This window comes from Apus apus, chromosome 23 (genome assembly GCF_020740795.1).
Source record: "Apus apus isolate bApuApu2 chromosome 23, bApuApu2.pri.cur, whole genome shotgun sequence".
NCBI lineage: Eukaryota > Metazoa > Chordata > Aves > Apodiformes > Apodidae > Apus > Apus apus.
The window spans coordinates 4069299-4190999 of NC_067304.1; the positions used below are offsets into that span (position 1 = coordinate 4069299).

General features: G+C 54.1%; 4 protein-coding genes and 2 non-coding genes across 7 annotated transcripts; 2 read left to right on the forward strand and 4 right to left on the reverse strand.

Annotated features, from left to right (window-relative positions):
* Positions 1-922: 922 nt before the first annotated feature.
* Positions 923-8904, reverse strand: PPP1R15B (protein phosphatase 1 regulatory subunit 15B). Its single transcript, XM_051638916.1, has 2 exons — positions 7207-8904; positions 923-3690 (listed from the first exon to the last, which is right to left on the reverse strand). Exons 1-2 carry the CDS (start codon positions 8749-8751, stop codon positions 3478-3480), a joined length of 1758 nt encoding a protein of 585 aa, XP_051494876.1. The 5' UTR covers positions 8752-8904; the 3' UTR covers positions 923-3477.
* A 1125-nt stretch (positions 8905-10029) lies between these two features.
* Positions 10030-33076, reverse strand: PIK3C2B (phosphatidylinositol-4-phosphate 3-kinase catalytic subunit type 2 beta). The gene is made up of 33 exons (XM_051638749.1): positions 33001-33076; positions 24268-25235; positions 22767-22867; positions 22470-22624; positions 22185-22305; positions 20383-20494; positions 20195-20274; positions 20050-20113; positions 19682-19828; positions 19357-19390; positions 18842-19037; positions 17285-17407; positions 16271-16438; positions 15977-16088; positions 15754-15896; positions 14917-15105; positions 14672-14765; positions 14473-14567; positions 14187-14367; positions 13981-14088; positions 13800-13892; positions 13548-13677; positions 13133-13269; positions 12832-13001; positions 12500-12656; positions 12304-12413; positions 11985-12186; positions 11737-11861; positions 11542-11659; positions 11283-11364; positions 11086-11192; positions 10879-11007; positions 10030-10808 (listed from the first exon to the last, which is right to left on the reverse strand). Exons 2-33 carry the CDS (start codon positions 25159-25161, stop codon positions 10620-10622), a joined length of 4866 nt encoding a protein of 1621 aa, XP_051494709.1. The 5' UTR covers positions 25162-25235; positions 33001-33076; the 3' UTR covers positions 10030-10619.
* Positions 33077-34448: 1372 nt separating this feature from the next.
* TRNAK-UUU (transfer RNA lysine (anticodon UUU)) lies at positions 34449-34521 on the forward strand. The gene has a single exon. It is a non-coding gene; the product is annotated as a tRNA-Lys (tRNA).
* Positions 34522-34748: 227 nt separating this feature from the next.
* TRNAK-UUU (transfer RNA lysine (anticodon UUU)) lies at positions 34749-34821 on the reverse strand. Its single transcript has one exon. It is a non-coding gene; the product is annotated as a tRNA-Lys (tRNA).
* A 494-nt stretch (positions 34822-35315) lies between these two features.
* On the forward strand, positions 35316-58168 carry MDM4 (MDM4 regulator of p53). Of its 2 annotated transcripts, XM_051638750.1 has the most exons (11): positions 35316-35471; positions 39493-39599; positions 42476-42550; positions 43904-44037; positions 44818-44867; positions 48045-48106; positions 48879-48975; positions 50326-50486; positions 50947-51081; positions 51783-51863; positions 53024-58168. In XM_051638750.1, exons 2-11 carry the CDS (start codon positions 39525-39527, stop codon positions 53585-53587), a joined length of 1434 nt encoding a protein of 477 aa, XP_051494710.1. In that variant the 5' UTR covers positions 35316-35471; positions 39493-39524; the 3' UTR covers positions 53588-58168. The 2 variants fall into 2 exon arrangements, with proteins under 2 accessions (XP_051494710.1, XP_051494711.1); XM_051638751.1 differs by lacking the exon at positions 51783-51863.
* Positions 58169-67625: 9457 nt separating this feature from the next.
* On the reverse strand, positions 67626-96464 carry LRRN2 (leucine rich repeat neuronal 2). Its single transcript, XM_051639067.1, has 2 exons — positions 96184-96464; positions 67626-70049 (listed from the first exon to the last, which is right to left on the reverse strand). Exon 2 carries the CDS (start codon positions 69809-69811, stop codon positions 67667-67669), a length of 2145 nt encoding a protein of 714 aa, XP_051495027.1. The 5' UTR covers positions 69812-70049; positions 96184-96464; the 3' UTR covers positions 67626-67666.
* Positions 96465-121701: the final 25237 nt, after the last annotated feature.

Sequence of the window (121701 nt, forward strand, 5' to 3'; positions counted from 1 at the left end):
CTGTTTCTTTAGGCTGACTGAACAAGAAGAAATTACAATGTTCATTTTTAAGGCAGGTTTCAGAGCCAGCAGAACAGGTGAATACAACTTTAACAAACCACTGTGATTCACAACTCAGTGCTCAGCTTCTTATTTAAAACAGAGCATTGTAGAAGTTCAGACAATGTTTCTCTTTGTCTAGCCCTGCAGTTTTCTACTCTTACAGAAACAACCCCAGGCCAGTGGTGCTTTGGAGGTGCCCAGACAAGATGGAAGCACAGGGTGGAAAACAGCACAGCAAATGGTTCCATTCCAGGGCTGAGCTCTCAGCACTGTCAAGGCCTAAACTAAACAATGAATAAATAACTTGAAGCTTTCCCCCAAAACATCAGTCACTCTGGAAGACATGTGACCAACCCCCAGGCCAAGAACTCATTGCAGAGATTCCTATGCCATGACCATGTCACACACACGTGATACTCGTGACACTTGTCACCAATATCACTGCTCCAGAGGATGTTTGGAGCAGGATTGTGGCCTCAGCCAAAGCTCCACACCCATCCAGGCTGCCTCATTCCATGGGAACCCCTGGAAAAGCTGAGCTGTGCCTGCAAACCACTCCAGGCACCAATTACGGCAACAAAACATGAACATCCCTGCTTCTACAGAGCCAACACCTCATCTGAATACAACTAATTGCACTTGCACACTTTGTATTTTAATTTAAAGGCTTCATCAGTAAGAGAAGCCCTTTATGATCAGAATTACTGGTTGGGAAGGAAATTCCCAGGGGAGAGTTCCCACTTCTAAATTACCACAACCTCCTCTGAAACACCAAAGACAATAAAAACTATTTAATATTCTCATAAAGCTAAACCCACACACACAAATCCTGCTTTCACAATTACCTGACAAGTTTATATCCAATAAAAACAATCTGGCATTATCTTGCAAATATCTTTATTACAATTTACAGATTAGTCCTGAATAGCTTCATTATGTACAGAAATATAACTTTAGATATAAAAACCCAACAAACTCGACACAAATCAATTAAAATCTGTATAAAGCCAATGTTGAAGGTTTTCTAACTTTCTCTAAATTATACAAAAATAAAATCTGATAATTACAGTTTTGATTTAAAGTGTTATATTTTTTTTACTGTCTCACTCAAAGCACTTACAACACAGACACATCTTGTAGGATCCTTTGAAGGTGTGTTAAGGGGAAACTGACAATCAAGCTTAGCTTGTTTTTAAGATTATTTTTATGGTGATTATTTTTATGGTGATGATTTTAGTGTTGACTTCCTCTCACCTTACACGGGCTACTGTGAAAACATGAGGTGTGAGGAGGGAGGGAAAGTTTACCCAAGCAGGTATGTTTGGTGTTAGAACAGGGTGGTTGACACACTACAGACTGGAAAAAAGTCATTTCTCAAATGTCAGAAGCACTTGGGAAGTTGCAGTTTTTAATCTAGTTTACATACAATTTGTCATTTCTGCTCATTTCCAGCTGTGGCCTTTTCCAAGCCTCTGCAAACAGTGGGTCAGTATTTGCAGGTGTTGATTCACATCACTCTGAAGCTTCTTACAAGCACCAATAAAACAAGTGAGTTGTCCAGAGTAACTGAAGCACCAAGGAGTTCTCCCAAGACTGAAGAAACTAGGAGAGTCATGGAAAAATGACTGTAGTTTGTTTTACCCAGAGCAATGAACAGCATTTTTACTTATCAGTCACACTTGGACCACAAGTCAACAAATTTTTCTATTGTAATTCTACATTTATCATCCTAAAAAGAACACCTGTTATCAAATCTGCTACAGGAAAATGAACTGCTAAAAATCAGAAGATACTTCACAGGCTTAATTGTGATTTCACAACTAAAATTATCTTTTGTGGGAAAGGAGAACCCCATTTTTTAATTCATTGCTGCACTGCTCCCAAGGCCATAAGGCTGCCTGTTTCAGCTCTATTTTAGGTTTCCATGACAATTCCCTCTGAATTTCATAATTAACTTGTAGCAGAGAAAAGAAAATTTTAAATGTAAAGAACATACTTCATACAATAAGGATAAAGTACAAGCCCAAAGTCTGAATTTTTTTCAGACAACTAAAGGTAATGGCCACAAAGATGGCTTGATAAGCAGGAGATTCAGCAAAGCTCTGCTCTTCTCTAATTTTCTTTCAAATTAAAAACTGAAGTCATGAACAGGATGACAGATCTAAAGTGTCTTTAGGTTTCTTTCTTAATAAACAATTCTAGTCAGCTCATTGAACCAAGCAGCAAATAATTTATTCACACAACTTCGTGCAAACAGAATTCTCTGATGTCTGGGATTGATTCCAGTGCCTGACCTCATACCTGCTTGGATAAGGACCATGCAACATCCTTCAGGTCAAAACACATCCCAGAAGTGCTTTTTTACTGTGACTGCAACAACAACAAAACATTTGAAGTTAGAAGCATCATCAAGGAGTGTTTTCCTTCCACCAAGGACCTCAACTTTCATCCCCCAGATGTGAAATGTTATTTTGGTACTGGATGAACACAAATGCAGACACACAGAGGTATTAATACTGGCTTTTGGTAGAGAACACAGTGATGTGTAGCCTCAGATTTCAGTCAGATAATTCTCCTTACAAGTTAACAGAACATAATGAACACAAGAAGTACAAAGAATCTTCCACTTCAATCCATTTTCAGAAAGCAGAATCAATGACAGCAAAGTTGCTCTAAGATCAGCTAAAGAACTAGTTCCCATGGCTCCCTAAACTATCAACCTTGATATGTACCTTTGAGCTTTAATTATTGACCAGGATGAGGCCTGAAAGCAAAGAGGGTTGGTACACAAGCAGGCAACACCCTCTGGAGCAGTACTGGGTAAAGGTATTATTTAAATAAAGATAAACCCAAAGGGCTTGCAGTGCACCAGAGCCCCCCCAGCTAGACTGAAAAGACATCAAAGCTTTACATCAACACTCAAACCTTGGATCACAGGCAAAACTGGGATCTTAAAAGGCAGGAATTACCTGCTTAGCACACTGAAGTTAATGTTATTAGCTAACAAAATCTTGAGACTTTTGTACAAGTTAGAGAAAATGGAGAACCACAAGGAAGCAGCACAAACCCCTAGAAACTTTAAATCAAAACTGCAATAACTTGGATTCTGAGCTCCATAAATATTTCCTTCAAAATAGGTTTTGCTTTTTCAAAGTGCAAAAATCCAACTTAAAGAGTCACCACTTCTCCACAGAGGGCAGACAAGGAATGCAATTATAGAACCCTTACCCTTGATGCCACTCTAAAGCTTTTGTCTGGGTATCACAATGGGACACACAGCCTTATTTGTTGGCTGAATATCAAGCTGGGGAAAAAAGAAAAGTGTTAAAATCCCACTTCTCTCCTCATTTCAAAATAGCACAGGCAGCTGCCACTTCTTGTTTCAAAGGTGTTTACCAGTCATAGGGTCACACAACTAACAGATCTTTCAAGGTGCTAGAAGAGATCAACTCTCTTGTAGTAAGTTTCTTGGAGTCTATTAAATACTCTTTGTCTATGCTCTGTTGTGAAGCAGTATCCTATGGCTTCTTCTGTTTCTTGGATCCGTTTCTGGAACCTGCATCCATCTCGTGCCAGCTCTTCCCAGGGTCCTTTACGATCCTCCTCACCACTTATGTAATACTCAGTGACTTTTTCAAGGAAGGTTACCTGGAAAAGACAAGGCTTTTAGTAAAGCATCAGCCAAACCCTTGTGCCAAAGGACCTTTATATTCATTTGCACATCTATCTTTTGAAACAAGTTATTAAACACCTCAAATGGCAAAACCCCTCAAATCGCAGAATGATCTGGGTTGGAAGGGACCTTAAAGATCACCTTAAAGATCATCTAGTTCTAGCCCCCTGCATGGGCAGGGACACTTCCCACCAGCCCAGGTTGCTCCAAGCCCCATCCAACCTGCCCTTCAACACTGCCAGGGATGGGGCAGCCACAGCTTCCCTGGACAACCTGGGCCAGGGTCTCACCACCCTCACAGCAAAGAATTTCCTCCTCATGTCCAACCTCAATCTCCCTCTTCCAGTTTTAATCCACTCCCCCTTGTCCTCCCACTGTGCTACCAGCTCCTGCTTGGTCTCTGCACCACCTGGGCCAGGGGACATTTTACCTCTCAGTTTTAATAGCAATCAGTCCCTGACTTCTCCCTCTACCAAAAGCAGTGCCAAAACTCCTGCACAGTTTCTAATCTGTGGCCCAAGAGGCCCCTTTCAGCTAAGGGCAGATCACACGATGTTCCCTGGGAAACAACACTCCCCTGACATCAGTTCTGGGTTATGACCTCAGAGAGACACAGTTCAGGCAGGTTGCTCGGTGGGACATGTCAGGACACTCACTCAAGGTGAGTGCTGCTGGCCAACAGCTGATTACTGAGGCTTGCATAATAAAAAAATAGAAGAATCACTCTTCTGTGAAGTACTGCTGTGAGTCAGCTTGTACTCCAGCAGCAGCAGCAAGTACCCTGTGCTGCATGTAAGGACACAACACTCATCACTACGTGAGTGGAACCACCCCTTCTATTTAGAGCTGGGATCAAATTCCAGTGCAGTGAAGTTCATGTGAGAAAATGAAGTCATGGGGCTTGAAAATACTTTCACTCTTTGCTGTTTTTAAGAAATATTCATCTATTTTAAGAAATCAGAATATATAGGCTCAGGATGTAAACTTGAGAGCTTTTAGACTGTTACTATATCAAGGATTTAAGTCTTTCTGTTACCAAGTGACAGGCAAAAGCCAGAATATTTCAGGCTCCTACTGAACTGTGTATTGCTGCTCATTTAGCTACACAAAAGACACCTGAAAGAAACTAACTAAGCTGACAGCACCCAGCAACAATCAAGTCAAACACTGTTGTTACAGATGACTCCCCTGCACTTGCTGCAGGACTGTTACTTCTGGGAAGTCAGGAAGAAACCTGGGGAGGTACAAAAAAAACCTTGCTGCTCCAGCCCTGTGTTTTATTAACACAGAACCTGAGCTTCAGACCCAGTTTGTGCCAACACAGTGAGGAGTGAGGTTGCTTTTTGAGGTGGAACCATCTTCCAGCCTTCACAGAAAACATGAGGGTAAGTTATGGAAGAGAGGAGCTACAGGAATACTCAGCTGTTGAGGATACAGAGCCACCAGAGGCTGTGTGAAAGCAACCTCCACAATTCCAGTGCAGTGATCCCAAATTGCTGCTCAAGCACATCAGACCCCCCATGTCTTCAGAGCATCACCACATTTACCAGCTCGTTAATGAAACTAAACACTCCCAGGTTTTATGACTTTACAAACACCACCAATACTGCTGCTGCCTGATTGCAGGGTGCCAGATAGGAAATAGCTTTGAGCAGCATGAATGACCTTAAGATTTCCTGGGAACACCTTGGTCATCGATTGGCAACCTCCCACTCTGCAGACAGGTCTAATTAAGTACCTGCTCCCGAGCAGCACACGGAGCTGTTACATCAGCCTCTCCCGATGAGAGTTCCTACCTTACATCCTTTTTACATCAGTCTGAGCCACCCTTGGGCACAATTACAGGAGTGTGTAACGTCACACTAACTATTGCATCCAGATCATCACTCTTTCACCATGCCCACAGATGACAGACAGACAAAAAATGACTACTGTTGAGTCTACATCTTTGCCACACAACAGGATTTTGGGTGACACCAGTGTGAACTCAGCAGGGCTCACCAGTGCTCCCTGGCACTGCCTCAGATGCTGTCACTTTCAAAGGGCCTCTTGCAGAAACTGCTTCAGTATTTTCCACTTTGATTAAAATATAATAGTTTATCCTTAGTGAACCACTAAATGCCACTTAGAGAATCACAGAATGGTGAAGGTTGGAAGGGATCTTAAAGATCATCAGGTTCCAACCCCCCTGCTATGAGCAGGGACACCTCCCACCAGACCAGGCTGCACAAGCCTCATCCAACCTGCCCTTCGACACCTCCAGGGAGGGGCATCAACAACTTCCCTGGGCAACCTGTTCCAGTGCCCTCCTACCTCGTGGGGAAGAATTTCTTCTTGATGCCCAACCTAAATCTCCCCTTTCAGTTTAAAATCATCATCTCATGTCCTATCACCCTCTGGTGAAAAGCCCCTCCCCAACGTTCCTGTAGGACAAACTGCCCTAACAAAAAATAGGTTATGAAGTTACCTCCAAGCCAGGCTCTCAATTAAAGGAGCCAACAAATCAATGTAAGAACACTAAAACAAGCATTACACAACTTCTCTATTTTAATGACTTGCTACTCTAGTGTATTACCCTGGGGTTTGGTACCACAGCTCATACAAATGTCTGAAACCACAGAATGGCTTGGGTTGGAAGGGACCTCTAAAGGTCATGTAGGCCAACCCCCCTACAATGAGCAGGGACATCTCCACCTAGACTTGCTCAGAGCCCCATCCAGCCTGACCCTGAATGTCTCCAGGGATGGGGCTGCCACCACCTCTCTAGGCAACCCCTTCCAGTGACCCACCACCCCTATATTCAAGAACTTTTTCCTCATGTCCAAGTATCAGGCAAGACCCAGACATTACACCTGAAAAACCATCTTCTACATCTGCAGCACCATAAAACTAACGCTATTAATTTACTACTATTGACTTAAATCCTAGTACATATATTAAAAAGTTCTGTCTTCCTGAAGCATGTGGTAACTCACAACAGAATTCTTCCCACTCCAAATGAACTCTGTAACTCAAGCAGGCTGGTCACAAGTCCTAAAATGCTTATAGTGCTTTCAAGTCTCGATTACACGACATGCAAAGGTCTTAAAATACTTGATCAACATTCTTCATAACATATAACGGGTAGTTTCCAGAGAAACTTACATCACAGTTCTTATCTGTTTCTCTGATGACGAAAACAATGTTACAACACAACCCAAAAACGGGAACTACGCCTCGAAAGGAAAATTTAACTTCACATCTAGGAAATAAACGAGAGGAAATTACCCGCCCTGTGTCCCTGAGTTACAAAATCGACTATCACGTGTGAAGAATGAGGCAGAGTAATTTCAGTCAAATAATTAGACCATGAGCCCAAAGGGATATGATTTGCCGTGCCTGGAATCCTGGCCCAAGTGACCTCACCCCCCTCACCTACCGCTTCCCCCAACATTTGTGTCTGTTTTTTTACTAGCACCCCCAGAACACAAAACCATAAACCAAGTTTATACCTTTTTCGGCGTGTGAGTTCTACATTTTTCACCAGAAAGACTGTCGTGCTGCACAAAGCTCGTGACCCCACAGTCGTGTTTTTCCAACTGCACCCGACAGACAGTAAATTCAGAAGCCACCAAACCCGGCCTCTCTGCTCCCTTTAAATCAGGCGTCCCTTTTTTCTCTGCTGTTTGAAAGGCTGCCTTGAAATTTAAAGGATTATATGGATCATCTGAGGTACAGAATGAGTTCCAAAGTTTCAAGCTTTCTGCCTCATCCACACTGCAACAGTCCCACCCATCCTCCTCTTCAGAACTAGGCTCGGGAGAACCTGAAGACTCCTCTGCCCACGAGGAATCTTCCTCCTCCTCCTCCACATCCGACATATCCTTCCCCGGATCGCTGGAAGATGTCTGAATGGTGGCTGTGAAGTTCTGAGGGTTGTACGGATCCAAACTATAGAAGGAATTCCAGAGGTGAAGCCTTTCCCCGTCCTGGCTACCAGCGTCTGAATCTGAGGGGAGCCCTTCGCTGTCAAACCCATCATCATCCCAGTCTTCCTCGTCATCCGCACTCTCTTCCTCACTGGAAACTCCCCCTATGATATAATCTATTAATTTATTCGCACAGGCAGGTCTGGCTGAAACTGGAAGGTTTTGCTCTATTTCGGAGTCATCCCCCTCCTCTTCAGTCAAAGCTTCCCCCTCAAGTGCTCCCTTTTCAGCTGAAACCCTTATTATCCCCTCCTGCTCCAAGGAACCACTTCCAGGTTGTCTCCCCGGCTCGCTCGGCTCCTCGGGCTGCTTCAATTCCCCGGCATCGCACCGCTGCTCCCGCCGTCGTCCTACCTCCTCCTGACAAACGCCTTTGTGCTGCTGCTGCTGCTCCTCCTCCAGGCTGTGATAGCCGTGGTCAGGGTCTGGCACAGTCAGGCTCCCGCTCGCCAAATGCCAGGGCTGGAGGAAAGCCAAGCGCTTGTTGCGGAGGAACTCCACCTCCGGCAGGCCGCCCCGGGCCGGGCAGCCTCGCCAGAGCTCGGCGGGGTCCTCGGCTCGCAGGGGCTGCGGCAGATGGGCCTTGTCAGAGCCGCACGCCTGGCCCTGCGGCGGGCCCAGCGCGGACAAGTCCAGGCGGGGGCCGGGGAAGGGCAGCAGGCTGCTCCGCACCAGCGCGCTCCCCCACAGCCGGGACTCCGGGTCAGCCTCTCCCCTCTTCTCCAGGGCTTCCTCCGACCACCACCGCGCCTCCTCGGCCCAGTCCAGAGAGGCCTCCGGCCTCGCCAGCAGCGGCGGCAGCGGCGGCGGGCCCTTGTCGGGGCGCGGCCCGGCGGCGGGGCAGAGCGCGGAGCTGAGCGAGGGGCCGGGCAGCAGCCGCTGCAGCAGGGCGGGCAGCGGAGACAGGAGCTGCGACACCAGCCGCAGCCAGGAGAAGGGCGGGCTGGCCTGAGGCGAGGCGCCGGCAGGGACGGCGCTGGGCCCGGCCAGCTTAGGCCAGGCCGCGGCGAAGCCCAAGCGGGCCCAGCCCGGGCCGGGCCCGGCGCGTTCCCGCGCGCTCGGCTCCATGAGCGGCGCTGGAAGGGCAGAGGAGGCTCTTCAGCGTTGGCAGCGGCGCGGCGGGGGCTGCGGAGCGGCGCTCCGTGGCGGGGCGGCGGCGGGGCGGGCGGCGGGCGGCTCCTGGCGGCTCCCGGTCCCCATCCTGCTGCTGCCCCGCGCACAAAATGGCGGCGCGGCCCCGACACCCGCCCGGCGCCGCCGCCGGCCCGCAACGCGCAGGCGCGGTCCCGCCTCCTCTGCGTCATAGCGAGATGCCGCCTCCCATTGGTCAGTGTCTCCAGGGGGAGGAGGACCCTGAGGAGAAGGCCCCGCCCCTCCGGCCGCGTGAGGATTGCATCAGCCGGAGGGGAGCGGGCGCCGCGCGGCAGCGCCCCCTGTGGCGGCGGGGCGGTACTGCAGGGGCAGGGGGAGCACGGGCAGGGCGGGAGCGGGATGGGATGGGGCTGGGATGGGGCTGGGATGGGGCTGGGATGAGGCTGGGATGGGGCTGGGATGAGGCTGGGATGGGGCTGGGATCGAGATGGGATGGGGCTGGGATGGGGCTGGGATGGGGCTGGGATCGGGATGGGATGGGGCTGGGATAGGGATGGGATGGGGCTGGTATCGGGATGGGATGGGGCTGGGATGGGGCTGGGGTAGGACTGGAATCGGACCGGGATCGGGATAGGTTGGGGATGGGATAGGGCTGGGATCGGGATGGGATGGGGCTGGGATCGGGATGGGATGGGGCTGGGATCGGGATAGGATAGGGCTGGGATGGGGCTGGGATCGGGCCGGGATGGCTCTGGGATCGGGCCGGGATCGGGATGGGATGGGGCTGGGATCGGGCCGGGATCAGCCCCGGCAGGGCCGGGATGGGATGGGGCCGGGATCAGCCCCGGCAGGGTGTCTCGGAGCTGCTCCGTGGGTCCATGGCGCTGCCCCCTCGGTGCCCACCCCCCATCAGCCGTTTGTGGGCGCGCTTCGTCGTTAATGACGGCTGAGCGGTAATTGCTGGGAGATGAGCTGGAGGGGGCCGGGGTCCCTGCGTGTGCCGGGGACAGAGGCAGCTGCATCCCCGGTCCCCGAGGACGTGGCCTCTTGGGCTTTGCAGCAAGCGGATGGGCAGGCGGGGCCCACGTGCCACCCCGTGCATTTCATCGCCTTTATTTTCATGCCACCGTGTTACAGGCAGGAGGGTCCGATGGCAGCTCCGGCAGCTCCAGCAGCTCCGGCAGCTCCGGCAGCTCCGGCAGGGCTATTCCTCTCCACCCCCCCCCCAGCCTCCAGCCTCCACCTCCCGCTAGGTACAATATTTAAAACTTTTAATATAAAGGTTAAGTTCATTATTCTCGATCCTGAGAAACATTTTGTCCGTTTACGGAGCTCTTGCTGTAAACAAAGCACCACAGGCACCAAAGCCCGGCCCCCCGGCGCAGGCGTCCCCGTCATCGGGGCCGGATGGCAGACGAGGAGACAGATGTCCCTGCTGGCACAGGGACAGGAACATTCCCCAGAGTGGGAATTGCCCGGATCCAGGCAGGCAGCTCCTGGCTGGAGATGCACCCGGAGCTCTGCAGGTACACACACACCCCCAGCCCAAAGCAAATCTCCACCACGCCTCCCCTCTCCTCTCCGCCCCGGTGCCTGGCCACATGCTACTCATTATTAAAAAAAATTAAAATACAGATATCCCAAAAGGAAGAATAACCCCCCCGAAGCACCCCACTGGTTCTCCCTTCCCCTCCCTCCCCGCGTTGCTCCCTTGACACAAGGTAAACTTGAAAAAGACGAGGCCTGCGGCAGCGCCCGTGGGCACATCCCAGGGTGGGCAGAGCCGTGGCAGAGGTGCCGTGAGTCCCAGCCCCCGTGGAGGGACCTCAGAAGGTGGTGGGACCTCAGAGGGTACCATGGCCACGGGACCCCAGGGCAAACCAGCCCATCTTCTCCTGGGCCAGGTCGAGGTCCCGCAGGCGGATGCCCACCTCCCCCAGGAGGATGTTCTCCCAGAAGCCTTCCTCACTCAGCACGCTCAGGCGCAGCTCCCGCTGCTGCAGGTCCCCCCTGGGGATCCCGTCGTAGACCAGCTGTGGAGCAGAAGGGGGCAGACTCTCAGCCACAGCCCACCTGGAGCCCCCCCAGCCCCAGCCCACGTACCATCTCGTTGTAGGTGGGGTTGCAGGTTTTTCGTGCCACTTTGGTTTTCCTCTTGGTGGTTTTCTGGGGGTCGGGCAGCAGGTAGGTCTTGACGTAGGGGTCAGGGTCGTTGCCATCCTGCAATGGTGGCTGTGGGGCAGAGTGAGGGACATGCCCGTGAGCTTGGTGGCGGGGCAGACCCCCACCCTGCCATCCCTGTGTACCTACCAGCCCTCGGATGTGCATCACCATGATGAAGAGCTTGTTGTTCTTGTAGGAGATGGAGAGCTTCACCTCCCCACCGACCTTCCCCAGGGGCCGAGCCCACGTGGCATCTGGAGAAGAGGAGAGGAGGGAAATGGGTGGGATGGGGCCCCTGCCATCACCCCCATGCTGCCAGCCAGCACTGCCCCCAACCCCCTTACCTGCTGGCTTTGGGGCCGGGTTGGTGCCAGCTGCCTTTTCATCCCGTGGCAGGGGGTGGAAGAAGGTGTAGATGAGGTCACACTGTGGGGAGAAGAGATGACATGACAGTGGTGACCACGTCCCCCACCATTCAGGACCGGTCCCCGGTGCACGTGCCAATATTTTACGTGGTTCATTGGCCCCCAAGCAATTTCCCACCTCTTGGGAGGCAGCAGACCCCCCCCCCGCCTGCTGGGGACCCCTTCCCCAGCTCCACACCTCTGCCACCTCGGGGGCTGCGTGGATGAGGTGCCAGATGTAGCCGTTCAGCTCCTCCTTCCGCCGCTCGGCCACCGCTTCACCCCGAGACCTCCCGATGACAAACCTGCTGGGGAAGCTGTGGGGATGGAGACTCAGCAGAGCCCGGGGGATGGTGGGGAGCCCTGGGCGTCTGCGGGGGGTCTGTGGGGGTACCTGGGCAGCAATGAGGAAGGGAAGAGGAGGCGCAGCTTGTTGTGCAGCTCCTGGAACTCCTCAAAGGTGCGCTGGATGAAGGTCACATCCCCCGGGCTCTCCCGCTGCACCTTCACCACGTAGGTCTGTGGGGAGATGGGGCTGCGATGTGGGATTGGGACCCCAGGGTGCTCCAAGCCCATACAGGGCGAGGGAGGAGCACCAGCACAGAACCATCAGGGTTGTCCCTTTGCCTTGTCCCCACTCACGTAGCCCTTGCTGGGGTTGAAGACCCGCTCGTGGCGGCAGAGGAAGACGTCGCGGATCCGGCCGGACGTCTTGATGGTGTGTGTGCGGGGGGCGAAGGAGAGGGTCGGGCGGGCGTCAGAGCCCGTGAACTTCATCTGCGCCAGGTTGTGGATGAAGAAGTTGAGCTTGGTGGCCACACTGCCCAGGCTGGACTCAATCAACCTGCAACAAGGCCACCACACGTTCGGCATGGAGGAGCCTGTGAGCATGCTAAGCCAGTGCCCGTGTCTCCTTCTATGAGGGTCCCTCTCTGTCCCATCACCCACCCATGTCCTCTACCTGGTGAAGTAGGTGGTGGCATCGGCATCAGAGTCCTGTGGCCTCAGGGCATCGTAGACATACTTGAGGTCCTCCAGGTCGGAGAGCTCAGGGATGCCACAGGACAACATCTGGGAGGCAAGGCAGAGGGTGAAGCCAGGAGAAGCCCTCTGCCCTGCCTGAGGGGGGAAGGGTGTGCGTGCCCCCCAGTTCTCACCAGCCCCAGGAGGTTGAGGAAGAGGTGGGTGTGCTTGCGGATGAGGTTGTAGGCCTGGCAGCACAGGTCAACAAAGTCATGGAAGCGGCTGGAGGGCTTGTCCCCCCCGTTGATGACATATGCCATGTCCGAAGTGAAGACAAACGGCGCACGGTCCCTGCGCCGGGGAAGCAGGGACAGAAAGTGACCATGGCCAGGGGGTCACCCACCACCAGGACCACAGCATGAGATTTCACCCCATGAAATCGGGGTGAACAACAGTGCTTAAGAGCTGCAGCCCTGCAGGGAGGAGCCCAGGTGAGGGGGAGGGTGATGCTGGAGGTGTTTCTCACCTCTTGATGTTGCCGAACATCTGCGCGTGGCCCAGGAACCTGCCGAAGTCGATGTGGAACATGTGGCCCGTGGTCTTGAGCATGATGTTGTCATTGTGCCGGTCACAGATCCCCAGCACGTAAGTGGCCACGCAGCAACCAGCACAGGAGTAGATGAAGTTCTCCACAGCCTAGGAGGATAGAGAAAGGGAAGCATGGAGCCACCAAGCATGGAGAAAGGCTGGACATGCTGGGAAGAGAGGGGTCTCGTCCCTGGAGAGGGGAACATGAGGAGCAGGGACCCTGCCAGGCTCCTCCTCACCTTCTCGTACTCGTCCTCCTCGGGGTTGTGTTTCTGCAGCCAGTCTGCCAGCGGCCGGTCTTTGAAGGAGCCCGTCACACCATGCTCCACCTGGATTTTGCGCAGGGTCTCGGCGTTGGGGATCATCTCCACCATGCCTGGCAGCCAAGACAGCAGGGTGAGATGCATCCATCCCACCCAGGGGGCACCAAGACCCCCAGCCCCTTTTCCCACCTGTTCCCCCTCCATCACCATTGAGTGAGAGCCTGCAAAGCCACATTCCCACGGATGGTGGGATCAAACCCAATGGCGGATCACAGCTGCCCACAGCAGCTCCTCTCTAGCAGAGCCCCAGGACCTCTTGTGCTGTCACCAGCCTGAGAGCATCCAAACCTGGGGCCTGATGCCCCGGGGGGACACCCTGACACTGGGTTACCTCGTCCACGGCCGGTGGAGAAGCAGCGGAAGATGACCATGCGCATGTCCAGCCCTTCCTGCACCCAGATCTTGTTCATGATCCGGATCATCTGCAGTGTCAGCATGTCCTGCCGCAGGTCATCGCCACACTGAGAGGGACAGGGAAGAGCCATCAGAGCCGGGGGGCAGGGAGGGGCAAAGCCAAGCCAGCCCCAGGTGGGCTGGGGCAGCAGTGCTGGGGGTTTGGGCTTTGCCAGGAGGATGAGCTCGCCTTGAAGATGACTCGGATGTTTTCCCCAAGGGGATCGACGTTCTGGAAGGAAAGCTTCAGTGGGACAGCGTTGGAGTTGAAATAGGAGCAGTCCTGCCATGGAGAGGAAGGCGCAGACCATCAGGGCCGAGCCAGGGGTGGGGCAGAGGAGCCCCCCAACGCCCCCAGCTCTGCCACTCACCCGGGGCACGATCCCCTTCACCAGCAGGCTGGGGCTGAGCGGCAGGCGGCACGACCCGTTGGCCTTGAAGAACTGCTTCACGTCCTCCAGCCCCTCGCGGAGGATGCCCTGCAGGGGCGTGGGGTGGGCACGAGATGTGGGGCTGAGAGACAACCCGGCAGCCCCCTGCACTCCCTTCCACCACCAACCCCCCCCCCAGCACCCACCTGGCGCGCAGATGGGGCTGCATCCCGCACTTGCTGGGCCAGCCTGGCCAGGGTGCTGACCAGCAGGCACTGCCGGTCAAACTCCTCCCGCAGCCCCTTCCCGCAGCAGCAGAGCAGAGCTGCCAGCAGGTACTGGTAGCGGATGCTGAACTGGGAGTCCTTGAGGCCATCCTTCAGCAGCCTGCTTGGAGCAGGGGCACAGGGGGAGGTCGGTCAGGTGAGGCCCAGGGTACCCACCTCCTGTTGTTCCCACCTCCCCTCCCCCCAAAAAAAATAAATATCCCACCAGAAGAAGTAGTGGGTGATCTTCAGGTCACAGATGGCTCGCTTCATGAGGAACCGTACCAGTGGGCTGTCCAGGTAGCACTCATACTTCAGGGCCTGGAAAGGGGAACGTTTTGGGGTACAAAGGGACCAGCATGCACCCCATGCCACATCCTGGTCCCAGCACGGGTCTTGTGCCACATCCTGGTCTCACCACACACCTGGACCAGTTGGGGCAGGTAGTCCAGCAGCTCAGTGTCAGAGATGGAGTCAATCCACTGCACAGCTGTCTTCCTCACCTCCTGGTCTGGGAACCTACAGCCAGGACACGTGTCACGGGGACAGCACCCTCATCATCCCTACCCAACATTCCCACCCCTGCCTGCAAGGGGAGGGCAGCAGTGCCCAACCACACATCCCCGTGGACATGCATCCCCGTGGCACCCGCAGCCCGTCGGTGGCTTACGTGGCATGTAGCAGTCCCAGGCCATCTTGGTGGCTCATCTGGGCCCACTGGCTGAGCAGGGCGTAGATGTCGGGCAGACAGGCCCACTCCCAGCTGGGTGCACTGGCCAGCAGCATGGGCAGCGCCCCGGGTGCCGCGTGGCAGTAGTAGCGCTTCTCCCACAGCCGCTTGCGGTCGGCGTCCATCAGCCTGGGGACAGGGGACACGGCTCCCTGTGGCACGGGTGGGATGGAGCACCCCGTCCCCTCAGGGGTGGCCAGGAACTGAGCTCCCATGCCGGGGGGATGGTCCTGGATGTCCGTCTGCCCCGGGAGTGTCAGTTCTGTCCTGTGCAGCGGATTCAGGCACAGCTGCTGACACCTGATCCTTCCGTTCAGAGCCAGCACTGGAGGACTCTGGCTGGCTCAGCTGTGCCAGGCTGGATGAGGGACCAGGCAGCTGTCCCCACCAGGGGGGACAAGGCTGGAGAGACCCTTCCCAGGGGAGGACCAACAGGCAGTGGTAGGCAGGCAGCTCTGTGAAACACCAGGCTTCAGCCTCATCCTCAGCAGCCAGAGGCAGGGTCAGACCCTCAGATACCCCCGTGCCTGCCAGGGCAGAGCTCTGGGGAGCTCACAGAATCAAGGAGTGGTTTGGGTTGGAAGGGACATAAAAACTCATCCAGTTCCAACTCCCCTGCATGGGCAGAGACACCTCCCGCTAGACCAGGTTGCTCCAAGTCCCATCCAAGCTGGCCTTGAACACTTCCAGGGATGGGGCAGCCACAGCTTCCCTGGGCTTGGTAGAGTCCATCCCCGCCCCCCCAGCAGGGCGATGCTCCCCCCGCAGGCTGCTCACCAGTAGAGCGATTTCTTTTGCATCACCTCCCGCAGCTTGCGCTGATCCTCCTCCCCCAGGCTGCTGAACTCGTACCTGGGGCTGAACTCAGCTGCTGGTGGGCTGGTAAACTTCACCTCAAAGGCAGAGGTGGGGAAGTCGATCTGGGGCAGAGGCAGAGGGTAAGTGGGGGCCACATGTGTGTGTATGTCCCCCCTCAGAACCCACCACTGCTGGGATGCACCTGTAGGATGACACTGTCAGGCTGGTTGAAATTGGGGGCACTTGACCTGGCCCTGGAGTTGTCCTGAGTGGCTGGCCACAAGCCCAGGAGCTTTCTCCCACAGGTCAGGACCCTGGAGGAGGTGGAGGGGTGAGAGCTCAGCACTGGGGGTTGCTCTGGTGGGGCAGGAGGGTGGCACCACTGCAGTGATGCTGTCCCCATACTGAGCATAGGCACTGGGGACACTCCTGCCCCACTCTGGGGATGCTGGCATGGTCCCTCTCCATGCCCATCGTGGCAGGACACCCCACATACTGCCTGAAGTTGAAGAGGGGAGTGGTCACCCAGCCCAGAGCCTCAGGGACCCGTCGCTGCTTGTTGGTGTCAGAGGAGCTCCCCGGAGGTGGGATGGGCACGGCGAAGAGTGTGACGCTGAGCAGTGTCTCCCGTGGCAGACGGTTCACCTGGACAGGGAAGCAGATCCTGCAAGAGAGCAGCCAGCAGCTCAGCTATGCTGGGAAAAGTCACTGCCAGCCCCCCATGACACCAGCCAGCCCCCCACCTCAGGATGCCAAGCATGCCTTGGGACAGCCTGGCCCAACAAATGCCTTTGCCGCTGGCACCACGAGTGCCACGTGCCCCCCAGCACAGGACAGAGGTCCCACCCCATGGACAGACACCCCACAGGAGGCAGCTGGGTTCAGGGACAACCAGCTGCTCGTGTGCCCCCATCCTCTCCCTGCTGCTCTCTGTCCTGGGAAGGTGACCGCAGGGCAGGGGGGCTGCCATGGGGGACCCCCCACCACACACTGACCTCGTCCTGTGGCTGGGGGGGGGGTCTGTGTGGGACCCCGGGGCTGAGGCTCCTCTCCGACGCTCCCGGGGAGCCCGGGATGGCAGCTACATCCTGCCCATGGTGGGCACAGGCAGGGGGTTGCCCCACGGAGGGGACCAGCACGGCTCTGCTCCCCGCCGGCCGCTCGGCTGCTGTCCTTGGGGGGCACTAGCACCTTCTAAAATTATCCTCTTCCCATCCCCACCTCCTTGTGCCACTGCAAATGCCAGGCGTGGCGAGGACTCGGCACAGCCTCCCTGCCTGCTCCCGGGGCTATTTTGGGAGCAGATGCCCTTTCCCGGGTGCAAACATGCAGGTCTAGCGAGGGCAGGGCTGGCGCTGGGGCTGCTGCTATTCCCGGGGATGACACAAGAGCTCCCGACACCCGAGAATCAGGGAGAGGCACAGAGAGGAGCCGCTGGAGCAGGGGGGGGAGGAGACAGGGGATGGCACAGGCACCCCTTGCCCACCCCATGGCCAGGTTGCTGCCTTACTGCTGGTCCCATATGATGAGGTGGAAGAGGTATTTGTAGACATGTGCCTTCCTAGTGAGCAGGGGGCTGCACAGCTCCTTGCCGCCGTGGCTGAGGGAGCAGGAGAGGTAGAAATCTTCATAGCTGCAAGGGGAGCAAAAGGACCGTGAGCTAGGGGTGGGTGGGGGTGTTTCCCTGGGAAGCAGGGGGTTCCCCCCTGGGGAGGCAGAACCCGGGGGAGTTCACCCCACCACGGGGCAAACCCCACTCCAGCAGGCTGGGTGGATGGATGTGCTGCCCCTCTGTGCCTTCCCCAGGCTGGGGAAGGGGGTTGGGGGGTACAGAGCCCCCCCATCACCATATGCCACCGCGCATACCGTCACACGGGGGGCTGTCGGGGGGGCCCTGCCATGTGGCAGGTGCCGAGCGACAATCCGGGGAGGGCTGCGGGGCGCCGGGGGTCAGGGGATGCCGGCATTTCCCAGGCTACCCGCTTTGTTCGGAGCCAGTCACCAAGGGGAATACATTAAGGACAGGACAAAGGCAAGGGGTCCCCGGCGGGGCGGCTGCTGCTGGCGCCACTCCCTCGCATGTCCCCGTCCCGTCCCCCCTCCCCAAGCCCCCAGCGGGGTCCCGCCGCCCGCCTGGACCCCCGCGGTCCCCCCCGCGTGGGGCCGAAAGCGGGTACGGGCACCGAGGCACCTAACAAAGGAGCATGGCGCTGATGTGGGGAGAGGGCAGCCCGGCCCTGCAGCACCGGGGCCATCTGTCACATCCCCGGGGCGGTGCTGAGCTCGGGAGCGGCGCTGCAGCCTCAGGGATTCCTGAGGTTGGGGTGGGAGAAGCTCCGGCATCAGCTGGCTCCAGCATCCCCGTACTGATCACACAATCGTGGAATCGTTCGAGTGGGAAGGGACTGAAAGATCATTCAGTTCCCACCCCCTGCATGGGCAGGGCCACCTCCCAGCAGCCCAGGCTGCTCCAAGCCCCATCCAACCTGCCCTTCAACACTGCCAGGGATGGGGCAGCCACAGCTTCCCTGGGCAACCTGGGCCAGGGTCTCCCCACCCTCACAGCAAAGAATTTCTTCCCAGTATCTCATCTAAATCTCCTCTCTTTCAGTTTAAAGCCATTATCCCTTGTCCTCTCCCTCCCTGCCCTTGTCCAAGTTCCCTCCCCAGCTTTCCTGGAGCCCCTTCAGGCACTGGAAGGTGCTCTAAGGTCTCTCAGGAGCCTTCTCTTCTCCAGGCTGAACAACCCCAACTCTCTCAGCCTGGCTCCAGGCTCCTCAGATCATCTCCATGGCCTCCTCTGGACTCACTCCAACAGCTCCATGTCCTTGTGTTGGGGACTCCAGAACTGGACCCAGCACTGCAGGGTGGTCTGACCAGAGCAGAACAATCCTGCTCTTTAAGGGGCTTGGGCTGGTTTAGCTCTTATTCTCTCCACACCAGCCGAATATCTGGGACAGGGACATATTCCTCAGCCACCCGGGACAGAGACACCCTTGCTATGGTGTGTTTAACACCCTGGGATGGGCAGGCAGAGGCTGAGTGAGGTGCAGGCAGCTGCCCTTACCTGGCAGCCCAGGTGATGGGGATGCGGTGGGTGGCATAGATGGTGAAGGAGAGAGGGCAGGAGAGCAGACGAGCCTCCTGCACCACCCCCTGCTCCCGGCTCCCGTGCACAGCTGGCTGGAAGTCCGCGTTGAAGGTGCTGCAGTAGAGCTCAACCAGGTTGAGGATGGCAGCTGTCAGGCTCTCCACGATCCTCTCTGGAGGGGAGGTGGGAGAGGAATAAGAGGGGGGCAGCAGCTGCCAGCCCCACATCCCCCTGTGGTGTCCCTCTGGGCTGGGGATGCTGGAGGGACCCTGGGCAGGTCTTCCCCCCTGGGACAATGTGGATGAGAGGGAGAATTTCAGGCTCCTCATTTTGCTGAGTTCACGGGGTGGAACAGCAGCCATTGCCTCCAGAAACCCTCTTTTCTTAACCAGAACAGTTTCAAACACATTTTTTGGCCTTAATAATTAAGGGGGAGGGGTTTGAGGATTAAAAGCACCAAGAACTTGAGCCCAGAAGGGGAGGAGAAATACCTCGATTTTCCTTCTTGGCCAGAACATTTGGATCCTGTTGAGGAAAAAAAGAAAAAAAAAAAAAAAAAAAGAAGAAACCACAAGAGCAGCATCAGAATCAGCCCCGTGCTGCTGGCAGGGAGCAGCTCACCAGGCTGGCTGCTTTACACAACCAGCCTGGGCTCTCCAGCTTCCAGCTATTGAGGAATTTTCCACGTGGTGCAGTGGGAGGAAGGAGGGAATGAAGTCAGATATGAAAACGTGCTTCCCCTCTGCACCCTGAGCACCCCTTCCAAGTTCTGCATCCCTCCCCCTGAGACCCACTCCCCTGTCCCCCATCACTTACCTTCTGGATTTTGGGCTGCATGCGGGAGGGGCAGGGGGGCATCTGGTTGAGGGCTGCTGTGATCTCCTGGGACTCCACAGCAGCCAGGGCGTTGCAGATGGCCATGACTGACTGGATCACCCGCTCAGCCTTCAGTGGGACATCTCCCTGGAGGGCAGAGGGGGGCTGACATGGGACCCCCTAGGTAGCTGAGGGAGCAGGGGTTGCCCCCCAAGCCCCACACACCATGCACAGGGAGGTGCACCAGCCCGTGCCTCAGTTTCCCCTACTTTCACATCCGCAGAGCCCCATAATGAAAAGGTGAAAAACTCCACAACAGATGAGGCAAAGTATCCCCCAAAATTCCTCTCTCGATCCCTGGGGCTCACCTCAGCAGCCAGGAAAGCATCCACCTCATTGTGGAAGGTGTCGAAGAGGAGACTCAGGGCCTGCCTGGGGGACAGAGAACAGAGCTCAGCCCCTTCCAGGCAGGTACCTGGCATGGAGGACTAGATCCCACCATGTCCCCCCTACCTGCTGATGGTCTGCTTGATGGGTCTCTCCTGCAGGTGGATGTAGTGGTTGAGGGTTGAGGGGCTCTGATCATCGTTGGCCTGGAGACGGAGAGATGCTGTGCAGTAGCTCAGCCACAGGCAGGTCCTCCCTCAAGCAGGGAGGTGACACGGGCACCCCCACACTGCCCCCCACAGCCGGGCACCCACCGTGCGGGCCAGGTCGCTGCGCACCCCCTTCCTCTCCATCAGCTGCAGGCGGATGTCGATGTCAAACTTCCTGCAGTGCTGGATGTACTCGTGGCTGCCCAGCGCGTGTTTGCTGCGGGGACAGAGACCCCAGCCTGAGCCTGACCCCCCCTCTCCATCCCATCCAACCCCCCAAAATTCAAACCCGGGATGCCCCATCCCAAAGCCCCACGGCCAGGCATGATGTCAGCCACGGCCACCTCGCCTGCAGAAGGATGTTTGTGGCACGGGGAGGTTTGCACTAGGAAACGTGAAGAATAAGCCATTGTTTTCCCTCCTTCCCCTTGCGCCCTCCAAAAAGCTGTGCCCAGCCCAGCCGGCGTGACGGGGCCGGGAGTGGAGGAGCCTGTTGTGCCAGGACCTGCTCAACCCTGTGTGGGAAGCAGAGCATGGACCCGAGGAGCTGGAGGATGCTCCCGCTGACAGCAGGACCGTGCCAAGCCCTGGAGCAGGGAGGAACAGCCTGGTCCCACCACGCCCACCAGCATGAGCAGCTCCCCCTCCCAGAGTGGGACCTACAGAGCGGGCTCCACACAGGGGGTTTTGGCACTTCCAGCATCTCTTCCGCCAGGAGAAGATGCAGAAAGAAAAGATCAGCCACAAAAGGGCTTTATGTCCCAGGGCTTTCTCAAAGGTCCTTTGAGGGCCCCAGGAGATAGGGCAGCTCCTGCCCGTGCCGGCTCCCGGGAAACTCTCGCCAGGGACGGGCTGTCCTGCTCCGTGCCCGGGATGTCTTTCCCTGCCAAAAAAGCAGGAGGTTCACCCCGTGGGGAAACGTCCGCTAAGCTGGCTGGACCTGCCCTGCAGCTGGTGCAGCCCTGAGCCACCCACAGCTGAGGTTGGGCAGGTCAGAAGCTCGAGGATGCTGCTGTGCCCACAGCTAGGGAAGAGCTTGCACCCCTGCTGCGTGCAAGCACATGTGCACACACATGCACACATCTGCACACACGTGTGTGCACACACATGCCCTGAAGCACTCTGCAGCGGGAGGGCTCAGCGCTGATGGGAATGATGTGCCAGGAACCCTCCTGCATCCCTGTCTGCTCCGGCTCTCCTGGCCCAAGCAATTCCCAGCTGCCCCTGTAGGGCCTAAACCAGCAGCTCCTGGAGGCCATGGCACAGCTCCTGGAGGCCATGGCACAGCTCCTGCCGACCTCCAGCAGCAGGGCCAGCTCTCCAGCAGCAGGAAGGACGGTGTGTGCCTGTGCCTGCCTGGCTGCTGCAGCTCCCTCTGGTCTCCTGAGCTGTCAGATCCCAAGCCCCCTCTTTCCCAGTCTTCCTCTGGGAAAGGCAGCAAGGCAGGGAGGGCACAGGTCTCATCCCCCACCCAAGGGAGCCCACTGCAGCCCTGATGCTCCGGTGCCCCCCACTCCTTCTGCCCTCCAATGTGTCCCTTTTCCACCTTCTCCTGCAGTTGAAGCAGCAGGCTGGGAGAAGCCAGGCTCTGCCTCTCCACTCAGTGACACAGCTGTTATTAATACTCCCTCCAAAGAGCTTTTTTGGCAGCTCCCTGCTTTTCAGGCACGTGGGAGGGTCAGCGTGATGGATACCCTGCCACCGGGAAGGATGCTCCCAACATGCTGCTCTTGGCAAGAGCATCACTACGGCTGGGGAGGCAGGAAAAGGAGCCGAGAGGTTCCCACTGGGATCAGCCCCCACCATCCATCACATGGGGTGAGCACGGCCGAGCATGTGAGCCACGGGATGCCTGGGCCCTGTCGTGTGTTTCCCCCCCGCCCCCTTTCTCCAGCCCCCACACTCACTTCTGCAGGAACTCCTCCAAACCGCAGATCTTGAGCACGAAGTCCTCGACGTCGACAGCGTGCAGCTCGTCGTGCGTGTAGCACAGAGCCTGGTAGATCAGCAGGTCCACGGTGGAGGAGCCTCAAGGGAGGAAGAGCAGCAGCGTGAGCCCCCGGGGTGGTGGGACCCCACACCAAGATTCCCCCACCCAGGTGTTGCTGAGGTCTGTCCCTGCTTCACATCACCCCAGGTCTCCCCGATGGCTGGAAGAGGGGGACAGGCAGGTGGCTGCTGGTAGCACTTACAGTCACAGGTGAAGGTGAGGGGCTCCCGCAGGCTGTCACACACCACTGTCACCTTCAGGCTGACACCATGGCCCAGCTGCTCGGGGCTGAGGTTGACAGAGCTCCACACCAAGCCAGTGAGGGAATAGTCCTCAGTGCTGTAGCCAGACCGCAGCCTGCAGAGCCAGGGACAGGTCAGAGGTGCTGCCTTGCTTTGGGTTTCCCCCCCCCAAAAAAAAATGCCTGTTTTGGGTCCCACCACAGCCCTGGGGTGCACTGGGAGCCCCAGGAAGGGCTGGGGCAGGGCCGGGTACTCACACATCCAGCATGTGGCAGAAAGCAGCCACCTCCTCATCCCGCTCCTCGGAGACCTCGAAGAGCTCGTAGCCGTTGGCGAAGGAATGTGGCCGGGGGGCAACCTAGAGGGCAGAGCACCAGCCTGTCAGCTGGCTGCAGCAATCCTGGGGGCTCCAGCTGCTGCCTGCCTGGAACGGGATTTGCTGGATCCCCCCCATCAGAGCACTGGGCATCCAGAGTCTTGTTCCTCCCACCATTGCTGCAGCAGCACTGAGGGTGATGTGGTCCAGCACAGGAGGGGTTTGGAACAGGCCACAGGATGTGTCACCCAAGTCTGCACCAGCACCTTCCCCAAAGCCAGGAGAAGGGACAGCCCCAGGCCTCGCTGTCCCCAGCCCTCTGCCGACAAAACCACCCATTTCCAAAAGCTCCACCTGGGAGATTCCCCAGGGAGACAAGGGATGTGCAGAGACGGACCTGAGGATGACATGGGATGGACAGGGACTGTCCCCAGGCCACCAAAGTGCCACAGCAGAGCCCACGCCCAGCCCTGCACACCTCCCTCCTGACATGCAGCATCACGGTGCCAGGCTCCCCCCACGCCTGGGGGTCTCGGGGCTCCCATTGTGCTCTGGCAGGGAACAATGGCCCCACTGTCAGAGCAATTAACCCAGCCAACAGCTCCCGGGAGGCAGAGAAAGGCAGGGAACACAGCAGCCGCTAAAGACTATTTTAATGCTCTTCTATAATTAGCTTCTGGCACTAAGAAAGCTGTGAGTGACTTAGGTAGCCCCTGCCAGCTGCACCCCTCTCTTCCTGGGGAGGGGGGACCCTGTGAGGAAGGTGACTTCTCCCATTATTTATCTCCTCCTCTTGCTGGCGGTGGGATGAGCCACACCAGAGTGGGGCATTGCCCCTGCAACGGGCACCCCGTTGGGGACCTGGCAGCCCCGGAAGAGGGACGGTGGCAGGGCCAGCAGCCCCCTGACACCTCCATGTGCAGAGGGGAGGAGTCCTGCTCTGTGCTGGACAGAGGGAAGAAGGGAGCTGGGACGGGAAAGGATGTTGGGAGCTGCACAGGAAAGTGATCGGGAGGAGACTCCCAGCTCTTTCCGGAGGAGCTTGTGACGTTTCATGAGTTGGCAGGACACGAGCTGACTGCAAACCACCTGCAGTGTGGCCTCTGGAGACAGCAGCGACTCCTGGGTGGGACTCGCTTGGCTTTCCAGCCCTGGTTCACCCACCCCAGAGGGTTTTGGCCATGATCGCACACCCCCGGGGAACTGCACAACCTGGAAAGGTCTTATTAACCTCCAGGAACCGTGTCTCCAACCACGATGCGTGAACAAGACCCTGGGGAGCCCCGGCGATGGGACAAATAAAACCAACCCAGAGAGAAGGAGACACAGCAAAGCCACGGGCACCCACTGCCCAGTTCACACCCCAGCACTGGATTCCTGTCTCTCCCCGGCACCGTGGCTCCATCCCACTTCCAAGGCAGGGAGAGAAAAAAGCCTCTTACCGGGTCGATGGAGATCCTGCGGTTCTTGTTTGGCGTCAGATTCTTCCGGTTGCCGAAGCGGGAGACGTACGTCCGCGGGGGCACCTGGGGGGGCATGGTCTTGCTCCGTGCCACCGGCTTGCCGCTCGATTCCTTCTCAAAGATGCTCCTGCCCTCCTTCCAGCCACGGGCAGCTTCCCGCAGCACCTCCGACTCGTAGGTGGACTTGAGGTTGAGGCAGGTGATGGCGTCGTTGATGCCGCCGTAGCCGGCGATGCCGTAGGGATCCTCCTCGGAGATGCGGCGGCCGAGCAGCTTGCCCTGAGCCCGCTCATGGGCTGCTGAGAACATGTTGATGTCCCTGGGCTGGGGTCCTTTGGAGGATGGAGGGGAACCCTTCCCCGAGTGCTGGCTCCCCTCAGGGGAGCTCCAAAGGAGGTTCCTGGGGGGCAGCGGGGGCGGCGAGATCTTTTTGGGGGAGCTGCCCCCATCGTGGGGTGAGGTGCCGTTGAGCGGCTCCCCGAGGAGGTCCTCCCCTGACCCGTCAAAGATGTACAGGTAATCCTCAGCCAGGGGTCCCTTCAGCCAGGGCTGGGGGTCTGGGGAGCTGGGTCCAGGTGGGGGTCCAGGCACCGGGGAACCCTCGGGTGCCACCGGGATGTTGTAGCTGAGCGTGGGGTCAGAGCCAGAGAGGCCACGCGCCGCCTTGATGCCAGCACAGCCGTTCCTGTCGGCGGGGTCATCCCAGGAGATGAGGGGCTGGTCTCCTCGCTGCTTGGCCCGGTTCTCCTCCTTGTCCTGCCGCAGCCGGGACAGGGCATCGTATTCCATCTGCAAGGCCTCGGCCAGCGCCAGCTCCTTCCGGCTGATCCCCAGGGATTTCCAGTGCTCCCCATTGCCGCGCGTGGCTGACATCTCTCTCCAGGGACCAGGACTTCTTCCTGCTGGGCTCAGGGGTCAGGAGAACGGCATGCTGCACCGCCGGCCACCTGGGCGGAGGGGAGAGGCACGGTTAGTGGAGGGGAAAGCCATGGCTAGTGGCTGGGCAGGCCAGGATAAGGAAGGCTGGCTGATAAGGAAGGTTGGTTCATGAGTGGTACAGCCCTTCCTCTCTGCCATGGAAAAAAAAGGGAGCATTCAGGGCTGATGGGTTAAATCAAGGTTTTGCTGCCGCCCACCCACCCAGGACCCCCTGGCTGGGCAGGGCTGGTTGGCTCCACAGCAGCTGCTGGGGCTGTTGCTGGAGCCCGACGTATTTCCCCGAGGATAAAATAAGAGGCAGAGCAGGGAGGGCAGTGCCTGCGGGGGGGTTGTGCAGCTGGGCCTGACTCAACCTGCAACCCCCAAGCAGGAGACTGTCCCAGGATGGGCTTCACCACTGTGCCAAGGCTCTGGGGGCTGCCAAGGACACAGCTCTGAGCTTGCTCGCAGAATCCCAGACTGGTTTGGGTGGGAAGGGACCTTAAAGATCATCCAGCCAAATTCCTGACATGGGCAGGGACACTTCCCACCAGCCCAGGCTGCTCCAAGCCCCATCCAACCTGCCCTTCAACACTGCCAGGGATGGGGCAGCCACAGCTTCCCTGGGCAACCTGGGCCAGGCTCTCACCACCCTCACAGAATTTCTTTCCAATATCTCATCTAAATCTCCCCTCTTTCAACTTGAAACCATTCCCTATCACTCCATCCCCTGATAAAAAGTCCCTCTCCAGCTTCCACCAGCAAAACTAGGGCTTTCTGAGGCAGAAATGAAAAGATGAGTGAAAAGGGCAAGGAAAGGACAGGATGAGGTGCTGCCCCCCTCGCCCCCACCGTGTCTGCATGGGAAGAGGATCATAGAATCATGGGATGGTTTGGGCTGGAAGGGACCTTAAAGATCATTTAGATCCAACCCCCCTGCATGGGCAGGGACACCTCCCACCAGCCCAGGTTGCCTCAGTCCCTCTGAGCCCTTGGGCAGCACCCAGCTCTGTGCAGCCTCCAGACCTTTCTGCACCAGCAGAGAGGAAAAACAGCTGAGCTGGAACCTGCTCCCTGGCCCCTGACCAACACCTGGGGAGGGCCAGCACCACGCTCCCCGGGGAAGGATGTTTCACCTCCTCTTTCCTGCCTAGCAAAATAAATATCTAAGTGGAAGGTAAACAGAAGAATGGAACAAGCCCAGAGCCCCTGGAGATGATGGCACTGGGACTCTCTAGAGCTGAGAGGCAGTCGAGGGCTTTTGGGCTCTGGGCAGGGCAGGATCACCAGCCTCAGCATGGAGAGGACACGGGACCTCCTCAGCCCTGTGCTGCTCCCTCTGCACCACGCAGGGCTCTGCCTCATGCTCTGATTTAGGGCAAAAGGATTCACTGCCCCCCTTCCCCGTGATCCCAAGCTTTCCTGCTGGAAAAGCACTGCTGAGGGCATCACACACCTGAGGATCTCCCCCCAGCCTGCACTTGTGGGGCAGGAAAAGTCTTGAACCACGACTGGCAGACCCAACCACTGCCCCTGGGCAGATAGAGTAGCCCACCTGACACCACACTTGCCCCCCACATCCCACCTCATGGAATGGGGCAACCACTTCCAGCATGGGGTTTTCCAGTGGCCACCCTCCTCTGGCACACATCCCCCCCTGTGGAGCATCCCCATTGTCACTGGGCTGGTCCCCTCCTAGCTCAGGGGCTGATTATGGCCCATGGCAGCCCCCAAAACACATCACTCCCTCCCCACCCACAAACAGACCCTCCTGACCCCAGGGCTGTGCAGGACCAGATGGCTCCTAATTAGCCCAGCCTTCGTCTGCTGCAAACACATTTCCTATGAGCCAGGTGGGTCTCCCCACCAGCACAGCTGCCCCGTTAGTCCCCCCAACACCAGGCTGGCCGGGCACCTCACTCAACCAGCTTCTTTGTGCTTTCTAGATGGAAAAATGGCTTTGAGGTGGGGGGGGACAGGCTGGAAACGTTCCCTTCCCCAACATTTTGGCCCCTGCCAGCAGCTGTGGGCTTTTCCTGGAAAAACAGAAATCCCAAAAGCTGGCAGTCCTGGGCTTCTGGAAGCGGAACAAAGAAAATCTGCTTTTAACCCAAAAGCAATAAAATCAAGCCGATTTTTGTGGCTGACAAAGCCACAAACCCATTCTCATCTCCAAGAGAAGCGTCTGCATCTCGCTGAGGTTTTGAGCAGAGCAACGTTCCTGCCTGGTCAGGCCGAGGTTCCTGCATGGGTTGGTGGGATGCAGCTGGACCTGCACCAGGGCAGAAACAACAAACTGGGTCCAGGCTCCACCAGAAGCCAGGCAGGCAGCATAGGAGCAGCCAGGACATGGGGATGGCTGTGTGCCACCCAGGGGATGTCACCTCAGCTGGGCACACCACCAGCATCCCTGGGTAGGGGGCTCAGCTCCTCCCCTCAGTGTGGCAGCTGGACTGAGGTGATACAAACCCACATGGAAGAGCCCCAAACTCTCCTGTTCACCCTCCAAGTCCTCAGCCAGGGGCAGGACTGATGCTCAAGCAGCACCTCAGCACCGCCACCAGCTCCTGCTCCTGGGGGTCTGCTGAGCAGCCACTCATGTTCCCACCAAAGGCTTCTCTCCTCCCAGAAGCCCGTTGCAAAAATGATCTGGGACTGTGAGCTGTGGGTTAGGCCTCAGCACGGGAACTGAATTCCAGAGGAGCAGAAACAAGCAGATTTTTTTTTTCCTCTTTAAAATACTACCACTAATATCACGGGGATAATTTTCTGACTTTAAATTTCCTGGCGTTTGCCACGGTCACGTCAGCCTCAGGAGACCCATCCAGCTTGGGATCCCACCTTTTGGAGAAATGCTTTGCTGTGCTGAGTTACTGCTGCTGCAGCCCACGGCGGGGCTGGAGGCACACAGGAGGGAAAACCACTTGCCCACTGGAAACCCTTTGCCCTAAGCCCTGGATGATGTTTTAGCACCATTTCTTTCACATTTTGCACCAGCACAGCCCTGTAAAGGAAGCAGCAGCTTCACAGGGAGCCACACACTTGCACCACATCCCTGGTGTAACCCACCAGCACCCACTGCCCTGCTCTGCCTGGCCACAGCAGCAGAGCAGAGGGACATTTCCCCATCAGGGCACTGCCCAGATGCACAAAGCCCATCTCCTCTCGGGGGCAGCCCTCTAGAATATGGGTGCTGAAACCAAAAGGCAGACAAAACCAGCTCCAAGTCCTCTTTTGGGAGCCTCTTGCATTTTTAAATGTCATTTCAGAATATCTGCTGGTTGCTGAGTGGCCCCTCATCCAGCTCCCAGCATCAGCACCCTGCCTGCCAGCCCAGCCAACACCCCCCGACCTGGGGCACCCTCCTGGGTTGGGGAGGGAACTTTGGGGTGAGGCTTTCCTGCCTGCACGCTGGCGGATCCCACGGAGTTTATTTTTCCAAAACCAAACCAGTTGGATCCACCCAGGAGCAGCCCAGCCCAACGGCTGTGGCCAGGTCCCCCCACCCCAAGAGCTCAGGGCCCCGTTAGTCCCCTCAAAGTCCCTCCAAACCAGCAGGTTCCACTCCTTGGTGGCTCCTGGGGACTGCAGGGCTTTGGGGTGGAGGATGCCCGGGCTCCCTGCAGGGCTGTCCCTGGTCCCACACCCAGCATCAGTGGGACAGGGAGGGACCACCCCAGCCCTTGAGAGCCAAGCACCAGGTTGGGAGGAGGGCAGGGGAGGTCTGGGGGAGGGGGGGGACATCAGCACACCCACCCCTCTCCCAGCAGCTGAGCAGCACCTGCTCAGCATGGGGAGGGACGAGGGAAACTGAGCAGAAAATGCTCCTAGGGGATCCCACGGTGGAGCAAATGTGACATCCAGCCCTTCCTCCTTCTGCTGGGGGACAGGAGCCTGAGGCAGAGCCACTGTGGCTGGCAGGGGCTCGCTGAGCACCCCCAGCTCTCCCCATCCCTCCCTGCCTTCCCCCTCCCAGGCAGCTGCGATGGGAGCGGATAGAAGCATCGGAAGCATCTGGGAAAGCATCAAACATCTGAGGGCCAGGAAGCAAAGCAAGGCCTGGAGGGGCACCTCCCCGGGGTGTGGGAGCGGGGATGGAGGTTATGCCTATCAGGGGAGACAATTCACACCCATTTATAATCTGGCAGAGGGAGGAGCAGCCATGAGAAGGATAAAGCACCAGCCTTCACCTCTGGGGCTGTGGGTCCATCCATCCATCCTGCTGCTCCTGCTGAACCATGTTCCCAGCTGCCTGAGCAGCCACTGCCCAGCCAGGAGGATGGTGAGGGCTTCCCTGCTTTGGGGACATGGAGACCCAGCTGTGTGGCACATCCTGGCCGTGTGCCATTGCTCCTGCTGCCAGTCACAGCACCTCATGGGGTGACAAAGCTCCTTGGACACACTGGACCCCTTCGGCAGTGGGAAATGCTCCTACATCCCCTTCATCCCACCCAGCCCCCATGGCATGGGGAGGCAGGTTCCCTGGGCCTCTCAGCAGCTTCAGCACCATCTGGACCAGGCAGGATCCCACTATTCCCACTCCAGAAGAAACTCTCTGGTCTCAGTTCCCCACCTCTCCAAAACCAGAGGGAAACAGGGCCATTTGGGACCTCCCAGGCAACATAATGACCAAGGGAAGCCCTTTGGCTGGGTCTCCAGGTGCTACTTTGACACAGCAAATTGCAGGATTTTCATCCCAGTTTGGAACTGGAGCTCCAGGAAGGTAATTGGAAACCAAAACAAAAACCCAAGAGTGTTTCTTTCCTGGAGCCACACTCTGAAACACCACCCATCAACCCAAGCCCCAGCAAAACCAGCACTCCAGAGGTGCTCACAGCAAAACCAGCATCATTCCCCCCAAAAAACTGAACCTGACAGAGATTTTCAGGCAACTCTCTTTCTTTGCTTTCCCCAGTTTGCAGAGGAAAAGCCAGACTCCAAAAACTACACTCCAGGGAGCCAACCAACTAGTTTCCAGAGAGGATTTGGAGCTGAGCAAACACAGAGCTGAGCAAACACCCGGAAAACAAGCCGTGCCACTTGCTTCCAACCTGTTGCCCCACGGCAGAAGTTTCTCCCTCTTCAAGCTGATGAGTCTCCTATTAATAGCAGAGCAAAGCCCAGTCGGGTCCAAGCTCCCTGGAGGAGGCAGGATGTGAAGCTGGCTGATGCCAAAGGCTCTTCTATCGTTTTACTACGTATTTCCACCTTCGGGAGGAAATCCTGCCCCGGGTTGATGGATCAGGTTTGGGAGGGGAAAGCCCCCGGCTTGGGGCAGCCAAAGGTGGGAGCTCTGCAGAGGGACCACCCAGAGCCCTGCAGGGTGGGAGCTGAGTCGGTGATGGGGACAGCGGAGGGGACAATGGGGTGTGGAGGCGGGGACAGTGTGGGGCAGGAGGTGGCCGTGGGCGGGGGGATGTCAGAGCCCTCCTTTGCAGCGAGGTGTGACAGACACATGCTCGGCTGCTCAGGAGAGGCTGAACCTCAACCCAGCACCTGCAAAGTGCTGGAGTGCAACGAGGAAGGGGGGGGTGACATCCTCTTGCAAAGCCACCCCCCTCGGCATCCTCCTGGTGATCCCGTGAGGCCAAAATCACCCCATTCGCCTCCACTCCCCAGCCCCGGGGCACACCCACGGTCGGACTTTCCGAGTGACTCAACCCTCAGTGCTCCAGCACCCAGCACCCATCCTGGGGGTCAGGTTTTCTCGGTGCTCAGCATCCCCTGGGGATCTCCCCAGCACAGCAGGTCTGCTGCTCAACCCCTATGCAAATCTGGGTTTCCTCCGTGGCCAGCCCCCGGCACGGCGTGGCTGGCTGTGCCACGGGTGGGTGGGTGTACCCAGCTGCACACCGGGCTGCTGGCAGCCATCCTGCCTGCACGGCGAGGCCAGGAGGGGCTGCGGCCCTAGGTGTGTTCAGGACAGCCAAGCAATGTAAAACAGGGCACTTTCCCACTCCACCAGCTCCCAGGGGAAGAGTCCTGCCCACACAGCAGAGCTGGGATGGGCTGGCAAGTGGCAGCCAGCCCGTGCTGGCTCCTGCCCCATAGCCCAGGGGTCTGGGTGAGCCCCAAGGGCCAGATCCTGTGGCTTTATCCCCACCACACACCCCACAGGGCTGTTCCTGCTGCCACGGGGCTCTCCCCAACCCAGGTGCTCCCACAGCTGAACCAGAGGGATGCACTGAGGACATGCAGCAGGCAGGGTGCACCCTCCCCGCCCACAGCACCCTGCTGGGGTGCAGGGGGTCCAGCTGGCCCCACGCTGCACGCCAGAGCCAGCCTGGGCTGCGATGGGAATCTTTAGCCTGTTCAGCCCCTGCTCTGCCCACAGGATCTACATGTTGTGGGAGAGAATGGCAGCCCAAGGACACACCACAACCACAGGCAGGACACACACAGCTCCTCTGGAGCACCCAACACGCAGGGAAACACCTCAATGAGGACGGGGCCATGGCTGCTGCTGCTGCTACAAGCCCCCTCCACCCTGCTCAGGACCGTGGGACCCCCAGCCCGGCACATCATCCCCCTTGGCCCAGCAACCCGGGATGCCGGGCAGCACAGACACACACACACACAAATACACACACACCCTGCGTGTGCATCCAGGCAACGCTCGCAGCCACACGGAGCACCCACTGCAGCAGGCAAGGAAGGCTGGAGCCCGGCTGCACAGGCAGCTCCTTTCAGCTCCTTTCGGCTCCCGGCAGCGGATCCTTTTTTCCCGACCTCGCTTCCTTTGCTACTCCAGAGGGTGCTCCCCAGGCCAGGCGGGGCAGGTGCCCGGCAGGGCGATTGGCCCGGGAGAACCGGGTGCTCCATGCTCCAGGTTTCCCTGTCCCCACAGCTCCCTGCTCCCCCGTCCCTCCCGCTCGGGGAGGCAAAGATTGATTTTTCTGATCACGTTGGTGCTCGTTCACCCCAGGCCCAGATCCCGAGAACAATTACATTCGTGTTTGGCCTTCTACACATGGATAGCTGTGGTTCAGTCGATAGATCTCCTTTGCTTAGGGGTAATAGCTGGCATATCTCTGGAGTTTACTGATAAACACACGCGTGAGCGTTTCCGCAAGCGGAGGATTCCGAGCGCTGCACCGCAGGGGCAGAGGGAGCATCGCAGCTCGCTGCAGCACGCCCAGCATCCTCAGAGTCCCCCCCAAAACACCCTGCCTAGAGCCCACCTAGAGCTGACCCTTCCCGGCTAAACACAAGCGCTGCCTCGTCCCCGACCCTGTCCCCAGCCCTGTCCCGTCGGGGGGACTCCTGACTCGATGGAAACGAGCAGAAACCCCAGCCCAGCCTCTCTCTACTTCGCTGATGGGCAACTTTGCAATTTGACGGGGACCGTTTCATTGTTCTGCTCGTAAAAACAGCCCAACTCCCCCCCGCACACCCCCGCCTGACGCTTGATTTCGAGACCCCGCACCGTGCCCTGGGGGTGCGGGGCCCGGGGTGACCCCCCTCCCCAGCCCCCCGGAGCTTTGAGGGGCTTTCAGCCCTTGCGAAAAACACAAGGCTTGGTTGGAGCTTTCGGGGGGAAAGCACCCGCAGGAGCTCCGGGGATCTTCCCCGTCTCTTCCCGACCGGTGAAATTATTTCTATATTCATATAAAAATGATTATCTATATTTTAAGGGGGGGGGAGGAACCCCAGAACCAGCCGCTCATGAGAGGAGCCGGCCTAGCTCCCACCACCCGCCTGTGTTTTCCCCCCAAAAAAATCTCCCTTCCCCCGGGATTTCTCCCCCCACCCCACAAGGGGGAATCCCCCTGTCCCCCCGGGGTTCAGCCCTACCTGCTGGGAGCGGGTTGCGGCGGGGCCGGGCTGGGGCCGGGCCGGGCGGCGGGGCCGCGCCGCGGCGGCGGCGGAGGGAGGAGGAGGAGGAGGAGGAGGAGGAGGAGAAGAGGAGGAAAAGAGGGGGGAGGAGGAGGAGGGAGCACGGCGGCGGACAATGGCGGGGCGCAGCGCGGTGCGGGGCCATCTCCCGGCGGCCCACCGCACTGCACGGCGGTGCGGGGGCCCGGGGGGGGGGGGCTGGCGAGGCGGGGCTGGCCCCGGGTGCCCCCCTATCTCCGCATGTTTGCCCCCCCCCGTGTGTTCCCTGGATGCTGCCGGGGATGCCGCCCCTCCGTCCCTTCCATCCCGCATCGTCCCCGCCGGGGTGGGCGGTGGGGCGGCTGCTGCTCCTCTTCCCTGGCAACCTCCACCCCCTTCACACCCCCAAAACGCTGCAGCCCCCACTCTGGGGGACATCCCTGGGGAGAACAGCACCCACTTCCCACCGGGCTTGGTACCTCCGTACTCCTCTAGGAAGGTGCTCAGACACCCCACAGCACCCTACTGTTTTTTTGGGGGGTGCTCAAACTGGTCCCCAGACTGGCAGGGACATATTCCTGCCCGCAGCAGTCAGCCAGGGGCGAGGGCAGGGGCAGAAGGGGCTGCAGAACACGGGGGGGGGGGGCAGAAGCTGTGCTGGATCCAGCGGGAGCTGTGGGCTGGTTTTGCGGGCAGCCGGCCCTGCCAGACGGGGGAAACAGCCCCCTCCGAAACCCCAGCGCTGCCCCGAAGAGCCACAAACACGCCCCGGGGCAGCTGCGGGTCACAGCCTGTGGTTTGGGTTTAGCGGTGACACGGAATTAATTATTCCAGCCTGCCCTGGGGTCCCCAGGAGAGGGGAGGACAGAGGCTGTGCGGGGTTCAGCACAACGTGCGGGGGGAAGCCAGGGCTCGAGGGTCCCCTCGGGGCACCCCCAGACCCCGTTTACCACCCGGCCCCGATAGAAAAGCGGCCCTAATCAGCACCAGGTCTGCCCGCAAGAGCCCGGGGGCTGCGCCCACCCTCTGACAGGACCAGTCACGCACTTCGTGGGGTAGTTGTGAGCGGGGAGAAAACCCGCTAATTAAATACCCCGCAACATCCCCTGTCCCGGGATGAACTATTCCCGATCCTTCTCTTCGCACTTTGCCTGACCCCCTTTAAAACACCCCTGGTTTGCTGGAGGGTGAAGAGGCAGGTAAGACCCCCCCGGGCCCGCTGTGGGGGTCCCTCCTCTGCCGGGTACCCCTGCCCGACCCCCCCACGCTGCACCGACCGTGGGAACAAGGAGCGGGGGGCACCCGTGGGGGGTTCATTTGTGTGTCGGGCTGTGCTGGGGGGTCCTGGGGGGGGGATTGCGGCGGGCGGGGCTGTGCGGGCAGGAGTGTCAGGATGATGTAGAGGCAGGGCAGGTAGCGCTGTCAGAGCCCGGATAGCTCAGTCGGTAGAGCATCAGACTTTTAATCTGAGGGTCCAGGGTTCAAGTCCCTGTTCGGGCGACGCTTGTTTTCTTTACTGTCCTTTCCCAGATTTTTGGTTGTTTGGTTTTTCTTTTTTATCCCCGTCAGAAGCCCTTCACAGCCAGCGGCACGAGCGGCTCTTCCCAGCCGGGGTTGGGGTCCGGGCTGCGCCGCCAGGACAGCCCTGGGGCTGGAAAAAAAAAAAATAAATAAAGAAAAACAAACCAAAACACCGGAAAGGGGTTTGAACGCGGAAAAAACAGCGTCGCCCGAACAGGGACTTGAACCCTGGACCCTCAGATTAAAAGTCTGATGCTCTACCGACTGAGCTATCCGGGCTCTGGGGCACCAGCTCCCGCGCTGCTCCTATCACGGCACCAGGGCACGCGCGGGTGGTCCCGGGAGCACCGGGGGCTCGGCCGGGGAGGGGAGGGGGCCTGCACCGGCTGGGGGCGGGGAGGGACGGGCTGGAGGAACCGGGGGCTGCCGGATGAGGCGGTTCTGGCGGTCAGGGGTGGCACCGGGAGGGTTGGAGGAGCTTGTACCGGGCCGGTTGCACCGGTGGGGGGTTGTACCGGGCTGGTTGTACCGGTGGGGGGCTGTACGGGGCCGGTTGTACCGGTGGGGGGCTGTACGGGGCCGGTTGTACCGGGCCGGCTGCACCGGGCCGGTCTGTGCCTAACAGCTCGGTCCTCCACCGCCATTGGGGGCGGGCGCACTCTCCGTCCCGCCATCCCTTCCTCTCTAGGCACATCTCCACGTCGCGCCTAGCGGCCCTGCCGTCCTCTCTAGCCCCGCAGCTCTATGGTCGGCGCCCCCGCGGAAGCGCCGCCGCCGCCATGTTGGCTGCGAGGGGAAGTGGCGGCCCCTGAGCCCCGCTAAGATGGAGGAGAGGAGGCCTCGGGGGGTGTAGGGGTGTCCCCCCCCGCACCTCTCCCCCTCCGCCCCCGGCTGCGGGGTGACCGGTGGGCCCATGGAGCAGCTCTAGGGTGAGCCCGCCGCGGGAGGCCGGGGCTCGGGGAGGGGGGCGGTGGAAGGGGCGGTGGAAGGGCCTGTGCGGGGCGGGGGGCGGCGGGGAGGGCCCTCCCGCCCTCGGCGGGGCCGGTGGGAAGGGGCCCAGCACCGAGGGGTGACCCCAGGGTTGTGCCCGTGCAGGGTTGTGCCCGTGCAGGGGCTTATACTCCGTTTCTGTGCCTCACCCTGACAGCAGCTCTGCCTGAAAAAAGCACCTTCATGGGCGAAAAACTAACTTAAAATATATATATATATATATATATAAAAATATAATAATTTTAAACAACCCCGAAGCGTCGAAGCCAAGAACCCAGGAAACCGGGTGTCAAGTAGCGTCTTAGTTGCGCTGGGAGCACAGCAATTACACAATAGTTGCCAACAATTCGATGACTCTCCCTGAAGATCTGAGCCTTCCACAGCCCTGCCGCCCAACTTCAACGATTATTCTAATTATAGGTCCCGCTGAGCACTTTTAAGGACATCTGACTGTTGTCTGACAGCTCATGGCTTGCACTTCTCTGGTGCTTATACCATCTGCTCCAGCAGTAAAAGGAGACACAAAACATTTCTACGTGATTGCATCTTTTTTCCTAAAATGTTTTGCATCCCTAATGGTTCTCTCCAACATTAATAACTTCAGCAGCTTTAGACTAAAAGTTTCAGAGAAATGGGATGTGAGGAGATGACCACAGAGCTGGCTGGGACTGTGTCATGTCAAACCATGATTTGTAACCTGTTCCACCATGATTTTTAACCTTCCACACCATGATTTCTAACCTTAAATCCTGCCATGCTTTTCCAGGGCAGAGCACAACAAGGAATTGTCTTCAGGGAGGGATTAATAACTGGAAGATCCAGTATGTAATGCTGCACACAAACAGATGGGCTTTAAAAGATGAGCCTTAATTTCTAGGCTGACCACTTCTGGCATGTCCTGTCTTGGGGTGGAGCAGAATTTAGGGCTTTCATGCTCACAGGGTTAAAAAATGAACTGAACCTACAGCCATCCAAGACTTCCACTCTGCACAGAAGTTAGAAATTATCTCATTTCCTTAAAAGAAGGAGACTTGAAAACAGAAACTGAACTTGAATTAGAAGTTAGTTTCTACTTTTCAGACACTGCTGCCAAGAGAAGCCTGTGCAGCCTCTGCTTGCTCTCTTCTCTGGGTCTGTGAAGATCTTTTAGCTCAAGCCTTTCCTGCTCTGGTCTAGTGGGGTTTTGATCTCTTGAGAACAGGAACTTCTACTCCAAAACCAGACAGTTGACTTGTTCCTGTGCCGTGCACGACCAGATGAAGTGTTCAAGTGGAAATAAAGCTGTTCCTTCATGACTCCTCAGTGATTCATGGTTTCCTCCAAATTGTTCCTCTGCTCTACTGGCATTTTCTTCTCTTATTTCTTACAGCTCCAAAGCTGGGGAGCAGCAGTAGGTTCACTGGTGCTTTGTTCAGTTGGCTGCAAATTAGAGGCTTGCAGAGTAAAAGATTGGGCATTAGGTGGGAAGAGAGAGTTGCAGGGAAAGTTAAATAGGGATCAGTGAAGCAAGAAGCTTCTCAGTTCTCAAGGAATTTCCACCTTTTGCCTTCCTGGCCAGGCTGTGTAGAGAGGATGGGAACACATGGGGGGGGATTTTCTGTCTTGGCAGGGTGATGACTGGTGCTGCCTTCATCTGCAGCCTAGACAATGTTTCACAGCTTGCATGCTGCTGAAGGTGGCATCAGTAATCTCAAGATGAAATTCTAATTCAGGGAAGTTAGTATCACTAAGAGTCAAACTTAGCAAAAATACCCTTTCTCTGTGCAGGCTGGAGGCAAAGCCCCAACTTGCCTTTCTCTAACAAAACTAGTACTGAAACAGTTAAAGTATCTAAATTGAGTTTCAGCCCAAGGGCAGCTGCTTTCCAGGAGTGCAGGGTGGGGAGGAAATCCACTTCTTTCCCCCCTCCCGCCCCCCATTTGGCCGTTTTTCACACCAATTCAAGCTCTTATCAGAAGCTGATGTGTTCAGTGACTCCCTCTCCTGCCTAGATGAGCTGGAGGCAGGAGCGGTTTTTGAAAGAGCGACTCAGAGCCCAGAGCATCAGCAGCACCAGAGCTCCTGGGGAGGCTTCAGCCAGAGCTGCTCCAGGACAGGGATTCACAGGCTTTTCCTGGTAGGAACAAAGGGACTGGGAACACGGAGTGATCTTCTTTAGAAAGGTTCAAGGCTGGGAAGTTTGTCTGTAGCGAGGACAAAGTACAGCTCAGCCTGGGGAGCATAAAACTGGGGGCAGTTTGTGGTGCTGTGTGCTGGGCAGACAGGAGCCTGAGTTCAAATTTAAGGCACCGATGGCTTGGGAGTGGTTTTAGTTGTTTTAAGTCAATTATTGTGAGTTACTGCCTAGATCTGATCACTCTCAATGTCATTTACCAAACCTGAATGTTTCATATGCTTTAATCGGGCTTTCTTAAATATTTAGAGCTGTGCTTGATCTGTGGGAATGGTTTTATTTATGATCTTGCCTAACTTGAGAAAAATTTAATGCTGTAAGAACCATCAGGAGCCTCTAAAAAAGGTTTAAGTCCCTCTTAGTAGATGGGGCAGGGGAGGGATAGGGTTTGAATTGTTACCAGTAACTTGAACTGGTGCTAAAGCTCAGATTTTTTGTCATTACTGAGGGTTCTACACTGCCTGTTAGGTAGATTTTCAGCCTGTTTTGTCTGCCTCTAAAATGTTTATTTACATTCCTCAGGCACAAGTCTGATTATTTTGCTAATACTCACTTTTTAATGTACCTAATCATACTGGCTCACATTCTTTATCAATGATGTAATAAATCCATCTACTATAGCTGGAAACTTCCATGACAGACAACTTAGATATTGCTCTGAAAGGTTTTGGCTTCCCATTTTCAAATCTAAACTCCTGCATGGCTTGAGAGTTGACACTTCTTCCAGATTTAATACAGGAAAACATTTTCCCAGTGTTTCATCTGTGCAGACAAATCCAGGAGCCAGCCTTTCCTTTTCAAATTCATCTCATCCTCTACCCTGAAGTTCCCCAAAGTGGCAGTGCCAGGGCTTGTTTCAGCACAAATACAACCAGATTTTATTGTAATTAGGTCCAGGGACACAGCAATTTTACAGGTAAATTGGTTTAAGCTTTAGTGCTGAGACTAAGAGGTCAAGATTTAAACTCTCCAGCACAATCAAGTTGTTGTTTTTTCAGTGGCTGGTTAATTTACACCCTCTTTAAATACGAAGTTTACAAACCTGTTGTGTGGGGTGGGTGAAACTGGACTGTTCTGTGAACATGAGTCATGAAAGCTGTGCCCTGGGTGGGTGCTGAAACTGATGGGCTTTGACGAACTCAAATAGCTGCAGGACTTCCCCTTTTGTTCCTTTCCAGGAAAGGGTCATTTCACCTGCACACCCAGAAATGCTCTTAAAACTGTTAATCTAAAGCCTGCATTGATTCATTTGGGATGAAGGGCTGCAGCAGCTTTAGCAGGTCTTGGAAAAAGCAGGTGGGGGATGTGTTAATCGTTGCCATCCACCCTGGCTGCTCCTCCTTTTGGGCTATCAAGGGATTCTGCCTTGTGGAGATTTCCATTGTGGTTGGTGGTGACTCATCTTCCCCCCCCTCTGACTCAAGCATTTCACCATGATAAGAATTTGCCAGTGGCAGGATGGAGATGGCAGGTCCCAAAGTCCCTCACCCTGCTGTGCCACCCCTGGAGATGAGGCATCCTAGGGATGTCACAGCATCTTGGCCACAGCAGATCTGGCCCGGTTGCTCCCAGTTTTTCTCACAAGGCTGGGGCAGGACAAAGCAGATCAGTTTGGCTGGAACAGCTGAGGGGCACAGAACCATCAGCCCTGCATGCATATCTTCAAGGGCTGCTCTTTGATGCTAATCTTAAAACACTGGTTTCCTGAAGCTTCTAAGAAGTGGAAGTGGTTAAACTCAAGGCCAGGTTTCTCATCTTAACTGGTTCCTGACCCTTCTCATTTCCAGGTTTGTGCTGGGAACAGCTGATCACTGCCACAATGACATCCCCAAGCTCTGCCCAGCATCCAGCAGCTGAGAATGCCTCCAGAATCACACTGGGACAAGTTAACCAGGTAGTTCTTTCTCACACTTCACTGCCTTCTCCTCACTGAAGCAGTGATTCCTTTCACCAAATCAAAGCTCTCCAGGCACATTTTAGTAAAGAGAATTGAATGGGGCTCTTATCCTGAGGAGCTGTGGCAGCTCCCACTGTTAGATCAATGATTTATGAACATTTTAAGGGAAGAGGAGGGGCAAAAAAGGAATCAAAACTGGCCATAGAAGGAATTGTGTAATACATATTTTTAGTCTGGACTTGCAGTCTTCCATGGACAGCATTCCTGGTGCTGGATTGTTTGTCACAGTTGTACTGGAGCTTTGTAACCTTGGATGCTGAACTTGGCCCAGCAGTAATGCATCCCCATGTCGCTTTTGGGGTGAACTAAGTATTGAACATGAAGTATTCCCAGTATCAGCTGTTCCTGGAGTGTCCCTGGAACAAGGAGTTGCAGCTGCAGGCCAAGGTCAGTGTGGCAGGTGTGTTGTTGGAGGCCACATTGACAGCCAGATAAGAGAGATTTGCAAACAATAAAAGGAGAAATCAGGTCTAAAAATCAGGAAGGTTTCTCTAAGGTAGGTATCCATCCTTCCAGAGCTGCTTCATTGGAAAAAAAACATCTCCACAACATGAGGGGATGTGGCAGGAGTGGAAATAAGCTGATGGGAGGTGGAGAGATCCTCCCATTTGAGGCTTAATTGAGAAAGTTTGAAATGGAGCCAAGCCCTGAGCAGAGCTGATGTGTGTGCTTATTTGTTCAGCTCACTCTGCATGAAAAAGTAAGTAAATAGGCTCTGATATTAGTAGCAAAATATTGATTGTCAACACTCAGTGTCCTTGGCAGTCTGGAATAAACACTTCCAGTGTGGCTGCTGAGCAGCTAAGGGCCCATTTGAAAATGATCAAGCTAACTATGTTGCTGCTTTAATCAGAAAGAGATGTGTGAGGAGTTACTGCAAAATCCACTTGAGAGTGGTCATTACAGAAATGAATGAACACAAACACATAATTTCATCTTATTAAAAAGCATGTGCTGATACAAGCACTTCTTTCAGTTGTGCTGATTTCTTTTTTCATGGAATGGTTTGGGTAGAAAGGGTCCTTAAAGATCATCTAGTTCCAGCCCCCTGGATGGGCAGGGACACCTCCCACCAGCCCAGGTTGCTCCAAGCCCCATCCAACCTGCCCTTCCACACTTCCAGGGATGGGGCAGCCACAGCTTCCCTGGGCAGCCTGGGCCAGGGTCTCACCACCCTCATACTACAGAATTTCTTCCTAATTTCTCACCTAAACCTCCCTCTTCCACTTTTAATCCATTACTATTTGCTAATTCATTTTTTCCTAGGGGGAAAAAACCTGTTCTTGAGAAGGAGACTTGGGGCTGGACACAAGCTGTTCTGTTTGAGCTTGAAAATGCATTTAACCAACTATCCTGAGTAAACAGGCAGACCAGGCACAGTCGCAAAGGAGATTAATTTTCTACAACATTAGAGAACAGTGGAATAAGCACCTTGTCAAGAGCCTAGCTAATAGCTGAGTTAAAAATTACCCTAGGGACAAGCAGCCAAAACCTGCTCTCCTTACCTTGTGCAGGAAAAATGGTGCTGCAGCTCTTGAGATGTTCCAAGCAGGCTCTGCTCCTGGGGAAAGGAAGTAGGAATTGTAATTGGATTTATATAGGCAGAAAGTAAGGGGTGGAGGTGAGAAACAGGTGAGCTTCCTGACACTGACAGGTGGAGACCCTTAGGAGCTAGCAGAGATGAATGCCTGGAGAGTACAGGTCCAAGTGTAAAGGAATCAGCAAAGGACATGGTGTGCTGAGGACTGGGCTGTCTGTCCTCTGGGAGATGGAAATATCTTGATTTATTAGCAGCTGAGAAACAGGGGGAACAGAGGGACAGATTCAGTGTGGGAAAAGTGTGTTAGTGTTCAACGTGGGTCAGAATTGTGCAGCATTCAGAGAGCAGTGAGGGCTTTCTGACATTGTTAGGGAACACAAGGCATCAGGTCCCATGGGGGGCACTCTCCTAGGAATTGTTAGGATTCTTGTGGAGTAGAGGAAGAAGCAGTGGAGGAGGAAGCAGCTATTTAAAACTCACTGGTGTTTTATATAGCATCATCTGGCTCATCTGCTACTCAAAGCTGCTTGGTTGTGTGGGTGAAACCCAAGGCAGTTGCATCATTCCCAAGGTGCTTTATATTTTATATAATAAAGATTTTGGTTGATGACTGAGATCCACAGAAAACACAGGTTCTGAGCCCTGGTGTTAATGAACCACACCTTGAGTTTCATGCAGTCTTATGATCATGTCCCTGTTCACAGATCCTAAGAAATGCACACTCCCCAAGGTCTGTACAGAGCAGACCTGATTTGGTCACTGCACTAACTGGGAAAATCCCAGCCTGCTGCCCTGGAGGCAGCAATTGGAGTGCACAGAACTGCTCATGACTCAGTCCTTTTGGTTAGTCACTGCCTAGGTCTCCATACCAAGGGTCTGAGTTTCCAGCCTTCCCTCACACGATGAATCCCATCAAGAGTTGAAGGGACAGTGGGAGTAATTAAAGCCTTTAGAGCTGCCTGCCCACATTTCTGTATCTTGCACTTGAGTCAGAATGACTGTGCTGATTTTCAGGCTTTCTAACTTCTTTTCAAGTGCTTGTCCATGCAGGTTGCTCCTAAAAGAGAAGAGCAGCCTGGAGCAGGTTAGCCTGAGGCAAGCAATATTCCCCAACCACTTCCAGCTCATCCCAGGGGTGTCAGCTCTGGCCTTGGTGTGTGTCTTACCCAGGGTGACTTGGGCAGCTCTGGTTTCTTAGCAGGAACACAAACCCTGATGGGCTTTCTCTCAGCAGAGAACTGCTCCAAACCAAACTCTCTGCTTTCTCTTGTAGGTGCGACCCAAACTGCCCCTGCTGAAGATCCTGCAGGCTGCAGGTGCCCAAGGTGAAACCTTTACCCTGAAGGAGGTGAGTTCACTTTTCAGGCACTGTTGCCTGGTCCAGGTTGTTTGGGAAATGGCTCTGAGGGACAAAGGGACGGGCTAGTTATTTATCTGTACTTTGAAGCCCTGTCTGCAAATTGGAGCCCCCAGGGCTGTTGGGATTTGATCTTGGGAGCCCCCAGAGGAACTGGAGTAGGAGGGTGAAATATTAAAGAACAATATTGATCCTGGAAAATCAGCAGCCTCTTTAAAGAAAGGAAAAATGGGATATCCACAGTCCTGAGAGACTGCAGGAGATTCTGTTCAATTGTCTTGCTCTCTGCTCAGTGCAGGAAAGCTTTAAACCTGAATACCAGCTGATGTTTTTCTTTTAACTTTCCTTGGAAATGGCTTGTCAGCTAAACCTAAGAGACCCTGTGAATTCATCTTCTTTAAGATTAAAATGCAGCATGTGTACAAAATTTAAGAAAAATGACACCGACTGTGAATTACAAGAGTATCCTGTCTGCAAAGAATTAAATGCAGTGGTTTTTCATTATGAATGTGTCAAATATTCCTGCAGAGCCCTGTGACTTATTTTAAACACTTATGCATTTAAATAACTTACTTGGCTTCTAAAAATCTTTGCAAAAAACAAATTGAACAGTTTAAATGGGGGGAGCTGAGTATTAAATGCAGGGTACATGTAGAGATTAACATTTTAACTCAGTTAAGTCAGGTTTTTCTGCAGTGAGTGGAGTACTGTTAGCAACTTCTTGGTTCACTGTCATTCAGGAGGGTCATTTTGGTGGGTCATGGGATGTGGAGCCTGCCTGTGTTGTTCTCTACTCACTTTGCTTTCTCTTTCACTCTGGATCCCTCCTGGTGTTTTGTCAGTTCTCAGAGGATGTTTCCTCCACCCTTCTCTGTGATATGAATACACTTACTGTTGCATCTTGCAGACTGTCTCCTGAGGGACAGCAGTGTAACTTGTGGTCACCCTTTACTAAGAGCATATTCTTTCACCTGGGGAAATCTTCTGCCTCCTCCCCACCAGTTTCCATCTCTTTACTCTGAGTTGAGCAGCAGCTTCCATCTGCAGCTCTGGGGTTTTCTTTCCATGTGGGGTAGCAAAGTGACTTCTATTTATCCCTCTTCCACCCAATTTTCCTTCGTGTGAGGGGTTAATAGTTACAATCCTTAGAGCAACATGGTAAAGCATAGACTCTCCCTTAGGTGGGAGGCACCAAGGAATTGCAGCTGTGCACAAAAAGCAGGTACCATTTGACTCACACTCTGTGGGGCAGCAGGAGGCAAGTCCCATAAAGCAAATTTCCAGGGTTTAAGGTGGTTTGGTCTCAGCTGCAGGTGTGGCTGATGGCATGTGGTGTGTCTACAGGTCATGCATTACCTGGGACAGTACATAATGGTGAGGCAGCTGTATGACAAAAGAGAGCAACACATGGTCTACTGTCGAGGAGATGAGCTGGGAGAGCTGCTGGGACTGGAGAGCTTCTCTGTTAAAGACCCAAGGTAGGAAAACGTGACCTTTAACGTGTCTTGTGTTGTGTTGTAGAGGTGGCTGAGACAGGAGGTTCTGGGTGTCACTGCTAATGTTCACTGTGGCATAAACCTGCTTGAATACCAAGTGCCCTGCTCAATGGAAATGCATCTGACAAGCTTGAGTTTAGCTCCTTTGTTTTGAAGAGCCAGTTCTGAACAGCCCAGGCAGTGAGTTGCTTTGGTGACATCCTTTCCCCCTTTTATTTCAGCATCTTTGGCCCTTGATCTCAGACTGAAGCTACAATCTGCATCCTTCAGTTCACTTCTGAGCTAGACTTAGAATCATAGAATATGCTGAGTTGGAAGGGACCCATCAGGATCATCAAGTCCAACTCCTGTCCCTATGTAGGACACCCCTAGAATCACACCATGTGCCTGAGAGCACCTTCCAAATGTTTCTTGAACTCGGGCAGGCTTGGTGCTGTGACCACTGCCCTGGGGAGCTTGTTCCAGTGCTCCACCATCTTCTCCTCATATGCTACCTAAACCTCCCCTGGTTCAGCTTCCTGCCATTTCCCCGAGTCCTGTCACTGGTCACAGGAGTGAGGAGATCAGGACCTGCCCCATCTCTTCCCCTTCTGAGGAAGCCACACTGCAATGTCTGCAAATGAGACTCCCAAGTCTCATGTAGGAGTGGCAGAAAAATCCCTGCACTTTCCAGCAGGATAATAAAAGAGAATTTCTATCCCTGGTTTAAAAGGGTAGAGCTTGGTTCTGTGAGGATAGTAAGTGTCACCTTCTTCCCCACAGCCCAGTCTATGACATGTTGAAAAGGAACCTGACTTCTGCTGCAATGGCAGGTAGGTTTGTCACAGTATGGGCAAGAATATTCAATGTTATGTTGATGTAACCTGGGTAAGTAATGGTGATAAAGAGAAATGTTTCTGAAGTTGGAACAAACTGCTGATGAAGGCTTTAACCTGACAGTCTCTTGGAGTATGTGTCTTTTCTGTGTGTCCACCATCAGCAGCTGTGGTATGAAATCAGTTAGTTGTTTAATTAACCTGCCTGTAACCAATGACCAAACCTCAGAGCAGCAGACACTGTCTGGGAGGACACTGACAGAGCTACATACTGTGGTTGTACAAAGTATCCCATCCAAATTGTTACTGATTTCTCAGTTTTTTCTCAGTTTCAAGCTTGCTGCAACTTCTCTCTCTCACCTTCTTTTAGACTCTCATAGTCTTGAGACTGAATATGAGAGTGCTGGAAACCCAGGCTAGTTCTGCAAGTCAGAGAGGTCTGGACTTTAATGAAACACTTGAACCTTTAAAGGTTGCTGTTACTTTCCCAGCTCATAAGAGAAATCAAATCTATCTACATCAAAAGTCCATCAGTCCTAAATTAAAATTAATTCTTAAATTCATCTCAGCTGATGGCTTCCTTGCAGCCAGTTCCCATTCTGCAGCTGGTAATCTTAATTAGAAAAAAAACAAAACCAAAACACTTCTGATGAAAGCACAAGCATGCGAATCATGAGGGAGCTGCACCAGGAGAGCTCTGCAGTCTGGTGCTGCACTTCTGGGGTCTCTGAGCAGATAATATGGACTCAGTTTTTCATAAGGGCTTGGTCTATTTTTACACATCTACATAAAAACTTCTGCAAATTTAGAAACTGAGAAAACGTGGCCTTAAACTGCTTAGTCCTCTGCTGTGAGCTGTGTATTGGTGCCTCTGAGGTCCCCCCTCCTTTATTTAGAGAGAAGAACCTTCGTAAGCAGACTCACCCCACATGTAACCCCAGTGTGAGTGCTGTTCCCCTCACTGAGGATGCCCTGGTTCTCCCTGAGGCATCGTGTGGAGAGCACAGGATCCCAGCAAAACTCTGTCTCCTCTGCTGCCCTGTCCCCTGCTGCTGGGTGTGTGTGTGGTCCTGGCCTGGTGTCACTACCCTTAAACCTGCTAAAGGAAAGGCTGTTCCTCTCAGGAGATGAGCACTGAGTTATACCCCCATGTCTGTGTGTGTGTGACTGGAACGAGACAAGCTTGGCAGACCAGATCTGTGACAAACACACAGGAAAGGGTGATGGCTCTGAGTCCTGTTTTGCCTCCATTGCAAGGTAGCAAGAACTAGAGGTGCTTAAAGAGGTCTTCATGTTTTGTAAGAGCTGCTGGTGTTCATTAGCCAAATCAGTGCTCATCAGCATAGCATTTTGCTGATTACCTTGGCCACTTATTTTAAGTACACTTGGAGAAAGAAAAATGACTGCAGAACATCTTGGTAGTAAAGACTGAGCTCTTCATCAGATGGTGTCCCTGCCTGGCTGGCTTTCACTCTGAATCACAGGAGGTGTGTTGAGGAATACCTCACTTGAAGGACATTCTGTGTTCAGTTCCTAGTGTGTGTTGGCTGGGAAAAAGGAAGCCTTCCAGTAAGTGGAGTGTCTTTTCACACAGTGTTTAAGGCTAATTGGAATTATTTACTGTTAGAAGGGGAAGGCTTCAACTCTTCTAATGCTCCTGCAGAGCCAAAGCAGTTAGGGATGAGCCAAATGGTTTCCAATTTCCTTCAGGTATTAAATAATTAGTGTCAGAAGCTGTAGGGTGATGGAAGAAAGGAAAGCTGAACTAAAGCAAAGCAGGTGGGATATAGAGCCATGTCATTTTGTGGTCCTGTGTTATGGTCCATTTTATGGACCACTTTGTGGTCCACTTTTCTGCCTGTAGCAGCAGATTTCAGTGCCATGATGTCAGCCAGACTGTTCCTGGCTGTCTGGCATTCAGCAGGGAGTTTCTCTGCTCAACTGAAAGGGGAGCAAGCAGGAGCCATCCTTGATTCTGTTTTAAGAGTAGACTTCCTAAGTGCAGCTCACCTATTATGCAGAAAGATTTCTAATTGCTTTTAGTTTGACCTTTTAATTAACTCTTGGGGCCAGCATAATCACCTGAGTTAAATTATTATGGATGTCTACACAGTTAGACAGGAAAGAGCTTGCTGTGCATGGAATTTTCCCTTCTTTAGTTGTTGTTCTTCACCCCCACACCCTTTAAGAAAGACGTTTTTCCTGTCTTACCAGAAGTTGAAAGAGATGGTGTCCTCAGGTATATTTAAAGATCTTACTCTTCTCTGTTCACCTTCTTCAGCCCTCAGATCTGACCCAGCCTTGAAGTGAGGGTCCCCACGCTCTGCTGCTGCTCTGGGTGTCTTCCTCCAAGCAGACTTCTTGTGTAAAGGACCTAGAGATAGTGATAGCAGGAAGGAGATTCTTACATGCTGTGAGGTTCCATCAAGCTTCATCTCCAAGGAGGCACAGGCTCTGTATTCCACAGGCTGATGCCTCTGTGTGTGCCTGCCTAGGGAATCCTGGAGTAACGCCTTGCTAGGAAGTGGAATGGAATTGTGTTGTTCTGGTCCCTGCTCTACAAGAAGCATGGGACAGGCTGGAGAGGGTCCAGGGAAGGGCCACAAGGGTGATCAGAGGGCTGGAAGACCTGCCTTATGAGGAGAGACTGAGAAAACTGGGTTTGTTCAGCCTTGAGAAGAGAAGGCTCAGGGGAGACCTTGTTACCATGTTCCAGTCCTTCAAGGGTGACTCCCACGAAGATGGGGACTCCCTGTTTACAAGGACACATGGAAAAGACAAGGGGTCATGGGCACAAGTTGCTCCTGGGGAGATTCTGACTGGACACAAAAGGTACATTTTTCCCCATGAGGACAGTCAGACATTGGAATAGTCTCCCGAGGGAAGTGGTGGATTCCCCCACATGGGGCAGTTTGAAGTCTCAGCTGGCCAGGGTGCTGAGCCCCCTCACATCAGCTGGGGCAGCACCTGGAGAGGTTGGACCAGATGATCCTTGAGGTCCTTTCCAACCCATTCTAGGATTCTGTAGTTCTGGGCAAGGGCTCTTGTTTCTCCTGAAGGGTTACTTAGAGGTCTGCCAAGCCTGGCTTGTTGGTTGCTTGCTGAGAACCCTCTGTGTCGTGAGAATGGTTATTACCAGGGAAGGTTTTTTCTTTTGTCTTACCTGCCATCCAGATGCTGCAGAGAATCTCGCACAGGAACAGAGCGTCGATAAGCCCAGCCAAGACCAGCTGAAGGTAAACCCACTGCCTGGTGGTTTCTTTTGTTGTACAGAGTGCCCCTTCTCTGTACCTGTGCATGGTGGACTGCCAGAACTTTGTGCTGCTTGGCTACCAGGTCTTCACCTTCCTGAGAAAGTTCTTGGAGTCCACACAGCAGGGACAGAGTGACCCTTCTCTGTTCTCTTCATAACAGAGTGCCAGTCTCTGAGCGTGTTTCTCTGGGGTGTAGCACTTCTAGTCCTCAGTTCCTCCAGCCTGCTCTGTATTTTCCTGCCTTTCTCCCCCTTCTCTCATCCCCTCTCTCAGTAGGAATTGCCAGATAATGATGCTTTTGAAAATGTGTGAAGAAGTTTTGTGTTTAAGTAGGATTGTTTGCAGAAGCTTTCAGGCAGAATCTGAAACCTAGGAAAAATCTTTTGCACATTCCAACTTGTTTCCAGGTGTGTTTTGGGGGGTTTAAAGTTGGCTGATCCGTGGAGGTGTCTGTTCACCCTGAGGGCCAGAGCATCACAAAGAATAGAGTGTTAGTGCCTTCAAGATGGCAAGTTTTGGACTTTTGCCAATCTTTTAAGATTTTTCCTAGGTTGCCAGAATGTTGTTTGTGCTGATTACAGATGCATTAGCTGCCTGTAAGAATGAATAGTGTGTAGTTTTTGTTCAGAAACTTTCATTTCTCTTCATAACTTCTTGGTCTTTGTACTGCAGCTGGTGACTGGGAATGGAAGTGCTACATCCCCATGTCCCTATAAGCTCTGCTGGACTAACATCTGATTTTTCCTTCATGCAGTTTAGCCAGCAAGAAGGTTCTGACACTGGCCTCATGGAGGGGGGAAGCAATGGTTCTGCTTTGTCTACCTCAGAGCAAAAATGTGAGAATGACCAAGGTGAGTCCCAGCTTTTCTGCAGTCACACAAGGTACACAAGCTCTTCTGCTCCTTCTCCAGTGGGCTCCACATGAGCAAAATGCTTTGGGAGACTAATAAAAACCTGTTGTGGGATATAATCTTTAAAAATCATCATTTTATGCTAAAGATTGAGAGAACTGCAGATGTTCACCAAAGTTATTAGATGATGGACCTGTTTTCTAGCTTGGATATTTGGTCTCATAAATAAACAAATGCTTTGAATAAAATGGCAGGTTAAGCCTCAAAAGTGCATCTGTCATTAAACAATGCCAGGAAAAAGATCTTACAGACCTTGCTGAAGGGTATTTTAAATGCTAAAACTATATTTGTATCTATTTATCTTCCCAAGGGAGTCTCTCTTCTGATTACACAGAGCACAGCCTGAGCTGTCTGCAGTCATTACCTGCAAACCAATCAGGGAACTGAATAACAAGGGAATTTTTTTTGTTTTTTCCTATCCAGCTGAAGTGTAATATAGCTCCTTCATATCTAGACATTTCCTTTGTTTTTCATGTCTGGAGATTTCTTGCTGGTTCACTCATATGGATTGCTGATGTTACAGAAGCAATTTTCCTGGTTTTCTACTTTGTATTCTCATGTTGTTCTAATATCAAGGAACTTGTAAAACCAAATCTTTGCAAGTGTGGGTATTTCCAGATCAAACGAGAGCAGAAGGTATTTTCCTGGCTGTGTGTACAAAGGAGACAGAAACAGTCCTTGTCTGTGTCTTTGAAGCTCTTGGCACTGAAGAGAGATTCAAGGTTATCTGGAAATTCAGGCTGCTCAGTTTAGGACTACAGACTAAACTGCACAGGGTAAAGAGGAGGCTGAAGTGTGGGGTTGTGGAGGATGGATTCTTACCTTCCTGTTTCCTATTCTGAGCCTGGTTTTGGAGCTCCCATCACTGGAAATTGGAACCAAATTCAACCCAGTTTTCTGCACGTTAAGTCACTCAATAAATCTCAGATTTGACTTGGGTAGAGGTCTGAAAGAAGCATTTGTGTCACTGCATTGTCCTGAAGTTAAGGCAAAGCTAAAGAGACCCTAAACCACTACAGAGACACACTGGGAATACTGGGATGCTTCCCTGACCTCTGATGGCTGTGCAGTGACTGGTTTGTCAGGTTCACTTGAGGAAACACACGAGTACAGGTGTGCAGTGGATCTGACATCCCAGTACACTCGTACAGACCCCAAAGCTCTTGGCAGTAACTGGCTGTAAGAAGGAGCAAGAAAGATTTCTGAAATCAAATGGGGCCAAATTGTTCTCTGCTAGTCTCTTAAATGATGTAGGTGTGGCATGACTTAGATTCTACTTGGCTCTTACAGACAAAGACTTAATAGAAAACCTCTCTAAAAGCAAGAAGCCTAAGCTGGACCTAGTGTTTGAGGAATGGGATGTAGCTGGTCTTCCATGGTGGTTTTTAGGCAACCTCAGAAGCAATTACAAGTCCAGAAGTAATGGATCAACAGATATTCAGACTAACCAGGTGTGTAGACATTTTAAATAGGTGCACTGTATTCTCTTCCTCTCCTCTTTTGGGTTCCAGGTAAATAAAATGTTCTTTCTCTCCCCTTCCCACTCCAGGATTTTCAGCCTCTCCTTTGTGTGTTCCTGTCCCAGCCTTTCACATCAGGTGGTTGGTTCCTTTTAGTGTTCTTCAGTCAGCTAGGCACTCTGAAGGCTGTGGTCAGCCCTTGGAGGTCCTTCTGGTCTTGAGCAGTGGTTGTATTTCAGGAGTTGCCCCTCTTCTGGGTTGGGCAAAAAGGGGTGTTTTGGTGAGGACAGAGCTGCCCTTTTCTCTCCCAGGGGTGACTGGAAAAGCTGCCCAGGGCTGAGAATCTTAGGAAAGGGGGAGGAACAGTCACTGTGGCAATGGCTGTGGTGCTGATACTCCTGCTGCTGATCACCTGAGCTCTAAGTGGTCTCTTCTGTTTCTTCTCCAACAGGACATAGACACTGCTGTTGTTTCAGATACCACTGATGACTTGTGGTTCCTCAATGAGTGTCCAGCAGACCAGAGCAGTGCTGCAGCCAAGGGGGAAAGAGATGACTGTCAGGAGCTGAAAGAAGTTGACAAAAAGGTACCTCTTCAAACAGCCACAGTGCAGGTGTCCCACAGGTTGGCCTTGTGTGATCACATGGTGCTGTGCTGATTCTGGAGGAGCTAGATCTGTAACCATCCAGAGTTCAAACTGTGTTTAGGAAAGGCTGTCACCATGGCATCCATGGGTCACAGGTTTCCCATCTTGTCAGTCTCCTTGGGTTTTGGTTCAAATCCATGTATTTTCAATGCAAAAACATCATTTAAAACTCTTTAAAACTTCAGCAGCAACTTCACTCTATTTCTAGCCAGTCCCTGCAAGACTAATAAATGAAAAGACTGAAAGAGGAAGATCTCAGTTTATGTTGTGTGAGTGTTCAGTGCTAGACAGGCTGGCCTGAGTCTGCTCCCTGAGGGGGTAGTGATTGATCACAACAGTAATTAATCAAATGTGTGTTAAAAGGACTGAGTTCATTATTTCTTCCATGAAAATGAGGAGGGCTGCTCAGGTGTGTTTGTAAGATTCTTGTGTCCCTCAGAGAGGTGTGAATTGACCAGAGGGACATTGCCCAGTGATAGTTACTGACAACAGCACAGATTGTCCAGAAAATGGCTTTTCATTCGGTTCCAGAAATAGCTTAATTATCATGGTGATTATATACTCAGTTTTGGTGTACAGTGCCAGGCACATCATAAATACAGATTATTGCAGCCCTCTAACATCATTTCCACTCTTTCCAGGTGACTGAGGATGCATGTTTGCATGACTGTGAGGACTCTCAATGCTTAAGTGATGACACAGACACAGAAGCTACTCCAGAGGTAGGCATCCTGCAGGCCAGCCTGCCTTGCTGGGGGTGCATCCTAGCTGAGAAAACCCCACAGCTGCTACTGGTAGTCTGATTCTTTCTGGTTTTCAAAGGCCAAGAAAAGCAAAAAATAGGCAAAAACCTCCTTTTTTTTTTTGTAATGTACAGGAAGGAACATGGAGTTGGCTTGCGCTGGTCAGGGCTCCCTTTGGAGGTTTTGTTCTAAGTCAGCAAATTATACTTTTTGCACCATTTTTTAGCATTATTTTTAAGCTGTGCATGCTGGACAGATTGGTGTGTCCCTGGCACTGGGCAGCTAAATCATAGCTCTGAACTGGGGCAGCTCTTGCCCTCTTTGTGTGGGGTTATCAAAGAAGCCAGTATTAGTTCTGCAGATTCAACAGATGCCAAGTGATGAGCGAGCCTGGGAAATAGATTCCTGACTGACTCCAGAAGCCTCTAGCCTTGAATTTAGAGTAAGATAATGAAAATCCAATGAGCTGCACAGCTTGAGAACATTCTATTCTTCCAGAGTGCTGAAGGCTGAGGAAGGGAGGACAGATTTTAATGCTTAAGAGATCATAGAATCATAGGGGTTGGAAGGGACCTCTGGAGATCAAGTCCAACCCCCCCTGCTGCAGCAGGAACAGATCACAGAGCAGATCACACAGGAACATGTCCAGATGGGTCTTGAAAGTCTCCAGAGGACACTCCACAACCTCTTTGGGCAGCCTGTCCCAGGGCTCCATCACCCTCACAGCAAAGAAGTTTCTCCTCCTGTGTTGTCACTTGGTGCCGTTTCCCCTTGTCCTGTCACAGGCACCACTGAACAGAGTCTGGCCCATTCTTGACATCCACCCTGCAGGTATTTATAGACATGAGCAAGATCCCCTCTCAGTCTTCTCTTTTCAAGACTAAACAGCCCCAGGCCTCTCAGCCTTTCCTCCTTAGACAGATGTTCCAGTCAGTCTCTCTCCAGGCTGAGAATCAAACCACCAATCATACAATTGCATGTTTATACCCTGTATCCTTTTTATTTTGGATGAAGCTTCTCTGCAGCTCTTCCTGTGCAGAGGAGACAAGTTGTAGGTAGGGCTAGACCCTAACTTGCTGCTTTGTTGTTTTTTTGTTTGTTTTTTTTTTTTTTTTTTGTCTGCCTCAATCATTCCTCAGGACTCCTGGCAATGTTCCAAGTGCAAGAAATTTAACTCTCCAGGCAAACGCTACTGTTACCGCTGCTGGGCCCTGCGGAAGGACTGGTACTCAGATTGCCCCAAACTGGCTCATTCTCTTTCTCTGTCCAACATTGATGTCATGCAGAAGAAAAAAGAGGATGATGATGATGAAGGGATAGATGTCCCCGACTGCCGAAGGACTATTTCTGCTCCAGTTGGCCAACCCAAAGACCTGTACATGGTAGAAAACAAATCACGTGTGGATACCCAGAGCTCTCTGGAGTCTTTGGATTTGGCAGGGGAATGTGAAAGCAAAGAGGCTCTGCTGCACTTCTCTGAGCATAAAAAGGAGGAAGAGATACAGTCTTTAGAGAGTATAAAGAAATTACTGAACCCTTGCTTCTTATGCCATCACAGACCACGGGATGGGAATATTGTCCATGGAAGGACTGCTCACCTTGTGGCCTGTTTCAGGTGTGCAAAGATGCTGAAGAAGAAGAGATCTCCTTGCCCAGTGTGCAGGAAAGAGATTGAGCTGGTGATCAGGATCTTTATGGGGTAGTTGTGCCTGTTCAGGCCTTCTCCTCCAGAAGACAGCACACAGGCTTTCTTGCACTCACACAAGCCCTAACTTCTGAGCTCAGCCGGTGAATACCAAAGAGAATGAAGATGCAAATCTGACCAAGAACACAGAGATTCTCTGCATTAAATGAAGCAGTATCCACCTTTTCATGTCCTTTGAAATTAAGCCCATAGGGAGCAGGGAGTGACTGACATGTTGGTATCAATCCCCTGCTTTGGAGTAGTCTAAACCTTCTGATTCCAGCTCGGTGGTGTCACTGGGATTCTCTGTTCTAACAACTGGTCCTTGCAGAAAACAATGTTTGGATATAATTATAATTTTGGCTGTTGGAGTGTTGTTCTCCTGTAAGTCAAACCCTGTGCAATGCCTTCTAAGGAGGGGTCTGCATCTGAGATAGACATAAATATATATATATATATATGTGGAGGGGTGGGCAGGGGTGGGAGGGAAGGGCAGACCAATGTGTCTGCAATTTAGAGAAGCCATTTCTCCAAGGATCAGTTCTCGTGAAGGCAGTGAGAAGCAGATAACCTGATTTCAGGATATTTTCATTTTTTTTTTAACATAGGTTTTTTAGATAAGGTCAAGGTCCTCTTACTCCCAAACTTTAAAGAAGTCCTCCCAGACTTTTAATCTGTAGCCATCTCAGGTCTCCTATCAGAGGGCGAAATAATGGATTGTTATATCTTGCTTTTTTACTGGGTATTTTCATTTTAATCAATACTTCATTTAAATACAGTTCTATGTCACTTTGCATAACTTTGGTGAAGCCTGCCCATTGTTAGCTCAGGCCAGTCTAGAGACAAGATGCTCACTTTAAAGTGCCTAGTGGCTTTAAAGAGAGGATATGGACTTTTAAAGGGACAAGAATTCCTATAAAGCACCAGATGCAGCTGGTGAGTCTGTGAGCTGTACTTGGTGTTAGGTTTTTAAATTTTCTCCTCTGACTTTTCTTTCCCTGTGATTTTTTAACACCTGAAATCTGTGTGCAGCATTTCCCTTGTCCCTCAGAGCTGTGCGTGGTTGCTGTAGTGGCTGTTAAAACTCAGCCAGAACTTGCAGTTTAAAAAGATGTCACCTTTTTCTGAGACTGTACCCTGATCTTCCTCTGCCTTCCTGGGCTCTAGGATTTGAGGGGGCCTGCATCAGGCACCCTTCCCCTTTCAGGGGTACAGACACTGGGATTCAGTACAGGGTGTAGGATAAAGCCCATTTTGTCACTTCCCTACAATCCCCTCTCTGATCTGGGAAATACAGGATATAAAAAAAAAGAGCTTGTGCTCATACCTTGGTGCTTCTCCAGGCTGTTTCTTCTTTGTTTTCCACACTCCCTGTGCTGGTCCAGCCCTGGAAGGTCAGGCAGGCAGTGGAAGATCCCAGCAAACTGCCACAAGTTGTTGTTTCTCTGCAGAAATAACAAGAGTAGGTGCTAAATCACTGCCAAAAGTCAGCTCCACTCTGTGTGTTGCATGGTATTGTATTATTTCTGTGTAGGGTGTAAGTTAGACTGTTATTGTTGGCTGTTGTTTACTGTTGTGTTTTAAAAAAATTAGAGGCTATCTTGTGTTTTGCTGCACTATCTGTAAGTCCATGGGAATCAATCCTCATGGAAAAGCTTCCTTATTGCTCCCTTAACTAAAGGGCTGTTGAATTGCTGGTGATGCACTTTAATCATGCTAAGATCAGCAGCTTTACTGCCTAGAATCAGAGAAAGGAATAACTGCCAGGTAGTTTCTTGCCTTTTTTTGGGTAGTTCCTTTCCCTTTTGAGCCTCTCGGGCTCAGCAGGGTGTGTTGTGGCCCTTTGTGGCACTTCTGAATACTGTGAATTCCCTCTAGCCCTGATTCCCGAGTTTTCCTAAAAGCAATTTCACTGAATTGTTCTGATCTGGCTGCACTGAAGAGCAGGTCATTTGCATTGACAAAAAAGTGAGGAGAGTTTGAAGTTCCAGGCATGACATTGAATATCCCAACCAAAACCCTACCAAGATCTGGATGCAGCTGCAATTATTACCTGAAAATTGTTGTCAGGGCAGCAGTTTATGATCAAAACCAGATCTGCAGGTTAACTTTTAGTATAACAATCTTCGTGACTTCTTGTTTGGGCATAATCACGGTGTTTACAACCACCATTTTTGAAGTGTCTTGATTCTTTTGGACTGTAGTAGTTGGCAGGCATGAGACACCAGGATGTTACAGGTTGATTTTCCTTCCTCTAGAAGAATAAGCTATTGCAGAGCCAGCACCTTGGGTGCAGCTGTAACTGCCCAGGTTGGGGCTGGGGCTTGGAGGGGAGGGGTGGGTGAAGTTTTGGTGCAGGAGAAAAGGACCAATAATGTTTTATTGCTTTAACTTAAATCTAAGGGTAGGTAAGTAGCAATTTACCAAGAACTGCTCTTCTGAGACCCTTTAGGAAGTGCAGACTTGAGGTGTGGGTTGAAGGACTCTAGCTCAAGGCACTGAGCTCCAGTACTTAGGGATGGGATACTGGCCAGGCAGTGCTGTTACTTTCCTTTCCTACAGACACAGCAATTAGTCTCAAGTCTAACTTAGCAGCCTGGTTTTTAGGAGAGTTGAGCATTTACCTGAGCTGGGTGTGGACTCAGCTTCTCACTGGTGTCTTATAGCAGGTGACATTTCTTCTCTCTCACAGTGGTTTTACTTTGAAGTGCAATATGAGAGAGGAGGTCCTTGGTGATCTTTAGCAGCTGCGTGTCTGTTGGAAGGAGATTTGAGCACAACTGTCTTCAATGCCCAAACTAAAGAGATTTATCTGTTTCAGTGCTTGTTTTTTTTTCCTTTGGTGACACTGCTTGCTGTTCCTCAGGAACCTGCTAGCAGAAGTGTAGCTGGAGGCCAGGTTTCCTAGAACCCTCAACTTTTCAGCCACAGATTTTGGCACCCTTTTATCCCTAGCAGTAGCACAGTTCTTGCCTCAGTGGTTATTGAAATACAGTGAGGGAACCATGAAGCTCAACTCCAGAGTGCTGCTCTGCAATCATTGTAGTGCTCTGAACCCACAGGTACATGTAACCCCTGTGTGGGCAACCAGAGGTACACGTTGCATTTACTCCCAAAAGTCCTTTCAGTTAAAGTGCCTCTTGACTGACACACACACACAGAAGCACATCAGCCTTTTCTCCTGCTCTCCTCAAAAAATCTCAGCGTCTCTCCTCTGCTGAGATACTATTATTGAGCCAGTTGAGCCTAAACAAAGTCTCTCCATGAATTCAAGATCCTTTGGAGCAGCCCCTCAGAGGGCTTGTTCCTCTGAACAGTGGGTGTTGCCACATAGGCAGCTCTGAACTTTCTGCCTGGGTTGCATATTTATGCCAGTGCACGCCTGAGATGGAAACCATAATGCAACTTGCCAGGCTCTGCTCCAACCTGCATGGATTGTATCTGCTACCAAGAAGCTGTCCTTGCAGGAGAAGAAGTGGCTGTTGGATAAATGGAAATGGAGTGGAAACCTGAGTGTCTCAAAACCCCATCACTGTTGCTTGCTTTCGCCTGCTCACACTCTTGCCTGCTCTGAGCTTCATCTTCCAGCCCTGGAAGAAAAACCAAAATGCTCTCACTTCAGGCCTTCAGTGAAGGCTGACCATGTTGGAAGATGCTGTGGTTAAGTGGCTGAAGAAGGAGCCAGAGTCTCCATTCTGTCTGTCCATAAGCTGAGCAAGGGAGTCCCTCTGTCCTGTGCACACTCTCTGGCTACCACCAACCAACCTGGATCCCTGACAAGGAGTCACTGCGAGGCTGTGTGGTCAGAGCAGGAGTGAGACCCACAAATAATACAGGGCTGATAAACTGTACCTTTGGAATGGCTCCAGAAGCATGGATGACCTTCAGACAGCAGCTTTTCCCCTGGAAATCCTTTAGTTGTCTCTCCACAATGGCCAGAATTTTCTTTGCTCCTGTGAAAACAAGTGGGACCCTGCTTGTGACTCCATGGCTGGCCAGCAGGAAGGTCAGCTGCCCCAGGCTGGGTTACACATCCCCTCAGCTTGCTCTCTGCACCTTATTGTGATGAATCCAGGCAGCTGTTGTGCTGGCAGCCCTGGGTTTCTGAGCTGTTTTCACCCTGGCCCTGTGCACTTGCTGCCCACACGTTGGTGTGGACACCCCAGCCCTGCCACACCGAGCAGGTCTGTCCAGAAGATGCAGCCACTGAACTGCAGAGTCTCCTAGAAGGCACAAACCACCTTGGTCAGATAACATGAAGGCAGCAGGAACATGTTGTACCTCTGGCAAAGAGAAGAGACTTGCTGATCTGGAAAGAGCCATTTCCTGCTGGATTTCTGCAGCCCCTTCTACCCAGATGCATTTTTCCTGCTGAGAGCAACTGGGTGTCTCTGTGCACCCACAGTCACTGCAGGAACAAGCAGGAGTGCTGGCTAAACAGTATCTGTGTGTTTGCACTAGTTCAAGGCACATCCCACAAAGCTGATCACCCGTTTTTATGTCCTTTGCATAACAAAATGAATTAAATTGAGCACAAACATAGGTCTATTTTTTCATTTGTACTGCGTTTCAGGAGAAATAAAGGCCTGTTACCAGTTAAGCAGCCTGTGTTCTTCCTGCCCGTCTGCCTTTCCAAGGAGGGAGAGACCTCCCATCATCCCTCCCAGGATGAGTCTGCCTTGAGGAACATTCATTGCTGGTTTGCACTTGGATATTGAGCCATTAACTGCAGGTCTTTGGAATCTGTGGGAAATGAGAGCACCATCAAAAACTTAAGGCAAAAAATTGTTGAGTACCTCAGGCTTCCCTGTGGTGGTTGTCACTAGTTCTGTCTTCTTGATCAATGGGCTACATATAATTGCTAACTCCTGTTGGTAAACAAATTGCAGGAACCTGGGATTTCTCCAGGTATTTCATGCTAATTAATTTTGCATAAACCAAAAAGAAATCTCAGGACATTCCCCCTCCCTCCCCCCAGTATCCAGCCCAGCAAAGGATGGAGTATAGAAATATGTAGAGATAAAAGTGCTGTTTCCAACACGAAAAAAATACTCTATTTTCCAGGAAAATCTGGAGTTGTGATCTGTTAAATTGTATTGGGAACATGGAATGGTTTGGGTGGGAAGGGGCCTTAAAGATCATACAATCCCGCCCCCCTGCATGGGCAGGGACACCTCCCACCAGCCCAGGCTGCTCCAAGCCCCATCCAACCTGCCCTTCAACACTGCCAGGGATGGGGCAGCCACAGCTTCCCTGGGCAACCTGGGCCAGGGTCTCACCACCCTCACAGCAAAGAATTTCTTCCCGATATTCCATCTGAATCTCCCCTCTTCCACTGAATATTTAGCAATATTACCCCCCCTCCCTTGCAGCCGGGAGGGGTCTGTAGCACAAACCTTTCTTTGCAGAAGCCAAGAGGAGCAGTTGAACCTTCACCTCCTGCAAAAGCACTTCCTGGGAGGGGGGGGGTTGTTAAGCTGGTTCCCCAGCCCCACCTCACGGCTCCAGATTCCCAGGAGGGGCACCCACCACACGTGCTGGTACCAGGAGGTCACTCAGCCCTTCTCCAGCTGGTCCAGGCTGCTGGCTTTGCTGCGGGGGCGCAGCAGCCCTGGGCACAGGGAACTTTTCCCTCTGCACCCCCAGCTCAGCTCTGGACCCCGCATCTCACTAGAGGGCACCCGCCCTCCGCACAGCGAGCGGGATGCGGGCGCTTCCCAGCCCCTGGAATCCCCAGGGCGCACACATACCTCCCCGTGCCCCTTTTTCCCCTCACCTTTTGTAGGAAAGTGATTTTTTTTTTGAGGCAGCATTTGGAGCACTCCCCAGCTCCCCGGAGCACCCGTTAAGGTCTGTGCAGGAGCATCCTCGCAAACCTCTGCAGGCTCTTGCTGGGAACCAGCAGATGTTTCCTCCTCTGCCTTGGGGTAACAGGCAGCAGGATCTGGCCCACTGAAAAGAAACAGTCTCGCCTCGTCCAAACACTTTTCCCCAGAATTGTCAGTGACCCAAATGTCAACATCAGGAAAAAAGAAAAGCTCCCTGAAGGTCTGTTTGGGGTCTCCAGCTGGAGCTCACTGAGCTGAGGAGGCAGGTGGTGGGAAACTTGGCCAGCAAAGCAGGCTCAGCACCACAGGCATGAGCTGCCAGAGCACAGAGCCCAGGGTGGTTTTCAGAAAACAAAATAAAACAAATAAATGCAGCTTTTAGCAGCTAAAGCCTCATTAATTTGAGGATAGAAATGGCCACACAATTGGGAACTGGCATTGCTGGCCCAGCAGGTCTGAAGGAGGATTAAAAGGAACCAGCGTGAGATCCCGAGTCACTGGGGAAGAGGAGGGAAGTGCTGCAGGGGCTGAGCCATCTCCTGCCCGAGGGATGGGGAGCTGGAATCCACACACCCCTTCTGTTGCTGGAAAGCCAGACAGTTCTGTCTGTGCTTTGCCTCTCTGCCCGTGTTTCACCAGCTGACAGAGCTCTACCCCAGAAGAGCAGAGCCCTGCTGCCCGCCGAGGACACGGCCCCAGGGCCATCCCCACCCCTCAGCATCCCCGGCTCAGCCGGCAGGAGATCAGGAAGGATTATTTACCAGAGTGACTTAGCGAGATGCTTGAAGCAGCATGGAAATGTTTGCATGTTGCTCCGAGCGTGGGAACAGCTTCCCAAGTGCCAGCTATTGTTCCTCTGCTCGGGAAACCGTGTTCTTCAAGTCAGCATCACCAAGGAGAATGTGTGAGCGAGTTGGTGAACCCTCTACCATCCTCCTGGTGTTGCCATTCGCAGGGAGGGTTGTCACCCTGCTCACACAGCCCTTCCAGCTCTGCCTGTTACTCTCCTTTGTTATAAAGCTTCACTTTATCACAAGGTAACACCCTCACCTCTGCCCCTTGCTTGCAAAAGGGCGTTTTCTGCTCAGCCCCAGAAATACAACACGTTGCAGTCAGGCCTTGAAACTCTATGTATATAAAACCTCAACCCCAAAGGAACTGAGTGCCCAGGGAATGCATCACCCTGGCTGAGCACACAGGTCCAGGAACACTTTGCCATCCATCAGCTGTGCTATGGAAGGGGACAGTGAGTGTGGGAAGGTGCTGTGGGTTTTAGCTGGGAAGCTCCCACGAGTCCCCACTGTCCCTGTTAGAGGGATGGGCACAGCCTTGCTCACCCTCTCCTGCCTCCAACCCCACTGAGCTTCACCAAGCTCTGTGATGGGCTTTTCCCTGCCCTGGTGCTGAGCTCAGCCCCTGGCTACCAACTCTTAACTGTAAGTTTCCCTGTTTGTTTTTCTTGCAGGAGACCAAGCACAGCCCTGGGCAGCCCAAGGATGCTGGGGCAGAAAACTGGGGCCTGCCCTGGCTGCTCCCCCAGAGCTCCCCACAAGCTCTGCTCAGCTGCCTGGAGAAAGCAGTTTATTCCTGCCTTTGCAGATGGGGATATTTTATTTATCTCCTTGGTGACTTTATCTGGATTTGATGTTCTATAGGTGCCACTTTTAACTCTCTTCTCCTCCCTTTCTCTTAACCTTGTTTGTGCAGTCGCTGTGCCCAAATTAAATATTTACTGTTTTTACTGGTGAGCTTCCCAGTTCCCTTCCACTTCCCATTAAAGATTTACTAGGTGGGCATCAGCACTTCTCAAGGCCAACAAACCAGCCCTCCCTTGTTAGATATTTATTTGTAAGTGCTTCATTATCAAAGCTCAGCAGGTCACACCATAAATTAGATCTAAACCAGAGCAGCAGGCACTGGAGAGATGGAGCACAGTGACCTGCCAGGCAGACCCCTGTTCCCATCCCCAGGCCACATTGAGAGAGCACTTTCCTGCAATATAGGCAGAAACAGGGGACTGTCTCATCACTCTGCTGGAATATTTATAATTAGCCAACTTTTGAGATCAGTTTTTCATGGGGAAGGTTGTTGGGGTAATTCACGCTTCAAGCATCTTCCCTCCCTGTGAGCCAAGCCTGGGCTATTAGGAGTAATGAACTTTTTGCTAGTTACCTTTAGTGAACTAATAAATCTTTCATGCTAGCTGGAAATTTAATAATGGAAATTTAGTCGGTGACCTCAGAACTTGCAGAAAAAAGTGTGGGGGAAGCAGTTGGGGCCAAGCAGCAGGAGCAGAGCAGCAGGCAGGACTTCAGTGGCACAGCAGGTGAAGGAAGCCCAGAGCAGGCAGCTTGGGCAGCAGGGATGTGGAGAAGTGGGACGAGGAACTAGAGGACCCAGAAACCCCCACCTCCATGTGCTCAGCACAGCCTCAGAACCACTGAGGAACCAACAGGATTTCCCAACCCCCAAACTGGTGAGCTGAGGGGTGAAGAGGCCCCAGCAGCTCCTGGGCACTGCTGCAAGTCACGCTGCATTTCACTGCCAAGCAGGAGGAAAAAAAGCTCTTTTACCCCCCATTTTTTCCTCCCCACCACCCTGGGTGTTTTAGGAAGAGCCCAGAACTCAGCATCACTGACCTCCCTCCCCCCAAAAAACCACCAGGTTTTTTTCCCCCCCTTATCAGCAGCTGAGCTGCTGTCAGGGACCTGCATTATTTATCTGCTCAGTAACATTTACTGGGATCTAGTGTTTAATAACTGTCACTCCAATATATCTTTTCTTAATCCCCTCAGATCTGTCGCTGTGGCAATTTTAAATATTTATCAACACAGTTTGTGTGTTCACTGTTAAGGTTGCAATTTTCTTGTAATTAAAGATTTACAAGACACTGCTGAAGATTTAGAAAGGATTGGCAAACATCAAAGCTGTTTGGTATTCATACCAGAAATCACCAGCTCCCTGGAGCTGTTCCACAGGACCCCGAGACATGGGGGATGGTCTCAGCCCCCCCCTTTTTATATTTGGTTATTTTGCTGTTGTTTTTAAGCACTTTTGCTGGCTCCCACTGCAGAGGGGGGTGGTTTTGCCCCCCTTCATGGCTCCCTGACACAGCCAAGTCCATCCCAAAGCCTCGTATTCCTCAGGGCCCTCATCCAAGCCTGGGGAGACCCCCCCACCATGAGCTGCTTGAGGAAGGTCCCTGCCCACCCACTGCTCCCTGCTTGCACCAAGCTGGGCTCCTGCTGCTTATTCCCTATTAATATTCATTCCCCATCATCTTCAGCCCTGCCTGCCTTTCTCCCTCCTCCTGCCTCTCTTCCCATTTAGCCACATGCAAATCCAAACTCGGTCCTTCCCCTTCCCCCACTTAATGAAGATTTCATACGTCTCCAGGAGCAGGGAGGGTACTGGGGTGCCCCAGCACTGGGAACAGCCCCTGGGATGGGAAGGAAGCTCTGCCCTTTGGTGTCACTTGCCTCTCACTGCAACATCAGACCCCAGACACCTCAAAGTGCCACCCTGGGGGGACACACACAAGTTTATTTATTATTTAAACCCACCTGGTACAGGCAACAGGAGCCAGCAGGGAGCACCCACCTCTCACCAGGACCTGCAGCACCCATGGGCTGGTGTCTCCCACGATGCTGCTGCTGCTGTTGCCCATCCCCAAATCCTCACTTCTCCAGAGGCTCCTTGTGCCTTGGAACAAGTTCCAGCCCTGGGAAGGGAGCTGGGCTTCCCAAAACGCTCCCCAGCAGAACGAGAAGGCAAGAGCTGCCAGCCAGAACCACACAGGCAGAGCAGCTACAAGCAAAACAGCCCCTGGAGAGGCCAGCACTTTTCTAGCCTCAGCCAGCTCCAAACTGACCTGCTGCCTCCTCTCCTGCCCCGCTGCTTTTCTATCAGCCTGATTGTGGCCTCAATTGCCCACTTGAAAGCAGCTGAAGCCATTTGCTGGGGCTGGCTGGGCTGCTCTAGCAGGGGGCAGGAGCTGCTTCAGCTCGGAAGGGCTGGAAAAGGCAATGGGGAATAAATGAGCTGCAATCATTCCTCCTCTGTGACTCCTGCCTTCACCTCTTCTTCCTTACTTTGGTGACAGAAAAGCCAAATAAGTGCTTTTCTGCTGACCCCTTGGAAGGGGAAAAGGAACTAAGGGCTGTAAGTCACTAAGTGGCAGCTCCGTGCCTCAGTTTCCCTAGAAAAGGTGGTAAAGGAGGAAGGGGAAGAGGGGATGAAGGGTTTGGAAGGAGAGCTGCTTGCTGTGGAGATTGACAGGTAGATTTTCCTGAAGGCTTTGAAAGCTGCACCTGCTTCATCATAATGGCATCATGCATATGGATAACACGGCTGACATTTCCCAGGGAGGTCAGGGGGTTCAATTTAAATCATTTTTGAGGAAGTGCAGGAGAGAGAAAGAGAGGCCTGCTTTGATTCCCTAACGAACTAATAAATATCTGTCTCTCACCCTCCTCCTGGAGCCTGAAAGCCTCTGGTGCAGGCAGGGATGGGTGCTGGGGATGGGGCATCCCCCCTGCAGGGCCCTGGGCAGGTACAAGGGCTCTGCAAAAAAAAAAAAAAAAAAAGGACACGATGATGGAGCCACTTCAAAAATCAGTTTTATTAGGTGCTTAAAATAGAGCCTGGCACACAATGTTCTCATTTGGCTTCGTTGGGAGAAGCTGGGTTGCATGTGAGATCCAAGGTGGTAGTTGAGAAAGAGGAGGAGGAGGGGTAGAGGGCAGAAGAAGCAGGAATGAGAATTTTTACTGCTGTTCTCAAAGTGAAGGTAATAAAAAAACCCAACATTAAACCTGATGAACAGCTAAGGAAGAGTGGTTAATGGAAGGAACCAGGGGGGAGAGCTGGAGGAGAAGTGTTTCCCAAAAAAAGCCTTTGACATCCCAGGTGGATGGAGCGGGAGGACCAGGAGGTGGTGAAGGTCACCCCTGCTCACCTCCCCCCACCCACTGGGCCCCCCAGCACCCCTGGGCTCAGCTGGCAGCCCAGGAGAGATGTCAGGTGCTGGTGACAGTCTTTTGGGCTTGAGAAGTTTGGGAGCCTCTTCACTGGAGCCTCTCTTTGAGAGCTGCATCCCCCACGGAGCTGGGAAACGGAGGCTGCTGCCCCTGCTACCAGTAGAGCTGCTCAGTGCTTAATTACTTCTGCTACTTACAAAAAATAATGATCTTGTTTCTAAGTTGAGTTGTCCTGGCTCTTGCCATGCCTTTGTGGGTAGATTCAAGACCCCTCTAGTTGAGAGCATCCTGGGTCAGACACTCCTTTCCCCCTTCCCAAAGCATCTCTGGTTCCTGCCACATCCTTGTTCTCTGGGCTGGGAGATGAGACCCTGCAGAGTGAGCTGCTTCCCCTGGAAGGGAACTGAAGATGCAACTAGAGGCTAAAAAGCCCCATCCCCCCTGCCTTGCACCCCAAAATAACCCAGCCAAGCCTCCCCAGGAGCAGAACCCAGCCTGCAGGCAGAGGACGAGCTGTAAGTTGCCATCGGGAGCCCTGTAAAACTTTGCAGCCACTATAATTCACCTGGTGAGGTTCATTTTTGGCCCGACGCCTCTGGAGGAGGAGCATGAGCATCATCCTCCTGGGAGAGGAGCTCGATGCTGCAGGACAAGGTGCTCAGATCTCCCCTGCTCCTCCAGAGAGGCTTTAATTCCACCACCTGCCTTGGATGCTGCTGGTTGTTGGTCTCCATATGAGGAAGGGTCTCCGAGCAGACTGAATCTTGTCCCCCTGGATGACAGGGGACAGTGCTGGTGAGGCTCTGCCTGCAGCTGCTCCATCCAGGCTCAGGCATGGGAGACAGGAACCATTCAAGGAGCATTTCCTCTAGGATGGTGCCCAGGAAAGGCCGGTTGGTGCTTCAATAATGAATAACAACAACAATTAATAGTGTATGAGGAACCTATAGTGCTCTCAGCCAGTATCCTCAGAGGAGGGGAGGGGAGAGGAGCAATTCCCAGCAGACCTCCTGGTTTGGGGCAGGTGGGAGTGATTTTGCCACCCCCTTCTCCTGCTGGAGCACCCAGCAGAGAATTCCAGCAGCAGCTGAACCTTCACCTCCCGTCCCAGCCTGGCAGCTGCAGCCACGATAACCAGGATCAAAGTGGCTTTTTCTCTGCACCTACAAAAATTACAGCTTCTTAAGTGATTCAGTCCTGGCTTTGCTTGGGAGCTGGTGATGTTTCTGGCAGGGAATGGGACAGTGGAGGACAGGGGAGGTGCAGCAGCTCAGCCCCTGCGCCGCAGGATTCCATCAGGGACACGTTTCCACGGGGGAAATTTCTCAGCAACCATTCCCACGTGTTCCAGCAGCAATTTAGCCAAACCACAGGGGATGTATTTTGCATTTCGGTCTCCCCAGTGGACAAAAGGCAGGGGAGAAAGGCCGTTTCAGGCCCTGAGGGCTGCACACCTGAGCAGAGCCGGGGCTTTGCAGCCGCGTATTCAAAGCAGATCACGCCTCTAGTTCAGCAAAGTATTTAATCCTTCACTTCCAGCCGCTGCTCGGAGCCCCTGGAGAGCCAGCTGCATCCTGAGCACATGCTGAACACTTTGGTGAGCTGGGCGGGGCCAGGGGGGGAGCCCTTACCCCCCAAAATCATCACCCAGAGAAGGCACCGGAGCCGCTTCGTGTGCCCGGCTGAGCAGGGAAACATCTCACCTTGGCTGGAAGGGGAATGAGAAGTTCAAACTGCTTTTCACTGTGTCAAGGTTTTCTGGTCCCTCCAAAGCTCCCCCCCCCAGCAGGCAGCAGTCACACCAGCATCACACCACGTCTTCCCAGAGCCACTCTGGGGGTACCTGCACCCCCTGACACCCCCCAAGCCCTGGCTGGGATGGATTATTTTAGCCTTTCCCATGGAAAACTCCCAAGGAAGGTGCTTGGGCGGGCTCTGGATGCACCAGTGCCCACACCAGGGCTGTGCCAGGGTCAGGGGTGTTGACAAAGGCACATTTTGTTCAGGGCTGCAGTTAAACCCACCCCAAAGTCCCCCTGCTGACAAGCAGGGATCAGGTTTGGACCCAAGGAACATGGGGGGAGGTTGTTCACACCAGCACAGAACCCAGCACAGGGGGGGCTGGTGCTGCCTCCAGGCACTTTCAGTTGTGATTTTAATTGTTGCTCAGAGAAAGCAGCAGCCACAGTCCTGGGGAGCAGGTTTTGAACCCTCCCCCCCCTCTCATCACAGCCATGGAGCTGCCACACAGGGACCATCCTGCAGAGCCTCCCAGGACCCCCCCACATCTGAAGCAAGGGGCTTCCTACCCTGAAGCCCCCCAGCTACACACCACCATACAAAGCATTGCCTTCCTTTTTTTTCCCTTTTATACAAAAACAGAAAAGCAAGAACTTCCCCCCCCCCCCCTCTTTTCTTCCCATTTTCCCTTTTTTTTTTTGTTTTGTTTTTGGTTTTGTTCTTTGACATGATCCACAAAGGTTTACAAAACAGCCTTGAGGTGACACTTGCAGGATACAATCTCAATCCCCTCTGGCAGGAGCCAGCCAGCCCCATGGGGATGCCAGTGATGGAACCTGTCACCATCACCATCTCCCTTTCTTCTGCCCAAAGTCCTTTCCTTTCCCCTCTGCTTCCCTCTGGGAGCAAACGACAGCGGGAAGGTGCTGGGGATGGGTTTGTGGTTGATGATCTGGGTGCTCAGAAAAAAAAAAACCAACAAACAAACAGCCACCACCCAACCCCAACAAACAAACAAGACACAAAAGAAGAACATGGATCCCAAAGGGAAAGGCCTTTTTTTTTTTTTTTTTGTATTTCCAAAACAGGGACTGTCCAGTGAAGGAGGTGACACTGCTTGGGGGGTATCTCCTGTTGCCAGGGGCACGTGGGGAAGGACTGATCTGCTGATCATCTGTATGGCTCTTCAACTGCCCAGGGAATTGTCCCCCTTGGGCTTTGGCCCCTCTGAGCCCCCCCCGGCCACCCAGTGGGTGCTTTTGGGAGCCAAGCACAGATCCAGACCCTACACATGGATCCAGACCCTGCCAGGACCATGAACGGGCTCTGCAAGCCCCATGGCCAGCTCTGCTCCTCACCACCTGCCGCTTCCACTCTTGGTCAAGTCCATGAAATTCCCTTTTTTTCCTTTGTTTTGTTGTTGTTTGTTTTGTTCGGTTTTTGCAGTTTAGTTGGGGTGGGGTTTGTGTCTTTTTTTTTTTGGTAAAAAATAAGTTTCTCCCTCCCCGCCCCCAAACCCCCCCTCAGTCAGCCCCACCAGCGCCTCAACCTTCAGCAATCCAGGGGGGCTGCTTGCACCTCCACGGCCAGGAGCTGCCCCCCACGTTGCCCCCAAGCCCAGGGGTGGGTGAGGGGGGGATAGACCACACGCACGGCCGTGGAGCCCTGGAGAAGCTCCCCAGCCCTGCTGGACTCTGTCCCGATGCCATAACGAGCCAGGAGGCTGGCAGCAAAGAGCAGCAGGCAAAGGACCAGCACGGTCAGGAGGCTCTGCCTGCTCTCCAGGAGCCAGTACCCGTGGGTGGCCTCTTTAGTCCTGGTGTTCACACAAGCCACCTTGGCCTGCAAGTCTACAAAGGCCACGTGGAGGCAAGCCCAGTATTCTGTGTCCTGGTGGAGCCGGGTGATGTTGTAGGTGTGGGTCCCCGTGGGGATCCTGGCCACATTGGTCATGTCCAAGTTGGAGCTAAGCAAGAAGCTGGACCAGGTGAGGTTGGAGGAGATGGTGTTGAGATGTGGCTTCCAGGCAACCAGGATGTGGTAGGCCTGGACATCCACCACCACCAGCTCCAGGCTGTCCTCACGGAGTGGGAAGGAGCGGTTGACCATCACGCTGACGCTCTTGGTGTCTGCCCCCAGGAGGTTGTGAGCCACGCAGGTGTACAGCCCAGCTTCCCCAGCAGAGATCCCATGGATCTCCAGCGTCCCTTCGGGGTGCACCCTGTACTTCTCATCTTCCACATAGGGGATCAGCTTCACCCCCAAAGGCGTGACCCAGTAGATCTCCGGGTCCGGCTCTGCCAGAGCTCGGCAATGCAAGGAGACGTTGTCACCATCCAGCACCTCGAGGTGGGAGGGGAAGCTCTTGGTGGAGATGAGAGGCAGGCACCGATCCGTCATCTCCCGGAAGGGGACATCCCTGATGTGTCTCCTCTTGAGCTCGGGGGGCTCAGCACAGAGGGTGGACTGGGGCTCGATGAAGCGGATGTGGTTCTCGGTGCTGTTGACCCAGCGGATGACGCAGTCGCAGCGGATGGGGTTGCCGTGGATGCTGATCTCCTGCAGCTTGGGCAGGGACTCCACCGTCTGCTTATGCAAGGCACTTAGGGCATTGTTGTTGAGCATGAGCGTTTCCAGATGGGGAAGGTGGTGGAAGGCGTTGGGGTGGATGAAGGACAGCTTGGGGTTGTTGGTCACGTCTAGCTTGGTCAGCTCGGGGAGGTTGATCAAGGCAAACTTGTCTATGGACACCAGCTCCTCCATGTTGTTGAGCCCCAGCTCTTTGAGGTGCAGCATGTTGGTGAAGTCGCTTTGCCTGACCCTCTGCAGTGGGTTTTTGTTCAGGTCCAGGAACTTGAGGCCAGGAACCTGCTGCAGCGCCCGCTTGGGGACGTTCATCAGCTTGTTGTCATAGAAAGAGAGGCTCTCCAGGCTCCTCAGCCCTTCCAGCGCGTAGTCTGAGATCTCCCTCAGGTTCATCCCGGCCAAAACCAAGCTCCGCAGGTTGGACAAGGGCCTGAAATTCATATCCAAGATTGCATCCACTCTGTTGCCTCCAATCATCAGGATCTCCAGGCTGGGGAGCATCTGGAACCAGTGGCTGTCGACCGTCCTCAGCAGGTTGGAGTTGAGGTGGAGGCGCAGCAGGTTGCTGAGGCCAGAGAAGGCGTGAGGAGCGATCCTGCGGAGCTGGTTGTGGTTCAGGTAGAGCTCCTGCAGGTTCCCCAGCCCGGGGAAGCTGCCATCAGGCAGCTCAGAAAGCTGGTTCTCCTCCAGGTGCAAGCTGAGCAGCTGGGGCATGCTCTTCAGGCCAAAGTCCCAGACATCAGAGAAGCTGTTCTGTGACAGGTCCAGCTCCGAGAGGTTTCTGAGATAGTCCACCTCGTTTTGCTCCAGCCTGGCAATATTGTTGCTTTGCAAGAGCAGGGTCTGGGTCCCCTCTGGCAGGTCTTCAGGCACAGCAGAGATGAACAGGTCATTGCAGTCCACGGTGGCAGCCTCCCTGTAGACAGAGCGGGGGGTGTACCAGGGTCTGATCTGGCAAACACACTGTGGGGGACATTTGACCTTCCAGGGCACGATGGGGATGGCAGTGGCAGCCACCACGCAGAGCAGAAGCGAGCTGGGTTGGAAGCATCTCATTTTTGGCTGGTGGGACCGGGTTCCTCCCAAGCAGGAAAGGCTCACGGGGCACATCCAGAGCAGGGTGTGGGGTGACAGCAGGCTGGGGACAGCATCCGTGGGAGAAGATGCTCCATGCGATCCCCTGGCACCCTTCAGCCCCAGGCTGCCCTGCCTGGCCCCCCCCACCCACAGCACACAACACCCAGGGGCAGGGCTGGCGCCTTCACTCAGAGCTTCCCCTTCTCTTCCTCCCCAGAGGATTCATTTTTCCACCCAGCTGCATCTTTCAGGTTCTTCCTCAAGGTAGTTCCTGAAAAAGGCCAGACAACAAGTTGTGTTAGAGGAGACCTCCCACCCGGGGTGAACAAGCACAGCAGAGAGGATAAACAGGCTGGGGAGGCAAAGCCCCACACCCAGGACCTCCAGCACCCACCAAGACAGACCAACGTGTCCACTTCATCTGTTTTAGATCCAGAGCTTCAGCAGTGCCCTCCATCCCAAGGGGCTTTGGGGGTAACCCAACCACAGATGCTCTAGAACAAAAATTCCCCCCAGCTCCTTTTAAAGCCCAGGGTGGGGTCAATTTCCTGGGAGCAGGAAACCTCGATTGGGCTCATTAGAAGCTCCTGGGGGAAGGCAGAAGCCCCTTAACCCCTTCCATGCTGGGTGGAAACATAGCCTTGACCCCTCGACTTGCACCCTTTTTGGGGAAGAGGGTTTGGGGTTCCTTGGAGGGGTGTTCAGGGGACACATCCCTGCCCCTCTCCCCTCCTGGCTGCAGGGCTCAGAGGAGCCAGAACCAGCAACCCCCTTTCCCTTTGAGTTTTTGTTTTGCTCCAGCTCTCCTGACCCACGCTGACACAAATCAAACCAAGCCCCAAAGCTTCTCCCTGTCTTAAAAGACTCTCACGCAGCAGGAAAAACATTAAAAAGCAGCCAGAGTAGGAAAAGAAAGTTTCTCTGCAAGCAGCTCTATTTTATCACCCTCTTGTTCTCCCTGTAAAGGGCTTCCAACCAAAGTTTATTCAGCACAGAGTCATCCAAGCCTTGCAGCAGAATTGATCCTGCACACTTCCCTCCTGGCCTGCTGGGAGGGCATTTGGCTTTTAAACCATCTCCTGGAGAAACAGCATTAAAGAAGAGGAAGGCTGTATTGATTTCTGCATCCTTCTGATGGACCCTCATCCTTCTTTTTAAGTGCACAAGCACTTCTGTGACTATAAATCTCTCCGGCCATTAAAATATTATAGAACCTTTTCTCCTTAAAAAAAAAAAAAAACAAAAACAAACAAAAAAAAACAACTATGGAGGAATCTTCTTTATTTCCTTAAGGCTGTGAAGAAGAGCCCAGAAAAAGCACCTTGTTCCAAACTCCATTTCACAGGGCAGACTCCCCAGCTCTGCTGCTGGGTGAGATGTCTGCAGGGTTGGGGTCTGTAATCAGGATTTATCACCCGTGCCCAGCACGGGGTGGGGTTGCAGCACTGCTGACCATGGGAAAGCCTGGGCACAGGATGATGCTCTAATAATACAGGGTTTTGTGTGACAGGATCAGAGCTTGTGGGGAAAAAAAAGTCATTTTTGGAAGCTCTGGGTATCAAACTTGGTACTTTGTGGTTTCAAATGGCACAGGGGCAAAGGGAACTGAGAGAGTGTCAGCTCTGTGTGGTCCCCAGGAGGACAGTCCTGGTGGGGGACAGAGCTGAGCCCCCTCTGCTGTGACAGCCCTTCTGCCTGGTGACAGCAGTGACACCCCAGGGACCTGTACCCTGAATTCCTGCAGCTCCGCCTCAGGGAGATGGGGAAGGTGAGGGCAGGAGATGTTTGTCTTTTCTCCATTAGCCAGTGAAGTCAGGCTCATGATTTCTTACTCAGGCAGGAGGGAACCCACAGTTCCCACCCAGACTCCTTCAGCCTTTTGTTGTGCTGCACCAGAGGTGGGTGGTGGGATGGACCCGCCTGTCCCACAGCTCCCACAGCCACCGTTTCATTCCTGTTGGTTTACTGGATCAAAAGCCTCCCCCGCCAGCCTGGGGAGCTGATGTGGGAGCCAGGACAGGGCCTGGGAGAGGGACAGGGGTCCCAGGAGAGACCCAGACCTCGAGGGCTCACGCAGGAGCCCAGCAGAGTCACCAGCAGGTTTGCAGTGATCCCTGTGCGTGCACAAACACACACAGACCCCAAATCCATCACGACTCCCCAGCAGCAGCAGAGCCCCCACCATGGCCCAAAAGCCCTTGTTTTCCCCCCAAACAGGCTCAGGGCTCAGAGCAAGACAGAAAAGCAGCTGGACCTGGGATGTGAGGCTAACAAATAGAGAGATCAGGCTGGAGAGGCAGCGGGGTTGGAGGCTAAGTGGTGTCTCCCGGGGAGCCCATTTCATCTCCTCTCCAAGACAGGCTGATTTGCTGCCTCTGTAGGCTCTGGGAAGATGCTGCCCAGGATAACGGGAGCCTTGGTGAAACCAGAAAGAAGAAGGGGGACAGTGAAGAGGAGGGGGGACATGGCCAGGCCGGGCTCCAGAGGTCACAGGTCCCACATTCCCACTCAGCCCAGGCTGCTATTTCAGGCTCTTCCTCAGTGTGGGCTGCAGGGTGGCAGGAGTGACAGCAGGGAGCTGGGTGACATTTCTGCTCCCAGTTTATTTTTTTTTTCCAAAAATGTAAAGCCAGGAGGCTGAAACACTTGCTGCAGTGCCCGGAACACTGGGAAATGGAAAATACCCCCAGTTTCCTTGGTTTTCCCACCCCTGGTCTCCACCCTGGGGATGCTGCTTGCCTGAGTTCCCAGCCTTTACCCAGTTCCTTTGTCTCCCTAAGGACTGTGAATTCTACCTTCAAGGCTGGATTTCTCCCAGGTGCAGATGTCCATCTGTCCTTCCCCACAGCCCTCTGTGAGTCTGACTGCAAAGAAGCTGGAGCTCTGGGATCCTTTGAGAAGGATTTAATCCAGAGGAGGTCCTCAAGGACACAGACACCAAGTGGCAGGGCCAGGCAGGGGAGCTGTCACATTGTGCCAAATGGCACCAGCCCGAATTTGCCACAAGCCCATGACATTGTCTGTGGTGTCATTTGCTGATGAGGGGCTCAAGACATCCCTTTCCATCCCAGCCAGGTGTGCCCCAGGATGGAGAGGGGGGTAGAGCAGAAAAACATGGAAGGAGAAGGAATAAGGGGGGATGAAAGCACCACAAGGAGATAAAGAAGGAGGACAAGAAGTGAAAAAGAGAAGGAAAGGGACAGAGACACTATTAGAGAATGGGGCTGGGAGAGGAAGAGGAGATGGGGAGCAGAGGAGGGATGGAGTGTCCAGTGCTGGGAGAGGGAATGTGGTTGTGGGAGCTGGTGGCAGAAACCCAGGGAAGGGGAAAAAAAGAAAGGAAAAAAAAAAAAGAAAAAAAAAAAAAAAAGAAAAGCAATGAGAATTGATGAGGCACAGAGAAGGGAAGAGTCTTTTCATCAGCAAGTTTGCTGGATGAAGCCAGGAGATAAATCACCCTGTGGAAGGAGCCTTGGTCTCAGTGCTTGCACCGGCTGCCTCTCTCCCTCTGTCATCTGTCTAATAGCCTGGCTTGGGGAGATGAATGGCTGCAGCTGAGCCCCAGCTCTCCGGCCCTTCCTTCCCTCTCCTGCCCTTCCCTGTCCTGCCTGCCCTTCCCTCTCCTGCCTGCCCTTCCCTCTCCTGCCTGCCCTTCCCTCTCCTGCCCTTCCTTCCCTCTCTTTCCTGCCCTTCTTTCCCACTCCTGCTTTTGCTTCCCACTCCTGCCCTTCCCTCTCCTGCCCTTCCTTCCCACTCCTGCCTTTGCTTCCCTCTCCTGCCCTTCCTTCCCACTCCTGCCCTTCCCACTCCTGCCTTTGCTTCCCTCTCCTGCCCTTCCTTCCCACTCCTGCCCTTCCTTCCCTCTCCTGCCCTTCCTTCCCTCTCCTGCCTTTCCTTCCCTCTCCTGCTCTTCCTTCCCTCTCCTGCCTTTCCTTCCCCCTCCTGCTCTTCCTTCCCTCTCCTGCCTTTCCTTCCCTCTCCTGCCCTTCCTTCCCACTCCTGCCCTTCCTTCCCACTCCTGCCTTTGCTTCCCTCTCCTGCCCTTCCTTCCCACTCCTGCCCTTCCTTCCCTCTCCTGCCCTTCCTTCCCACTCCTGCCTTTGCTTCCCTCTCCTGCCCTTCCTTCCCACTCCTGCCCTTCCTTCCCTCTCCTGCCCTTCCTTCCCCCTCCTGCTCTTCCTTCCCACTCCTGCCCTTCCTTCCCACTCCTGCCCTTCCTTCCCTCTCCTGCCCTTCCTTCCCTCTCCTGCCTTTCCTTCCCCCTCCTGCTCTTCCTTCCCTCTCCTGCCTTTCCTTCCCCCTCCTGCTCTTCCTTCCCTCTCCTGCCTTTCCTTCCCTCTCCTGCTCTTCCTTCCCTCTCCTGCCTTTCCTTCCCCCTCCTGCCCTTCCCTCTCCCTCACCGCAGCCCCGAGTGCCCGATGCATCCCCAGCACCCAGCCGGGCGGCAGGCGATGGGCAGCCCCTGCACTGGGGGGGGGTGGGGGTTTGGGGCGGTGCGGGCAGGACCACGGGGGGTCTTGGCTGGGAAAAGCCGGGAGAGGAACCGTGTTCAGCCCCGGGCTCCTCCCAGCCCCGTCCCCGAGGGGCAGCGCTCCCGCAGCCGCGTCCCCACGGGGGAGCAGACGCCCCAGCCCGCGCTGCATCTCCCCAGGGGCCACCAGCTCCTGCCGAGCGCCCTTCCCGGGTGGTGGCTTCAAGCAGGCAGAGCTCACAGCAGCCTGTGACAGCCACGGCTCTCGAAGCTTTCCAGCCCTGCTGCACTTCGGCGGCTGCTCAGCCTTCACGTCCCTGTCACCGGCCCTGCCAGCTCCTGGTGGAGGCAGATGAGAAGTGGCAGTTGGATGCTGCGGGAAAATCCTCCCCCGACCCCTCCCCTTGCCCCAGTCCCTGCTGCTTTGTTTTTTGCTTTGCTCTTTTCGGTGGCACAACTGAAATCTGCAGCCAGCCCTGGGGAGAGGAGTCGGCAGCAGAGAGCTGGCTCTGCTGAGGGCAGGATCCATCCTGCCCGGGCTGGGAGGATGAGCATGATCCCGGCACTGCACCCTCTGGCTTTGCTGGATCTGAAGCAGTGGATGTACACACACTGCTGGTCCAGCCTCTCTGCACGCAGAGACAACACCAGGCCAAGCTGTACAGCCCCTCCGATCCCCACAGCCCCACTGCACCCCCAGCAAAGCAATGTTTTGGCACATCACCTCACCCAGCTCTCAGCCCCTGCTGCTCCGGGCTCAGGGCTTCCAACGGTGGCACCCAGCAAAGTTTGTCCCCTCAGGCTGAGGTCACATCTCCCCTGTTAAAACCTTTGTGTAAAAGCTTTGCTTTTATTTCTGGTAAAACCAAGAAGAATTAAACAGGGTTCTGTATCAATTACTTGTAAAACTCAGGAACAGGGTGCTGTGCTGCTATCAGAGACACTCCTCTATCACTTTTCCATCTGGAAGGGGACACTGTGTTAAATCCGGTTGAGTTTTACTGTAATGACCAGTTGTATGAGATTGGATCTGGAGTCCTGCTGTCCCCAGGGCTGTTACCATCCCTTGTCTCTTCCAAACCACCTCATTTGTTGGAGAAAAACTCCTCAGTACCTCCTATTTTCAGTAGCCTCCTATTTTCAGTGGTGCTGAGCACCAACAGTGTGCCTGGCAGCTAACCCCAGGCTGGGGGGAGAGAGAGAGAAGGGACTGTGTGGGCTCTGAGGTCCTGACAGACCAGCCCTGTCCCTGCTGCCATCCCAATGCCAGCCAGGAGCATGATTTATTTATGAGGCTTTTCTAGTTTTAAAAGCCTTAGTGCAAATGCAAACCCATCCCTCTCCTCCCCCTGGGTAACTCCCAGCTTCTGGGAAGCCAGCACAAGTTGTGCCAACACAGGGACTTGGTGGCTCCATCCCTCTGGGCCACTGAGCTCTGCCCATGGAGCTCAGATGTTGCCCTGGCTCCTCAGCACTGCCTGCCCCAGAGCAGGATCAGGCCAGCCTGAGCCTGGATCTAAAAGGATGGCAAATACATCCCGAGGGATCATTAAATCGCATGCATTCTGGATTAGCTACTTATACAACTGGGATATTAATGGTATCTATTAGATAGCTGTTAATCTTGAATAAATGTTTTTAATGATCTGCTGTTTAACATACAATAATGACATCTTCAATTTCAGTGAAGCTGCAGAGGTCAAGTCACTAGCTGGGGCTAAGGGTGGCAGGGACAGTGTGGAGGTGTAATGCTGGATATTGGGAAGAGGAAATACACCTTTCAAGGGTTCTATGGGATCTTGAAAGGTTTTTCTGGTGTAGGGACCAGCTGGTGCCCCTGGGGAGCACAGGGTGACTCTGGGATGTGGGCTGAGCATCCCCATGTGCCTGGGGCACTGTCCTCAGGGATCCTTCCTCCTGCTGCTCGTGGGTTCCGAGGGATTTTCTCCAGGTGAGAACCAGGCAGGCAGCTGGAGTTCCCTGCGTCTCATAGAGGAACTGCAGTGTGAAATACCTGATGCTTGAGGGAGGAAACCCATTCAAGCACCACGGCCCAGGGGCCACCCGAAGCTTCACCGTGTTAGGGAAGCAAGTTTCTCCAGGGGTTCAGTGCAGCTGGAGACCTGGGCAGAGTCTCAGCTGAGCCCACGTCCCGGGCTTTAAGTTGCTCCTGTTGCTGATGGAAAACTCCTTCGTGCAAAGACCTGGAAGGGGGGGGTAACCCCTCAGAGCTGTGCGTCAGGAATTCTGGGCTCAGTCCCCATCTCCGTGTTGGGGATGTGGTGAAACGGGTCAGGTTTGCTCTGCCCGGCGGGCGAGGCAGCAGCGAAGCAAGAGCTGGGGGTCTTCGGAAGCCAAACACATCCCTTCCCTTCCCTCCCGCCGGTCAAACAGGGACGTTTCAGCAGCGCTGCTCGTACCTCCGAGCAAACGACCCCGAAACCCGGGAGCGGAAAAGCAGCCGCTCCGTGCAGGGCAAAGATCCCGCCGCAAAGCTCGGCAGGGAGCTACCGCCGCGTCAGAGAGCAAAGCAAGCGAGAGAGAGAGAAAAGACGCCGAATCAACCTCCCTCTCCCCCTGCAACGTGGCAACCGCTCCCCCCGCAGCCCCGCTCATCTGTATGCTCAGCCCCGCAGCAGCACCATGGCAACACCCCGGCCTCTAAACACAGGAGCTTGTCCTGCCATCGCAGAGAGCATTAGGCCATTTAATTAAGCAGCTGGCAAAAAGGGGGGGGGGGGAATAAAACAAAAAAAAACTTGGTCTGTTCTGTTAAACCGCGGCGGCTTTGCTGCTGGGGTGGGAAGATCTTCCCAGCCCGACCCTTTCTGCAGCTTCATCCCCCGGCTCAAACAACCCGAGCATCGCAGGGGACACGGGGTGACACGACACGGAACCCGGGGAACCCCCCACAGGCCCCTGCAGCCCACCTTGCCTCCATCTCCCCCCCCCCGGGCAGCGAAGCTGTGCTCCAGCCCCGAGCTGCAATTTTGGGTCGTTATCCCCTGAAAAGCCTTTCGAGCAAAAGAAAGAAACCAGCTCCCAAGCCGGGCTGCTGCTCCGCCGGCTTTCAGGGTGGCTTCTAGCCCCGGTTAAGCCTTGTTTTGTGCAGAGAGGCCCAGAGATGTTGTTTGTGGAGCTGCTCCTGCATCTCTCCTGGCAGGGATGGCGATAACATTATTTCTGCTTGTCTAGGAGGAAGCCAGGAGATAAAAAGCTGCTGGGAAGGTGCAAAGCAAAGCTGCTGCCTGCAGGAACGGTGCCCACTTCTTCTCCAAGTGCTTTTCTCCCTCCACTTTGGATGTTTTTTAATGAGGAAGGCTGGGAAATAAGCCTGTTGTTGTTGTTCTTTTGTTTTCAGGTTCTGGAAGGGTTGCAGTGGCTTTGCCTGCTTCCAAAATGCTCCCACAGGTCCCTGTGGCTTCCCAGAGATGCTGCTGGCAGCTTCAGGAACAGCCTCCAGCCTGGAGCAGGCAGGATTTGGCCTTGTTCAGTCACAAACTGAGCCCACGCAGTGCTCAGCACATCCCAGAACTGCTTTTGGTCCCACACTCATTGCCTGGGGAGATCAGCTGGTCCCATCCTGCCAGGATGCTGAGAAACCAGGGAGAAGATGCTCAGGAAGGAGCCAGGGCCCTCTGGGCTGAGGGATCCCTGCAGAGCAGCTTCTCCAAAACATGGCTCAGCAGCATTCAGGCTTTCTGAAGGTTTGTTCCTCTTGGAGATAATCACCAGGGCCCTTCCCTGCCCCTCATTTCCCTCCTCCTCTTTGATTGTAGAAGCTGAGACCATGAGACCTTGTAGGGGAGCAGCACCAGAGCCAGGTGCCCACACACAGCAGTGGGGACAGATGCTGAGGTGGCACCAGGCTCTCCCTGTGACAACCAGAGCCACTGCCAGGCTTTTTAGAAGAGCTAGGAGGTAAATCCCTCTGTGCTGCCCTGCCTTTTTGGGAAGGCAGCTTTGGAGCTGCCAAGCCCACGGCAGGGGCTCCGAAGGCAGCAGGTTTCTCCCATGTCCTGCATGCTCAGGTCTCTGGGAAGCCTCAAGTCTGTTACTTTTTGGCTGGGGAGCCCTGGGACCATTTTATTTTATCCCCAAGAATCACAGAGCTGGTCTCCAGGCCGTGGGGTTAACTGGTACGTTTGTAAATGTCTCGCAAAAGCCAACTGGAAAAGCTGATGGATCCCCACCCTGGATTGCCTGAAGAAATAAGAGGCTGGGAAGATGGAGTTGCAGCCCATAGCTGAATTGTCCTTTACTCTGTGAAATTAGCATGATTTAACAGCTCCTGGGCTGCAACTTGCTGCATTTTTGGAAGCATCTTTGACAACTGGCACCATCTCAGGGCTGCAGCAGGAGCTGAATTCTGATCTGAGCAGCCAGAATCTGTGCCTGAAGATCCCCAGCAACCTCGTGGGCCCTGCTCAAATGGCCAAGTCAAGAACATCCCAGGCAGAAAGGGGATGGGGGGTAGCAGGGTCAGGCAGGGCTGGTGAGCTTGGTGAAAGCAGGAGGGCTGCCAGGCTCAGGTTTGTGTCTCATCCCCCTGCAACCATCTCTTCTGCAACCTGAACAGCCCTGGCCCGTTTTGCTTTTCCTTCAGGGCCAGTCCCACAGCTCTGGCTGTTGCTGTTCCCCTGCCCAGACCCTTCCCATCTGAGCAGGAGAGGCTGCAGGTGCTGCTCACACCACAGACACATCCCTGGCTTTGCTCTGCTTTATTTCTTCCCTAATAATCCCCCACATGCCAAGTGCCCTTTCCAACTGCTGCTGTACTGTGTCACTGTTCCCAGAGCTATCTCCACGATCTTCTTCCTGAGGGGCAATAGCTAATTTAGAGCCCTTCGGCCTCTAAAAGCCATCTCTGAGCCTCTGAGAGCATAGCACAGGGTTTCAAATGGCATTTGCCATCTAAAAATGTGATCTGTGATGAACATAGAGTCCCTGGCAAGGAGCTGCAAGGAGCTGGTGTCCCAACCCCAGCACCCAGAGAGGTCTAGGGATGCTCCAAACATCCCAAACCTGTTTGAAACCCTCCCCTCTTCTGTGCTCCATTCCCACTTTCCAGCCCTGCAGGCACCATGTCTTCGGTCCAGGACCTTCCCAGCAAGGCTCAGCTCCAGCCCTCCCTTCCCTGAGCTGGCATTCCTGGCAGTGGGAAGCTGTGCTGCAGGCACAGCCTGTCCCTGGCACCTCTGTACCATGGCTGAGAGACAAACAACCCCAGCTTGGTAACGCGCTCCCCCAGCTCCCCCTGCCTGCTGAGCTGTGGAGCAGAGTGTTCAATAATTCAGGAGAACTCCTGAACTGCCTGGAAAACACCTCCAGGTCTTTCCTAATGAGCTCACTGTGGACCTGCTGTCCAAGGATATTGGAACAGGGAGAACCAGTCCTTCCACCAACACAGAGACCGAGCAAGCCTTGGCTACCAACATGCCCCCAGATGTGGTCCCCAAATTCCTGGGCCACACACACACAGCACCAGAAGCATCTCACAGCAGGAGGGAGGTGGCCAGGCCATGTCCCAGCTGCTGCAAAGCAGCCCGTGTTCTGCATCCATGCAGGCAGCAGAAGCAGCAGTGCCAAAGCCAGACAGGTCCAAAGGAGGCAGAAATTGTCACTGCAACAAGGAACAAAACCTGGAGCAAACTCTCCCACAGGGAGATGGGCCCTTGTCCTGTTGCTTGTCATTCAGGAGGATTCACTCTGGTTGCAAATCCAAGGTCTAGTTTAGCTTGGCAACCTTCTGCAAGGGGGTTAAGCCTGTGGGAGCAGAACCTGCTGCCTCTCAAGAGCTTTTTGTGCTATTGCTCTGGGGCTATGGGAAGCACCCAGGGTGAAAATGCACATGGTAAGAAAGTGGTGGGGAAAGAGGGAGATGGAGAGATCCCCTCTGGGCTCCTGCACTGGGCTGGGCTGCTCTCACTGCCCAAATTCCCCCCCTGAGCTGAAGGCTGGCTGGGAATTTCTCACAGCTGTTGAGCTCCTCTGCTCTGGGGAAAGTCTCAATTGCCCAAAGGGGCTTTAGGAAAACCAGATTAATCCCTGAAGGGAGGAAAATCCAAGGGATTCCCCAGTCTGGAGGCACCAGCCCTGCTCTAGCAGAGCATTCTGCCTGCTTTGCTCTTGCCCAGCTTTTAGCAGGACCTCAGGGGTGGGGTCACCCCCTGGTCACACCACAGCTCGTCCCACTGGTGGTTCTTGGAGCACGTCCATGTGTTGAGCCTGACCCCTTTGCCCCCCACAAGCCAGAAAGTGAGCAAGACCAACACGGGCTGCTCTGGAGAGTCCTGGCCTTGAAAGCAAAGCAGACGTGAGTCCCTGGTGGCCCCGCCAATTCCAGCTAATAAAAAGGATATTTCACACATCAGGCACTTTGCAGACACCTTAATGAGAGCAAACAAAGGCTCCGTGATGCAGATTAGGGGATGCAGGAAAGCAGCTCCCAGGACAGCAGCTGAGCTGGCCTGCAGGCTTTGCCATCCCACTCCCAGGAGACACTCCAGGAGCATCCCAGGGAGCATGGCCAGGCAGCTCCACCAGGCTGAAGTGCAGCTTTAGAGGGCAGCACCCTGGGGTTCAACCCTCCCTGATCCCCCCCCCCAGCAGCTCTGCCTGGGTGCTGGGGAGGGGATCAGGCAGGCTGGAGCTCCCAAAGTCACTCCCAGGGCTGGAGAAGGGATGAACATGGTACTGTGGCTGCACCCTGAGAGCCAGAGGAGGCAGGACACCAAGGAGCTTCAATTCCAGTCACATCAGGAGCTTGAAACATATTGCAGCTTGATTTCTGCCACTTCTCATGTGGACTGTCCTGTTGCTAGAAGGGTTAAATCACCCCCCACCCCCTTTCCTAAAGGAGACATTTCCTGCCAAGCTGAATAAAGAAAATAAAGTGATAGTCCAAAAGACTGCAGCAAAGTGTATTAGATAGCCCAGCACTGGTGCTGGGGCCTGTCAGCACCAATCACCATGACTGATGACTTCTCAGGAATGGACCTGACATTTCCAAATGAGCTGTTTTGATAGAGTTGTCATTCAAAGGGGATCTAAAATAATAATAATAATAAATAATAATAACAACAACAACAACCAGCCCAGATAGCAACAGGAAGAGAAATGGAAAACGTTTGCTGCCTCCATCCCACCTATTGAAGGGTTCCCAGCTCTCCAGAAGGACAATTGAGTGTGTGGCACTGATGGGTAGGGAGGGATGTGCACAGGGATGGGTGAGTCTGTGTGGTTGGAGGAACAGCAGCTGTGTCCCCTCTCCAGGAGCAGCACTTTGCTAAGGCACAGCTGCAGCCCAGCTTGCCCTTCCACATCCCACCCACAGCCAGGGTGCAGAGGGACAGATGTCCCCAGTGTCCCCACCCTCACAGCAGGGCTGGATGCTGCCACCCTGGCTGATGGAGAAGAAGGTCACAGCCAGCATGTGGGGCACGTGCACCCGTGTCCCTTCCCTTAAAAGGCTTTGAAATGCTCTGATCTCCAAGACAACAAGGCAGCTACAAGTTCTGTGAAAGCAGGCAGCTGGGGCAGGCTTTGGTGGGTGCTTCACCTCTCCAGGCACCAGAGGAGAGCAGCTGTGCCCGACCACAGCCAGCACCTCCAGGGTGCCAGAGCTGCTCAGCATCCAGACACACATCAGTGGGACACCCAGTGACAACTGCTCAGGTGATCACAGCACAGCATTGCCCACCTGAACACTGGAAATCTCCACACAGGACACCCAGGAGCCCATGGGGGCAATCCTGCACCTCTGCAGCTCCTTGAGGCCATGCAGGGTGTGACACTGAGACCCGTCCAGGGCTGGACATGATCCCTCACCACCTGGGAGAACCTTGCCAACAGGATGGGAAAGCTCACAGCTCCAGCACAAACAGCTGGGATGGGCAGAATCCTGACACCAGAGCTGGCTGAGCAAAGAGAAGGGTTACAACCCCCTCCCAGCCAGCAGGAGCAGGTCTGCATTATCCCAGGAGCAAGGTGGGTGCATCCCCTGGGTGGGTCCTTCTACACCCAGAGCACCTGGGAGCTGTGTGAGGGGGATGAGACAGTCTGTGATCAACTTGTCTTAGGAGGAAGTGGCAAAATCCTGTTCCCAAAAAGCCAGGGCAGCTCCTTGCTGCAAGTCTGAGCTGATCTGCATCCCTTCATCTCCCAGGAGGGGGGCAAGGGGCTGTTGTTTGGAGAAACCTTCAGATGTGTCATGATGGGTTTGAAAGGACTGTAAAAAACCATAAAACCTGACACAGGATGTAGGCACGTGTGGGCACAAAGAGCAAAGAGAAATTCAAGAGCCATTTTCCAGCAGAAACCCCCAGTAGCAGCAACACCCCAAGGCAGAACAAAACACAGGGCTTTACCTTTCCAGGGCCTCCTCTGCAGCCTCCTCCAGGGTTTTTACACCAACTACAGCAGGGAGAGGAAGGACAAGCTCAAACACACCATCAAGGAGCCCAGTTTTGGGCCAGGCTTCTCCAAAGGCACCCAGGGTGCAGATTCACAGCCCTGAGGCTCTCAGAAATCAAATCACAGCATGGAAATACTCCAGGAATAGCACAGGAAAGACACAACCATCCACAGGCACTGAGATCTTCCCAGTAGCTGCAAAATACCTCTGATAAGCCCCTTAAGACTGGGGGTTAATAAGCACTGAGTCCAGCTTCTACATCCCCAACCTCCCTAGCAAAGAGCCCCCAGCACCTGCCCAATTAAATAGGCAGCTCTAATGGGGCCCTCCTGGCCCTGATGAGGCCCCATCATTAGGTGATTGCTGCCAGGCAGCAGCAACGAGCAGTGACTTCTCCAGCTGCCAGTCCCCATCCCAGTGACAGCAGGAGCCAGCTCTGGTGACACTGAGATGGGGTGGACATCCTTGCAAGGCTGGTGTGGTCACTTTGTGATCCCTGGAGCTGGGCTGGTCCAGCTGGGCACGCACAGAGGGACGGATCCTGCACACACCGTGTGCTGGGATGATGGGGCAAGGAGGCTGTGGCTGAAGGGACACTGCAGCAGGGCCTTCCAGGAATGATTTTAGTTGGTTTTAGCTTCAGACAAGGTAGGGTTTGACCTCAATTGTGCAAACAGCTAACGGAATCAGCCCTGACTGAGCACAAGGTGTCTGCAGGGCACATTAGTCCAGCCTGAGGGGAAGGGCTGTGGAGGGAGTTGGGGGCACAGCAAGGGCAGCACCAACTCTGGATCCTCCCCAGGTGACACAAAAAAACAAGGGGAAGGCAATGGAGCTGGTGGCAATGCCAGGCAGGGTCTGCCAGGCTGCTGTGTGACCTCACGAGTTGGCCAGAGTGATGACATCTCATGCACATCACAAGCTTGTTGCAACCCCCATAAGCTGGAGGTGGCATTTTTCCCTGAGAGATCAGCTTCTGTGGCTGTCATTTCATCTTCACCTGGCTAATATGCTTATTTCTCCTCTTCCCTTCACCTCACTCCTCCTCACACCTCTCTGCCTGCTGCTTTCAAGAGGCCAGCAGGGCTGCAGAGGAGCATCCGTGTCCCAGCACAGGGCTGGAGGGTGGGGATAAGTTCAGACACCAGGTTTCTGCTCATCCAAGGGTCACAGAAAGTACATTTTCCCTTTAAAGCAAAGCTATTAAAACTCAGGCTCAGGCCATATTCCAGGCTGGGTGATTACTGCCTGCCAATGCCTCATTCCCTCTGCAGATTTAATTGGTGCTATTAAGGAGCTGCTGCTTCACCCCAGCAGAGGCTGAGGCTCCAGCAGGATGACTGAGCCCTCTCCTCTGTGCCTGCCTCAAAATGATCAGACACCCAGGGCTGGGAGGAGGGGAAGCTGTGCAGGCTGTCTGGCTTTAGTGTGTTTTGCTGTCCCTTTGCCCTGCACCAAATGATGCCCAGAAGCTGCAGAGCAGGAGAGGTCTGGGGTCCTCAATCAGGGATGTGCCACCAGATCCTGGGGCTGCTGGATCCCAGCCTGGCTGCCTCATGCTGAGGGTGGAGGAGAAGGAAGGCTCAGAAAGCAGCAGGGTGGTTGTGCAAAGTTCACCAGACTCAAGGGGCTCTGCTCATCCCCAGCCCACCGGGCATCACCCAACTTCCAGGCAAAGCTACAGCAGGGACTCACTTGGTATTCGAGACCCAACAACCACCTTCTTCAATCTCAATTAAGCATTAAAGTGAAAGGCAATTCAGTGAGACCGTGAATTCATCAGGAAGCAGAGCTAGATCCGAAAGGTGCTGCAGGTAATAACACATCAGGGAGGTGGAGATGGGGTGGTGGGAGCAGGGTGCAGACAGATGTAGAAGGAGCAGTGAGTTAAAACCAGAAAGGGGGGAAAAAACCTTAAAAAATCAGTGCATTGTTTTAGATGAAGATTAAATGACAGCCCTTGCTTCAAAGGGCAAGAGCAAGAGGCTAACAGGCTGTGACAAACCAGGATGCATGGACACAGGCAGCCAATTCCCTTAAATAAAACTTTTATTGGCCATGATATCTGAAAACAAGCAGCCCACAATGGGGATTAATGGTTTTCCTTGGCTGCTCCCAGCACTTCCCCATCCTGGGTGGCCCCTCTGGAGCTGGGGATGTCAGAGGGCCGTGGGGCCTGGGGAGGAGGAGCGAGACGGAATCACTTAGCCTTCATTAGGCCAAATTAAAATCAGAAGTGAGATGACAATTACAATTTGTGACCGGCTAATTGTTCGCCTCAGAAGCTGATCGTTGTCTAGATTGGGGAAATTAATTGTTCTCAGTCCCAGGTGGGTTGGCTTTGAACCCTGCTGAAGTGGAGCTTCTGCCAACGCTGCTGCCAGCCCTCCAGCCAGCCCGGGGGGTGACATCCTGCAGGCTGCATCCTGGGGGGTCCCCAGGCAGTCTGCAGACCCCCAGGGGACTGGCAGACCCCCAGAGCCCCTCACTGCCTCCAGCTTCAGCCCCTGGCGAGGAGCAGAACACCCATGGGGCAACCTGAGCTGTATCAATGGCAGTGCTGGGACCTGCTGCCTCCACAACGGGAGCACCCGTTGTCCTTGCCTGGCACGGTGGGCTTGCTGCAAACCCCCCTTCTGCCCACCCAGCTGGGGAGGGGGCTCTCTCCTGCCCACTCAGCTGGGAAGGGAGCTCCCTCCATGCCAGGGCTGCCACAGTCACTGCTTCACCCCCATCAGGCTCCCAGCATGTTGTGTCAAGCCCTGCTCCCATCAATCAAGCCTACCCTCTCAGAGAACCCTTCTTGATTTTTATCCCCAGGCTGCTGGGGAAAAGGTGTTGTGAACACTCAGATATAATTATAGCTTCTGAAGGGGCTGTCAGTGAGGGGGAAGGTGCCAGATTTTAGCAGAAACAGAGACCTCCAGCTCCTGCCTTGGCTCTGCTGCTCCCACCCTGGGTTTCTGGGAGGCTCCTGGTGCTGCGTGGGAGCTGGTTCTGCTCTGGGGGCTGCTGAGCCCAGGATCATCTGTCCCACCTCCTGGGGGATGCGGGCTGGAGTGTGGTGTGGGCTCTCCCACAGGAAAACAGAATTGTGGAATGGTTTGGGTGCAAAGGGACCTTACGTATCATCTAGTTCCAACACCCCTACCACGGGCAGGGACACCTTCCACCAGACCAGGTTGTTCCAAGCCCCATCCAACCACCCTCTGTGATGAGCCCATTGCAACCCCCCTCTCCACCAGGCAGGGTCCCAACAGAGGGGCCTTCCCCCTTTCCATCTCCCCAGGGTTCAGCTGTGAGGTTCACCCAATCTCCCTTTGGGAGCAGGGAGCAGCCCAGCCTGATTTCCCTCCCGTGTTCCCACCACCAGAACCTTCAGGGCCAGGCAGGGTGGGCAGCAGCCAGCCTGGCATCTCAGCCAGCCCATTGCCACAACTGGCCATGCAAGCCCAAAGCATCTCTGGCAGATTGCAGCTCCTCTCCCTGCAAAGCAGCTCTGCAATGGGTTCCTTTTCCTTTGAGACCCTCCTGCAGCTCCCGCAGCCCTGGGGAAGCTGCAGGCATGGAGAGAGGAGCTGACAGCAGCCGGGCACTGGGATGTGATAATTCCTGTGGCTGTACATGCCTGTTGAGCTGCAACAACATGACAGCAATAGCAGCTCATGATCCACACAAGGGATGTGTGTGTGTGTGTGTGTGCCCTGCAGCAGTGTGTGTGCTGGAGAGACAGGTGAACGCCAGGAAATGATGGGATATATTTCCATGAGATGGCTTTTCCCTCTGTTGCATGTTGCAGATACAGGGGTAGACCCCAGGGGTGGTTTCAGGGGGGGAAAGGCCAGCAGCCCGTGGGGAGCAGCTCCTGGGTAGCCCTTTGGGACCAGATTTTCAAAAGGCTCATCTCCTGTGCACCCCTCTAACAGATGCAGACAGCTCTGAAGCTCTGGACACCGAGTCCTTTTGAAAAATCAAGGCAGTACTGCTCAGGAGCTGGGAGAGAAGAGGGATGCTCACATCTCTGCCATTTATTTCTCCATCCCTCTAATCAAACAAACAAGGAGCAGCCCTGGAGCTGCGGCAGCAGAAGTTGCTTGAACCTTCCTCTCCAGAGATGTTAAAGCCCAAAGTGTCCATCTCTCTCTGTTGCTCCTGGCTGCTCAGGCAGCCCAGGGTCCTCAGCCCACCCAGCACAAGGGCTTAGTCCCCAGGGGCACCTCAGACCTTGAAACCACCCAAGCCATGGCCGGGGGAAGAGCCGCCTGTGCCGCATCAGCCTGGGGGACCTTCCCCAGCAGATCACAGGGAAACTGGAATGATCAATACCCCTCAGCACAGCCTGGGGGCTGTGTGGGGTGGGGGGGTGGCCCTAAAGGCTGGCTCATTCGAAGAGCAGCCCCTTCAAACCTCCCCCTCCTTTCTCTGCCCTCACCAAGGCCAAGGGCAGCAGCCTCTGGTGTGGGGATGCTCCTGGCAGTGTCAAAGGCTTTTGAGCTCTGTGACCCACGTGGCTCTTGGCAAACCCACCCCTGAGGTCCTGCTGAAAACTGGGCAAGAGCAAAGCAGGCAGAATGCTCTGCTAGAGCAGGGCTGGTGCCTCCAGGTTGGGGAATCCCCTGGATTTTCCTGCCTTCAGGGATTAATCTGGTTTTCCTAAAGCCCCTTTGGGCAATCGAGACGTTCCCCAGAGCAGAGGAGCTCAACAGCTGTGAGAAATTCCCAGCCTCTCTGAGCTATGGGCTGCAAAGATGAGAGAGTCATGGGTTGTCACTTGGGAAGGGCATGTCCTTGTCTGTCCATTCCACCCCAAACAAGAGGTCCCTGGAATAAGGTGTTGGCTCCCAGTGAAAACGCTGGTGGCTGGTGGTTCACAGCAGCTCTGGGGCTGGCTCAGGTGCAGAGCCCGGGTCACCACCCCAGCCGTGACAATCCTGTCCTGGCCCAGAGCTCAGGAACAGCCAGGAGCTGCTCCAGACTGTCCCACTGGGATATTTTAGGAAGACACATTCTGCCATCACAGCGTTTTAATATTAGTCCCTTCAGAGGGATAAATGGAGGCTCTCTAAGCTTTCCCTGGCAGGGGAGGGGCAGGGGGGAAGGAACAGGTTCTTATACACAGCTTAAAAAAAGGAAAGAATTCCTGAGTGTGATTAAACTCTAAGCCATGATGGGATGTTTCCTGTTACTTCTCTAGAGGTGTCTGTTGTTGGAAATATTTCTTCAGCTGAGCAGGTCTGCTGCAGGCTGGGAAAGTTGCACAACCAGCAGCAAGAGAGGAGGCAAAGGCCAGGGGACCAGGGACCTCAGCCATCCCTGGTCCCTTGCCATCTGCATCTTTCTTCTCTCTTCATTCATGGATTAAACTGCTCTTCCAGCAGAGAAGGGAGGCAGGAGCTCACAGCTGACCACCATGCCCTGGTGGCTGGCTTGGGCAGGGAGCAAGGCAGGTTTCAGAGCTGGCAAAGCCATGGGCAGGTGACACCAGCATCAGTGGACAGGGACCACAACCAAGTTGCATAAGTGGGGCTGGAGCCCAGCCTGGCTCACTTTGATCCTCAGCAGAGGGAAGGTCAGGATGGCAACACACCTTCTTGTAAGTGCTGTGGAATCAGGGTTGTTTCTAATTACAAGGAAGTCTCTGCCTGTTATCTTGCTGGCACATTCTGGCTTCCTTGGGCCATGGGGCTGTGGTAATGGGCTAGAGTTAAAAAGCACCTCCTGAGAGCTTGATGAGCCCCCAAAAGAGCATCTCAGCAACATCTGTGGGGCAGCAAGATGCTCCAAAGGGGCTGAGCCAGCTCTGAAGAAGCCTGGACTCCCCCACTGCTTCCCACCACAGGCCACATCCTAATGAGCAGCTGCTCCATTGTCAGAATGCCCCTGGAGAGGCCATAAGGAGATGGGGTCCTACCAGACCCTCTGGGCTGGCAGGTGCCCAGGGACAGTGAGAGGTGCTTGGCTGTCCCTTCCCCACCCTGCCAGCCAGCAGCAGCCCCCCTGCATTCAACAGCCTGGCTCCATGGCTGCAGGACAGAGTGAGGAGGAGGGGAGAGCCAACCAAGCAAGGACAAGAGCAGATCCAGGCTGGTGACAACCCATCCAACAAGGGGAACTAGGAATGGATGAGGCAGAAGAGCTCAGAACCACACGGTCTCTGCTGACAACCCTGCACTGCTCTCAAGGTCCCAAGTACAGGTTCAGCAGCTAGAAATCAGCCCCCAGATAAGGGCAAAAAGACTCTGAATCTCTGCAAAAGCCTCCAGATGTTTATCAGAGCCAGGCCAGGCCTGGCTCAAGCCCTGCTTTCAGCCAGAGGGACCCAGGCAACACTGCCCAGGGTGCTGCTCCAGCCTCACAAATTGTTCAGTGATGCTCACGAGCAGCTCAGAAGTATCTAATCCACCCCAATCCATCCGAGCGAGGTATTACTTTTGGTATTAAACATGGATGTTTTAAAAAAAGAGTGCAGTGATTTTCCTCTTTCTGCTGAATTGCACTGAGCAAAAGCTCAGATGTCCCACCAGCACGGTGGGAAACATGACACTGAAGTCACATCTCAGACCCCATCAAGCCCTGCATCAACCCGGGGGGCTGCACTGACAGAGCTGTTGGTCTCTGTTCAGGCTGGTTCCTCCAAACTCCATGGCCTCCTCTCCTCCTCTCAGCCTCACTGGTGAAAAAAACAAGTTCTGCTTTAGCACCTGCCTCTAGCAAAGTGTCTCTCTCTTCCTGCCTCTGGGAAGCACTGGGAACGCTGTGCCTGAAGCAGGGGGCAGCTCCAGCCCAGCCCCCCATTGGGCTCTGACACCACATGAGATCCTCCTGCTTTTTAGAGGCTGAGGGAAAACAAATACACCTCTGGCAGCCCAAAACCCCCTGGATTGTTTGAAATGCCAAGAGGTGATTAGGAATAATAAGAGAAAAAAAAAAAAAAAGAAGAAGAAAATGTACGGTTGCCATAGCAACTGCCAGGCAGGGCTTTGGGGCTGCTCCCCCTGCTCGGGCTGGGGGCAGCTCGGTGGGGATGGAGCAAAACCCTCTGCCCTGAAAAGCCACCGTGGCTGGGAAGGGCTCAGAGAGTTGAGAGTGGCTGGATCATCACGACCCTTGCGGGGTTTGGGGGTGCTGAGCCCCTCCCCGGGGAGCAGAGACCCCCCCCCCCCCCCCGAGACTTTTTTTTTTTCCAACGGGATGGGAACTGTTTGATCCTTTGTAAAGCGAGGAATTCATTCCTTCCGCATCCCCCCCGCCCCAGGGCTAGAGCTGCTGGTGGCTGGCGGAAATGTCACCCACTTTGTCTGGAATTCACAAACATATAAATCCCCAGGGGATATATGTCCCTCCCCCCTTCCCCCCCCAGCTTATTCACAGAATTAGATCTCCTCTGAGTCCCCATGAGTGGCTCATCATCTTTTAGTCACCCCAGGCTGCTGCAGAGATCAAGGAGCTGCCCCGCGGGGCAATCCTGCCCTTCCATGGGGTTTTGGGGGGGCTGCTCGTCCCCCAGCACAGCGGGGTGACCCCCCTGCCTTCCCCTCCTCTGCAGCCACTGCAAAGGGAGGATCCAGCTCTCGGAGGCAGGAGTCACATCGACCTTCTCCGTTGCCTCTGGCTGGGAACTTCATCCCTCCTCCAGGGATGTGGCTTTGAAACCCGCTCAGCTCGGCAAGTGTTATTTCCAGGGGCTGCCCAAGGAGACCGGCTGCTCCAGGGACACCGGGAACAATAAGATGGCACCAAGCCCTGAGCAGGGTGGGTGGAACAGCACCCAGCTCTGCAGGGTGTGGGATACCCAACCACCAGGACCGGGAGGCCACGTGCCGAGAGCAGGATGCTGAGCACCGGGACGGGGATGCTGAGCACCGGGACGGGATGCTGAGCACCGGGACGGGGATGCTGAGCACCGGGACGGGGATGCTGAGCACCGGGACGGGGATGCTGAGCACTGGGAGCAGGATGCTGAGCACAGGGGGCAGGATGCTGAGCACCGGGAAGGGATGCTGAGCACCGGGAGCAGGATGCTGAGCACTGGGAGCAGGATGCTGAGCACCGGGAAGGGATGCTGAGCACCGGGAGCAGGATGCTGAGCACAGAGGGCAGGATGCTGAGCACCGGGAAGGGATGCTGAGCACCGGGAGCGGGATGCTGAGCACTGGGAGCAGGATGCTGAGCACCGGGAAGGGATGCTGAGCACCGGGACGGGATGCTGAGCACCGGGACGGGATGCTGAGCACAGGGACTAGGATGCTGAGCACCGGGACAGGAATGCTGAGCACCGGGCCTGGAATGCTGAGCACCGGGAGCAGGATGCTGAGCACCGGGACGGGATGCTGAGCACAGGGACTGGGATGCTGAGCACCGGGAGCAGGATGCTGAGCACCGGGGGCAGGATGCACCGGGAGCAGCAGCTCCACGAAGCCGTAGCCCATCACCCATTCCTCTTCCCAGCATACCCGCGATTTCCCAGAAGGAAACGACTCGGGCAGCGCGGTGCTCGCCCCCCCCCCCCCCAGCCCCCAGGAGAGCCGAAGAGAAGCAAGAGGCAGGAGCCGCTGCTGGGAGAGGCCGCCGGCTGCCCTGCCCCGCCTGCAGAGCTGCAGCAATCCTGCGCTGCCAGCTGAGATTTCGGCAGGATAAGGGATGGCTTTGGGATGTTAACAGCCCTGGTCACTTAACTTCCCGTAAAAACTGAGCAAAACTGGGAAAAATGTGGAGGACAACGGCGGCCAAGGAAAGGAAGACAATGGGGGTTCATTTGCAGCTTCCCTGGAGGGTTTAATGGACTTGATGATCTTAAAGGGCTTTTCCAGCCCTGGTAATTCTGGGATTCATAGAATCATAGAGCTATTCAGGTTGGAAAAGCCCCTTGGGGTCATTGAGTCCAACTGTCACCCCGTGCTCTACAAAGTTCTCCCCTAAAGCACATCCCCCAACACCACATCCAAAGACCCTTAAACACCTCCAGGGATGGTGACTCCACCACCTCCCTGGGCAGCCTGTTCCAGTGTCCAGCCACTCTTTCTGTGACCATTTTTTCCCTAATGTCCAGTCTAAACCTCCTCTGTTGCAGCTTGAAGCCCTTCCCTCTTGTTCTGTCATAATTCTATGTAATTCTGTACATATATATAATTCTACATATTATATTCTATCATTCCGTGATTAACCAGCAAAAAGGGAGTTAACAAAGCATTAAAATGCCATGAAGCACTTGGTAGAGGGTGAGTGAAACCCTTTTGGTCTTGTTTCATGACAGCAGCTCCATGAGAAGCAAAGCACAACAGGAGAGTTGAGCACAGAGCAGGACTCGGGCGACAGGTGGGAGCTCGAGCCCAGCAACATCCCCAGCCTTGCTCCTTGCAATATTCCCCTTTTCCATCAGAATAAACAAGCCCTGGCTGGAAAGGTGGTTCCTGATCAACAGCAGCAATCTCCACATTTTCCTCAAAAGCTGCAGAGCCTTTTTGGGGCCGAAGTGTCTCAAGCCCAAATGGGTTTTTCAAGGCAGGCGAGTGGTTTTGCTTGTGCTTTGCTACACTGGGCTTTGACCAACCAAACCATCAAATTAGACTTGATAATCACATTATGGATGGGTGACAGACACCCGACTGAAGTGCTCATTCCAGCACAAACCAAATGGGTTCATTTTTTTAATGAACCAATTTTATGTTTAAAAATGAAAACAAAACCAAACTTTTTTTTTTTTTTCATTTTTCAAGTGACCAGATGCTTGTATTTTGTTAATTTTTTTTCCTCTCTGTTTCTCCAGGCTGTTGATCTCTATCCATATGGTCCTGCTGGGACACAGGACAGAGCAGGGAGAGGAGATTCCTGAGGCTTTGGAGCAAAGATTCTTTCTTGCCCAAAAGGAGAGAGCTGGAGTTTGTTCCTCTCTGCCTTTGGGAAAGACTTGTTAAAAATGCAAAAATCCCCTTTTATGCTGATTACAAATTCCTCCCTGATAAAGGCTTTTAAATTCAAAGCAAGCATTATTAAGTCTTAGAGAAGCACAGTGGCCTGTCTTGATGCAAAACAATTTTCTCAGCTTGAACCTGAAAACAGACTTGACTCAGCTCTAGTCAACAGGAAGGACAAAGCCAGTCATGCCCCGACTTCACACACCAAATCTCATCTTGGAGTGATTTTTTATGACCTGTTATAAATGCCACAAAATATGGGTTTATAATAGTGCCTGGGATAGGCTTTTAAAGCTGATGGGCAGCTCTAGAGCTTGGGTAGGGTCAGGAGATATCAGAGCATTTATAAGCTGCTGGAGGGGGGAGCTGGCATTAATTCTGAGTCGAGTTGGTGAATAATTTATCACAAGTAATTTATTGACTAAGTTTGTCTCTTTTCCCTGTCTGGGTGAAAAGCACCCCAGTGCAGAGCCAGCACAAGACTTAGGCACCACTTAAGTCCCAATTAAGCCCTTTGTGAATTGTCTGGGAACGGATCCCAATTTTCCCATATTTATTTGTTATTCAGAATTACACTAAACAGAGCTGACACATAATTCCTGCTCTGCAACGTGTTTGCAAACAGCTCCCAGGGGGCACCCGCTGAGAGGGCTCCAGCCCTTCCGAGGGGGCATGGGGGTTACTGGGACCCCCAGCCCTCCCTAACTGGGATGGGGTGATTTTTGGGATCCCATTTCCCACCATCAAGGAGCCCCAAGTGCTCACCATCACCAGGGGGCAGAAGGGGGGAAGGAAAAGGGTGCTGGGGCTGCCCCCCCCCCCGCCCCCTGCTCTGAGGTGCAAGGGGAGCTATGTTTCTCAGCTCTTTATTGCCTTCCTAAAACCCACCCTTTGGAACAGCCTTTTACAAAAGCCTTTGCAAATACATTGATCACAAAGTGCTCTCTGGCATCACCAGCCACAGAACCTGCACATAGATTTCACTGCCTGTGAGCTGGTTGATGTCCTGGAACCGTGTCACTGCCCTGGTCTAGCACAGGAGGATGCTGGAAGGGACACGGATGGGGACTGAAATTGCACAAGTCCAGGGTGGCTGCAGCTTGTCCATGGCCTGGCACAGCAGGAGGGCAAGGGGGGATGCTCTGGGCTCCACGAGGAGCCCAAGAACATCAACGACCCAACCCTTAACTCAAACCCAACATCTCAGTGTGGAGTCTCATCACCAGAGCTCACCTCCTTTCTTAAGAGGAAGTTTGAAACTCATCTCACTGGAAGGTTTTCCCCAGTGCAGCAAGCAGCAGGCAGCACTCTGCTCTCAGCAGCAGCTCTAATTCTCCTTCCTGTGGCTCTCCCTGGCCAGGGCTGCAGCTTTCCACGCACAGCACAGGGGAGGGCATTTCCCTCAAGAGCAACAATTCCATTTCCAGCAGGAGAACCAAAGCCATGGCTCCTTCCATGCCTTCCCAGCAGAAGAAGAGCCACCATGGGGCAGTGTTGGGGGCCCCAGCATCAGCCGAGGGCAGCACAACACCCCCTCAGGGTGTTTCCTGGGAAATAGGATGTGAGGGCAAGAAGGGAGAGAGAGTGGTGGCCAGTTTCTGTGTGCAAGGAGGGGATCACGGTGGGCCTGGGCTGGTACCTCTGCTCTTTAGGAAATGAGCCACTTGCCAACAGGAGCACTAGCCCGTGGGTACCCTTTAGGACAGAAGGGAAGGGGTATTAGGGACCAGGATCTGCCCTGAAGGTGGTTTGGAGGTACATTGTCTGCTGGGCATAAAGAAAGGGAGAGAGCCCTGTGTTCAGGCTTCCCTGCGTTCGGAGAGGGGCTGGGGTCGTGGTGAAGCTCCCAGCCTTTCAGATGCCCAGCTGGAACAAACCCCGGAGCTTCCTAGCAACTTCCATACCTGTCCTAGTTGGGAAATTTAGGATCACCTCCCTAAATGGCAGCGATCAGCTCCAGCGAGGAGCGGGGATGAAGCTTGTGCTGCCGTGAGCCCGCGGGGGCTCCTGCCAGCCGGGGGAGCCGCGTCTGGTTGGAGCAGCCGGAGCTTTGCTCGGCGCTGGGAACCGGAGCCTCCTCTGGAGCACCAGACGAGGGGCTGCCCCAGCTCCCTGGGGAGGCAGTTACGCAGCTTAATACAGTGCTGGGGGAAAAGGGATTTCCCGGTGCTCCGACATCCCCAGGGAGCTGGGATGGGTTTTGCTTGGGGTCCTGCCTGACTCGACACCCCCTTCCCCTGCACCAGAGGGATCTGCAGCTCCGTGCTGGGTGTTGGCACAGCTCAGCCCTGGCAGCTGATGCTCATCTCCTCGTTTTGTATTGCAGAAGATAAAAAAGGTCCCACCCAAAGGAAGGGGTTTAAAATGGCTGAGGAGCAGAGAGTCGTCCCCGGATTTGGCCCTGAGCTCTGTTCTGCACAGCCAGCACCAACTGGGTGCCAAACCAGGTCCCACTGCCCACAGAGAGGACCCAGGGTACTGGGGCAGCAGCAGGCAGGCTCTGCACCGGGGAAAGGAGAGCTGGGAAGAGCTGTTTCCCTGGAAAACAGGCCCTATGCCATGGGAAGCCAGGATGGGAGCTGGGGTGGGACCAGTTGTTATCCCCAGGAGAAGCCCAGTGGCAGGGAGCAGCCAAAGGCTCCAGGAAACTTACACCAAGCCACATCCCATTACCCTGCAGCTGCACCATGCTCAGGCTTGGGGAGAGAGAAATGAGACATTTGCTTCCCAGCCTTGCTACGAGCTCTGCCCTCAGCCAGGCTGTGGCATCAGGGCTCCTCATCCTCCAAGCAGCAGCAGGGGCTGGGTCCTGGCTGAGCACCAGGGGGTGAAACCAGCAGCATCCCCGTGTAGCTTCTGAGCCCCCAGCCCTGGCAGATCAAGGCTTGAGGAACCAGATCCTCCTGGCCAGAGGTGATGGCAGCACCTACCTGCAACTTCCAGCAAAAACCTCCCTGGGAACACTGCTCCAAGGTGGCTTGGGAATGAGGGAGGGAGACCAAAGAATCAGGCTGGTTTATTTATCGCAGCCTCTTTTCTACACCGAACTTCACTCCCCTAACGTTTTCCAGGGAGCACAGGCACGGAGGGGTTAATGCACTGCCAGGGCTGCCCTGCCTGGATCGCATCCTGCCAGCATCCCTGTGCGAGGCTGGGCTCAGCCTCAGCTGCACCATCCCCAGAGCATCACCGCGGGGCTCCCCATGGTTACCCCACAGTCCCATCTCTCACCCCACGGTTCCATTTGTGTCTGGGTGAGGATCAACTCGATCCCAGAGGAGTTTCCAGGACCAGGAATCCAGCTCAGTGCCGAGGCAATCGGCTGCCTCATAAACTCCGCGCCCCCTCCCGGACCCCACCGCGGCCCCGATGCTCTGGCCATTTCCTATTTTCACCTGTTTTTCTTTCTTTTCTTTCTAATTGCACCCTTTACCCTCCATGCCCAGAGAAAAACCAAGCTCCGGAAGGAAAAGAACAACAACCAAACCCAACAAACTGCCAAGCAGCCAGCTCGGCGCTGCAAAGCCCCCCCCCCCAAGGCACAGGAGCCCCCGAAGTCACAACCCACCGACAATCCGGTGAACGGGGCTGGAGCCCAACTTACCCTTGGACTCTCCTCTGGTCTCCCAGCGCCGCTGTCACCCGCCTGCCCGCTCCCCGCCGCAGCTGCCCGCACATCTGGCTCTGATCGGCAGACAAAAGGCCGGGGTCGGGTTGGACCTGCCAAAGCTGCGGGGGGCCCCTCCTTGTCCCTTTGGGGGTGTGAGGGGAGAGGGACAGCAGGACACCCCCGGCCTGTCCCCACGCTCGCCCTCAGCGCCCGGTCTGGAGAGAGACCTTCATCCTTCCCTCGCACGGCTCCTTTGCAGCCTCCCGCAAACGCTCCCTCCTCCTCCTCCTCCTCCTCTCTTCTCCCCTCCCTTTCCCCGTCCTCCTCCTCCTCCTCCTCACTCCAGCCTTGTCGCCACAACGTGCCACCCACCTGAATCAGCTCCTGTTGGCTGCGCATTTAACTCCTGCTGCTCCGGTGAGCACCCGAGGGGCCACCCTAGACATCCCCAGCCCTGGGACCCTCAACCCTGGCACCCCCAGCCCTTGGGGGTGATGCTCCCGAGGACCAGGTATAAAAAAACCCCCGGAAAGGCTGAGCCGGCTGCTCTCTCCCCTCGGCATCCGCAGCGCATCCTGCTCCCTCTGCAGCTGAGCCCGCTGCGGCACCGGCTCCCCTCCCCACGGGCTGGGGTCACCCAGCTCAGGGGGTTTTATCCCCCGAAAGGCTTTCTTTGCCTTTGGAAAGATCTGGCTGAGTGTGGCCCTGGGGGTGCATGTGGTCTTGGGAGTCCCCTGCATCTACCCCCTCCCCAGTGTGCCCAAGGTGACAGCACAGATGTCCCCACGGGGTTTGCAGCTCCTCAGAGTGGCTGGGTCCCCCAGCAGGACATGCTGCTGGTGGCTCAGCTCCCCTGGCAGGGGATGCTCACAGACTCTTAACCTTGAAAAACAGTGGGGAAACGCTGCCTTCTGTTTTGCTGTGTTGTCAGAGGGAGAGATCTGGGGTCCTGGTTGCCTGTCATCCACTTTAAGAGGTGAGGGATAAGACCCTGTTCACTTTTGCACCCAGGGGGAAGTGTCATGGGTGCAGTCATGGGCCTCTGACCCAGGCAGGATTCAGGGTGGGTGCAGCACAGCAACCCCAGCTTTTGTTTGCTTTCCAGCAGTCTCTCCCCAGAACTGCTTTTCTCAGCCTCATCCATCAGATGTCAGAGCCCTGCAGATGCCACATGCCCTAGAGGTGACAGTGGCCACTGAATCCCCATTTTATGCTCAGGAGCTGAGCTGGGGTGGCTCATTCCCAGAGCATTGGCCTGGGGCTGTGGGCTGGACCTTGGGGCTGAAGACAGACGTGCACACACACCAGAGAGCCAGGGAGGCAGAAGAGGAGAGAGTGGAGTGACCTGATTTAATTGGCAGGACTTCAATAACATCAAATCTCTGCCATTGTGCCCAAACCAAAAGGGGGGATGTGCTGTCGTGTTGGCCCCCATTCAGCACAGCCGTTCTGCAGCGACTGAACGGGAACACAACCTGGTGTTGGCCTCACTTAGATGCTTTGCGGCATGAGCTGTGAGTCAGAGAGGGGTCTCTGCTCCAAAGTCCCCTCTGTGGCTTTTCAAAGAGCAAGGGGTGAAATGTGAGGCTTTATCCAAGTCCTGGGGCATGCAGGGCCATGCCAGGTCATTTTGCAGAAACCCCAGAAGCATCTTGTGGAAACCATTTTGCTTCTGAGACTGTGGAGCTCCCAGCTAGCTGGAGAAGCCCTTCCAGATGGTCTTCATGCCCGTGCCCACATCCTGCTGCAGCTGCCAGGACCATGGGTATTTTAGAGGGAGCAGAAGTTCTTCTGGTTTGGAACCCCACCATGCTGGGGGCTGGCAGGGCACCCACTGAGCCCAAGGAGAGGGGCTGAGCAGGCAGCCAGCCATGCCAAAGCCACTGCCAACCCTTCAGTGCCTGTTCCCAGTGCTGCACCCTTGTGTGCCCACGACATGGCACACATGGATCACTGTGAGCAAGGGGAAGGGCTGCTCTGGGCTCTCCTTGGTACAGGAGATGACTCCAGCCCACCCCAGGGTCCAGCATGGAGCAGCCCACAGCTCCCCAGGGCACAGATAATCACTCCAAATTGATGGTGGCTCTTGACCACTCTGCTCCAGAGCTCAGTCCTGTGGCTCAGCCATACAGTCCTGCCAGAGAGGCTGGCTTCAGCTCCAGGAGGTACAGGGAGAGCTTTGCCTGCCCTGGCCCCCTGGCTGGTGATGGATGCTCTTGCACTTGGCTGGGTCCCTTTGCAACACCCCTCAGCTCCCGGGGACTCTTTTCAGGGCACCCATCACCCCAAAAACACGGGTCTGGGGAAGGCGGACAGGCAGCAGCTCCCTTTCCAGCTGTCTGAGCACCATCGATCCGGGCTGCAGGGACCTTGTTCAGGGCTGGACCTCTCAGCAAACTCCATAGAAACAGCTGATCCAGATGAACTGCCCAGGGCTTTCATCCAAAGCCTGGTGGCAGCTTGTGCAGCACCGTTAAGCCCAGGTCATTTAATCACTTCTCATTCCAGCTACGGGGGGTTCAAAGGTGCTTGTTAGGTCTTAAGACTAATTGAGCTTCTCCTCTTCTGCCACAGACTCCCTGCACAGCCTCAGCCAGGTCCCTTACTTGATGACCCCCTTCCCATTTGAGGATGGGGACACTAATGTCACCCTGTGCCTGGTGACATGGGACATTTACTGCCACACAGAAGGGAGAGATGCTGCCAGCATTCCCCCACAGGCTTTGGGTGTGGGAGGAGCAGCATTTCTGTAAACACATTTCCAGTCAGCCTGAGCTGCCTCCACTGCAAGTGGGGGAAGGAGCTCGAGCCAGGCATTTCCCTCTGCTCCAGACATGGGCAACATGCTGCTGGGGAGGAAGAAGGTGGCCCTGGGTGGCCTGGAGCCTTCTGTGTCTAACACCTTGCTCCTAAGCAGGCTCCTCCTGTGCCCTGCACCAGCCTCGCTGCAGATGATGACTAACGCACGTCGCTCTCAAGATGCTCTTCAGGCAGATGAGTACAGCCTGATCCAGGTTTTAATTGTGTGGGATTTTAGCCGAGATGGCACTAATTTATTTTCTCTGCTGCTTCAGCAGTTCTCGTGCCTCTTGTGCACTTGAAGTCACCCGGAACATATTCCCCTGGTGCAAGGGGTTAAAAACTCTTCTTGCTGGAGATGCAGCTTGCAGGCTCGGGATGATTTTTTATCTGCAGCCAGTTACATGTGTAGGGTTGTAAGGAGCTTCACATGCTCCTTCTTATCCTTTAAGACACAACATTAGCTCCCTGGGGAGCATCTCTTGGGCAGCCTTATAGAGAAGCAGTAGATTTGGAGGGCTAAGCTTGGGCAAACCATACAGACCTGGATGAACAACGACCCTGGTGTCTCTTCAAGGTTTCCCATCTGCAGCATCTCCCAGGGCCAAAGGCAGGGTTCCAGCCTCTCCAGGCTGTGCTGGGGCCAAGCAGGTCCTACAGCCACTTGGGAACTCATGGAGGGTGGGAGGAGATGCTCCCAGTCCCTGCTGCACCATGGCAGGGTTGTGTTAGGCAGGATCCATTCACCAGCAGCAGTTTCCTCCTCTCCTTCCTTCCAGGCAACAGCAGAACCAAACCTGACTCCGGTACCTCCCAGTGGGGACAGGAGCTGCTGGAGAATTACCAACATCTTCTGGAGACTCACATCAGCATTATTCATAGGTGGGAATTGTTTGTGGTGTCATGGTTATTATTATTCTTTAATGATTTAAAGACACAACAGCAGCTCCCGCAGGCAGCCTGATGGAGTCGTAAACCCAGAAGGTGTTTGGAAGAACTGCCTGCAGCCCTTTCTTTGGAGCCAAAGAGGAGACACTCCTTCCCCTCCTGCATCTCCCCTGTGCTTAATAAACCAAATCACACCCCAGCAGCTGGCAGCAAGTTCCTGTCACTAGTGCAGGACGGAGCCGTTACTCAGGCAGGCTCTGGCTGCTCCTGAGTTATGGTGTCTCTGCTGCCCCTGGCAGGGCAGCTCTGCCTTACCCTGGGCTCCCAGGGCTCTCTTGCTGTGCATGGCTGGAAGCAGGGATCAATAACCCCCCTTCCTTCAGCAGCAACGCCAAGAAAAACCAGCTGGGTAAGAAACACAAACCGGCTCACACAGCCTGAGTCCTCAAGCTTCCCTGATCTGCCTTAGAAAAAGAGATTTTCAAGGGTCTACGAAGTGTTTTCCACCTACTCTCTCTTTCCCTCTCTCTGCTGCACAGGTCAGCACTGAGCTCCCTTACCCTGTGCCTCCTCCAGCCCCAGCTGCACCCATGACCCCTCAGGGAGCAGTGCAGAGCCCAGGGGCTGTGGCTTCAAACCAGGGGGAGGTTTGTCCCCATGGGACACAGGTCAGGACGCAGGTTTTGCTCCTAGGATGAGCACTTGAATAATTGCTCTTTTGGAGAAATAGCATGCATTGGAGTTTAGGAGTCTTGGAGAGGCTGTGGAGCTGTGGTGTACTGAGGCCAGTTTGTTGGGGTTGTCAGGAGATCCTCACCCTCCACCCTCGGCACCAGGCACGATGAACGTGCTGGCATTATTATTGGCTACTAATCCTATTTTAATGTATCTTTTTTTTTTTTTTTTTGTGTCTTCTAGTGCTTGTTTCAGGAGAATTTCCAGACCCCTCCAGATAATCCCACACATGTTAAACGCTGCCCACAGACCCTCCCAATCCCCTCCCAAAAAGTGGGAGCAAAGTCGTGGCAGGGCGAGGTGACAAGCCCAAGGCCATGGCAGCAGTTGGTGTCGGGGTGATGTCTTTGGGGTCCTGCAAAGCTCAGCCATGGCCACGAGCCTGAGCTTGCTCTAGAGCTGGGGAAGTGAGGCACAGGGAGGCTGAGGGCTGCATCAGTGCAGACATTTCAGCAGCCACCTCTGAGCCCTCATTGATTTTATCATTGAAACCACCCGGAGCGCTGGGTCTGTTTGGCCAAGCCAAGGTCACACCAGAAACCTGTAGTAGTGGAGGGAACTGAGCTCAGGGCTCCTTCCTGAGCCAGAAGTGAGGGTCCTGGCTGAGGAGGCTGTCCTTCTGCCTACCCACAGCAGCTAATTTCAAGCTGATTAAAGAATGCCCGACCTCACACCGACCTTCAAGAGATCGATACCAAACCCCAGGGCACGGAGCCCTGATTGACCTCACTGATGCCATTTCAGATGAAAGCAACATCCCCCATGTGCCCTTCAGAGGGTTCTCCACCCCTCATGTGCCCTTCGTGGGGTTCTCTGCTGCCCACGTGCCTTCCATGAGGTTCCCTACCCCTCAGGTGCCCTCCATGAGGTTCTCCACTGCCCATGTGCCTCCCATGGGGTTCCCCACCCCTCATGTGCCCTCCGTGGGGTGCTTCCTTGGCCACTGCAGCAGCAATGGAGGGAGAGCACCCTGCATCCTCCAGCAGGGCCAGGCAGACCACCTTGGGTGGGCAGGAGGAATGTTCTGCTGGTTACTTTATTTCTCTGCTTTGGGGCTGGTTTACAGCTGCTATAAAAGTTGATAATAAATCAGGGGGGATACTATAAAATGCTGCAACAACTAGAGTTAGAGCCCAAAAGAGACTGACTCCCTCTGCCAGCCCCAGAATTGCAGGAGGAGGAGCTCAGTTTATCTTTCCCCCTCCCACTTGTCTTTACAGCCACCCTGGGAAGCAGGTCGTGGGGGTGACATGAACCTGATGGAGTCCCCCGTTATAAGAACACGCCAGGAAGGCACGCTGAATAATGTGGAATGTTTCTGTAGAATGCACTTTGCATAGCAGGAATTCTGTATTACTCTCTCTTCCTCTCTCTCTCTGTCTTCTCCCCCCACCCGCTCTCAAATTTACAGGCAGGAGATTGGTCAAGGGGGAAATAAACTTCCTAAAGAGCTCAGTGTTTGCTGATAAAGAAAGGAGAGACCAGTGAAGAAAATTATTACGATGCCTCATGTGTCACGTGCTGCTTTAAGAGTCGAATTTGTTTCTTTTATTGCCAGAGAAAAATGTAATTAAAAGGCTGCAGCGTCAGCCTGTTGTCACTTGTTGCGTTTGGTAGCAGACAGGACCATTAACACCTTTTGTGTCTGGGTCTTTTAATCTCCCAGGACCAGTTATCCCTTCCGCAGGTTGGGAGGAGCAGGGATGTACTGGGTGGAGGACGCTGCTCAGGCTCGTGGCGCTGCCTTCCTCCCCACCCTCCGGGCTGAACAACGAGCTGTCTGCTTTTCTCTTGTATTCCCAAGATTCAGCAGGGATATGAAATTGGGGGTCCCGGGGGGAGGGTCACCTGGCCCATCCCCAGGCTCCCACCCCACACAGGCTCATGCTGCAACCCCCTCGGGGACCCTGCTCGGGGACACCAGCCCAACCTGGTGACAAATCAGGGAGGAGAGAAGCCCCGCAGAAATGTCAGGGGATGAGCAGGAGGGAAGAGCAGAAGGGACGGGCTGGGGAGGGGGCGGCTGGGGCCGCCAGTGTCCCCTGCTGGAGCTGCTGAGCCCCTGGTGTCCCGCAGCCTCCCCCGGGCCGGGGTCTTCTGTCACCCCCCGCCGCAGCTCGGCCGTGGGCAGGAGGGCTGAGGAAGCAGGTGGCAGCCACGGCGGGCAGGGGACAGAGGGATGTCACCGCCCTGGAGCTGGCAGGACCCCCCCACAGCTCCTGAGTCCCTCTCAGCCTGGGAGCTGCGGCTCCGAGAGAATTCCAGCGGCAGGCAGAGGCAGCGGGCTGTGCCGGCGGGCTGGGGTTTGTCAGCGTTTCCATGACAATGGGAGAGCCACCTTCCCTCCCCTTCTGCGGGCACACGCACACACACACACACACGCACACACACACACACACACACTCACGCACACACACACACGCACGCACACACACACGCACCAGCGCTGGTGCTGCTGCGGGCACTGGCACCGGCTGGCGTGGGAGCACACGCGTGTGCACCCGGTCAGAGCACACCCGTGTGGATCTGGTCCTAGCACACCCGTGCACACCTGGTCAGAGCACACGCGTGATCTGGTCAGCACACACACACCCACACCCCCCCCTTGTGCTCATGCGCTCCCACGCCTGCACACACACGTGGCCACACACGCTCACGGGTGCGCACACCAGCGCACACACACCCCGAGCTTTTCCCCCCTCTCCCTTTTCCTCCCTCCCCAGCCCCCCCGGCTCTCCCAGCAGCTGCCGCTGCTCCCTGCGCTGCCTCCTGAGCAAACAAACCCCCGCGAGGTGAAGCCCGAGGTTCTCAGAAGAACCGTGTGTTTGTTTTTCTGTCGTGGGGTCATTTCCACGCTCAGTCTCTGTCGCTGCTCACCCGGGGCTGTCACTGCCCGAAGTCACCAGAGAATGACTCGTTACTGGCATGAAAAAACCCCACCCAAACCAAACCACCACCACAACAACAAAAGAAAAGGTTGTGGGATTTTTTGGTTGTTTTGTTTTGTGTTTTGTTTTTCCCCAGCGCTGGTTCCAGCCAAGGAACTAATTATCTGGGGCATGTCCCGGCTGGTCTGGCACCCCGTGTTGGTGGGAGATGAATGTTTGACCCCCGGGTTTGCTGCTGGGAGAGCCCAGGCAGGAGAGACGTGGGCAGTGATGCTGAGCTGAGGGTGCAGGGGGGCTGGGGGGGCCTCCAAACTGCCTGGGTGGGGAAGTTAAAGCTGGGAGATGCTGGGGGCTGGGAACCCCACCCGTGGTGCCCTCCTGGCAGGACGTCCCAGAGCTGGTGCTGGACACCTTGCTGTGTTGGGACCCTGCAGTGGTGCCACCTTCCCTGAGATGGATCCCTCATGAGGCATCACTCCAGCCACGGCTCCTCAGCTTCCCTGATCCTTCAGCTTCTCCCTCCCAGCTCCTCTGGGCCTTTTCCAGAGGCTTTCCAGGAGCCCAGAGCAGGGGTGCTGTCTCCCTCAGCACTGCCTCATCCCCAGAAGAGCTGGGAGGGGACTGCAGGGCTTTCTTCCCCTCTTATTTTTTGTAATTGGAATCTCTGCTGAACCCGCTAATTAAGTTCTTTGCCTGCAACTAATATTGTGCTGCTAATTCCTCCCCCGAATGATTCCTCCAGCAGTCACAGAGGTTATTCTCCCTGGCATCCTTCCACGGCTCCTTTACAAAAAAAAAAAGAGCCCTTTTAAATCCTCGCAACTGACTCATCTCTGAGCAGCCCCCTCCTTGTCCTCTGCCTCTCCAAGCTGCAGGATTTGGCCCTTGAACCCCATTATTGTGGTGCTGATGGGGCTCAGCTCCCCACAGCAGCTCTCTGTGTCCTCCCAGGGGCACGGGGCTGTGATCTGATCCAAAACGCTGCTTCTTCACACTCTGCATGAAAATTCAAAGGCCCTTTGACATTTTTCCTCTCTCCCTGTTTCTCCTGCTTTCTATTTTTATAAATAATACCTGCTCTCCAGCAGAACACAAGACCAGGCGTGCAATTAAACCCCTGAGTGGATGCTCTGCCTTTGAGGAGGGTTTCCAAGCATCTCTTCCCGAAGGCAGGAATGCCACAGCAAAGCTGCAGCTGGTCAGATGGAGCAGAAGCACTTAGCTGGGCCTGACCCTGCTTCACCTGCCTCCAGAGCCCAGGGTCCCCTCGATGGAGGCAGGACTGGACCCATCACCTCCAAGCTCCAAACCCCAGGGCTCACCTCTCTGATTTCTTTTATCTTGATTCCCATTAATGCCAGAGAGCTGGGGTGGGAGCACTGACTCTCCCTGCCTGTTGGGCACTGGCTCAACTGTGAGTGGGTTTGATTGTTGAGCTGGCTTAATTGTGAGCTGGTTTCATTGTGGGCTGGCTTGACTGTGAGCTGGTTTAAGCGCTGCCTTGCTGGAAGGCAAAATCCATCAGCATCAAGAAGATGGAGCAGGGAGGATAATGCACATTCTGCACGTGCAAAGTGGGGAGAGAAAACCTGCGACCTGTTTTTGGGCAAGAAATGCTGCTTTGATGTATCTGAGGGTGCTGATAAGGTGCCCAGATCAGGCAGAATGAGTCCTCTGCCCCGCTCCCAGCTCCTGGCAGTGAAGGCAGCTGGGCTGGGCACAGGGCAGAGCACAGGGTGCTGGTGACAGTCACAGCTGCCACCCCAGGGCTGCACTGGTGCCATCAGCCTTGGCTGTGCCCAGGGCTTGACAACAGGGACAAAACCCAATGGCTGGACGTGGATCCAGGGCTGATCCAGGGAAACAGGGGGGGATCACAGCCCTGCAAAGCAGATGGGAGCTGGGGGAAAGGCTCCCCGAGGCTGGCAAGCAGCTCAGGAGGAGGAGGAGGGCTGTGGGGTTGCCATGACAATCAAGCAGCTACAAATTCTGGGATTATTTATCTTCTTTTTGCTGTTTTGGCTGGGTGCAAGTAAGTCTTGCTTCTGAGCTAGGGGCTGTCAGCAGGCTGTGGGCATGAGGGAAGGAGGGTGGGAGCTCAGCCCATCTCTTGGGAATGCTGGAGTGCACAGCATAGAAGAGAAGATATAAAATGAAAGGCATGTCTGCCAGCCACCTCTAAGAAGGAGACCTTTATCAAGGAGTCCACAGGTTTGGACTCTAACAAAAAAAGCTTGGGTGTGGGTAGGTTTATTTGCCATTTGCCTTCTCAGATACCCTCTAGCCCCAAATCTTGCACAGATCTACAAATATCTGGCACCGTGAGGCCACGTTGTTAAATCTGGCACATGCAATACAGGTTTGGGCTGCTTTAGTTAGTTAATTTTGATGTCTGGACAGGTTTGGACTGGGATCTGGATTAGCTGCTGTCTGTCTGCTAGGAACACTTTCCAAAGCAATTTCCCAAATTCAAGCGTGGTGATGGAATGTTCTTCTGATTTATGGGATTTCACACCACCTCCCTCATTCCCTTGCTGGAGCGTTGGACCATCTCCCACGTTTAGAGCCCAACCCAGCTGCAAATTCCTCTGCAAAGGCTCAGTTGGTCTCCTCTGGCTCCAGGGCTCAGCTCAGCGTGGCCGGGCTGACAGAGCTCGCAGAAATTCAAGATGCTTGATGTGGAGCCCCAGCTGGTTCCAGATGTCTCTCTGCAAATCTGCTGTCACTCAGGCTGTGGAAAACAAGGGCACCGTGGGGAGGTTTGGAGCTGCTGATAGCTGGGAACTTCTCAGCGAGGTGTAAAACAGAATGAGTGTCACTTCCAGAGCTGGGAGAGACCCAAGCACTTACCAGCCCGTGTCACCCCCTGTCAGCTTCCTCCCCCTTTACAGGAGCTGTTGCCATAATTGCTCCTAAGTCTAATAACTGATTCTTTTTGATGCCTTCATTGCCACTGTTATGTAAATCCCAGTGTGAGGATGCTGTATATTTTATGGATCATGTGTTTGCCAACGTCCCCAAGTGTGTGTGCAGCTAAAGGGGCACCTTTGATTGTGGGATCAAAGAATCACGGGAAACGTTAAGGACAAAATGAGCAAAGAAAAACTCAAGGAAATCAGGAGCCTGTGGTTAAATTGATTTGATTGGATGTTGCCCGCAGAGGTCAGGATGAAGTATTAAGGCTCCTGAAATTGTACAAAGCAATCCTATTACTCAAGGAGGGCTGTTTTCAGAGTGGAAATGATGGGAGGGAGAGAAGGAGCTGAGGACTGTAAGGTGGCTTGGGAGGAGCTCTGGTACCTGATGTTCTGGGTACAACCTCCAAGCTGGTGGAGCTGGAAGCCTGAGCAGTGCTTTGCTCAAAGGGCCCTGGATCTCCTGCAGGGGGGCTCAGGGTCAGGCCATCACGGGTCCCACCATAAACTGAAAATCAAGGGCCATGGAAATGCCCTCCTCCTGCCTTGAGCTTCCTGGGGACAGGAGGGAGAGGAGAGCTGGGGTTTGGATGCAGCTGATTACAGGGAAAAGGAGGAGAGGACATTGGGATGCAACCCCCTTTCCTCAGCTCTTGGACTTGAGCTCTCCTGTTTGACCTCCTCTCCAAAGGGTTTGCTGTGAGCAGCTTTTGTTTCCCTGGGTATTCCCGGGCAAGTCGTGCTGCTCCAGATGGTGACCCACTCAGCTATTTTGGGCCATCAGTTCAACTAGATGTCCCCTGCCCATGGCTGACAGACCCCTTGGGGTCTCTGCTCCAAATAGAAGCAGCTGCACCCAAAGCCCCTCTACAAAGAGTGCTGGGTGGGGGCGGCTGCCAGACGGGCACTAGGGATGATCTTCTGCTGGTGCAGCTCTGCCAGTGAAGCCTCTGTAGAATAAATTCCTCTGCAGAGGAATAAATTAAGCTGACAGAACTTCCCCTCAAGCAGCAACTTCCTCCCTCATCAACAGATGCCTTGAGATGGCCAAGGAGCATCTGGGGGCTGCTCGGTGGTGGGGGGTGCACAGGAGCAAGGGTCCCAGCTGGAGCTGTCACCCATGGGTGGCAGGAGAAATGAGGACCTTCCCTTGCTAAGGATGGGTATGGGCTGGTGATGCTGAAGTAGCCTTAGATGAGGAACATCTTCATAGAATCACAGAAGGGTTTTGATTGGAAGGGACCTTAAAGGTCACCTAGTCCAACATCCCTGCAGGGATATCTTCAAGGGACCTTGTCCAGGAGTTGGTGGGTCCATGTTTCATTACTCAGCTCTCTAAGCTGCCACCCAGCAGTCTCAGTGTTCCCACAGCTTCAAAAAACACAGGCCTTGGCTAAATGACTGGGACACGGAAAAGACAAGCACTTCTTGGGAGAAGAGGGAAGGTTTTCCAAGAAACGTGACCCCACGTGTGGGGAGGACAATGACAAAGGAGGCGAATTCGGAGGCTGTGGAGAAAAAAACTGGCAGAGTGTTGAAAATGTGCTGCCAGGCTTGGGGAAGCTTTAGATGGCATCTAATTAGTGGCATTCAGGTGGTCACAATACTGTTGGGGCACAGTGGCAGCACCGAGACACCACTGCAGCCCCTGGCATTTGTTAATTAAAGCCACTCCTGACAGAGACTAATGACTTTTTAATGAATCTGTTGTCTGAATGTCTTATTCTGTTTTGACTTTCCCTTTCTATCCCCTTCGAGATCCTCTGCCCAGGCTCCCCCCACCACTGCCAGCCTGTTCCTGCAGGAATCAGCATCCCAGCCAAGGGACCCAAGCTTGGCCAGTCACTCCTTTCTGGGAAGGGCTGGATCCAGCTGAGAGAATCAGAGGGACCACACGGCTCCTGCCTGCAGGTGACAGAGCCCCAGTCTCCTAAAAAAAGGCAGCACATGGATTCTGGTGGCTGAGAGGGGACAGAATGACCAGTGCCACTCCTGCTCCTTGTCTCTCCTTCCCCCCTGCTGGAATGTCTCTGCCTCTCCTGCTTTGCTGGTGGAGGTTGCAGGGTGAAGGACAATGCTGGAGAAAAGCACCTTTCCCCAACACCTGGGATTGAGAAGGATGCAGAGAGGAACCCCAAAGCCAAGTGAATCCATTAGTCCATACCATAAACAAGCAGAAAAGATCCCTCTGGAATGCACGGCTGCCCTTTGGAGAAGGGCTGCAGAGTGACCCAGGGAAATGACTACACATGGTGCAAGGGCTGCTTCTTCTGGGGGCTTGGAGTGATGCAGAGCCCTGGGACAGGGGAGTAGGGGGGACAAACGAGCACGTTTGCACAGGGATGAAGCACACACGTCCCCTGGCTCCAGCTCTGCCACGGCGTGGTCGGGGCTCGTGTCACCCACTGTGACAAGTGCTTTATCACCTGAGCGACCACAAGGGTCCAAACCCCACCAGGGACATGCCTGGATACTCAGGGGGTCACACCCCCACCCTGAGCCCCGAGGACCCCACAGAGGGTCCCACCCAAGGACAGGCATGTCCCCTGAGTCCTGCCCCATCCCCCTCCCTTACAATGAGGCGCAGGCAGAGCTGACTCCTCCATCCCATCTCTGTCCCCAAAAGTGGCCAAAGGCTGAAGGCTCAGAGCCAAGCAGGGTGGCAGGGGAAGGGTGATGCTGCCACCTCCAAGGAGATGAGCTGCAGGGAGCCTGGCACCCACCTCCCTGCCAGCCATGGGAAAAATATTTACTGGAGCTTTATCTCTAGGAGACACCGTCCCCGCTGCTGGCACTGCCAGGAGGTTTATCTACAGCAGCCTCAGCTAATCTGGGTGGCTGGAGGGTGGCACAGGTCCCTGCTCCCCCTGCCTTGCTCCTGGGCTGGAGCAGAAGCCTCTTGCTGAGTCCCCAGCACCACTGCAAAGCCCCTGCAAGGGAGGAGTTAAACTGCAAAGCGTTTGTACGAGAGCTGGGCTGGAAAAAGCTCTGGAGAGGGAACTGGGGCCAGAGCCCCTCCATGGGTTTCAAAGCCCCCCTGCTCTGTGACCAGCTGCTCTCCATGGGTGCCACTACCCAAACTGAGAAGGAGACATTTAGTGGAGTGGGTTGAATGGGAGGAAGGAGGGAGAAAATGCAGGGAGGACAGGGAACAAAGCTACACACAGGGGTGAAAATGGGGGGTGTGCAGTGAGGAGAGCAAGGACTTCTGCTGGGCTGAGGACCAAGAGGTAGATGGAAATGGTTCCTTATGTGGAGGAAACCAGCCACCTCATGGCTGAATCTCTGAGCAGGATTCGGCCCGTCTTGGCTCAGCTTCTGGCTCTGCCTCCCGTTGCCTGACGTGACTTTGGACAAGGCACTGTTGGATCCCGGGTGTTGAACAGGCTTCCCCCGAAAAGCAGAGAGCAAAATCCTGCAGGGTCCTAATTGCACTGGTTTCTCAGGCTGTGGCTAAAGGGATTCCCACGTGTGGGTGGCAGGAGCCCACGTCCTGCTGGGCTGAGGCTCTCCTGCCAGTCCCTGGGCTTGAGATCCTCAGGGAGAGCAGCAGGCAGAATCTGCTTCAAAGAGAGCACAAACCCACCAAAATAGATCCAGTTTCTACATCTATATTTAACACTCTGTGTTCTCCTTGGGATGGACTCAGGCTACTGCAATTAGCTAATGATCAGGATGATTAAGGATTGCTCTTGCACTTCACATTTATAGCATCTCTCCCACTTATAACTAATAATTCCTTTCCTTTGCAACACCAGCAGAGCATTCCCAGGAAACCAAAAGGTAAAAGGCAAGGTGAATTAGAAAGGTGACCCACTAAATGGATCAGGGAAATTAATAAATCTGATGTTTCTCTATCCCCAAACCAGGATGACAAAGATCCAGCCCAGGCAGGATTTTCCCTCAGCACTTGGGTGAGAGTAAATGGCTCCAACACGAGCTGGGCAAGCACAGAAATGTCTCTGGGCTAAGAAATAACTGGGATTGCATTCAGGCTCCATCCTTGAGACCCTGGGGCTCACTCTGGACCAAACTGGCTTTACCTGATTTTTGTCCCCAGCAGAAAGCACCCATTTCCCATGGAAAGGGGCCATTTTGCTGCTGAAAGGTGGCATGGCAGAAAGGAGGAGAAAAATATAAAAGCACCAGAATAAAAATAGATGTGAGCTAAATAGGAGGAAGGAATCAGGCTGGTGATTGAAGCTACAGTTCTGCTACCCCACTTGAAGAGCAGGGAATGAGCAGCATTGCTTGTGGGGTGGCTGGAAAACATCTGAGTGACCATCAGCTCTGTTATTCTGCCAGACCCCTGCCCAGCCCAGCCTACCCAGCAGGGTTTCAGCTGTGAGAAATATTGTTTGTCTCCCTGAGGGTGAAAACAAACAGAGCATGAAATAAATAAACAAAAAATTCAAAAAAAAAAAAAAAAGCATCTAAAATAATTACAGGTTACAACGAATCAATTGGAACTGTGTAAATAGCCTTCAGGCAGGCGTAGGACACAATGTTTGGTGCTTAACATGCTCAGAACTCTCTCACTTCCCTGGATTCCTCAGCAGAAGCCACGGATCAGTGACAGGAGCCTCCCTGGGCACCACAAACCCTCATCCCCCCCGTGCTCTGCCCTCCCAGGCTGGGTGGTGAGCAGGAGCTGGGACAGAAGGACCTGGCAGAGCAGCCCGCAGGGGTGCAGGCTGGAGAGCATCAGCCTTGGGTCCCAGCTGGGTTTGCACCAGCCCTGCTAAAGCCCCCAGTGCAAATCCTGCAGAAAGCAGAGGTTGAAACCTGCCCGTGCTGGGAGCCAAGGAGGTGGCTTCAGGTGGCACCACGAGGTGGGGAGGTTGGAGGGAAGGGTCTGGTGTTCACTCCTGTATAAGCCTGGGAAGCAGATGAGGGGCCCGGGGTGCAGACTCTGGGCTGGGCTGCTCAGAGGATGCCCCATCATGCCTTCAGAAGCCTCTCGTGGCACAGACCATCTTTAGGTATTCAGGCAGCTAATTCTTGGAGACGCGTTGCTTGAAACGAGGGGGCAAAACCACCGTGGTAGTGAAAATTTTATGGCTTTCAAGCCTCGTGACAGAACATTTTGAAGCAACAAGACAGGAACAATTTTCTAGGATGTTTCTTTTGCATCCAGAAAACCCGATGACTGTGAGTGCTGTTCATCAGCTGCCAGCAGCATCTGGGTACCCCCCTCAGCCTGCTGGGCTGCCCCAGCCATGGAGGTGGATCTGATGGGGCTTCTGGTTGAACGTGTGGTGCTCTAGACCCATCTGGGGCAGGTCTGTGGAGAAGGAGCATGGACAAGGGCACAGTCTGGTCTTCCATTTGCAGTGAGTGCTGCCTGGATGAGCGTGTCACTGCAGTTCATCCATGGCTTGGTTCTGGTTAAATACCCTGGCAGGGCCCTGTAGGGCTTATCAAGCCCTTCTCACTTGGCCTTTCACAGGATTATCCCACCTCCAGTGGCTCCTGGCTGGTCATCACTGGTGGCAGCTCCTTCTTGAGCTACTCAGTTCCCCTCAACCCTCTGGCATATTCCTGCTGGGTGCCTGTGAGGTCCCACCAGCATTGGGACCCCCTGCCACGGTCCTGCATGTCCTTGTAGAGGGCCACTGCCCTGGGGATGTCCTTGCTGCAGTGGTGGGACCTCCCGGCTCACCTGGTGTCCCCAACACTCTGCAGCTGATCTATGGCCACCAGAGACCCATCCCCACTGATGGATCTCCTGCAGCTCCTGTGCAGATGAACCAGATGCAAATTTAATCCTGCGGTCAACTGGCTGCGTGTGAGGATGGATGGGAGCTCGTTCTGCAGAGCTCTGCTTGCAAGGAGACAACCCCACCCGTGTGACACTGCTCCAGGGTGCCCAGGAAGCTCAGGACTCCTGGATGAGCCCCCTGAGGCTGCCCACCTTCCTCCCACTCCTCTCCACACAGGAGATTTGGGGAGATGCTCCAGTTCAGTCACAAACTGTAAGTGTAAGACGGAAGACTGGAGCGTTGTGGGCACCATGTGGGATTTGTTAGGAAGCTGGAACTGAGTAAATGCCTCCCAGAAAATAATTTTCTGGACAAATCTTGGCTTGAAAGTTGCTTGCGAGAAGCTGAGCAGTTTCCTGGCCAGATCTTCTTTTAAAAATCAGTTGTGGAAAATCTTCTGCACCAGCTGCTCCAGTGGTGGTGAACGCACAAGCAGCAGGCAGGAGGTTTGCAGGATGAGGTGCCAGGGTGAGCTCGGGGTTCATTGTTTCCCCCATGATTCTGCTCCCCCCTGGGATGGCCCTGAGGGTGCCTGGGAGGGAGCCCTGGGGGCACTTTCTGGAAACATCTCTGAAAGTTGCTCTGAATTTGGCTGTTTGCTCAAACACAGGTGCCAAGAGATTCATCAGTGAACTGTTAATGGAAAAGAACACTAGGTCTGAGTGCTCCTCAAGGAGCTCACAGAGGAGACACTTGGCTGCTTTCATCAAGGTTGATGTCCAGCACCTGAAAAGTGTTGGAAATTCAGGACATGGAGCACCTGTGGGAGAGCTGCTCTGCAAATAAAGCTGCTGAACAAAGGGGCTGTGTTCCTTGGACCTGCAGAGCCCTGGTGCAGCACTCTGGGGTGCCATGTCCCTCCTTCTCAGTGTGCCCCAGCTGAGGTGGCAGTGGCAGCAAGGACACATGGCTGCAAGCAGAAGTTCTTGGTGTTTTTTGCTCCCAGCTCCTGCAGATATTGAAGACTGGAGGTTTGGTGGTGATCATGGGCATGTGGAATAAGGTAAGGGAAGAGGGAAACCTTTTGGGTGGGAGGAAGGGGTGCAGAGCCATTGTCTGTGCACAGGCAGAGGCTTTTGGGCAGCTCCCAGAGGGTTCATGTCACCAGTGACCAGGTTGTGACTGGCTGGATGTGGGAGGGCTCAGCAGCCATCAGGTACTGCTGGAATGGCTTAACCTGCTGAACCCTCCCCAAAATGGAAGGGGTTGCCTGGCAGTTTGGTGTCATCAGGCCTGGTGTTGAGACATTCCTGAGGGCAGTGAGGCAAAGAGCAGGTTCCCATCCTGGTGGTCAGAAGCAGCTGGTGAGTCCCTCCCTGCCTGGGGGCTGTGGGTGCTGCTGGGCTTGGTCTGTGCTGCTGGCAGCTCCAGCTTCCTCGGCTCTCCCTGGTCCCTTGGGCAGAGCTGGGGGCTGAGGGCGTGGGGTGGCCTTGCTGGAGAAAACCTGCCCAGGCAGTTCTAGCTGAGAAACATCCCGAGCAAACCCCTCAGCCCCTGGGGGTGGATATTCCTCCTTTCCTGGAAGGAATAACTGGGAGCAGGGAGGGAGGCACAGAGTGGGTGATGCTCCAGTGTTCCTGAAGAAGCTGTAAATCATATTCCAGCCTTGACTCCCTTTGCAGTGTGAGGTGTTGGCTCTGGTGTTGCCTTTGTGCTGTATAAATATTTATGGCTCCTAATGCAGAGGTTTGTCACATGTAATGATGTGAAGCTAACGTGATGGTGTCTATGGGTGACACGCTGCACCCAGGGGAAGCAACTGATGTCCAGGAAAGTGCATTAGCAATGCTTTATGTGTAGGACCAGGGAACAGGGTATGGAAGAGTGATTTCCTCCCAGACATGATACTTTAAGATAAGGGAGGGGAAGCTCAGAAAATTAGCTTAGTCTTTCTGATGGCTCCAAGGTGGGAGTTGAGGTGAAACTCCCCTATAAACACCCCTAACTGTGGGCTCAGGGCAGTAGCTGGGATGAGCCTGTCCTGGGAGTGGGGGGAACAGCCCCAGGCACTGCTTGGAGGGTCTCCAGGCTTGTCCTTCAACAGCAGCTTTGGGCCACTGCTGGCTTGGTGGGAGCAGAAGGGTTTCTGTCTTGTCCAAGCCCATGGAGGGGTGAGGGGAGCTGGGGCTGCAGCTCTGGGCTGGCATCTCAGAGAGGGAAGGCAGGAGGGGCAGTGGTGGCTCCTCCATCTCTCCTGCTGTGCGTCCTCTCAAAAAAACCACTGGGCTGCACTGGCCCCTCTGCCATGAGGCTGAACCCCAGACCCCACCAACCTCTGAGCCATCAAGGGGGTGTTACTGAGCCCTGTGCTGGGCTGCAGCCCCCTCACACGTGCCCCTTCCAACCTGGGGGGTTATTAAACACCCCTCTGCCTGCTCCTCAACCACACCATTTACCCATCTTTTTCCCCCTCCCTCTTCTATTGTTCTGCATATTTCAGCAACTGGAGGCTTTGAAACAGTCTCCCAGCTTCTCTGATAACATCACCATCATTCTCCTCACCTACCACCCTTCTCTGAGTCCCTGCCATCTCAAAGGGCAAACACTGGGGTTTCTGAGATATCAGCTGCAGCTCAGGCAATATCTGGCTGGTTGGTTGGGGTTGGTTCTATTCTTTTTTTTCTTTCTTCTTCTTCTTATTTTTGCATCTGGGATTCATCTTTGGGGAAGTGAAGGGGTTGGGGGAAGGGAGGGAGGGAGGCAGACTAATAAGATTAATCCTCCAAATTCATTATGCAAAAACTTGGCCCCCTGCCAGCCCTTCCCCTGAACAAATGGTCAATGCTTTTCTTTAATGGCATTAAGCAAAATTACAAATCACAACGTTGGTTAATCAATCTCAATAGGTTTATCTTATTTTTTTTTTTTCTTTTTAACTGTCTCCTGGAAGAGGCTGTAGCAGCTGATGCTTCTCTTCTCCCTGTTTTCGGCCCGAGCTGGATTTGCCAGGGGAGATCTGGGTTGGTTTTCACACAGAACCACAGGAGGTTGGGGTTGGAAGGGACCTCTGAAGATCATCCAGCCCAACCCCCTGCCAGAGCAGGACCAAAACTAGGGCAGATCACTCAGAAAGGCATCTAGGTCTGGGAAGTCTCCAGAGAAGGAGACTCCACAGCCTCTCTGGGCAGCCTCTCCCAGGGCTCTGTCACCCTCACAGTCAATAACTTCTTCCTCATGTTGAGGTGGAACTTCCTGGGCTCCAGTTTGAACCCATTGCCCCTTGTCCTGTCACAGGGCACAGGTGACAAGAGCTTGTCCTGCCTTCTTGCTGTCCTCGTGTATTGATAGACATTCATTAGATCCCCCCTCAGTCTTCTCCTCTCCAGACTGAACAGCCCCAGGTGTCTCAGCCTTTCCTCACCAGGCAGGTGTTCCAGCCCCTTCATCATCCTCGTGGCCTCCCTTGGACTCTCTCCAGTAGCTCCCTGTCCCTCTGGAACTGGGGAGCCCAGAACTGGGCTGGATGGCTGGAGACCTGCATGTAACCCAAAAAAGAAATGAATACAAGGAACTAACTCTTGGGCAAGGAATGAGCATCAGGGTTTGATTCAGCCCTGGCCATGGGACTCATGATTGCACGGAGCTCCAGGAGCTGCTGCCTCAGTAAATATAAATTTTAAATGCAGGGATATTTTTTTGAATGCTAGACAAGTCTGGAGGCAAAGCAGGGCATGATTTGGGTTTGGTTTTACTCCAGTATTGCTTTTTCACATGAGCAGACGTATCTAGGTGTTAACAGTGATGGTTTGCACACAGTGTGTGGACATGGAAACAAATTCCAACCCTTGGGGCTGGGTGGGTGCTCAGAGGGGGCTGGGTGGGTGCTCAGAGGGGGCTGGGTGGGTGCTCAGAGGGGGCTGGGTGGGTGCTCAGAGGGGGCTGGGTGGGTGCTCAGAGGGGGCTGGGTGGGTGCTCAGAGGGGGCTGGGTGGGTGCTCAGAGGAGCCAGAAGCATCAGAGCAGCAGGCAGTGAGGAAGGCAGAAAACCCAAGGAGCAAAAGAAGCCCTGCTAACCTGGCTTCTGAGGAAGCTTTGCAGGGTGAGTGTTGGCTGGAAGAAGAGGTTTGGGAAGGTGGGCTCTGGAGCTGCCTTGTGCTGTTTGCTTCCTGCAGACCTGGAGGAAGGGCTCCAGTAATGAGCAGGTTTGCTTCAAAGAAATGCCCATTTACCACCTACTTCATATTGCCATGAGAACAGCCAAAATATACCTCTTAGGTCCAAAGTACTAATTATGTTTAAGGTCACTTCTAGCTTATTTATGGGATTTTTCTGGCTATTCACATCAAGACACAGATGAGTGTACTGAGCTCCCCCCAGGCCTGGGTTTTAAAGACATTTTTGACACCTTTATAATGTACCAAGAGGAAATCATCTTGGTGATACATGCAGTGCTGGAAGGGAGAGGACAAGCCAGCCCACCTGGGTCAGAGACACCCTCTGGGGTGCAAGAAGCAAGACCATCTGATTTTTTCCCTGTGCATGGAGCTGAGTGGGGAAGCTCTGCAGAGGGCTGGCTGGAGGTGAGAGAGTCCTTCTGCAGAGCCAAGGAGAATGTGCTGGGGGGGCTTGGAGGGCTTGTGGATGACTAATGGTTGGGTGCAGGAAAGCCTGAAGCCTGGTGTCCACCCCCAGTGGGGCTGTGCAAGTGTTGGGGGCCTGGTGCATGATGCCAAAGGGTCCTGGAGGGCAGAGCTGTGTCCATCAGAGAAGCCAAGGAGAGAAATGCAGCGCTGAGCTTCCCTGGGTGCACCAGCTTCCTCCTCACCTAATCTAAAATTAACTTCACTGTTCAGCTGCATTTAAGCAAAACCAGTTGCCATGGCCACGCCAGGGGCTCCTAGATTTAGCAAACGAGGTAATCAGTTAAAAGGAATAGCCACAGAGCTGCTGTTTGCTGTAGGTTACATGTGAAGTTCATTCACTTGTTAAACCTAATGGACTGTATTGCCTAGGAATTGGAAATGTAAATTCCCTCTTTTGGTGGCTGGAGTTGGAATCAGGCTGGGAAAGCTGGAGGAAAATGTGAAATTAAAAGAGCTAGTGCTGTGGATAATGTGAGCCCTTAACAGATCAGGGGGGATTTCTGGGGTAGGTTCTTGGGTTTGGTGCAAGGCACGTGGCTGGGAGCTGAGCCCCCCTGGCTGCTTCCGAGGGGGACACTGGTATTTATAGCACCTTATTAATGCCTTTCTGGTGCTTATTAGCTCTGCTATCCTGTTCTGAATAAAATAAGCTATCAGGTCCTGTTGGTGGCTCACGTGGCTTTGGAGGAGGCAAGAAAAGAGCCCTGCTTTTATGGCACAGCCTGTGAGCCCCCAAGGAGCTCGAGGCACGATGTGAGGTGATAAATCACATGTAACAGGGTCTGCCCATCACCTCCACCCAGCCAGACCTGGGGTGAGCACAAATGTTCCCTGGGGCTGGGGAAGGATGCTGAGCAGAGCCCACCCTGGAGATGTTGGAGTGCTGAGTGCCTGAAAAAGCTGCCAGCAATGTAGGAGGGTTGTTACTGTTTTCATAAGCTAATTCCCGTGGGATGAGAAATCCTCAGGAATGGTCCAGACCTCCGTTTTGTGTCTCAGATAGGATTTGGCCAGTGTCCTGCTCCAGAAGCTGAGCCAGGCCCTGCCTCTGTAAGGATGTGGGGAGCAGAGTCCCTGGCATGGCTTTCAATAGCTCTTGGGGGTTGCAGCCCCTTGCTGAGCTCAGAGCAAGGGACAGATGACAGGAGGTCCTTGTGCTGCTGCCCAGGACAGTCACTGCCAGAGGAGGGTCATGTTGTTGGATAAAGCAGGTAGTCCTTGGGCTTCAGCCCACAATTCCTGCCATGCAAACCTGTCAGGGATGCAAGCCAGTGATGCTCTGCTTCTCCTGAGGGATGGAGGCTGCTGGGTGGGTGGGAGGTGACCAGGTCTCAGTGTCTTGCAAAGCCCTGGGACCACCACAGCTGCCTTTGGGTGGGAGCCCTGGGCAGATCCAGCCCAGCTCCTTTGCTCTCTGCTCACAACAGACACGAGTGCCCCTTCCTCTCTGTGCTGGGAGTTTACAGTAAACCTGCTCTGAGCTTGCTCCCCAGAGCCTGAGCCCTGGGATTTCTGGAGGTCCCCACTGGAATCACTGGGTGCTCACTCCCAGCACCCCAGGCTCCCTAGGATTCCCTCTGAGGGGGCTGTGAGCAGGCAGGTAGGCACAACATCCCTTGCTTGCTCATGCTGCATTGCTCCTCAGGCTGAGTCATCTCCTGCCAACCTCCCACTCCCACCTCCTGGAGCCTTGCAGTGACTTGCAGCACTGCTGAAAAGCTGGTCCAGGCACTGGAGGGGCTCTGGGAAGGTCTGGATTAATTTCTCTGGCTCTGCCACACATTTTCCATGCAGTCATGCTTTGCAATGCCTGTTCTCACCTTAAACTAAGGTGTCCATGGCTGCTGTCAGTATGTGACATTTCCTGTGATGGAGAGTTGTATTTATTAACTTAATCTCCCTCACTAATTCGGCTTCAACCAACCTACAAAACAAAATGGGTATTATTTTGTCTACTTAAGGCCTGTAGCAATTGGAAAATTTCATTCTCCTACTAGCCTGGGACTTTTGATGGGCATATAACACTTCATTGGCTTTTTTATTATCTCCAATCATAACTGTAACAGGCATAGGAGTGGTTTTGTGCAGAATGCCTGTATCTGTGTCCATATGGATAATTATAGACCCATATGGACATTATGGACTAGTTCATCACCTGACATAAATCAGAGCTGCCCCATTCTCTATCATAGTTACACTGATTTATACCAAACCAGAATCCACTTCTAAACAAGCTGTGACACTGAGTAATAAGCCCCGTTGCAAATCTAGGAGAAATTAGCTTTGCTGTGACATGTGGCACAACCTTCAGGTCCTAATTGTGCTGGCTCATGCATTCATAATCCTACCAATTATTTATATGATGAGGCAAGATGGTGTGCTTATCAGGAATTTTCCCTGGGTGATGATGGGCCACGTAGCACCCGTTGGAATCCTGCAGGCAATCAGCCCCTCTGCTCTGAGCCTTGGTGTCAGGAAGGTGGCATAATAAAGAGTTTTAGGCCTTCAAAGGGGGCCCTGCTAGAGCTACCAGGTCAAACCCACAGCCTGCACTTTGTGGCTGTAGCTGCAGGAGGGTGGGTGGTTTGGCAGCTCTGTGCCTTTGGCTTGTGAGGTGGATTCACTGCAGCCACAGAACTCCCCAGCCTGGAGGTCTCGGGGTTGTCTCGTGGGCCACAGGTTTGGGATTTGCTGCAGCAGCCAAAGCCATGGAGCAGTCAGTAACTCCCTGCAGCACCAACTCATCCTCGCCCACAAACGAAGGGCACAGTGTCTTGTCCCCTCTGGAGGAGGTTTTGTTTGGTGCTGGGTGCACCAAGTCTGCTGGTGCTCCCACGGGTGCTCAGCTCCTGGGGGTGCTGGCAGGTCCATCCCACTCTGGGTGTGGAATCCAGTTGCTCTTCTCTTGTGTGGGAGGTCTGAGCTGGGACCTCATGGTTCCCTGGGATAGAGAATCATCTCTGGTGTGGCTGGGGGTCTCACCCAAGTGTCTCCTGGGGAGTTTGAAGGGGGATTATGGACAGACTTCCCTGTCTCCTGTCATCTGTGGAGAGGAAAGCCTTGCTGATTGACATTGCTTCTTCCACTGAGCTTAATGCATTCATCTGTCAGGACAAGTATGTGTCTCCAGGTGCTGGTGAACACAACGTTCCCACGTGAGGGTGTCTGTGCTCAGGTCTGCACTGCACAGGCAGGACCAGCACAGTGAAACTCAGCCCTGTGTCATCTTGGTGTGCCCAGGGCCCTCCCTTATCTCTCCTGTGCCTTGTCATGTCTCTGCTGAGGTGTCAGCTCTCTCCTGCTAATCAGCCATTTCCCACTGCCTCAGCAAACTTATCAGATAAGGAGGGCTGATAGGAGAAGGCAAAGTGGGAAACTGAGTAAATGTGGGATTTGGGAAGATGCTTTAATTCTGAGGAGAGCTCAGGCTGCTGCCACGTCCTGCCAATGGAGCTGCCAGGCTGTCCTCCCTTTTGCACTCCAAGAGCTCTGCCTTCCCTGAGCTCTGCTCCTGCTTGCAAAGGATTGATCCACTCCCATGCCAGCACCTGCAAGTGAAAATTGAGTATGTAACAGGGTTGTTCTCCTGAGGAGCTCCTTGGCTGGGCTGGTGGTCCAGCTGGGCAGGACAGGACATGCCTGCTGAGATGCTGGAAGGCTGATGCAGCAGCTCCAGCAGAGCAATGACTTCAGCTTCCCAAATGTGCCAGACCAAGGAGAGATTACAGGAGCTCGGGGGCAGCAGCTTGCTGGGAATAACCCCCCTTCCTTGGAGAGCCCTGTCATGCCAGGAACACCTGATGCTGGAGCTGATGAGGCTGTGACAGGATGCTCGGGGTTGAGCTGCTGAGCTGGGGCCCAGGTTTGATCCATTCCTGTCAGCTCTGCAGCCTCCAAGCAGCACAGCCCCTGGTAGCTGTGTTTTCAGCACAGTGATGTACTGAGGTAACAGGATCACCCAGGCACCCAGTGAAAACAGCTCACAGAGCCTCACCTGGAGTAAAGCAGCTGCTCTGTGCCACCCTGCAACAAGCAGGAATTTCTCCAGCATCCATATGTAGTCCCAGATTTACAGTTTGCTTCCAGGCTGGATAACTAAGGAAGACTTAAAATATATTTATTCCTTGTTTTTGTTGTGCCTTTTTGTCTGGCTGTGATACCAAAGCTTAACAGCTCCCTCTGATCAGCTTTGCTTCCTCTGAGTGAGTTTGTGCTCCTGTTTTGTAACCTGGGGCAGATTGTTTGGGTTCTTTGTAGCTCTGGGGGTTTTGTGCCCAGTGCCAGAGGCACTTGTGGGCACCATTCTGTGGACTGAACCCACTGAGACTGTTTTCAATTTGGTGGTGGTGTTCTGCTCTGGCTTTATAGCTCAAGCTGAATATGTGGGTATCTATATATTGTACTTATTCATCCTGTGGAAACTGATGGCAAGGTTTGCCCAGGTCTGGGAACGCAGGCTGAGCTATTCAGGGGGAGGTTGCAGCAGTATCTTAGAGGTGTTTTCCAACCATGATGCTTCTGTGATTGTGTGATCCTCTACAGCCCAGGTACTTGCAGCAAGCAACAAAAAAGCCACCAGATGGGATGCCAGGGGAAGGCAGCAGAGCAGGAGCCAGGGCTGGTTCTCCTGGGGCTCCTCCACTTCCAGCAGCAACCCCTCTGCTCGTTCCCGGGGCTGGGCACCAGCAGGGATTTTAATTGAAGATCTACTGGCAAAAAAAGGGTCTGGGAGGGATGTGTGGAGCCTGTTATTGTTCTATGAGGGGCCTCTGTTCCTGCACAGGCCAGATAACATTTAAACCACATCACCCTTTGGTTTTAGTGCTGTGGGAGCAAGAGCAGGCAGCTTTGTGCCCTGGCAGCAGAGACCAGCAGCAGCAGGGAGGGGAGATGTGCCCACAGCTCAGCTTTCCCAGCCCCCCGTGTGCCCCTGCTGGTGCTGC

Excerpts from the sequence above, each read along its gene's own strand:
- PPP1R15B (XM_051638916.1), bottom strand. The coding sequence starts at position 8,751 with ATGGAGCCGAGCGCGCGGGAACGCGCCGGGCCCGGCCCGGGCTGGGCC. Across the intron at positions 3,691-7,206 it reads GAACTCACACGCCGAAAAAG|GTAACCTTCCTTGAAAAAGT; the intron begins GTATAAACTTGG and ends TGTCTTTTCCAG.
- PIK3C2B (XM_051638749.1), bottom strand. The coding sequence starts at position 25,161 with ATGTCAGCCACGCGCGGCAATGGGGAGCACTGGAAATCCCTGGGGATC. Across the intron at positions 17,408-18,841 it reads CCCATCACCTGGGCTGCCAG|CTATGAAGATTTCTACCTCT; the intron begins GTAAGGGCAGCT and ends CTCCCCTTGCAG. Across the intron at positions 16,089-16,270 it reads CCCCTCTTCAACTTCAGGCA|GGTCCTGACCTGTGGGAGAA; the intron begins GTATGTGGGGTG and ends CACCTCCTCCAG.
- MDM4 (XM_051638750.1), top strand. The coding sequence starts at position 39,525 with ATGACATCCCCAAGCTCTGCCCAGCATCCAGCAGCTGAGAATGCCTCC. Across the intron at positions 44,038-44,817 it reads TTCTCTGTTAAAGACCCAAG|CCCAGTCTATGACATGTTGA; the intron begins GTAGGAAAACGT and ends TCTTCCCCACAG. Across the intron at positions 51,864-53,023 it reads ACACAGAAGCTACTCCAGAG|GACTCCTGGCAATGTTCCAA; the intron begins GTAGGCATCCTG and ends ATCATTCCTCAG.
- LRRN2 (XM_051639067.1), bottom strand. The coding sequence starts at position 69,811 with ATGTGCCCCGTGAGCCTTTCCTGCTTGGGAGGAACCCGGTCCCACCAG.